Raw genomic sequence first — 141,695 nt, forward strand, 5'->3', positions numbered from 1 at the left:
GGGGTACAAGCGGGACCTGGGCTCAAGGGCAGCAGAAACAAGGCTCCAGCAGTATCTGGCTGGCACTCAGAGATTTCCAGCAGTCCCTGTGGCCATCAAAGGCTTGGGAAAGGGAAGGCTGGAGCACTTGGTGTCCTGACGACCTGGACAACGTGCCTTCACAGGACATCTTCTGGGGGCTGACAGCAGGGTGCAGAATATTTATGTGTACGGATTTTTTTAGCATCCCGTGTGACCTGCCACCCCCACAGGCTCTTAAGTCTGGGCTGCAGCCCAGGCCAAGAAATGCTGCCGTTGGATGGTAGCACGTATCCCCCTGCTCCTGTGGATGCACAGCCATATGTTTGGCAGGTCTCCCCGAGCAAACACGACATGTAGCGTCATCCCCGGGGAGAGCAAACCCTCCCACCATCTCCTGCTGAGCTGCCCCATGGAGCTGCTGTGCTCTCAGGGGCTTTGCCAGCCAGGATGCAGCTGGGCTGGCTTCTCATCCCCATCCCGGGTTATATTAAGTAAAGGCCTTTTCTTTTGTGTTGCTGGTGCATTGCTATGCCCATGACTCGGTAACCCCGAGGTTCACGGTCTGCATTTTTGTCAGAGGTTTGGAGAACGCCAACTGTGATTGCCAAAGAGAACATCCCAGGACCAGGGTGTCACACATTGCATAATCTCCGCCACACACAGACGTATCCAGTAACGTATATATATTATATTATATTTTTTTATATATATATATATACACATTAACAAAGAAGTTGCAAAAAAAACCCCAACAAAAAAGGGAGAAAACATAACAGGAAGAACAACCCTCCCCCAAAACAAAACCGAAACAACTGTGTTACACATGGAAGAGGAGCATCTGACGGGCCGCAGGGTAACCAGGAGTTCCCCACATCCCAAGTCTATACAGTGGAGTCACCAGGAGCAGAGGAGCCAGCAGCAGCGCCCAGCCCCGCGGGAAGCCCCGGCCCCCCCCCACGGCCCCTCCACCCGTGTCCTGCCCCCCCCCCACGCAAGGGCCGTGGGAAACGCGTTCATTCATAACCCGGGGCTGCAGAGCCCGCTGGGGGCAAAGGCTGCAAAGCAGCGGGGCGGGGGGGGATCATTCACAGAGCAGGGAGCAGGGATGGGGCCGCGCCTCCCACCCTCCTGGAAACACTCGGGTGGGTTTTGCTTTTTTCCGAAACCAGGAGAGGAAAATGTGGGTGACTTCGGAAAGGGCTCCCACCCCCAGAACTGCCTGCTCGGGGCGCGGGGCTCCCCGCTTCGTCCTCCTGCCTGGCCCGGGGTACGAGACGTCTGCGGCAGGGCTGGGGGATCCCACCACGATTAGTGCAATTTCATCAGGTGCAAATGTCACATTAATGGCTCGTGTGCTCTGAGTTAATGGATGCGCTGAGTCCTCTAGCGATTAAGCCAGTCAAAGCAGTGCCGGTGCCGGCGGAAAGCTTGGCACCTGGATTGCAAACGCTAAAATCCATCTCCAGTGCTTGGGCATTTGTTTGAGGTTGACACATTATGAGCAGCCCCGGATGGGACTGGCACACGGGGAAAAGACTTTCGCGATAGCCCCATGCGGCTTTGAAAAAACATCCAACTGAAAATGGCAACTTATCCTCTCAAAATTAATTGTGGTTGTGTGCTTAGCTGTGGGGAACGGCAGATGCGACCCTGCTGCATCCCCACCCCGCGCTCTCGCACGCTGGGGCCAGAAGAAGCAAATAAACCCTCTCTGTCCGCTCAGGAGGGATGTGCCGCCCGCCGCAAGCCCCTGCCAAGCACCACAGGAAAGCAGCCTGGGTCAGAGGCAAAATCACCCTCGGCTTGGCAGTGCTGGTGGCAGATCCCTTCCCCGCCGGTGACACCCGCCTCCCTTCCCGCAGCATCAGGCAGCCAGCCACCAAAAATGTCACCCAGGTAAAGTGGAGGGATGCTGCGCTGAGAAACAGGCTCTTTTTATACACACTCTCCCTGGACAAAGCTATCGCCTGGCAGCTGCCACCGCCACAGTTAATGACAAGTGTCCCCCAGGCCAGGTCGCTGGCGGGGAGCACCCACTTTTGGACAGGGCCAACTGGCTCCAGCCGAGTTCAACCAGCCTCTCCCACAGCCCTTGTGGGACAAGCCTCGAAGTGCTGTCACCCCATCTGAACCGGCCACCTATCCCTCTGAGGCTGGGCTTTGAGGTAGTTCCCTATCAGCAAGGTCCGAAAAAAAGAAAGGAAAAGGCTGGCACAGCTAGGAGGTCTCAGCCTGACGGTCCCCGTGCAATGCCACCCAGGCATCTGACAGCACCGCATCCAGAGAAGAAAGGGGTTTTCAAATACCACGGACCAAAGCTCAAGCACCAGCCTGTCTTGGGCCACCGTGCTGCCTGACCTTGCCTCTCCCGGCATCCCCGCCACACCGTGCCACCTGCCACGGGTGCGACGTGGACATCCGCACGCCCACCCGCCCCGAATCGTGCCACGGACCCTGGCTGCAGGCGCCCGCGCTGGGTCTTTGCTCCCTGCGACACACGGACCGGTGTGCCCGGCCCAGCTCCTCCTGGCTTTTAAGCAAATGTGGAAACTGAAGCTTGGCCAGAGGACTTGGTGCTTGTGGTTACTGGGAGCACTGGTGGCAGCCGAAGAGCTCCCAGTAACTAGGGGCTGGAGCCCCCGGGACGGATTCAGTCCTTTGCCACAGAGCAAACAGGACGGCTCCATGCTCACACCGCCATGGTGGAGAACAAACCAAGAGCCAAGATTTGGGGCCATAAATTGAGATTTGGGGTCACAAAGCACAGAGATGGTCTTTGGGCAGGACTTGGCTCAGCACGGGGAGATGGTTTTTTTCTGCAGGGACACCAGACGTGAAACTAATGGAGGTCTACGCGGAGCCGCACGTGGCAGGGCACAGCCGGCCGGACCCTGCGTCGGGAAGGAGCATCTGCCAAACCTCTGTGCCGGGGGCGAGACGCTCCTCGGCTTGCTCCTGAAGGGTGGGGGCCTCCCTGACTCCTGGTGAGCTCCCGAAGGAGGACACGGTGGGGTGGGGGTCCGCGGCCGGCTGCCCTCCACTGCGGGACTGCAAACCCAGCCAAGCGCAGGGACCAGGGCCAGCAGCAGCATGCACGCGGCCGGGGGAGGCAGCGGGACCGTCCTTCTCGGCGCTGCCTTCGCTCTCGCAGACCATCCACCACATAACCACCATCCACCACGTAACCAACGCCAGCGCTCACCAAGAGCGAGGGGTCCACGCAATTATCTACCACACCAGAGAAGCTGCCGAGCTTCAGCCAAACAGAAAGTCCTCCCCAGAAAACGATGCTCAGGTCCCACCTGGCTCTCCAGACAAGCTACCAACGGGCTCCCGAAAGCCAACCCCTCCTGTTCCAACCTGCGCCTTGCGAGGACACACGAGACGTCCCCCTGACCACGGCAGCGCCTCAGAAGGTCACCCCAAAACCCGCCCCAGCCTCTCCAGCCCCCAAGGGAAGACAAAACCATCCAGGTGACAATCCGCTTCGGGAGAGATCGGAGCACGCCACCAAGGAGTTGCACAAGCCGCACTCGCACACAAGCGGAGCTCGCCAACAGGAGTTTATTTTCAGCCGCGGTTAGAGGTTCTTCCTCTTTCCCCTTAAAAAAAATAATGGAGCTGTGTGTGGGAAGGCGCTCGCTTGCTGGAGCGTTACGGCTGCACGGCGGCTCTCCGGCACGGCTGCCAGCAGGCTCCCGGCGGCCGACCCTGACCGCCGGCACCCGCCAGCATCGCTGGTGCCACCGCGGGGCACAGGCAGGGCTAGGGCAGCCTAGTGACAGGCTTTCATCCCTGATACGTACGGGGACTCCTGGGGCCGGCAGTTACACTCCTGCTGCTCTGGGTAATCTATGAAGTCCGGGGCGGGCAGACCCGAGAGGATCATCAAGGATTTGTTCCAGATGGTGAAGGTCGGACACACCGGCAGGATGAAGGAGACTTCGAACGTGTGGAGGTGGAGGGAGTTGGCCGGGTCGTAGAAGGAGAGCGCGTTGTTGTCGTAATCCAGGAGGACGCCGAGGCGCTTCATCTGTGGGTGGACCTCCACCAGCATCTCCTTGTTGTTGTGCCTCACCACGAAGTTGTTGTTGCAGCGGGAGAAGACCCAGGACGAGGAGTTCTTCCCGATCCACTCGTTCTTGGGGGCCGACTTGTAAGCCACGCCGATGGCGTACCTGCAAGAGAGGAGAAGCTTTGCTTAGCAACCTCCAGCCTCGGCGCGGGACAAAGTCCAGCCCCGACGGCTGCTGGCACCCCGTGCTTTAGAAGTCCGCCTGACTGCAGAAGCAGCATGGCAACGGCTTTATGTGACTGAAAAGCCGCTTGCAGAGGCTTGGCTGGGGAGAAGCGTCACTCCCTCCCCATGCAACCTCCTGCTGCCAGGCTGTGCGCGAGGCAGAGGTGACACAGCCGGGCGCTTGCAGCAGGAACCATCCATTTTGCCCCCATTGTGCTGCACAAGCAGCCTTAACAACGCAGCAGCTTGATAACACTGCTGTAATGCCTCCCGGCTCAGCTCGCTAGCAGAGGCTTTCTGGGGATCTGCCTGGTAGGGGCCTTCTCATAATAAACGCCAATTGTTTCGCTTCTAAGTGTGCTTTGTGTGAAGGCATTTTTCAGCCCGGGGGGGATGAGAGGATGAGCCTGATGGGAGTGAGCAATGGGAGCGGTTTCTGAGCCGGGGCTGCTGCTGTGCTTGCTCCTTGAGCCCCCCTTCCCTGACAGAGAGGGGAGACAGGCACAACCAGAAACCAGAGCCAGCTCTCTGGGTCAGGGAGAGGGGGTTTTTCTGTTAGTGACCCCCGAGCATCATCTCTGGTGTTCCGCCTCAGGCAGCAGCTGCAAGCACAGGGTTCAGGGCAAGGCAAGAAGTGACACCCCTCTCCTCCAAACCCCGGGACAAAAAGCTCCTGATCCGCTCCCCCTGCCACTGCAGAGCAGAGCTGCCAGCCCACTGCGAGACCTTCCCTCCTGGCTGTGCTGGAAGCCCCTGGGAGAAAAGCATCATTTCCCTGAAGCTTGTGGTCACGAGTTAGGGGGCACGAAGGGAGCGTGTGCTGTGTCCCTTTGGCTTTTGACTGCTGCCACTCTCTGTTTTCAAAATCCCTCTGGTCAGTTGGAAGAACCAGCAAGCTTTGGTCAAGAGCGACCGGCTGGGGAGAGCAGGATAGGGGAGAAAGGCAAAACCAGGCGATGATCCGCTCCCCAAACCAGGCTGGTGTGCGCTGTGTCCCCTGCGGATCTGTCTGAGGGAGAGGAGATGTGTTTTGCAGCAGCACTCAAATACCAGTTCCTCCTCGGCTGGAGCTCCCAGAGACGCACGCGGGTTTCTAGGACCAGCCGAGTCCTCGTTACACGCCACGAAGGAGGCGGCACACTCCGCCTTTGATCAAAGCATCCTTGCTATGAGCCTCACCAGGACGCAGGGCTCCAGGCTCGCTCTGAGTCCCAGCCAGAGCCGACTCAGTTAGCTGCCTTCCAGCACGCGGCCGCGCTCATTCTGCACCTGAACGCACCCCTCCGCAGAGCCCGAGGAGCTGCTATATATTTGAAAGCTATTTCCTCCTCCGAAGGTCTTGCAGTATTCAGTCATCAGCAAAACGGCGCCTGGAACAGACCCATTTCTGAGAAACAGCTCCAGATATAATTATTGCTTGAGAAACAACTCACAAATCAAGTTGCTAGAGTCAGAAACTGCTTTTTAACAAAGGGTGCACTAGCTTGCATCCCTGACGCGTCCCTTCTGCTGCTGCCCAGCCGCGTTCTGTGGGCAGGGGCTTGGGCTTGAGGGCACGTCTGGGCTGGGGGCACCTGCTGAGGTGCAGCAGGGAGGTGCTGTGGGGTTCACCCCACTACTGAGAGTGAGCAGCTGTTCTTGGGGCTGTGCTTCTGTGCAAGCATCTCTGACAAGGGCTGCTGGGGAGGAGTGGGGCTAAAGCAATCCCCACCCTTGTAGCCCCTGGGAATGCTGCCTTCATCTCCCGCGGAGCACGGGGAGGCTTGGCTCTCGCTCTCCCACTCTCGCAGCGTCCACCCGTGGAGCCTGGACCGGAGAACAGCCACGAAGCCTCAGCTGAGAGCAATCGCTGCAGAGGAGGCACTGCGTCCAGGGCTGCCGCTGCTCCTGCTGCTCCGCCGAGCCTGGTGGCCTTCAGCAGATGCCAGGGTGCCCCGAGGTGGGGACAAAGCTCTGCGTTCCTGCCGATGGGAGGGAGACATGGACTTGCCCTCCCTCAAGAGAAGCAGCTCGTGGCAACGAAGGCAGCCTCTCCCGAGGCAGAGCCACACGGCAGCAGCACAGGGCAACAGAGGGCAAATGGGGAGCAAAGCATCACCCTCTGCTTTGCCCCGCTGGCCCCTTTGCCATCGCAGGGCGGAGGTGTACATCCCTACGAGCAGGGGGACCGCTGCTTGGGATGGTTTCTCCTGCCAGCCTGCAATGCTGGGGTATGAATGTAGGGTGAAGCAGGCGTGGGACAGGCTCCCGCTGAGCTGCCTGCCCTCACAGGGATATTTCAGTGGCTCGCCAGGCCTTTGCAAACCTCCCCTGGGGACATCCCTGTCTCCTCTGCTTAGCCATGGTCCCCCTCTGCTTGGCCTTTCAGCTCAGGCTTCATAACCACGTCTGGCCCAGCTAAGCAGGACCTTGCATGAGACAGCCCAGGGAAGGGCACTGCACATGGGAAAACCAGCAGATTTAAAGCTCCGTGGCACCTCTGTCCTGACGTCGAGATGAGAGTTGAGCCCTGGCAGGCATTAGCAGGATCAGCAGGTGAGGGAAATGAAGATACAAGCTTCACCTTGCAGCCTGACTGGATCGGACCCAAAGGCTTCCGGCACGAAGAGAAACTCATAAACCTCTTGAAAGCCACAGCCACCCAGATGTAAGGTCTCGACCACCTCCGTGCCCGTGACCAGCTCTGCCAAAACCCTGGCCTTTAACCCTAGTGTGTCCCACAACATCTCTGGGGAAATGTGAGGGTCTCTAGGAGAGGGAGGGAAGACAACGGTGCTGCCTACCAGGTCGAGGATCCCACCACCACCTCCCAGTAGTGGCAGCCGCTGTCAATGAAGACGTTGCCTGCCGCGCCATAGCATCCTGTCCCACTGAACCTCTCGGGCGTGTGGCTCTTCTTCAAGGAGCTCTCGTCCTTCTCCATCTGCAGCCCGTCATTGGAGATCTTCAACTTCTTGTGAGCCATCTTGGGATCCAGCTTAAAAGGCTGACCTGTCAGAAGAGAACACACGGATTAGGATTTATGTTTGTTACCATCATCGTGCGGGCACAACACGGCAGGAAACATCAACCCCAGGCTCTCTGGACATCCTCCGTGAGCCAAACATTCCCCCACCAGCCAAGGACACTGGATTACAGATGCTCAGCAAGATGCCAAGGCACATCCACGTGCCTTGTGCATCTATTGCCATGGGCCGATCCGTAAAGCATCGGTCCCTGAGTTCCTCCCGTGCCCCCGGTGCCTGCAGCGGCTTCCCCAGCCCTGCTAGAAGGAGAAAGCAAGTCGCTGCTGCCCACGCCTGCAAGCGAACCACCAGCCCAGCACCGCCAGCGAGACCGAGCGGAGCAGGGACGAGAGCAGCACCTGCACCTTGGGCTTACTCCCCAGCCTGGGAATCACTCACCTTCCCGAAACAAACAGAGGGAAAGGAGGCGAAACTTGAAAATGCAGAGAGAAATGAGCTGAAGAGAGTGAGCTCTCTGCCCCCCGGCGAGGATCCGGACTTCAGAGCAGCCAGGCGATGGCATGTCACGTGGGGCTGTGTCATCCTGGCAGGGATCCTTAAATGAGGGGCTGGAGAACGTCCGGGGTCTCCTTATTGCACATTACCCCCTTCATGCCTCATTCCCCATCAGAGCAACTCCCTTTTGCCCACTGTTAATGATGTAAAATGTGGCAGAAACAGGGGGATGTTTCCAGGTAATGGGAATGGCACTAAAGATACCATCAAGATGCACTGCGAACCAAACCTAGGCAGGGCACGTAGCCTGAATTCCTGAACAGATCCATACTCTATTAGCAGTAACGAGAGTTGCATGAGCACAGGGAAGGCAGAACAGACCCCAAAGTGGGGGTATAACAATACTGAATCACAGAAGCAGCACTGCAGCATCGAGCACGTCCCCGAATCCCCATCAGCAGCCGACGCAGACTGCTCCCCGTAGCGCACAGGCTGCTATCACACGTTACAGGAAGCACGCCCGAGGTTTTTCAGTGCTTCTCCGCTGCCAAACAAGGTCTCACCGCTTGGAGAAGACAGTCTGGGCTGTGCACGTGGCAGTGGAAGCAAATCAAAGGCGTCGGGTCCAGCCCGTGTTTAGCAGAGGCTGGAAGGGAGGTGTGAGCACAGCCCAGCCAGCGAGCGCACGCCCCGGGGCTTCCTCCGCGATTAACAGAATTGAGTTTGATGGATTTTGCAGATCTTTAATGCTGGCTTGAAACCCAACTGCAATTCCTTTGTAACATTACCAGCACACAGAAAGCCAAACTGTTTCCTAATTGACACACACTGGCTGTCCTGCTTGCTTTGATAAAACCCTCCTGCAGATCCGCAGGGCCAGGGGAACATCTGCCCTCCCTCGCGTCGATAAACACCATCTCTTCTGGGCACCAGCTCCACAACACATTCAACAGCGAGCGCTAAGGATTTCTCTGGAAGGCTCCAATTTTTGGTGCCACGCAGCCTCGCCGCAAAACTAACCCTAGCCCCGGCTCCCGAGTCCAGGTCTTGTGCGTGCAGGGACACAGGCGGGGATGGGGTCAGAAAAATACTTGCAAACACAGACTTACTCAGTACGGATGGCCGGGGGATGCGGTGCGTCTTCTGCTCGGGCTGCTCGTGGGCAGCCCTGCCAGCGATGCCCAGGCTGACGCCCAGCCCCTCAACTGCCCTGCCAGAGCGGCTCTTCTGAGCCAGGTTTAGCTTTTTTGGGGGGGCGGGGGCAGAATTCACAATCCCTTCCCAGCGGGGAGCCAGACGGGGCAAGGGGCGTGGGACCATGCATTAAAGACTGTGGCATAATGCAGGAATAGCAGGCATAAAATTAAATTGCACATGCAACTTAATTCTGGTGCTTTTTAAATCCCGTGCTCTTGGCTTTGCAAATTTAACGGTGGTTTGATTTTTCCCCCCCCAGAGGTTTTTCCATCTGTAATTCCCTATTTCTTTCTTAAAGGGAACTGCAAAGCGGAGTCCCGATATATTATCAGCTGCATGTGTACCCACATCAACAGCACAGCCGAGCTAAAGCAGTCGCTGAGCAGCAGCAACAGCGATCTCCTTTCCACGGGACAGAAAAAAATCCTCCATCCTCTGCCCCAGCCCACATTGCTCCGGGAGAGACGTGTAAAACGACGGGGCTGCGTCCAGCTCGGGCTCCACAGGTAACCCCGCGCGGTGCGCACATCGGCCGCGTGCCTTCGGCAGGGCAGGGCAGCTGGGACCGTCACATCAGGGCCCTCGGCACAGCTCTGGTTATGGATCTGCTGCCACGGTGATGTCCTCCTGCAGCGGGGGCTCGCTCTCGGGGCCGGGCAGGCTTCCCACGCTCACAGCATTTCTCACGGCCGCCTGTGCAGGCCCTGGCCCGGGGCTGGGAGCACAGCCCTGCCCATCCTCCTCCTCTGGGCTGGCAGGGAGGTGACAGCACTGGGACACACGTTATGCAGAAGCTAGAGCAAACCCGGGTGAGCTCTCCAGCACTCCCCCGTCGCCTGCTTCCAAAGCACAGACTTCATCTGACCTCCTTATTTTTCAGTGATTTCCCTCTAGAAGCCCCCAGACTACCCCTGTTTTTGCAAACAAAACCCCAAGATGTTGTAAAGAAGCAAACTGAGTTCTAGTGTTTTTTGTCGCTGTGAGTTTTCATGCAAGGTACAGTAAAAAGCATATAGATACCAGACAGGATTTTTATAGGGATTCATCTACTTTAGCACAAAGCAAACTGAACAGGACAGCTGCAGCAAAACACCTTAAATAACTGCAAACAACTTAAAAACCAGGCTTTGGTACCTGGAGCGGTCCCTGGCCTGGCTCAGGGGAAGGGGCTGCGGTGCACAACGAGCCGTGCCCTCCTGCACGCTCCTGTTTTCAGCTACGGACACCGAGGCTCGGCGAGGAGAAATGCCCGCGCCAACGCTATGCAGCGAGGGGGTTTCCACGCCAGGGCTAGGAACCATTGCAAACAGCCGGCAGCATTAGCTACGGCAAGGCTGGAGAGCTTTCAAGTGCGACCCCGTAATGGAGCTCATCCGCGCTGCTCTCCAATACCTGATGGTCGCTCGTGTTGATTTTCCTCAGAGCCCAATTTGCTAGATAATTGAGTTGAGAGGCCTGAAAGTAAAGCTGCAAATTGGGAGTGACCCACCCCCTCCTTTCCTCTAGCTATTTTAATATTTCTGTAGCTATCTTTTTCCGGCAGTAATGCAAAGAGACAAGCTCTGAGGAAGTGAGGTATAAAAATACTTGGCTCCGTCAGGAAAGAGACAGTCACAGCCCTTTTCATGAAGACGACCCCTTTTTAAGGTCAGTGTGAACAACTGGGGTCCAACCCTTGTCGCTGGTTTGTGCTGGCACATCCTGGCCCAAGGGCTCGAGTAATATCTGCAGGCAGCATGCTGTGATGGGCAAGACAGGAGTTAAAAAGCACGCAGGCTGGGCTGCAAAATCTTGCTTGGGACAGAGGGCGTTTCAGAGGACACAGCCAGGTGCCTGCTCCCCCCTGACCCCCGTCCCAAAATACCACCCCGGCACTGGGAAACAGCACGGATTTCACAGACTCTCAATGGTCCCAACCTCAGCTGCCTCAAATCCCCGGCGCGTCAGCCCGGCAGGGTCCTCTGCGCTTGCGGCTGCCTGCACCACGCGCACCCCAAACGATGCTGTGCTGGACAAGTGGGGCTGCGGGAAGATGATGCTGGAGGATTCATGACTTGAGGAGAGCAGGGCTGGGGGATTGATGACTTGAGGAGAGCAGGGCTGGGAGAAGCAGAGGTCCCCTGCCACGGGGCAGGTAGCGGCAGCGGGGCTCAGCTGCCACGGGAGAGCCCAGTCCGGCGAGGGGCTGCCCCACGGCTGCCGGACGCTCGCCCGTGCCCCAGCTGCACCTCCGTCCTGCGGGCAGCACAAACCGAGGGGAAGGGAGAGGAGAGCGTTACGTTTTTCAGAGGCAAGGGAAGACAAAGCAAGAGAAAAGAACTGCTGGGTGCTGCCAGGGTGTCGTCCAGGCTCCCCCCACGAGACCGACACTGCACGAGATGGAGCATGGGCAGAGCAGCCTTCATGTACCCGCTCCCTGCCCAAAGCCTCCATCATCTTCCTCTTTGCTCCCAGGTTAGTGCACCTCTCCAGCCCCCCCCGGCCCTGCTTGGCAGAGGGCTGGGAGTCACAGCAGTTCCTCCTGTCAAGTTTTCATTAATGTATACATCCTGCGCCGGTCGCTCAGATAACTTTTATCTCACAAATTCAGCTTGCTGGAATATTCCCTATAGCCTTTCGCTGGTTCATCCATGCACGGCGCCTGCATGGGGCTTGAGAGCTGTGGGAAGCCAGCCAGCTCCAGGGCTGGACACAGCAGGCTGCACCCTCCGGCGTGTTTATCAGATTAATTATACTTCCCTTCCCTGCAAAGTCCTGAGCGTTGCAGCATCTGAGCAGAGAGGAGGAAATCCTGGCTGGCCTCGGGTGTGCGGGAGCAAAGAGGGAGGAGGGGGCGGCCAACGTTGCCGCTAGGAAAATGTTCAAGGTTAATTAGGCAGGTCAGCGGCGTGCCGGGAACGGAGACGGGCAGAGGGGAGGTGCTGGCTGGTGGGAGCCTGCACCCCCTGCCTGCAGGATGCCCGGCGTCCGCCCAGCTCCCTGGGACCTCAGGGCGCTCCTGCCACCCATCCAGACGAGCAGACGCACCGGCTCTGGATGCTCCTGTTTGCCCCGTGCTCCCTGGAAGAGGTGCACGAGGGAGGGCGGCACGGAGGCAGGAGCACATGAGGCTCGCTCATCCTGGGTGCAGATAAGAATATTTAGTTTTCTGTCTACCTCAGCAGTAATTTGTCTGCAAGACAAGGGCTGTTAATGGGGTGGCTACACTGCCAGATTTTCTTTTCTCAATGCTTCATGGAAGGAATCAATTATGGTGAAGCACAGCATGTCCTGCTAACCATGCTAGCTCCAGCGTGTCGAAAAAGCCACCCAGAGGGACAGCCAAGATGGGGCTGCGTGTTGGTTTACATAACAGCTACAGAAACAACCGGACCGAGATCCCCCAGAAGCAAGAGACAACCTCCGACATCCAGCTGAATGTATGAGGAGCAGCGAGCCCGCTCTGTCGGGTGGGTCGGTGCAGCGGTACCGCCGGTGCAGCACCGGCCCGGCCCGTGCCCCACGGTACGGCAGCTCCCATGCGCCCCGCTCCTCCCGCTGCGAGGGCACGGGGACGGGGCAGAGCAGAGACAGCAGGCGGCCGCCTTCGGCTGAAAGCACTGTGCGGAGAGAAAGGCAGGGATGGGTACGCACTCCCGCTTTCAAGAAACGATCTCTGTCCCCGTTGCAGATGTCCATCACAGTCTGCCCAGCAGAAGAGCAAACCAAGCCGCAGTAACACACTGCCAGCCCTTCTTGCTCTTCTCTTCTTCCTCCCTGCCCACGGCAGCAACGTCCCTGCTCTCACCAGCCACCTAAGATGCCACCCGTGCCTCATACGCAGAAGTACCCATGTACAAAACCTGATGGACCCGTGACCCTGCAGCTGGCCCATCGACCTGGTCCATAAGCCCTCAGCCAGCTGCCCCGCCGTCAGAAGCAAGCAAGCTGGAGAAGGCTGTGGGCCACAGGACACCTTGCAGAGTGAGCCTGACAGCAGTGATTCCTGTCCTCCCATCAGACATCACCTCGAGGAAGCAAAGCTGCAGGACCGTAATGCTGAGTTGTCAAGTCACAGGAAAGCAATAAATCCATCCAAACCTACGAATCTTCCAACAGACTCCCTGCTGGGCAGCTTGCTGAGGGATCATCCCGCTCCTTAGAAAGCATCTGCACTAACACGATCCTCTCGTTAACGGGGACCTCGGAGACCATCGCTCAGGCAGTAAACCTGTGCCGCAGCAAACCCACCCCTCCGGATGAGATCCGACTGTCATTTCAGAAGGGATGCGGATGTGAGCCACCCCGTACAACCCAGGAGGTCTCACCAAGAGATGCATAAATTGGGAAGAGATGAAAATGTGAGCGAGAATAAGACCAGTCTGCAATGGTCAAGGCAAGGACCGTAAAAACCACCTTCCCTGCACTTTATTTACTACCAGAGCTGGGACTGTCCCTGTATTCTGGCACTTTCATCCATTTTTGGACACTTGCTAATAAATAAGACCTACTCAGGCCCAGACTCAGCAAAAGGTTTCTCTCTGTCACTAAACCAAAACTATTCTCCCAGGCTCTCTGTTCGGGCAGTTTGGGAACGCAGATTTAGTGCGCTCTGACAGCACTGATGCTGCAGAAATCAATACGTGTCCTGACACTGACCTTCTGGCGATGAAGGAATCTCTCCAAACATCACTTCAGGGGCAGAAAGAGGGCTGTGAAATATGCTAATTGGCCCATCTCCTCATCAAGCTGCTGACATTTCCACCAAGGTTACAGCAGTTGAAAAGCGTGCGCTATCTTCTCATCGCCCACTTGAAAAGGAGAAAACCCTGTTGCCACATAACGACAAATACCGGCAGGAGAAATGGCCAGCAAGGATGTGCTGGGGATGCAGCACAGAGCGGCGGCACCTTCAGCCGGCACCACCCCGATGAGGAGCAGCGAACACCCCAAAGGAGCCCTTGTACACCGAGGCTGGCCACAGAAAAGAAATATAGAAATACATATTATACACATATCTATTGCTAAATCAAACATTCAGAAATTCAGAAGTTTCCCTAAACACTTTTCACAGGCTGCAGATAAACACCGAACCAGCGGCAGAGAGGGCTGCGTGCCCATTAAAACCATACACTTCTCCCTCCCATCGCCCGAGCAGGAGGCGGCGGGATCGGTTCCTTGGTCATTCGGTCGTGTGAAAGGAGCTCCTGGCACACGCAAAACTACGGTCATACCTAATAATTTGTGCAGTGCTTCAGGTGAGCCTTGCTTGAGATTTTAAACGTGCAGGAAGCTGCTGCAGGCACACCCCTACAACAAGGGGAGTTCAAAACCTGATTGGGCTCTTATTTAATCTACTAAACCAAGTTTGTCTCCGAAGAGGAGCCCTCAGCAGCGTGCCAGCATCTCTGATGACTGACACTCAGTTAAAAAAACAAAGAGGAAGCCCCATCCCCTGGGAGCTGCTACCGAAGCAAATCGCCCTCGCTCCCCTCTGCGCTGCTCTGTCACAGCATCGCTCCCGGCTTGTCAAGCCACCCATTTCTTATTTCCAGAGCAAGTGCCTTTCAAAGCATGGGAAAGCACTTAAAACAGCAACCGCAGGAGGGATACATTTTTAATAAACAAGGCAGAACTGGATTGGAGTTTGCTTCTCGGCAGCTTCCCTCCAGCCCCACCACTACACCACCTTTACTTAATTTCATTTGGTTTAAAGTCGCGCAAAGAAAATGAGGCGGCGGAGGCGATACATCACCTCGAAAGCCTAGTCAAGGCAGGAGCGATTGCGACGTCGGGAAAGGAAACACAAGGGAGGGCTGTGCTCGCCGGGGCCGGGCAGAGACAGCTCAGTGAGCATCGGAGAGACGCGGCCACGGAGCAGGCAGCTGTGGGCAGAAGCCTGAGAGCCAACTTATTTTCTCCCTTGACATTTCGCGCTGTCTCTCCTGTGATGTCCCCCCAGGCAGCGAGCACTAACAGCCCCGCGGTGTTTGCTGCCCTTCAATGGGAAAAAGCTTCCCTCCTCCCGCTGCAAACCCAGAAACTCCCTCCTTGCTGGGACGGGTCCGGCTCAGCCGCCCTCTGATTTCTGATCAAATCTCACTCTGATTTCCCTAAAGATATTTAACCCTCCTTGGCCATCCCCGGGGCGATGTGAAGTGCAACTTCTTTTCTGCTTTGCGTGCGGCTGCAAAGCCCCCTCCACTACCACACAGACACTTTTCAGTCTCCTTATGGCTCCCCAAAATTGCAACCCTCTGTGAGCAAAGCCACGCACAAGCACACAATTGCCCTGGGACTCCATACATCAGCCCCAAAAAGCCCAGTGACGTAAAGCGACCAGAAAGACGGACCTTCACGATCTCCTAAAGTCCCAGCTGTCCCAGGGACCCGTAGGGATGGGCGCTGACAGGAGCAGAGAGCTTATGGGAGCCCCCGGCACTGCGTCGGGTAGCAGGAGACCATCCCTCGAGGCAGGGAAGGAGCTGAGACACCGAGTAAGACGGGCATGTTAAATAATTTAAATAACCCGGGGGTCTCCATCACGCTGCCAGCAACTGTGGGCTCGCGGGGAGCGGCTCAGCCGTACCCCTTTGGACTCGAGCGCCGATGAAGCTGCTCTCCCACCACCCAGCAAGGCAAGGCGAGCGCCCGGGCACGTACTGTTTGTCTTGAGCCTGGCGGGTTCGCTGTTTCGGCTGCCCGCCTGGTTTATGGCCTTGACGAGGAAGATGTAGCGGGTGCCGCTCTGGAGCCCGTGGACGGTGTAGTGGTTCTGCTTGATGTTGGGGACGATCATCCAGCTGTCCATGGAGTTGTAGAGACCTGCGGTACGGGAGAGGGGGGGAAAGATTTATTCACGGGAAAGGACAGAATATGAAGACCACGTGCTGCTAACGCAGAGCTCACCGACCACGCATCTCTCAGGCTGAGTTACCGCCTGCCTGACAGTTAAGAGCACCTGCAGGAAAATTTCCATAGATGATAAAACGCCAGCAACTCAAAGAGCCTTTTTTATTATCACACGAAGGCAATGCTTGGTCAGGCAAAGCCAGGGGTAGGGTGCTGGCATCTCAAGATGCCGCTGTGGGAAGTGATGGGGAAAGGGTGCAAAGGAAGAGGAATTCAACTGGTGGCACCTTCCAGCCAGGGCAGATGGCACAGGCAGCTGCCGGTGCCCGGGAGAAGGTGATGCCCGCCATCATCCTCTCTCGTTTCTTCGCTCCTGCAGGACAACCTCCCTGCTGCTCTGGGGGCTGCAATATGCAATGCCGGCAGCAGGAAGGGACATGTTTGCGCCCTAATCCTCCTCCTGCACAGCGCTCAGTGCTCCGGGGTGGGAAGTAATAATCCACGTCCAAGCTGATGCTTCAGCTCCCTGTGTAGACTGGTCTGCAAAGTCGTTCAAAGAAAATTACAGCTCCCAGAGAAGGGAGTGGGATCCGGACGCTTGGAAAACATTCAGGAGCCTAAACTCTTTCTGGAAATGGAAAGGAATTAAGAGCCCAAAGACCTTGGAGGAGCTACGCCCTAATGCTCCAGCAGTTTGCGCTGCCAGAGCTGCAGGGCCCGGCACGTACTGAAAATGTAGTGTTGTATCTAAGGCGGGATGACACCGCGCTCCAGGAAAGGAGAAGAGCCCTACATGGTGCCACAGATGCTGTTGGTGCCACCGGCACGGCTGGGGTGAGAATAACCTGCAGGTTGCACCAGTACGTCGAGCAGCCAGCACCAGGGGAAAAGGATGCTGCAGGTTTTGGGAGCAACCTCCAGCGCTGGTACCAAGGGGCCGGGGGCAGCGGGTGCCCAGGACCACCCGCTGCAGCACACAGCAGCTCTGGGCTCTCAGAAAACGGCTTTGGGGCAGCTATCACAGCACGGGACTGTTGCTTTAAACCGCAAGAAGAATAAGGAGGAAGCTCAGAAGCAGTAGCTGGACGCTTCGAGACGATACGTGAGGAGCAGGTTGTGAATTAAGGGTGACCGGAGGAGGGTTTTTAGCTTCCTATCGCCAGCATACGTGTGCACGGCTGGAAGGCAGGAGCCTGGAAAACGCTCCACACCTCCTCTTTTAAGGCCTACATTGGGGTGTTTATCTCCAGTGGCTCACTCAGCCGGAGGGCAAGGGCAGGTTGCAGCATTGTCAGCCCGGATTTGGTTTAAAATACACGTGGAAACGGCCTAGGGGAGCAGAGCAATGTTATTTGAAGTAGAAAATAAAACAGATGTGATACTGATTGCATCCTACACGCAGAGCTGCTCTCATCGGAGCACACAGCTTTCAGGCAAGCACTGGTAGGTGTTATCTCCCTGCAGACAAGGACCAGCTTTGGATCCTTCATCGGAAAGGACAAGGTGGCTGAGAGATGACAGTCTGGGAACGATTTGGCCTCCCAAGCAGGTTTCTTTCCCAAAACAACCAAGAAGGGGTTGGCCTTGAAGACTGAGGGCTTCTATCCTTGCCAAAGCTTAAAAAACCCCTTTTTATTGCAGCTTTCGTCATCCATAAAAATGTCCCACTCCTGCCGAGCTCTTGGCTTTAAAGAGAGCATGAAGGGGACGGTTTCCACAGGCCAACTGTGTGCTCTTTGAAAAGGTATTTCCTTTCACGGGAAGCCTCCCGGTGCTCCTGCTAGGTGAGCCCTAGCGCACTATTTCCAGTGTCTCTTCACGCATGAGTTCAGCCAGGACTCAAACGCTCTCGCCACCCAGACCTGACTGTGTTACTTCAAGTGACAATATATTATTCATTTTCTCCTCTGAGACGTTAACTGATGTTTTCTTTACTCCTTCTACGAAGAGCTGCCAAAGACAGCCAAAGACCTGCCCTTGCTGTTCATCACCCCTGTGGTTTCCATAGCCCTCGCCGTCCTAACGCCTGGGCCAAACCCACGCAGCCCCCAAAGGTGGGTAGGTGACCAGTTCCCAAGCCCCCTCGATGGACCGGAGTCCAAGCCATGTGCCCAAAGAGGCGTGTGGGGAGAGGTGGGAGCCAGACCCTTCCCCGAGGGGCCCCGGCACAGCCCCAGGGCAACAGCACAAGCTGCAGCGGGGGAAATCCTGGTTAGATAAGGAAAAAATTCTTCCAGCTGAGGGTGGGGAAGCACTGTGAGTAGGGCCCTGAGAGCTGGGGACTCTCCATCCTTGGAGATGGTCCATGCTCAAGAAGCAAGCCCTCAGCAACCTCACCGAGCTCTAAGTCAGCCCGGCTTACACAGAGCTGGTGCAAAGACCTTCAGGTCCCTCCCCAGCTAAACAACTCAGTGACACCAGCATGGTCCCCGTTTCTTCCTCGGCTGGCAGGCGCAGGGGAGATGGAGGCTGGTGGCCATCTAAGAACGGAGCCAAAGAGGTTGCTGAGCTCTCCCAGGCTTTCAGAGAAGAACAAAACGCTGGAGACAACATGTTGTGGCTGGGGGAGGAGAGGAGAACTGAGCAGGGGAAATCTAGCTGCTGTAGCACCGGCTACCCGTAACTAACCTCGGACCGAGAGGAAATAAATCATCTTGTTTTCCAAAATGAGGGCAAAGGCTGGGGATGCAAGTGTTATCCAGCTTTGAAAGTAACTTTCTCCGGCAGCTTCCTGCATATTTTAAAGTGCACTTAACAGCCTTCCTGTGCCGCAACACTGCGCTTCCAGCACCGATGTCTTCCTGACCAGTGAGATAAACTGACAGCGGCCCAAAAAGTCCACTCGGAAGCATTTTGTCAGCACTTCCTATAACGGTAAGTGCTACTAAGGAAAACCAGGAATAAAACTTTCTTGCACGAGCCATGCTGTGGGGATGCTGCGCTCTTCCAAAGCACTACCTCAGGACAGACAAACTGGACATTATATTTTTGTTCTCCCATTACAACATCCATATTTTTTTCTCATATGAAACAAGCAGTTTCCCTGGACTCTCTCCTGTAACGCAGTCCACAAATTAACTTTCCTCCAGAATGCAAACCCCCTCCAATTTTAGGAAAAAGGCAGTGTTACAAGAAATCGTAACAGGTACAGATTTCTGACACCTCGAGGACTCACCGGGCACCCAAAGGAATAAGCCACTGCTGCTGAGACTGGCAAATAGCCCTTGGCTTTATGGCTGAACTGCTCCTCTCCTCTCTCTGCACCTCTGTGGAAACCCAAAGAACCCCCTCTCCTGCAGGGACAATCAAGCCAGCTTTTTCTTTTTTCAGATAAACCTTCCTGCCAAGGAACAAGGAGGAAGACTACATGGCCTCTGCAGATGTGACACATCTGTCCTTGGGGGCGGGGGGGGGTGGGGGGGGGGTGGGGTCACAGTTTCCAGCCCTGGCTTTTTCAACCAGCAGTTCACCAGCTCTCCCTAATGATAAGCCATGGTGCTAAAAAGCTCAGTCTCTGAGTCTTTTTTGATCAATTTAGGTGAGGGGGAAGGAAATCAAATAGACACTGGGCGCATTCCTTTAGTTTTAATCCCCAGGCAATTTCTGGCTCATTTTATCTTCAAGCCTTCAGCTGATTCAGGATGTCTGATGAACTCTGCCTCGCTAATATTAGAGCAAAACTCCAGCCCTGCTGTCAGAGGCAGCAGTTTGAAGGAGTAGGTACAACCACGCGAAGCCTCGGCACGGCTGCAGGCAGAGCCTGCCCGCGACAGCTCAGCTTTGCCGTGCCCGGCGTTGTTTTGCACCCTCAGACGGCGTTTGGCCCCGGCTGGCACAGCACTGCGAGGGGCTGGTAGGAATCCTCCCGGGCACAAACCCCTCAATGCTGATGCGCAGCGGTACACCAGAGTGCCTGCACATGGCCGGGATGCCCTTGGAGGACAGCTCTGGTTTTTAAGGTCCTGATCTTTGGAAGGGTGACAGGAGGTCGCCAGGACAGAACAACGCTTTGCCAGAGCTGCTCTACCTCCCCCCAGTTTGCAACAGGTCTCTCCCACCACCTCCTTTTCCCTTCTTTGCTTCTGCTTCCTTCACTGCCTTCACTGCTTCTGTTTTCCGTCGCGCTCAGGCAGCAGGACCGGGGGCAGAGCGCATCCCTTCAAAGTCACCATCATCACAAGCTCGCTTTCTCCTGCTCACTCGGGTTGAACATACACCATGCCTCCGAGTGTGCCCCGCAAACAACCAGCCATCCATTGCACAGATGTCTCTGGATCCCGTTACCTCCCTCCCCAAACGGTGGAGCCAGCTGTTAAATGCACTGTTAAAATATCTGTAATATTAAAAATCCCATAACTACCATAGTCTTCATCAAATACCAAATATCCAGGAGGGAGCTTTGCATCTAAGAGGCTGCTGTCCTGACCTCGTGGCAAGCCTGGGGGCAGGTTCAGCCCTATAAAACTGTTTTAAAGCTGTCCTGTTGCACTAGAAGATATCACGGCATAGAAAATATGCTGAGCACCACACAGTCCATAAAGCCCAGGCTCTCCCAGAGGAGCTGGATGCTGCGACCTGAGCCGCAGGTTCCTTGCTGTCTGACCACAGTGCTTCCTAAGTGATTAGGTACCACCACAGACCCATCAGCGAGAGCCCTCCTCGGTCCTCAAATCCCATTCCTGCCAAGCAAATTTGTGGCGGTGTGGAAAAACAATTAGGTACGGTAGTTATTTTCAGGAAAAATTACCTGGAGATGTGCCTCAATGTTGTTACGGAGGGTATATAAATCACGCTTAATTATCAGCCCCCAGAGCAGCCGGCGCTGCCCTGCCTGGGCAATCCCAGGGCACGGTGTGAGACGTACAGCTCTGGTAGCTGTGAGACGGATGAGACCCTCTAAGGCACCCAACACTTCACCGAGCCGGAGGCTGCAGACACCCAGTGCAGGGCAACACAATTCAGTTACGGACCCCCAGCACGGAGGGGTCCTCCATCATTTTGATGACAGCCCTGAGCGGTGTCCTCGGAGGATCCTTCGTTGCGGTTTCCTCCCCTAATTCCCAGCCTTTAAACCTGCTGATTCTCCCCGAAAATCTTTTTCTTCCCGAACTGGACCACGGTCCCCCAAACCGAGCTAGCGCGCGGTGACTTACTGATGAAGTTGGCTTGGCCGGTGAAGATGGTGTACTGCAGCTCATAGGAGCTGACGCTGAACTCGTCCTCTGAGATCCAGTGGACGGTGATCGTGTCGTGGGAGGCTGTGCAAAGCTCCTCTCGGACGGACGGCGGGTTTGGCGCTGCGGGAGATCACAGATAACAAATTTCGCTAAGTTTGTGCTTTCTTTTCTTAACATACCTAGGGCTTTTTTGCTCCCTTAAGGACAGAGATGGGCTCGTGCGGGGAGCAGAGTCTCTCGACACAAACAACTGTCTCATTTTACCCGTCATTGTGTTTCCCACTCAACTGAACTTTTTAGTGCAATAACAAAATATCCCGGGGCCAGTGTGTTTTCAGGCATGCCAGAACGAGGGGTTTTCATGGCTGCCTCCATCAGGTCTGACACCCCCACCCTGAAACAAGCTGAGAAGCCACTTCAAAATCCACCTCTTTCCTGGCACTGCTTGTGGAATAAGTATTTTGTCCCATAGCTGTTCTGGACACATGTTTGTCGTTAAACTTTCATTGCAAGCTGATCTGCTTCATGATGAAGAAAATCAGGTTTGGGTCAGTAATGATGCCCTCGCTTCTCCGGAGCTTTCATCCCTCCCTCTGCTTTTCCAGCACGCAGCACGGTCCAGCAGCAGTCGGCTGCGGCAGGGCTGCTCCCAGACACCCCGCATCGCCCCGGATGAGGGCAAGAGCAGTGTTCAGCCTGTGCTATGGGCATCAAGGCAGCACCAAGAGGCCCAGCAAGGTCTCTGCCCACAGGAGTTCATAATTCAGCACCAAGAGACCCACAAAAAGGGCAGCAAAAGAGAAATACTACGGCATGCAGTGCATTAGAAGTACAATAATTGGTTAATTCACCGTTCCCTCCCTGTAATCCGCCCTCTCAGATCCTTATGGGCACCAGCCTCCTCCCTGGGTAGTGGAGACCGTCATTTTTCACCTGCTTTCTGAGCTTTTCCACCTGTCCTCCCGGAGACGCAGAGAATAACAGGAGGACAGGGACACGTCACTGTCCTGGTGACAGCACAGCCTCTGCTCTGCCGCAGCTGACCAGGCACTTTTTACCAGTGAGAATGAGTGGCGACCTGGTTTGCTTTAAAATACGCCTGCCAGCCCTCGGCGGGGGCTGCGGGGAAGACGCGGGGCACAGGCAGTGGGGAGCGTGCCCGTGCACTCACCAGTTAGGTAATCCAGCCCCTCCAGCAGCTTCTTCTCTCTGGAAAAATCTAAAGCAAAGTTTTCAAAGGCATCATTAAAATTGATATCTGGTATCAGAACTTGAGAGGATGCAGTTGCCATGGCGACCCTGAAAGAAAAGAAGAGACCATCAATACACATCAGGGTGCACGCCACTCCCGACACCCAGCAGCAGCGAGATGCAGGATTAAAAGGGTGCGGGCAGCCTCGCAGCGACATTACACGCCGTCGGGAAACCGGCTTGCACCTACTAACTGCTGCTCCTGCCCCAGGCGGGCGGCCTGGCCTGGGGACAGGTCCCCAGAGAACTGGGGGGGCTCCATCCTTGGGGGGTCCCAGCCCCGACTGCCCCCTGAGCTCCCTTCAGATTGCCATTTCCACCACTTCCCCCCCTCCCAGGGAACGATGTTTGCTCCCACAGCAGATGTTCAGCTCTTTTAGGACTGGCCATGCGACTCCTGTCCTGCGAGGGACGGGAACTGGTGACACCCCGACCCTGGTGTTTATTTGAGGGCTGCATGCTGGAAGGCTGCAGCGGGGAGGACGGGGCATCCCTGGGCAGGGAGCTGCGACCAGGGGACAACTCCAGCAACGTCCCTTCGGTGTCCCGAGCCAAGCGTGCCAGCCCACCTCTCAGCCACGTTCCTGGCTGTCTGCAGGAACCGCGCGTGGTCGTTCTCCTTCAGGATGTGCTCTGCCTGGTTGATGAGGACCGTTGAGCGCTCGAGACACTGCCGGCAGTTAGCAACCTGCTGGGCCAGCTTCCGCAGCTTCATCACCTGCGAGAGGAGCAGAAGGAAGCCAAGGTGCTCAGAAGCCAGCACGTAGCTTGAAAAGCACAGAGGAAACCCCATCCTAAGCCAGGGGCTGCGCAGGGGAAGCAAGAAGCGGTGAAACGGCACAGAAATGTTGCCAAAGGCTCTGGGGAGGGAACGCAGCAATGCGCTTTCCACGTTAAATTTTGCTTGCAGGTGGGAAAGTCCCAGGGAAAAGCCTCTGCACTGCTCTAAGGGTCCCACACGTGATCAAAGCAGGAGAGCAATGCATCCTCTCTCTGCTCTTCCCCTGCAAACACAATGTCATCCCCGCTGTGCCGGCTCTCAGTAGATTTGGCCAGGAGAGGAGCGCTCCTGCAAAGCAATTCAGCACAGGGCAAGGAAACCTCACGCTGGCTCAGCCCCAGCAGAGCTGCTGGAAAACATCACATTTGCAGCCGCAAATCATTCTGCAATTAAAGGTGAGGTGCTGCAGTAAGACGGGACAGGAGAGTTACCCACAACACAGAGAAGCAGGAGCTGAAAAACCAGCCCAGGCACCAATTTGCACCCAAAACCAGGGCATGTGGCTTGAACGGGCTCTGCTCCGTCCACACAAGTGTGCCGCGAGTCCCACACAGCCCGTGCTCTCTGGCCTCTTCCCAGCAAGGCAGGGCTGAAAGCGTGGCTGACTTGGGATCCTGCCCCTCACCAAGCCGCCCCGCTGCACTTCCCACCTCCGAGGAGAGCATCCCACGGAGACCCAGCCCATCCCAGCACCGGTGTCTGGGGAGGGCTGGGGGAAGCTGTGTGAAGAGCAGGGGAGTTGGCTGGCTTACGGGATAAGACATGGATGAACAAAGCCAGCGATGCAGCATCTAAACGATGGCATGGATCACTCCATAGCCACTGCCATTTGCTTCTTGTGTCCTCGCTTCCCGGCGCACCGACAAGATTGCTAGTGAGCAAGAAGATGTTGGCTTGGATGAGTGACATCCAAACAAGGGGGTCAGACAAGCGGCACAGACCCGCGACAGAAAGCGCAACGAGGGACGTGTCCATCCGGAGCCCGGGGGGATCTTCTCGGGCTGGTCGGGAGCTCTGCAACCCCCAACGCCCCAGCACCAAGACTGGGGGACAGGGAGGGCTGCCACCCCACGGAGCATCCCGGGGGAGGGCGCGGGGCGGGGAGAGGGCAGGGAGCAGCACGCCGCAGCAAGCCGTGCCCCGGCGGCACATAGCGGGGAGGAGCACGGGCTCATCTCTGCGAGCGGCAGGCAGGCACAGCTCAAAATGGCTATTTGCACAAGGAAGCGACTCTCCTGCTGGGGGTTAATGGGCTGATGGATGGTTCATTTTATGGCCAACTTGTCAGAAAAAAATTATCGAAAGGAGAATAAGGAAGAGAAATAAGACGACTTTTGTTTTGAGGGAGGACTCGGCGAGCTCTGGAGTAGCTGTCAGCCTCAGGCAGGGAGAGGCAGGAGAGCCCCTGCCCTCGCCACGATGGCTCCCCGGAGCTGCTGGCGTGCGTGGACCCAGCTCTCCTCGGCCACATCCCCGCGGTGACCACAGCCTGCAGCATGAATCCCAGGCAAAGCCTCCGCTGTGGCTAAGGGAAAAGGAGGTGCAGATGCCCTGGCCCGAGGCCAGCCGGGCTGGGCTGCGACACCAGCACCTGCAGTGCCCCGAGCAAGCGACGTGGGCGCTGGCACCCGCCGGCCGGATCCGCGCCGTGGCAGAGTGCTCTTCAGGGCAGCCCAGCTGCCTGCTTCCCTCCTGCTCCTCCTCTTGCATCCTCCCTGACGATTTTTGCTGGCTCCGGGGTCCTTCCCACGTATCCCCACCGCCTCGGTGCCACGTTCGCCGCGGGGTGCTGCCCAGTCTCATGGGCGGTGGTATCCGAGCCCCGGCAGAACACGAACCTGAGCCCTGCAAGGTGCGAGCCCAGCTTGGAGCTGCACGTGGGCTCCTCGGTATCTAGTCTCTGGTGGGTTTCCAAAGACATGTGTGTGACACATCTGGGAAGAGCTCTTTTTCAGGATCACTGGAATAAAAGATACCTAAAGGCTGGGCATGGCAGGCGTCACCCTCTGGGCACCCTCGCCTGGCATCCCTCGCTCCCACCCGTGACCAAGCACAAAGTTCAGGCTGCTGCTCTGGTCCTTACATCTCTCTCGCTGCCTTGTGGAGGCGGAGGAGCTCCATCTCACAGCAACCAAAGCAGCCCTGGGATGGAGCAGTCAATCCTCCCAGGACCGCACTCCAGCTGGAGACAAACCGCTGCCTCAGCATTTTTGCCTCCATAGACTTTCCTTCTCAGGCCCAGGGCTGCCACTCTTTCCAACGCCGTGTGCCACTGTGATCAGGCTGCTCCATGCATCCGTCGGGCCATTTGTCAAGAAAAACAGCCCAGAACAAATGGAAAACCAAATGGCAATGCAGCAGGAAAGCAGTATTTCTTGCTCCGCAGTCGGAGCACTTCAAACCAGCCGCAGTCTCTGGCGCTTCCTCCTTTCTTTTGTGTTTGGAGCTTTTTAAACTCTCCAATGTTTGTGGCTGGGGCTCCTCAGAAAGGCTGCTTCCCGTTCACACTTGGAAATTGTTGCTCAGAGGTGTTGAAAGCAATGGAGGAAACCTGCCCAGCCTCCCCACAGCCAGCGCCGGCAGCACGGGGGGCTACAGAGGGGCATTGCAGCGCTGCAAACCTGCACGTTTACACCTCCAGCCCGATTTCACTGGCAAAGGGGCTTATTCCAGTTTCCAGGTAACTTTGGAAACCAAAGCCAGTCCCCTCCCCGGTACTGCCAGTACCACCATCCCCACATCCATCTTCCACTGGTGCAGTGCTGGGTTTGCAGCTACGTGGGCACAAGGTTGCTGCTCCTACCCTGGCAACTGAGCGTTGCTTCTGCTGATGGTTTTGGGCACTAATCAGGGCCTCTCTCCTCTACCCCGCTGCCAATTTGTAGGAAAATAACATCTTTGAGCCTTCCAGCTCCCTGCCAAGTGCGGCTGAAACTGGACAACATGGTCAAAAGACGTTAGGGGGAGAGGGTGGGAAGTGAGAGGCAGACAGACAGATGGACCAGCAGAAGGCACCGTTACACAAAACATGTTCCCTGAAGCGGCTGGGATAAAAGCAGGCATTTTAAAGCTTCCACTCCTGCCGAGGGTGTCCGAGAGTCATGCTGGTTGGCTCTCTTGCGTACGCACGCAGCGCAACCCGCTCCCAAACCTCTGCCTGCAAAAAAACCTCTGTATCTGGGGCGACGCTGCTCCCCGGCTTAGCTATCGGCACGGTGACGGACGCAGAGCTGGACCCTAACGCGCGTTCAAGCTCAGTAAGAACGGCAAAGGGCTTGTGCACGCGCACCGAGAACTCCGGCGGGCGCTGCTCAGAGCTACAGCCGATCCCTCCAGCCTCTCCCCGTCGCACGGAAACCACTGGGAAAAGCCAGAACCCCTGGAACCGCTGGAGGGAGGGTCCAAACACCCCCCCAAAGAAAAAGGTGAGAAACCAGCTCACCTATGGCTATGCTGCAATGCAGAGCGTGTAGCCTCTCCTTTATCTGCAGTGCAGGGCTCGGATGGCCCTTCAATATTAATTCTACATTATTATATTAGCACCGCAGTGTTAGAAAAGCCCTGAGGAAGCTGTCTGGACTGATCCAAGCAACTGCGCCAATTTATCATGCTAATCAACGCGCCGTCCCTCCCCGGCCATGTCAGGCACATGCGTTATCCTCAGCGGAAGAGCCCTGGGGACAGCAGCAGCGAGGGACACCCGGACTCGCACACCATTTGGGGTGGCAGGGAGATGAAACTGCGTGCACCGACGGCTGCCCAAAGCAATTCCTTCACGGGCAACGCACCGCATGCTGCTAGCAGCCCCTCTGCGTGTGGCTGGGACATCCCAGCATCACGGGCTGCCGAACCGCTGGGCTGTGCCCGGAGAGGAAGGGCAGACCCTGCAGCGGCCACCCCACGGGCGCAGGAGGGGACCCTCGAACCCCGGACGCACGAGCCAGCCCTCCTTACCTTTGTCTCCTTGATCTTGACAGCGATGACCTGCTTGCGCTGGCGGATGATCTCCATGAGCTCATCGCACTCCTCCATCAGCTTGGCCTCGTGCATGGCTGTGTTCACCTGGCCAGGAACAGCAAAAGCACACGCCATTAGGAGGGACACGCTCGTCCCTGAGCCCGGCAGCCCCGCGGCTCTCCCAGCTCAGACCGGGAGAGATGCAATATATATCCTCCATGCTGGGCCCCGGCTCTGCCGGCTGCCAGGGGCAGGAGACAACAGCCCTGCAACACAGACAGAAGCGGGCTGGCTCGCCTGCATCCATTGCTACTCCCGCTGGAGGAAGGAAAAAGGCTGGAGAAGGGTGTGAAGCCCTCCTTGCTGCATGACCAAGGTCGGCAGTGGGTGATGGGGCCGTGCTGGGTGGCTTGTGGGGCACACGCTCCTCCATAGGTACTGCCCCCTCCCCGAGACCTGGGGCACGGGCTGAGGGGAGGTGGCAGCCCGGGAGCAGCGAGCCCCCGCTGACACTGCTGCACAGCCCGGCTCAGCCCTGCCGGGGTGCTGCACCCCACAGCCATGGCTCCATCGCTTTCCAACAAAGCTTGGGTACCACCAGACAGCGCTGACACCCAGCGCTGGCCTGCGCCAGCCCCGCGCAGGGATGCTCAGGGATCTCTCCACCTCCCTTCCCTGGGCAGGCTGTATGTTTTGGGGTGCTCTGCAGAGCCACGGCTGCGCTGCTTGGGCTGCTCTCAGCACTCCCAAGTGACCCCCATCCTGCCCTCGGCTATGGGGCAGCTGGAGGTTATCCTGCCCTAGCCATCCCACTTTGAGTTGAGCAGCACAGGCTCCTTGTAGAAGAAGAGAGCTTTGCTGGCCTCTCCTGAGCAAAACTCACAGCTCTCTCACGCACCTACACCAAGGCAGTGCCCGTGTGCTAGTTAAAGCAAGAAGAGGCTTAAAAATGAATGAGCGCACCCTGCTTGGAAGAGCAAGGGTGGCCGTGACTTCAAAGCATCTGCAAAAGTGAGACCGAAAGCAACTGCCCAACGCGGGCAGAGGGAGGGAGTGCAGGCAGAGCCCACCGGGGGCTGCACGGCTGCAAAGGGCACATGGGGAAACGCCGTGTGGGGTCTTAATGAAAGGGCTGAACCAGCTCAGGGCAGCAATAACTATGGGCAAGTCAGGCTGGCGCAGCCACCCCGCCTCTGCTCCGGCTGCTTGCCGTGCTGGGCGGCAGCCCCGAGCTCTGCAGCATGGTGCAGGGCCCTGGGGAGGAAAAATCTTCCCCCTCCTGGTGCTGCAGGATGCTCTCGGCAGGGCTCCAGTGGCTCCAGCACCTCCTCGGAGGCGGCTTTCAGCCCACAGAATGGGGAGCTGGGCAGCCGCTGGGCATACCACGCCAGTGCTGCCAACCCGGCAGGCAGCCCCAGGCTCCACGGACACCTCCATCACCCTTATTTCCAGCCACAGCACAGTGCTCACAGGCCCTGGTGGTCACAGGGCACTCCTCAGGAGCCTCTCCTTGAGCAAAGCCTTTTACAAAGAGCCATCTTCCCCCTAAAATAAAAAAGTACCAGATGCTGCCGGCAGCACCTGCTGCTCTAGAAAGCCCCATTTCTTCATAGTGCAAAGGTTTGGCCGGACGCATGCCCAGACCATAATAAATCTTTAAGCTTTCTCCAGCTCAAGGCAAATTTCTTACCACGCTTGCAGTTCACTTCCTAAACTGGGGCACCGTCCCCTAATGGGTTTTGCTCTGGGCTCACGACGAGGGGAGCCTGGTGGTGCTCAAACCCATAATCTCCTCCCTACACCATCCCCTCCTAACTACGGTTCCCAACGCGAGACACGCAGCTTCGGCTGGACCGGCCCCCAGCAGAGTAACGGAGCGGGCATCAAACAGCACTGTCATGATCACAGCCATCTTCCAGACTGCTGCTGATATTCCTCCCTCCCTAACCTCATTCCCAGTATTTATGGTTCAGCGGCAAAGAAATACAACCCGCTACACAGCGCAGCCAATTCTTCCTCCCACCCTGCCCTCCAGAATCGCTGCACCGAGAGGAGGGACTTGAGCCAGGAGATGAGGAGACCTTGTGTAGACCTGGGCACCTGAGTCAGTCCCAGTGGGGGACTGAAGCCGACACAATCAGACCGGCCAGAGCTTCCCAAAAGTCACCTTCAGGTCTGATCAGCTACTGCAAACCAGCTTGGACACAATCTGCCCTCTTTCAGACCAGCTCTGGTCTCCTCGTGGCTTCTGCCACGTGGACGGTTGGCCAAGAGGATAATTTTGCTGCTTAGCATCTACCAAAACATGACCACGGGGAGATCACATATGTTCTTCCTCCCCTGCTGACTAGCAAGATACCCACCCGCCATTTGGTCTGGACTCTTGAGCGACTGATTCTGAAGCTTTGCTCTGGAAGATGCTACTCAAGATGGCCTTCTCATCTTTGGAGAAGGGACTAGTAAACCCTCATCACCCCGGGCTATAGAGCCACGTTCCTTGGCTGAGACAAGGGCCGGGGGCAGCAAGAGAAGGCAGCAGGACACGATGGCGGACTTGTCCCGTAAGACTTCAAAGAAGAGCAGAGCAGCCCACATAGGAGATGCATCGACAATTTCCTTCTTCACAGACCTCCCAAGGCTGTCGGTCCTTCTGCACAGACGTCACTGCTGCGGGTGCAGGAGCTATCGGTGCCCAGCCAGGCGTGTGCCAGGAGCGCCAGGTAGGATACTGGTGACCTTGGAGAGCAGGAGCCCTCCCCAAGGTGGCCAGGAGCTGACATGCTGGAGGATTTGTCCGAATTGCAGCTCCTCCAGGTAAACCCGAGCTGGTGCTGCCGGCAGGAAGGTGGAGCGTGCGCCCTTCGGAGAGACGGGATGATTAGGATGCAGGTAGCAGGGGGTCAGCAAGCTGGGGACACGGGGGGCTCCCACCCTGCCCCTCGAACGAGCAGAGGTGAGCACTGTGTCAGCCCCAGGAGGCAGAAGCAAACAGTGGCTTGTTTCTACAAAAAAAGCTGCATGTGTCCTGCTTAATTTAGGCTAATTAAGCCCTGCTGGACCCCCTTCGCAGGCTTCAAATACACAGTTGTTCTATTTTTTTTTTTTATTTTAGAGCTGAAGGGAAGGCATGCAAAGAGTAAAGTGAAAGCACAGGCAGAGGTTTCAGTCCTCTGTCTCCAGAAAAGACCAGCATCCTTGGGGGGATGGACAGGAAAGGGGGGATACACTTTACAGAAGGGCAACTGAGCCCTATCACTTAGATTACACAGTGTACTAGAGGACATAAATAGGTTTTCTTCATTTTGTACTCTCAAAGCTATGTGAAACAGTGGAGAAGTCTGAAGGCAGCCCAGAGTTAAACACATTTGATACAAGATCTTTTTTTAAACCTGGCCAGCAGATTATGCAACACTGAAGTGGGAGACAGCTGATGGTCTGCAAAGATAACTCCACAGAGAAAAAACAGCAGATGATCTTCCAAATCTGCTGCAAGGGAGCAGAGGGGGGAAATCAGACCCAGGGTTTGGAGCCTGCAGCAATCTGTGCTGGCGGCAGCAACGGCGACAGCGCTGCCTTGCAACCCAGGCTGTCGCAGAGGACGCTGGCAGCACGCTCGCCCCTCGAGGCACGAGCGCAGGCAGAGATGGCCATCACTTGAATTTCCCAGAGGCACAAAATCAGGGCTGTTTGCAAGTGTTTGCAGCCCCGGTGCTTGCTGTTGCTGGCCGGGGGGAGCCCTGGGTGCCAGGACTGCAAAAACAACAGCAGGAGGAGAAGCGGGGGGGTGGGGTGGGGGGGTCGGTCCTTTAGCAAGTGCCAGGCTCCCCCTCCAGCCTGGCATGCCAAGCAGAAATTCTCAGCTCCTGGTTGAATTAATCGTAAATCTGAAAACTTACCCAGGGCAAGAAATCTGCAGCTCAGCCAGCGTTCACGCTCTGGGAGACTGAAGGCAGATGAAGCCGCAGAGGCCACCGCAGCCCCTTTCCCCAGCTGCCTTCTGTCCAAAAGGAGCGTTTCCCAGCCAGGGTCCCACTCCCAACATGCCAGAAGAGCACGGAGGTGGGATTTCAGACCAACACAGCTCTGCTGGCAAAAGCCCTGGCTCAGGCACAGCTAGACACTGGCCAAACCACCTTTTACTAGGATGAACCAGTTCCCAGGTAAATGCTGCATTTGGGGGTGAAGACTCAGCGGGTGCTACGATGGTAGGAAAGCTGGGCGTGGGGGAGAGCTTTTAGATGTAAGAAGGAGGGGGGGAAAAAAATACTTCACCCTTCTCAATGTGTGTGGGGGAATGTGCTAGGGACAATACAGCCCTCCAATAAAAAGCAAATGGTAAACCTCAGACCTGGAAAGAGCTGGCGGTGCAGCTCGAGGAGGGATGAGGAACATCATCGCAGCCTGAGGCGTGATTCACGCACAGACAGACCTCCTCCTCCACACCCAGGCAGAGGGAACCCAGCTCCGAGACGGAGCAGAGGACCCTATCCCACCTCCACAGCCCTGTCACCCCCAAAACCCGTCAACACATTTTTGACTATGCAGCAAGGCAGCCGTGCCCCCGGGGACACACACCAGTTTGCGCCGAGGCCAGCCATGGCGCAGAGGGCCACCATCCCACTGTGCAAGCATAGCTACACGGGCAGCATCTCCTGCTGCCCTCCCCGATGGGGACATCGGGGTGGGTACCATCCCTGCTACCCACCCTGGTATCTTACAAACTCCGCTTCTTTGTAGGGTCGTTACCTGCTCTCTTTGGTCCACATTTCGATTGCTGCCACAGGATTTGGTCCCTTCGCCCTCTCTCAGCAGCAGCCTCCCGTGCACCGTACAGGAGGGAGCCGCTCCTTGCAACGCCAACGGGCAGCGTAGGCTCAGGGGCCTGGGGACGCTTGCAACGCCCTTCTCTGGAGTGCCTCCCTCTGCACCTCAGGGTGCCGGTGCCACAGTTTCCTGGACGTAATGTGGGACTTAGGATGAACACGACCTGATGGGCAGAGTATGTTGGGATCGCATGTGTCCGCCTATATGCAATGTCCACAAATAGCTCAAAAGCAAAATCCCCTGCATTCAGACTCACAGGGAAGCGTAGAGTGGCAAGGATCTCTTCTACTTCACACTTTAATGTGCTCTCTCAAAGGTGCCTCTGAAGGGCAGGACTGCATATTTAGTAAGGCTGAGTAACAGTTGAAATACATTTTTTTAAGCAGAACGACTGACAAAGCTGAAAACTCCTAAACTATGTAGAAAACAACAGCCTAGAGGTCTGAAACTTCCAGAATCAGAAAGAAATAACAAATAGCTTTCAATTGGTCACAGGTCAGTTCCTTAAGATGCTGGAGCTGGATTCGGAGGAGGAGGAGGTTTGGAAAGACATCCCATTGTCCTGGCACACCCAGACGCATCCCTAGTGCATCCCTGGCCTATAAGAGCAGTGAGTGCTGGTGACTGTCACCAGGGCTCTGCGAGGACGTTCTGGTTCCTTCTCTGCCTGCAAGACATCCATTTGCTATCTATTTTACCCTACTCACTCCAAACCCGCTTAGCCCTGGGGGAAGAGGCAGCCCAGGAGAGACACCTCCAACAAAAGCCATTCCTACTGCGGAGCCAAAAATCCCTCTCCCCACCACGACGCACCGGCAGAGAGAGAAGCAGCACAATGCGAGCGACACGGGAGCATTGGCACAACCACGCTCGGGAAGGCCAGCAGTGCTGCAAAACCCAGGTGTGACTTTCCTGCTCCTTATTTCAGCGTGGAAACTCGGAGCGCGTCTCAGCTCCTTTCCTCCTTGCACGCTGAGCAGCATCCAATGGTGGCTCGCAGCTGCTGGCAGCACACACAGCACTGCTGGCACTCTCAGAAAGGGTTTTTGCACTCTTTTCCTCTCTCCAGATCATCAGGACGGCAACAAGGACCTTGTTTAGTGAGCAGAGAACAAAACGCTGACGCTGCCTGCAGGGAACATGGGGGTTAAGAAGCACCTTCCTGGCCTGAGACCCCTAGTCGCTCTCTGAGACGCAGATGGTGAAGAACAAGCTGCAGCTCCCTGCGCAAATGCATCCCCGTGTGCTTCGCTACGGGCGAACGACTCCAGTCAGCACACGCAGCATCCCCGCCGGCTGCTCGGCCCACGAGGCAGCTCGGGGAAGTCGCGTGGGAAGCCACAGGGCTTGCATCCCCCCCAGCAAGGGCTGCAGTGACCAAGGGCGAAGCAAATAGCCGTCATGTTTGCTCAGGCACTGGCAAACTCCCCCCGAATCCACATCAGCGATCCCTGCAGCAGCCTGGTGTTTTATTCTCTGGAAAGGTGTTGGTTCAAGGAATTGCTGCTTAATTTAGCAACCAAAAAAATCAATAGCCCATTAAGAAGAAACTAATTGCGACAGCCTCTCTCCATGTATCACTTCAGTAAACAAAGCTGCAAATTAATTTGCTATTAATTGGTATGTGCACTTTGAAACAACAGTAAGGTATTAACCGCCTTCTTCCTCTCGCATGTTTTCCACGGGAGTGCATCGCTTATGAACTCCTGACTCCGGAGCCGCAGCCAAGAGGCAGCGTCAGTCTGCTGGCACAGGCTCTCCCCGCACACAGCTCGCACAAACGCTTCCCTTGGGGATGCAAACAGAAGACGCCTGATTGCACACCGGGAACACAAAGAGTTTTATAGATCAAGTGGTCAAAGCAGCAAGGTCAGCTGAGTCCCTTTCTTCAGCAGGATTAAAGGTGATCTCCTCTCTTCCTCCGATGCTTTCTGTAATCCCCTCTACAAAGCCCTTCCCACTTGCTGCTGGCTTAAGCCTGAACGTTGCTATTCTGCTACAGAATTCAGGGCTCAGCCGCGAGAGATTGCAATCGCCGTCTCTGACGGCAGGAAGGATGCAGGGAGGCAGAGTGCATGTGTTTGGGAGGAGGAAGGAAAGCGAGGAAGACAACCAGCTGCTGCAAGCCGGCAGAAAGGCTGGAACCAGCCTTGCCCTGCAAGGTGAAGCTGCTGTCACGGCAAGGATGGAGACAACGTCCCCGCCTGCCCCGAGGGGCTGCGGACAAGTCACTCTGCCTACACGGCCACAGGGTGAGGCTGGCCTGAACCGACAGTGAATTAGAGAGATGAGGAAAATAGCTTTAAGGAGCAGGGTGAGGTTCAATGAGGACCAGCGCAGGGCACTGCACCGTCCTGAGGAACAGCCTGCGGAGAGGGTCTGAGGAGGGACGGCTCAAAGACTACGTGGGAGACACGGGTCTGAAAATTGCAGCCACTGCCCTGATACCAAAATGGGATTATAGCCCAGAGACAGCCAAAATAACCCTTCCCTCTCTCCTCACAGCACTGGAAGAAGAGTTCTGGCTGGGGAACTGCACCAGTTCAGAGCACTGCATCTCCAAGAAAGTGTGGACAAAAAGGGGACAATCTCGATTGTAGAGAAACTGAGAACTGTGCTGTGATGAAACATGGAAAAAAAAACCCCAATAATGAAACTATCTCAGCCCAGAAAAGAGAAGGGAGGATGGGCTGTCCACAAGTACGTTATGGGCTGCTGGAGGGATGAGCAAAATAACTTTCTCCCTGTGTCTACAGTGGACAGGACAGGGCAGGGAGTTACAGGCTGAAACTGCAGCAGGAAAGTTCCAAGTTAGACCTGGTAAAAGCTTCCTGGCACGGAGGAGCACGAGACACCAGATGCCATGGGAAGAGGCAGCATCTCCGTCGCATGTTCAGGACTGGGTGGGACAGCCATCATCACAATGCACCTCGGGACAGGCGCCCACGGGGGGACGATCCCTTCCAGTTCTCCTTGTCTGGGACCCTCCGCTTCCACACTCATGTTACGGAACGTTTCAGCGGCTCAGGGAAGAGCAGGATGAGGGAGGCTCTCCCAGGGCTTCTGCCCCGGCTAGCAGCAAATTACACAGCAAAATGGGAATACAGCAGCTGGAGGCAAGTCCTCTTTTTACAGCGAAGGTCAGAAAAACACTCTTGTGCTAATAGGAAAAGCAAGGCTATGCCAAAGTGCTTAGGAGGGAAGAGACTCAAATAAGCCTTGATTTCACCAGCAGGCTCAGCCTCATCAGCATTGCTTTGGGTGCCTCACCACACAAAGGACCTTACTCCCAAAGGGTTTCCCAACATCACACCTGACCCCTCCCTTTATTCCCTCAGGAAAAGGAGTCCTCATTACCTGCCCTGGTTCGCCCAAGCCCTGCGGAAGACGTAGGCACATCCTTCTCCAGCATGAAGGACTTGCCCACAAACACGGCACAGCCCCAGCTCACCGATGGTGATGCAGCAGCACCGGGGAGCATCAGTGCCCAGAACGAGGGCCCCCGTGCCCCAGAAGGGAGGGCTGCATTGGAAAGCACCCGCCCCAGCCCTGCAGAGGGGAGGACCGTCTCACCCACTGTGTACCCAGACGTTCCCAGTATCACTGCCTGTGCCTCTGGCCCCCTCTGACCTCCAGGCTGACTCGAGCTCCTTGGCTTTGCTCCTGGGATGGGGATCTGCTACAGCCAGAGCACACCCCACCCATTAAATGCTTGCAGGCAGCTGTGGGGATTTTATACGGCTTCCTTGCCAGCACCTGCAGACACCCATTGCTTCCCTCCTCCTCTCCATCAGGCTGTGGAGAGGACTTCTGCTCGACCCACCCCAGCATGGTGGGGTCCCACCCTCTCCTTCCCAAGAGGAAACGCTTAAAATGTAATTAGCACAGTACAAGCACCCTGGCGCTGAGAAGGACCCCTGCGACAGCTTCCACACCTGCTTGGGCAGATGCGGTTCTGACACAAGCTGCAGTTACGTGACCACGACTCCCTTCTTGGGCCGGTGTGAGGACGGCCGGTCCTGCTCCACGGGCAGCCCCTGCTACGCGAGGCGGCCCCGGCCCCGGACGCTCTACGCTGCTCCAACACCGCTCCGCAGGCACAACCAGCAATTTCCTTCTGGGCTTTCCCGGAGCGCTCGTCACTTTGATGTCCAAGTGCTTTGCAAATATTAACTAGATTAATTTAACAGCACCCCCAGACAAGAAAGAGGAGGTGTAACTAGCCCAGAGTTTCATAGGGAGTTTGAAGCACAGAGGCATCACGGTCAAAAGCATTTGTTGTTTCTGGGAGCGCAGCTGGAGACGCCCCAGCCTTTGAAGGCAGGGTGCAGGCTATAGCACGCTGAGCATCCAAAGCAAACTCGCACTAATGCCTTCCAGCTCCAGACGAAGTTTTTCAGTCCTCAGCCCCAGCAGGTCCCACCTGTGCACCGAAGGAAACAGGAGCTGCCAGCAAAACCGCCCGTGAGCGCAGGAGGCAGCTACGAGAGGGGCAGCTCTGCTTCCCCCCTCCCTGAGGGCCGAGCTGTGTCTGCATGCTCGGTGTCACCCGGGCTTCAACCAAAAGCACCCGCCGTTCCCCCTGCACAGAGCAGCCAGCAGGTCCTCCCTTCCTGAGCCAGCCCAGCAGCCTGTGTCTCTTCCCAGTAGCTCCCAGTCATGCCACCCTCTCCTTCAGACCCTACAGACCCCTGGGAACCATCCCCACGTCCTCCATCATTCAGGACTAAACTCTCCAAAACAATTCAGCCTCAACAAAGCCTCTCACTAGCCCCTCGGCGTCAGTGATGCTTCCCAACACACACCCATCTCTGTTCCCAGGGCAGCCCCGGGGGAAAGGACACAGGAGCAGTCCCGTGTATCCCATCACTCGAGCCGGGAGCTCCCCACCGTGCCCTCCCCATCACCCCCCTGGTCCCCGATTGCTCTCACCAACCTCCACTTGCTGGCAGATCTGTATCAGCTTGGCCATCTGGTTTTCCAGTTCGCTGTTGCGTTTAACCAGGTTGGTGAGATTCGTCTCCAGGGTTTGCTGCGAGTCCAGAAATGGGAGAGGAGAAAGAGAAAAAAACAAAAAGATCAGCAAAGCCGGAGGACTGTCCCCGGTCCCCCATTAGCGACCGAGACCATTTGCCACCCAACACGCTGCCTGAGGGAGCGACAACTTGGGCAAAGGCTCTTGGGTTTCTTGGCAGCTCCTGCCCACGCTGGTGGGTTGTGTGAGTGCTCGGCCCAAGACGGGGGAGCCACTGAGCTCAGTACCACGGTGGCCCTGAGGAGGTCACCAGCCGGAGGGGACAGCGTGGGTGCCTGCCTTTTGCTGCTCCTTTCTGGAGATGGTTTGAGAAGCCGGGGTGGGTTGTGTTCCTGCAGCAAAGCTGAGTTTCTCCTGCGTTCCCTGTTTTACGGAAGCGGGAAAAACATCCCGAGTATCTAAGTTTCTCAAAAATGTTCTCAAACCACTCGCTGCTGCCGAACCCTCTGACATAGGTGGGAGAGACTAAACGTGCCGCTCCCTGTGTTTCTACCAGGAAAGAAGCCAGCACAGCTATTTTTGTCACCAGTTTTGTTTTGCACATGGTAAGGAAGCCAAACAAGAGCCTACTGAACCATCAGAAAGGGACTTCTCTCCTTTGCAAACCATCTCTGCCGGAGCAACGCAGGCACAGGCAGGGAGAGCAACGTGGCAGCTCCAGACGGAGCCACGGGGACAGCTCGCCCCGCGTGGGCAGCCGGTGATCGGCGGCCTCTGCCAAGCAGCGAGGACGAAACCCTCCCCAGCTCCTGCCAGGCTGCCCACCGCTGCCGAAACCCGGCTGAGTTCGGCCATCCCCTCCCACCACGGTCCCACCTTTTCATAAGCGTACAAAGAGCTCTTCTGCTTCGATGGCCGGCCAGGAAGCCTGCCCGCTCTCAATGAATCGCTGCTATTTTCCATCCCTGCTCTCCCCTCCTCATCCTCTGTTGGTACCAGAGATAAAAGGCCCCCGGGAGAAGGCTGCGGTCCCCGCCACAAGCTGCCTGCATTTCCCTTCGCAGCTCCCCAGCCACGCTGCCGTTTGCTCGTGGGAGCGGATCACAACCCACGCGGCGCGGGGATCCCCGGGGAGCAGGGTCTGTTTTGGTGTCCGCAGGCTGCAATACTCATGGAGCAGAACGGGATCCAGCGGAGCAAGAGCCCGTTTGAAAAGATTTTCGATATCTGTGGACACACAGTGGACTCGTATTTTTTTGGCTATCAATAATTTAAGTGACACCGCATTTCCATTAAAATATGCGGTTCCACTAAGGGGAAATGTTTTATAACAAAGTGCTCACTACCTGTTGCAACGCTTGTCGGGAAAATGATATCCTATTAATATTTTAAACTTCAGGGCTGGAAGAGGATCCCTGCGGTGTTTTATTCATCCTTGGCTAGAAACTGCAGTCCAAGGCTTTCATCAAGACTCCAGCAGTCCCATAAACACGGCCCTTCTCTGCACGCAGATAATTTGGGGGCTAGTTAGCCAAGAGAGCTTGAATCATAGTCATGAAGCATAGGCAAAGCATTCATTCCTGAAAAACCACTGGCTCCTAAAATACTCGAGCTTGTTTGCAATCCTGCAAATTGCTAGCCAACAGCGGGTGAAGCAGAACACAGAAACAGGATTGAAAAATGAAATAAAACCCAGGGTGCCTTCATTAAGTGGAAAGTGCTTTGCACAACAATGCTGTATCGATAATGAAAAAGCCAGCTGCTAACAGTTCCTGCCACCCTCTTTCCTTATAGCTCAATATTATTAAACACAATTTGACTAAAGCATTGAACATTTAACTTGCTAATTATCCTCCTCATCACCGACTCGGCTGCACTGAAGTCGCAGCTTTGAAATTGCAGCCGATCTGCTTTAATGTTCCAGGGCTGTTGATGGAGGGCAGGGAGGGGAGACAAGCGCGAGGTACGCTTTGAAACTCGAGTCCAAGACACACTTGCAGCATCCCAAGTTTTCCAGGGACAGCATCACTCCTCCCCCATGCAGAAACATGCACAAAACCTGCCCCGAGCGCTTATCCCTTCGTTAAGCGCATGCTGACGCTGCAGTGATGCTGAAGCAGTCGGCAGTGTTTTACTCGCGTTAATGGTAGCTCAAACAGCAAGCACCCTCTCTTGCTGCTCCCTGGTTTTGCAGGGCTCCCTTAGCGAGGCACATCTGACTGCTGCAAACCCTTGTGCAGCGCCTGAAAATGCAGATGGAACCATTTCCTTCTGTTTGATTTGCTGAAACAAATAAAATATACTAGAAGCTTTGATTACACCAGCTGGTTATTTTGTAGGTATATATAAATTACAGCAATTATAAGGGTTGTTTTTTAATTGCATTATAACATGCTCATAATTTCCCCAAACATTCACCTTCTGGCCTGAAATACAGAATAGTCGATTCCTCTACAATTGGGAAGAGAAGCGAGAAAAAGAGATAAAAAGGAAACACCACCATGAGCAAAAGTCGCCGGCACTCGGTGAGGGGAAGGGGCCGGGTCGCCCAGGTGATGGAAACCCGTTTGCCCAGGGACGGCAGGACCGGAGACGAAGAGTGCAGACCCGGTCACCCTGGGAAAGCAGCCGAGCCTTTCCCAGCCCGAGCTGGCTGCGGCCGTACAGCTCACAAAATACCCCGCCAGGATAAAACCCTCTCCGGCGGCTTTGACAAAGCAGCTCGGCGGCTGCACCCCATTTACCTGCACGTCACCAGATGCAAAATAAATATATTTGGCACCCAACTGAAGGAGCCGAATAACATGGCACTGATGTGCAAGCGCTCATGTTCATATTTTATTTAGTTACGTGCACAATGAGCAACAACTTCTCGATTTTCCTTCTTCTCCAAATAGCAAACAAGCAGTTGAACTAAATACGGATTTCTCTGTTCCTGTTTGAAGACAGCATCAAGGTTGGGGGTTCAAGACAACTTTAGGAATTATAAATATTAGGCTTCCTCCTGGTCCGCCGTGCTTTGCCAAACATGACCCTGCCTACACCCGGCAGGAGCGCATCCTGCACTCCCTGAGCTGCTGAGAGCCGCGCTCCATGGCAGGTCCCCACCCCAGCCACCAGTCTGGAAGCTGGTCCGCACTGGGAAACGCAGTCAGCCTCGTGGCTTTAACCAGTCGGGAGACGGGAGCAGCGCGGCCTTTGAGCCCCAAGCAGGCTGGCAGGGGAAGGGGTCCCCGCTGAGCCGCTCCGGAGCATCGCACAGACCTGGTCTTGCTGGCGCCGCCGGGTGACGGGGGTCCGATTCCCATGGGCTTTGAGCCACGCGAGCCTCAGGTCTTCTCCACCAGCGGGAACCCCTGGGCGTGGGACAGGAGAATCTGGAGTGCCCTGTAGCCGGGGAAAGCCTTGGACACGGGAGTGCAAAGGCTGTCGGTGGCACGGGGGGCTTTTGCTGCTGCTGGTCTGTGCAGACGTCCACTTGCAACCAGCCCCAGCGCTGCTCTGATGGGCGAGAGGGCTGACCCCAGCGAGCCTGGCGAGACGGCACGGGAGGGCGTCATTTGGCTCTGCCTTATTACAGGACTGGCTTTCCACATTTATCTACATGCACAGGCAGCCAAAACTGGAGAGTGTTTACTTTCAGTGATTTATTTAGGGCTTTTTTCACTGCCCTTGTTCATTTATAATTGCTTTCAATAAAGGACGCAGGTCCCTGGATGCCTGCTCCCTCCACGTACCACAAACACAAACCACATGTGCATGCATAAACACACGCGCACAAGTCAAACCAGCTGCGAAATGCTTCCCCGCACGCTCGCTGGCCGGGCCCAACCTCCGGGCTGCCAAGCGGCAGGAAAATGGGTCCCTGGCTGCCTACCACCATTCACCAGCTTCACCAGCACGATGCAGGGCACCTGCGGCAGCAGGGTGGGAGTTCTGCCGGGCTGAGGATGCACGGCCAAGGCCTCGGTGGCTGAGAATGTGCTGTCAGGTCTCCTGGCACAGGGAAAGATTGCTGCTGGGTGTCCTCTGCCCAATTTGGAGCAGCACAGGAAAGCCAGATGCCACCAGTACATCGCCCAGGGTATCCGGAGTCTGCCACAATCGCTCCTGCGGGAGCTGGTCAGATTTTAAAACCACAATTCAAGTTCTTGATGGCATCCTGCAGCTGCAATGCTGCTGGAGCCATGGAAAACCCACACCCGTGTCCCTGCTCCTGGCCAAAACACTGCTTTGCACTGAGCTTCTGCCCCAGGCACCCGCTGGCTTTGCGGGGACGAGGGGCACCGACGCTGCTCGTCTCGGGAACGCGAGCACGGCTTCTCCTCGGAAGCAGCAGCCGGCCTGAGTTAGCTGCAGCCAGCTCCCACCAGCATCAGTCCCGACCCCACTTGCCTCCCTCCGAGCTGCATTTTGGGGAGGGAGGGTGACAGGGTGGTTGTGCAGCGTCCTCCCAGCTCCACTAACGGCAGCTGCCTCCGCGCTGCCAAACCGAAAACCTGGGCGTTGGCGAGCACAGCACAGACCAGGCTCTTCTCTGTGGCCACAGCAGGTCCAGAGCCCCGGCACCGCTCCCGTGCCGGCGGATGCTCCCGCTCCCATCTCCCCAGCAAAAAAAAACCCCCAAAAAAACCCCAAAAAGATCGGGGGAAAACATGATAAGCAAGTCAGCTGCCTGCCTTTGCTAAAAGAATTTCCCCAGACAATAGGACAAGTGACAGAAAGACAGGACTGAGCTGCCGAGCGGCTCCCGCGCAGCTCCCACCTTGTGACACTAATGCATTTTAAGTCGCTTTGGAGCAAAACATGCTGAGTAAAAGCTGAAATAAACTGCCAGCTTTCAGTGCCTGGTATCACTCTAACCGGCAGAGCTGACCTAGAAAATCAAGCGATTTGTTACGGCGAGGTCCTGACGGTGTTTCTAATTGTGCTGAACAGCCTAGAGCAGGAGCCCTGAGCCAGGCAAAGAGGCTCTGGCAGTTACGCCACCAGTCAGCCACCTGCACAGAGGGGGACAGGGACCGAGGGGAAGCGCTTGACCAACAGACGAGGATGCACCTGAGGGTGCAATTCAGTGCACTGCAAAGACAACTTGCAACATCCCCCTCCACCTCTCCTGCCCAGTCAGAGCAATTAAGAGCGGCTCTGAATCTGTTTATCAGGTTTAAACCCTGACAATTTATCAGGTTTAAACCCTGACCGGCTCTTCCTACACTCACCATCGGGCTGGCTTGGGAAGCGACTCCGGAGGAAAGCTCCCCCGTGGGGAGCCGGGCTGGTGGCTGGGGGTGCAGGGGACACGGTGGTGGGTGTGCCACGGCACAGGGCTCCCCGCCACATCCACCCGAGCAGCATCACAAGTCCTGCCGTGGAAGTCACCCGTGCTGCCCCGGCACACGGTGCTCAAGCAATGTCCCCGGTCTCCAGCCTGGAGTCCTGGGGGGTCCCCAGCCCATCCTCTTCACCCCACGCACAGCAAGCACGGAGTTATCTCAGCCCAGCAAGACCTGGGGCTGGATCCTGCTCTCGGTGGGGCAAATCCACCATTTCAGTGGCCGTGCTCCAACTTGCAAGGAGGTAAAAGAGAGGAAGGAATCAGCCCGGCGCCCAGAGGGGAAGCTTTGCTGGGCTGAGCAGGGACACGGGGGCAGAGGGAGCGCAGGCAGGATCAGAAATAAGTGCTCCTCCACACAGCCTTTCAATGCGGACTGCATTAGCACGTACTGTATCTAGTGTCTCCTTGGGAATTTAAATTTAGGAGAGAAAAATAAAAGAAGAAAAAACCCAAGTAAACACTTGGCTAACTGAATGTAAAATTACAGCTGTTTGTTGTGCCACTGCCTAATTAGCTCATATTGGAGTTGCATCTTATCGGCTCTTCTTGAGCATCTTCTTTTGGACTGAGCTAACCAGCACTGCTGAACTCGTCTGATTATGGGGAGCAAACCCCTCTTCTGTCTCGCCTCATGAGAAATAACAAAACACCCTGGGTTTGTAACGCAATCCCTCCCCACGCCAGCCAGGCTTTGCATGTACCCCCACACGCACCCCCCGTGGGACACCATTACAGGCACGGCAGGTTCCCAGCAGCTCTGGCACTCAATTACTGGATGGTCCCAAAACCAGCCTAAATGAGAGCAGACAAACCTGTGCAGAAATCTGCTTAACCACCAAAGCAGCAACACATTATTTACTCCTCCTTCCCACGGCAGCTCTGCCGAAGGGCTCGCACGTGGCTTCTTCCCTTCATCCTTCGGCGCATCCGTGGGGCTCCTGATCCTTCCATCACTGCAAAGGATGAGGAAAAGACAAACTGGCCCCGGAGGCCATGAGGGTTTGAGCTTGACTTGTTTCCCCACCACATTTCCAAAGCTCCTGACCAGGCACAGCCGAGCGTGGCCAGACTCGGCGCAGCTCTCCTCCAGCGGCGTGGCGGGCAGGGAGGCAGCGCCTGGCTCTTGCAGGCAGCTGTATCATGCATTGGATTCTTTTTATTTCTAGCAGTATCTAACAAGCACTGCTTTGGCCGCTGGCTTGTAACATCTAGAGCTTCTTGCCACGGAGGATGCAAGTCCGTCGCCGAAGGAGGGACAGGGAATTGCCACCCAGATGCTTGCTGGAGAAAGCGCCCAGTGGGCAATCAAATGTCCTGATGTCTCCGAAACAGGCGACGTCCCAGTTAGCTGTGAGCTGAATACAACCAGTTGAGTGTGCAACCCAAGGGGCGACCCTCCGCCTGCTCACACCGGTGCTGCCCAGGCCATGCCACGGGGGATCGCCCGGGGCACGCGGGGGCAGGAGCCCGTGCTGGCAGGGAGCTCCCCGGGACGCTCCTGCCCCTATCGCAAGCCCTCGTTTCCTTAAGAAAGGCTGCCAGGGGCTTCTCTTGCCAGGCTCCCTCTAAATGAGAAATGCATTTCCTCCAAGGGGAGGTAGCCAGGCTTCTCCAAACCCATCACCTAAGGAGACAGTAAGGTTTTTTTTACCCTTCGCATAATTGCTGTGGGTTTTACTGCTCTGGACGTCAGTGCTGCAGGTGATTTTCTCAGCAGCTCCCCCAGGGCCTGGCTACACATCAAGGTAAAAGTCTTCATTAGAGCCCAAATTCCCTCACCCCGCTGGCAGGAAGGGAAGCGCTCCTTGGCCAACACGTGCACGCATGCATGCGATCACGTGCCTGACGGAGCTCAAGAGCAGCAACAACAAAAGGTCGGCCGATTCGGAGACCCGCAGCCCCCCTGCGACCTGCCCTGAGCCTCGTGCCAGCAGCCAGAGGGGTGGGAAGGGTCTGCAGCCCGGAGGAAGGCGCTGAGCAGAAGCAAGTGGGTGCTCCCGGGCAGGGAGGAGAGTTTTCTGCCCGCAGACATGCTTACTCAAAAAGCAAGTAACACATTGTCCTTCCCTAATAGAAAGGGTACGGGGAAAAATATCTGTCATGACTGACAAAACTCTTCCACTCAGCATCCAGTGCATGGCTGCAAGGAGCCCTCAGCTTACAGGAGACAAGCAATGCCCGTACAAGAGCCGGCGTCTCCCTGCGGTGGGTGCAAGGCTGCAGAAACCTCAGGCCGGTGACCCCAAAGCACCCCAGCCGCAATAGCTGCTGATGCTGTCGCCCCATCCCCTGCCTTGCAGCGGGGCAGGAGTCAAGGGCAGACCCTGGCGTGGTCCACGTGCCCCAGGGTCCCACCCCACATCTTCACCATCGTCACTGCAAGTCGTCTGCATCCCTGCACGTGTCTCGTTCGTACGAGCCATTGACTGGACGTGAAATGAAGGGTCCATTAGCGTGCGTACAGCTGCCTGAGTTACAGAGTGACTACGAAGCATGAACAGCAAATTGCTTCATTAGGGTGAGAGATTTGATGCCGAAGAGCGACAGAGTTAATAATGAAGATGTGACGGCAGCAGCCGCTCCTCCTGTTGGATATGCCAAGGGACTGGAGGAAAGCAAGAGGAGCGGCCAGGGCTTCTCCCCACGCTCTGCCCAGGTGCTCCTGCTGCCCTGTCACTAGCCCACGGCCACTAACGACACAGCAGTCGTTAGGGGCTCCTAGGTAGGGGAGCAGGTCAGCCTCCTTTGCAGCAGCGAAGACGTGGTAATGAGAATGGCTTGTTTATCCTTGTCAGGAAATTCCTCTCCTCCCGCAGCTTCAGAGGAGCTCTGGTTTTTGGCAGAGTGGGAGGGAGGATGGAAACCGTACCGGCACTGTTCGCAAGGAGAGTTATAGCAAGCCTATTCGATTTACACAGATGTGGCTCATGACCACTGAGGCAGCTGGAAAATCCCGCAGTCGGAGTGAAGAGGCACTTAAAATGAAAGGACATGTCATATTTTCGCTCACCCAGTTTCGTAGTGCTGTCAGCTTTGTGTGAGGATGCTCACTGGTGCCGCTGAAGCAGCCCCAGTGCCACGACAGCTTTACACCTCGCGGGGAAAGCCACGTCCTGCAGCCGCTACCCTGCGAAGCCGCCGGGAAACCTCACCTCTTCCAAGATTTATAACAACACATGCTTCTGCAAGCGCATCTCATCCTCCTGGCAAACCCACACTGTGCTAGAGAGGCCCACAGCCGGCTGCGGTCGTGACCTTGCCTGTTGTTAAATCGAACCCTGCAGCCTGGCAGGGCTACAGCACCCATGTTTAGCCTGGCAGGGCTACAGCACCCATATTTGCCACGCAAGCGAGGCGACCCAGGGCTGTGGACCCCTGCGTGGGGTTACGCAGCGAGCACAATCCTGGCTCCTGGGTCTTCCCCTCAGGACCTGGCCCCCAGACACCGTAACAAGGTGCAGAGGAGACGTGCTTGGGACAGGGGCCAGGCACGCAAACACATGAGCGAGCTTCCCTCATCTGGCTCCGCTGACCTCCTCTCTCCCTTCCCCGGCTGGCCCCTCACGCCGGCGAGGCACCGACCGTACACCCTCCCCACCGACCTCCCCACAATGGGTGGGACACATCCATTGGCAGCATCACAGCTACCTTTCATGGCTCTTGGGGCTGGAAGCTCCTGGAAAAGAGACCTTAACACTGACATAACCCAGGATATTGCAGTAAAAAGGTCTGCAGGCTCCCAAGCACCTCCTGGACCATTCTCCCAAGGTGCAGCAGCTTTGTCAGGGCTCCTCTCCTCCCTCTGCCAGTGACAGTCCTTGTCTCCCAAGGAGGACAGCACCTCCCACGAACGTCCAGCTGCATAACTGCACCTACGTGTCTTTCTGAAGCCCACCACGCTCCTCCTAGAGCTCAGCCCTCTGAACGTGGCAAACTGCCGGACCTCTGCGTGGCCTTACTGCCGCCGGGTCTGGGACCGCTCCTGAGCATCGCTCCATCCCTGTGGCTCATCCTCACCTACCACAGGGACACAACTGAAGCACATCCTCAGCTATGGTGGAGATTTCAACTTCTACCAACACACACATATGCACGCAGAGCTTCTGTCGTCTTAAGGTACGTCTGGTTTCTCAACTAAAGAAACGAGAGGAAAAAAATGGCCATGGGTAAAACTCGCTGCCTGGGAATAGGAGCAACCCAGGGTCATGCTCGCCTCCTCCCAGAAACTCGCTCTTTGGCCTCTTTTTCCCAGGAACACGACAAAACATTTCTGCTCCTACAGAAAGGCAACCTGAGGAACGGGGTGGGGAGAGCATGCTAATTCTCCTATAAATCAAAGCTGTCCCGCACAGTTCCAAGTTGGGGGGGAGGGAAATCACATGAAATAGTTTAATGTTGTCATTTCTCCAAAGCTGCTGATTAGTTGCAGACTTGGTCTGAAGCATCATTTTGGCAAGTTTTGCTGTCTGGCTGCTCAGCTTGCATCTCGAGGACTTACTTTTCCCCTGTTTGCTCTTTCTGTCCCTGCGCCACTTAATAGAAACAGGCGCTTTGCTTCCGAAAATAATACTTCAGGCAAAGATCCTGTAGGAGCCCTAACACCTGCAAGTCCTTGGCACGAGTCGTCCTCCTCACCGCAGAGAGGAGAGGAATGGCTCGCTGGTGATGGATAACCTCTTGCTGCTGGAGCTCGTCCACACAAGCACGTCTCCCAACGAACGAGCTGTTCCCCGGCAAGCCACGTTGATCCGTTTTCCGGGGTAAAACGAGAAAAAGGACGAGAACAAGCCAGCTGACACCGCTCCCTGTTATGGGGCGACTAGACCTTCTCCAAAGTCATCACAAGGTGTGAGGGCTCCAGCAGCAAGTCCACACGACCGCAGTGCACGGAGGGGAAAGCCTGCCGAAGCACAGCACGCTCCTGCAGCGCCATGGGCAGCCTGCAGCTCCTGGGCTTGCCTGTGTCTTGTCTTGGGAGCTGGAGGAGAAAACCAGGAGCTGCCCAAAGGCGAGCTCAGCTTTCACACTCTTCCACCAAATAACCTTCCAGCAGAGGCTGGTTCCCTTCACCCTGGTGAAAAGTCAGTGCAGGGCACAGCACAGCAGCTTTTTGGGTGGTCTCTCTTCTGCATGCTTCATCGCTGACTGAGATTTCTTGGGACAGTTCTTGTTATGAGATCCGCTTCCAGGCTGCGGAGGGGCAGGGACATCTGGCAGCTCGCCTCCGAGATCCCAAATCCTCCATCTCTCCGAGGGCACACGCCGAGGCACGTGGCTGCCCAATGGATGCGGGAGCACCGCAGCGTCTCTCCCTGTTAACCGGCTGCCCAAGGCCAACCCCGTGGGTGGGATAACCACTGCCTGCCGGCCAGAGTGACAGCAGGCCTTGCAGGAGATCAGACAGCCTGAGGAGCACATTTGAATGGTAACCTGCTTCCACGGTCAGCCCTCCACGACATGCTGCCTGGATGGGTAAGATGGGCAGAAGATGCACAGCGGCATTCATCTACCCAAAGGTAGCTGTTTGCATCTCTGCTGGTTGCCCAATTCCCCCTACGCTCACCAGAAGCGATGCTGAGAAGAAGTGGTTCATCCCCAGCGTTCACAGCTGGAACAGAGCAGTGGAGCCAACTGGGAGCATTTGCTCCTCTCTCTGGATGTCAAGATGGTCCTGACGGGATGCTGGCACGGTGGAGGGCTGACCTCAGCCGAGACAGGGCTCCTTTGTGGCCACCCCGACTCGGCAGTGTGACAGACCTCCAAAACATTAACAAGTTACAAATAAATCAAGAAATCAGAAGAACAGGAGTTATTGGTGATACCAAAAAGCTTTGATTTCCAAGTCGGCTATGAAGAGAGAAGCACCTGGGGACCAGGCTGGACATGGAGCCTGGGGCAGCACCAAGCCACCCTGCAGTGTGCGTCACTCGGAGAAGAGCCACGCTGCCGGCACAGCCCAGCAGTACGTAGGTGTGCTCCTAGGAGCATCCCTGCACTGCTAACGTGGAGCTGACACTGGCTGAAAAACCCACCCGTGCAGCCAGAGAAACCTCGAGACCTTTGGCCCTGGTACAGCCGCACTGGTCCCAGCACCCACAGCAGCCTCTCTGATCCACTTTTGGGTGGACTCTGACCACAGAGATGAGCCTGGAGGACAAGGCGTCCCCAAGGGCTTTATCCCTGTGCCCAGCAAGGTCCGAGAGGACAGGTTACATTCAAGGTTGGACCATATCCCTTGACCCAGTGCCGGCTGCTTCCCTCATCTTCCAGCCTAAAACCATCCAGCTACAAAAAGGAGTGAACGAGGCTCTACAGAGCTCGCTTAACAAACACTTCTGCAAAAATACGGCAGAAACGCATACGGCTCATTTAGGTCCTTCAGTGTTTACGTCCTTTAATCTTTTCAAAGCAATTGAAAAGATTCTTCTACTACTGGATATCATCACGGTGTTCCGTATCATCACAGCAGTGTTGAAAATTGTTTAAATATTTTATTAAATTCATCCTGACTGTGACAAGCCAGTTTTTATTCCTGAAGCCATCTAACCATTATCTGCTTGTTTGAGCTGTCCTATTTAAATACTCCGAGACTTTACTCCCCGGGTCAGGCTGCATGCTTTTCAGCTTAAAAGAATGTGATTTTCAGACATCTTATTAAATTTGCTACATTTGATGTAAAAATTCCCAAACTATGGTGAGTCCTGAGCTTATTTGTGTATCTTCCACTACTTTTACTTATTCCTTTAAAAAGACAGAACGGAAGGACAAGATTTCCACTGCTCCAAGCAATGCGTTTTTCCAGGAATTTTCCTCTAGTGAGTTATTTCTAGTTTCTTCCAAACCAGTACCAGGAGGTCTAGAGAGGTCGTTTTCTGATGCTCTGTTGTAGGTACCACTGGCAGCTGCATGTCCCAAGGGGTACAAAGGGGCTGGGGAACAAACCTCCCCATCTTCCCCATCTCTGAGCCCACGCACGGGGATGGATTACGGTGTGCTGAAGGAGCCGGAGCCGGCAGCAGCCCCAGCAGTCCCTCCCCAGCCACGGTCCACCCACACCAGCCCCCGAAATCCCCAGGGCTCATCGTGGGAGAAACTCTGGAAGTAGCTCTGCTGTCCCCACGGGAACCGAGCATCGCCTGCATCCCTGCCTCACTGAGAAGTCCCATCTGTCGGAAAAATAAGCCATTAATAACTATTCTATTTTATTCTGCCACAGTTACGAAACCACGAAAATTGAGGAGAGAGGACAAAAAAAAAAAAAAAAAAGACGACACTGCAAATGTCCACCTGCTCCTTCAGCCCTAATTCTTCAGCCTTCAGTCCTTTTGGGTTTCTGTCTCTCCCACGGTGCAAAAGTGACCCCGGACCTGAGCATCCCACCAGAGCGATTGCCAGGACACGGCGTGCCCATGGGGCTGGTTCCGCCGGCCGCCTCGTCCCCTGCGCCCATCTTCAGAAGAGCAGCCCCGAGCTCCGGCCAAGTGCCTGTTTATAGCTCAGGGAGGTGTTATCAGACCTGGACGAGCACTAGGGACTTTGAAACCTTTTTGACGCTTCCTGCAGCTCTTTGTTTTCATTGGGGTGAGCTAAGTTTATCATCCTTTCGCGTCATCGTGGCAGAAAGCGCAAGCAGCCTCGGCAATGATGCTGAAAGCCCTCCCTGCGACGGCGCACAGGGACAGCACGCTCGAGACGAGAGTATAAGAGAGGGTTTGGCCAAACCAAATGTTTTCCATAGACTGAAATGAAAATTTTATTTCAATTTTGACCCACTCTAACAGGGGGGAAGGGTGGGAATGAACTAACTGGACTTGGGCAGTTATAACCTCTACAGCCGCACAAAGTGTTTGGGCTTCCCAAATTTTTAATGGTGAGAAGCAGAAATCATTAATAAAAGACCAATCTCCCGATGCCAGACATCAAAAAGGAGTCGAGCGAAAAGTGCTTCAGAAGCAGCTCTCTCTCCACTGATGAGAAAGGACATCCGATGGATTCGCTTGGATGCAACCATCTCCAGCACAAGCGACTCCAGGTTGGGAAGAGCAAACCCACCCGAAACTATTCAAAATTAGGAAAATTTAAGGTCATTTCAAAGTTCTTCCTCCTTCTTAACAAGTCACAGTTAGGAAAATACCCCTGCAAAATGCTTCACTAGCAAAAAGGTGGGAACCTTCAAAATCAAGTGTTTTACCATGTGCCTGCTCCGTTCCAGCTCTCCCTGACCTGCGGGCACTGAAGCATGCGCCCATGGCACCTCAGCAAGCGTCTGTCCCCTTCCCTGCTGGCTCACACAGGTGATAAGATGACAAATCTGACAGCTTGCTAGAAAACCGGCTTCATTTAACCAGAAAAGCAACAGCCTGATGATTTTTCTTCATCACTCTCTGGAGATTGCAAGGGAACAAGCTCCTTTCACCTCTCGGAGATACTGCTGCAGGTCCCTGCATCAGAGACGGAGGATTTGTGTGCTGGCAGCAGTGCAGATTCATTCCGAGATACTCGGTGTTTTAAAGACACCTGAGGTGACCAAATCCCACTTTGCAGGACCTGCTAGATCTCCTAGGGTCTGCGAGACCCCGGTGCGGTGCAAGGCTTACATGGTCCCACTCCCAGAGAGCTACACCAGCAGCATCTCACGAGCCAGACTGGGGAGAAACCCACCCGACACCCGGGTCAAGGTGAGGCAGAAGTTACACACACAACCCTTGGAAGACAGAGACTTCAAAGGGCTTGCAACAAACCACAGCCTATAGTGCAGATTAACAACCTCAGACACAGAGGAGGGATTAGAAACCAGAATACACCGAGCATCTGGAGGACCCCTTCTGAATGCAAAGGAATAACTAGAGGACAAAGCTAACAACAATGCAGCTTGACAATAGATCAGACCATGAGAAAACATACCCTGCAAAGCCACTCTGTTTTACAGCTGAGGAAGGACTGTCAGACGTGAAATAGGAGCGGGATTGTAGCTAGCAGTACCCTGCTACCATTGGCTTTGAAGCCAAAAGTGAACAAAACTCCTTTCAAAGTATAAAAGATAGACAACACAGCTTCGTTCCCATAAATATGTATATCCTCGTGGAAGAATCGACTGGTGGAACAGAAGATGCATCCTTTGAAGGATTTATATGAATACCTGGTAGGCAAAGACAAAGAACAACATAAAAATTGCCCTTAGAAGCTCCCCTGAAAAGGAAGGGAAGGTGGGTAGGGACCAACTCCAGCCGACACGAGTCCTCATGGATTCACTAATGATAGCGCAATTATGTTAACTACTCTTGCTGCAGATAATGGTATGGCTATGAAGAACCCTTAAGAATATCCTACGGGTATGTGAGAATCTCACGCAGAGATGGGATTTCCAGGGAAAAAAGCCTGACAAATATTGATCTGAGGCACACGGGGAGCTTCAGAATAGCAGGAGACTAAGGGTCACTGATAATGTTTGGGATCAATTATTAAAGACAGAAGAGGACAAACTAACTAAAAGCATCGGCAAACATTTTTGCCATTAAAGTTTCCTAAGGGAAAAAATAAAGACCATAAATATCGTTGAACACAGAACACTAAAAAGAATTTGGACTATGAGGAAGAAAAACATGTGGAGAACATCTAAAGAGGAACTGTAGGAAGTCTACAAAGGGACAAATGCAGTCAGTGAGGTGGGATCCCAATGGCTCCAGTGGGCCAGAGGTGTGGGCAGGACAGCGCAAAAGGCCTGGGCTGAGCATCCCTCAGGAGTCTGCTCCTGCAGACGTTCAAACTTGTAACAGACCAGACGGAAAACGTAACCATGATGAAAGGCACAACCATCACAGAAGACATGGACGTTTTAACAGAAGATGTAGGAAATCTTAATGTGAATTACGAGCAATAGGAAAAATGTGCCCTTGACAAACAAACAAAGAAAGAAAGAAGTGGTATGGGTCGTTAGAGCGGTGACCAATTAAGAACTTTTTAAAACACTGGGAGAACTGAAGCTCCAAATCAGACAGAGACCCTGCTCCACCTCTCGGGCTACTCACTCTTGTGAGGTCTTCCTCCCTACCCTGGGCTCAGCCCTCCCGCTGGAAGGTGCCCCAGGAGCGCTGCGGTGTCAATGAACCTGTGGGTTCTACCAAAAGGGTCAAACGCTTTGCTGGTCATTTCCTGAGCCGCTCTGGTCGAAGGCACCCTTCACCCCTCACTTCTGAAGCTCTCAGTGCGACTCACAGCCAAGGCGGCTTCATTAGTCAGAAGCTCGCTTGCATTTACTCTCTCGAAACTGGAGAATACAGTTATATGGGAAGACGCGTTATTAGTATACTTATTTATCTTTCAGTCATGAAAATGAAACAGCACAGTGCCTGCGATTCCTTCCTCAGTAGAAGCTGTAATAAGTAAGTATATAAAATCACAGAGGACTATATCAGCTCTTGTCAGCATTTTAAACACGGTCTGACAGCTGAAGTGACTGTGTGATGCATCCTAAGGAGCTACAAAATCATCCAGTGGGCCATTTGCAACACAAGGCTCGGTGCGTGGCTTGAGTTTTGAAAGGTCTGACAGCCTTTCCAAATTAATGATATCATCTGAAGAGCTTAAACACCCAATCTGAGGCTGCAAAAAGAAAATTTGGAATTTGGCACATAATTTAGGCAAATTCATGTTTGCACTTAATACACAATCAAGCTTCTGTTGCAGAAATGGAGATGAAATTCAATGAGTACTCACTTAACAGAAAGTTTAGGAAAGTGCTAGAGAGAAATTCATGGAAGATTCATACATTTCCGAGGAACATCTGGTTTCCATTCAACAATAAAAAAGACGCTTTGTGATTTTCACCAGATAGATAACGGTTTTATCAAAGATTCGCTAATTACTTCATTCAATTTCTATCACATCTCCCAAACCAAATTAGCAAAATTCAAGCAAAAAGTAATGAAAAATTGCAAGGAAGGTACCTGCTATACCCACTTCTCCTCGCTGCCTGGTCTGCATATCAATATTTAGATTCAGCTGTTCCGAAACTGAATATGAAATGCATAAAATGAATTAGAAGTAGAATTCACGCCTAACCACCGGGAGATATGTTTTGAATTACAAATACAAAATTAGCTTGAAAGTGAAGCTAAAGCTCCTGCATTCCAAATTATTGCAGAAAATGTATTGAATTCTGCAGAGATCAGAAAGATACAGCATCAGAGGTCGATGACAAATGACGGGGGAGAAATCAATCCAAGGGGAGCTTGACTTGTGTTATGACCACAACCTAGAGTTTAGCTTTACTAAGCCAAAACACTGCAGAACATGATTTTAATCTAAAATATTAATCAGCAATAAAATACATAAATTATATCTGCAAATGGCTCGTCCTCCGGATTGCCTGTTAGTCCCACCTTGTGCATTTATTTGGTCTCTCATCCTCCTTGCACTGGTGGCTTTTATCGTCTTCATCGCCACTTTGCTTCCATCCACCACGGCACGGGCATTCATTCAGCTCTTTTCCCTACAGCTTATTTCTGCCAGTTCCTCTGGCCAGGGGCTGAATACAGGCAGAGTCTGATACAGGCAGAGCTGTATCGAACATCAGATGGGTCCGTGCTCAAAGGGAGCGAATGCCGGAGAGGAGGACAGCGGGATGAGGGCTTAGGAGGAGGACAGCGCTGGGAAGGGTCACAAGCACTTGGTGCCCATGACCAAGGACGGGGAGAACGGCAGGTTCACGCCGAGGGGAAGAGCTCAGTGAGGAACCCCAAAGGAAGGAAACCTCCCCACCTGCACGAGGGGAAGGAGAAGATCCCAGTGAAGCTCCCAGACTTCAGCCTCTCACACGACCACAAAGCAGAGGCAGCTCTGGCACTGCACGTGCTGCCCACCCCTCTTCTGCCACAGCCCCCTGTTTCCAGGCAGATCAAAGGGGTTACGGACAGCTTGGCTGGGGTCCCCCATCGCATGTCACCCCCAGCCCCAACCCAGCGGGGGAAAGGGGCTGAGTGTCGAGGAAAGCCCAGCAGGCTTGGAGCCCCGCTTCAATCCCCAGGCTGCAGGGCCACGCACACAGCTCCCTGCAGGTGGGGGTCTGGAGGGTGGATCTGACCCACACCAAGTCCCTGAGAACCACTGCCCCCAGCAAAGCCCCATCCCAGACACTGTAGCTAGAGAAGGGCTGTCATACAGCTACGGTGGGGCAGGAGCTGCCCGCGCTGGGGCTGCAACACCCATCTCCAGGGCTGCAACACCCATCTCCAGGGCTGCAACACCCATCCCACCTCTGGGGCGCATCCCACCGAGGGGGACTGGGGCTCAGCATCTCCGAGCTCAGCAGTCAGAAGCACCAGAACAACCTGCCCAAGGGAGCACCCTCCCAGCACCCGCTCGCGACAGGTCACAGATGCTGACAGGGCAGGAGAGACATCGCCAAAGCTGTTTAAATATTTACTTCTCCAGCCCCAAGCTGCTCCTGCCCCCCTTTCTCATACCCTTCCACCCTCACACCCGCTCCCTCTTTCAGGGTCTCATGCTGGAGAGGGGGCACCGAGACGGCTGCAAATGAACGATAATGAAATCCAGAGCCTACTATTTGGTGCCTTCCCTCTCCCAGCGTGCCCTGAAAAACTCAGCTCCCAGCTCTGAGGATCAAACAAAATGATCAAACGCTCCAGCAGCTGTTTTTTAATTCCCCATTGCTCCAAATCCTGCGCACGCTCAAGAGCCTTTTTTTTTTTTTTTCCTTCCCATCTCTGCAGCAGAAGTAACAGGAGTTTGCAGCGGTGGGAGGAGAGCGGGCTGAGGCATGAACAGCAGGCCTGAGAAAGTCAGAAATCAAATGCATCTCTTTACCTGCCCCTACACTGAAGGATTTATCTCAGTTTAAAACCTTCTCTGGGAGTCGGACGGGTGGGCAAGTGTGGATGGGCTGGCCCCGGACGGTGGACAGAGATGCTTGTGGGACCTGGCTCTCAGGTCCTCATCATCCAGATGAGAGAAAACCCAAGGTTTCCCCAGGGGCCCTCCTGGCATGTGGCTTCCCAAGAGGTAAAGCCACAGGAGATGTGCACAGGGCAAGGGAAAGGATTAGAAAGTTCGTAGGGTCTTGCAAGGAGCACCGTAGGGACTTCAAGCGCCTGTGCCCACTGCAGCCAGGCATCACTCCCATGGCATGCCAGCACCGGAGGAGCCGCAGGGGGGAAAGGCTAGAAACCCACCCTGATATTCAGACTATTATTTTAGTCCCAAAATAGATGTACAGGCACCTCGCTCCGCATTTACATTTGCAAAACCCTATTTTTAGCAATGGGAGAGGATCTTCAAAAACGGCCGGTGGTGATAAGGAAGGCGGAAGGCATGCCGGGAGCAAACCCTCGCCGGCCTCAAGCGCCCGCCTTTGCCTTGCCTGTCCCCCTAAGGACACAGCCAGCGCTGGGAGGACGGCCTCTGCTTTACGCAGCCTGGCCACCAAACCCAACCGCCAGCTCCTGAGCCAGCTGTTTGGTGGGAGAGAAGGAAAACCCCTGCACTGCTGGGAGACAGCGCTGTAGGATAAAAGATGGAAAAGTTTCCGTAAAGTCAGGTTCCCTACACTTGAGCTACATTTCTCCTCAAATTTGAGACATTTAAGCTCTTGGCAGGGGCAGAAGGGGAGACAAAAGACCAGAGAAGCTCCTACAGACCCCAGAGCAAAGATCTACTTACTTTATTTTTGGGGGCAGGGTTTTCCAAGGGTTCCCTTCCTTCCGAGGGAGAGCCTGACGGACAGGGGACCCCAAAAATGGGGAAGATTTCACAGGGAAACGTCCCTAGGAAAGTTGCACCACTTGGTGGCATCATTCTCAAAAGCTTGGGCGAGTGGGGACAGTTTGCCTCATGGGTATCGCAGCGATTAGAAGCATCAAATTATCTTCCGCAGCACACAACAAACAACACTAATGGTAGGGATAATGTCAAGCAGAATTACATTGGATTTTAAACAGCACTGATAGCACATGTTAAGCAGACATATAATTAGCACTGTGGCGCCTTGATAATATTAATAACGTAGCTAATTATACTGATATAAATAGCAAGATTAATTGTCACAAAACATCAGTATCAGGCTTTGAAAGGCATCCCCAAACCTTGCCACTGTTTGTCAGCACTCGGGCACCGGGGCCGAGTAACAGACAGCAGCAAAACATTCTCGAGGGCTTGATTTATCCCTCGGCGAGGCTCCCTCCCGCCCAGGACGGCAGCAGCTCCCCCTTGGCACCCCTCCAGCGCACGCCAAGGGAGGGGGCCCGGGCTGCCCACCCTGCACGGCACAGAGGTGGCATTCGGTCGGCAAGGCAGGGAGCACGTCCATTCCCCTGGGAGCCGGGATTGCTCGTGGACAGGCCACCGGCCGAGCAGCCGTCCTGTCCCCTCCGTGCCCTGTGGCACTCGGTGGGGTGGGGAGCCCCGGCCAGGGCAGCTGCCCCAGCCCTGCACCCGACAGCACCCAGCCCTGGGCTCCGACGGGCTCTGATGGAGGGAGCCGGAGCGGAGCAGGCAACGGCAGCAGGAGGGCAAAGCCCAGCGCTGAGCGATGCAAGGTCCCCCCCAATCAAGAACACGCCTGAACACCCCGAGGACAGCCAGGACGTTCTTGGAGCTGCCGTCCCTCTTCAGCCCTTGTAGTCTTGTTTGCTTTAGATTTACATCACTCTACTGACTGGCTTGTCTGAAGGAAATAAACCCAGCTACTTCTCCCTTCTAATAACCTGAAGACAAATGAAGAGAGGCGTTGTAAGCCGTTGCAAGAAAAATGTTTTTGCATCGGGGCATTTGCTACGTCCCTGTTCACGGGAGCAAAAAGAGACCCTGAGGCTGATTTAGAAACCCGCATCCCAGTGCTGCGCAAAGGTCTGTGCAAAGGTAGGACGGTGACAAATGGGAACAATTAAGCACAACGTGCGCTTTGCGAGACTGAACCTCTCATCTGCAGTTGTCTCCTGCCGTTAGGCTGCTTCGTTAAGTGGAAGGGCTAGCAGGGAGTGCAGTGCTGCTACCAGCAAAGGATGGGCTGGAGGGCGACCATCGCAGCATAAGGTCTCTCCTCCTCACTTCTCTTTGTGGAAGAGCAAATTTGGACGGAAAAACTAGGAGGAGCTGGGCAGAAGGGGCACAAATGTAAAGCCCATGGAGGCTGCTGTCTAAATAACTTCCTCCCAAATTCCTGCTTCGTGCGGGACTTGCCTGCACTGAACAAACTTTTCCACCTTTCTGGCACCAGCACATGAAAGCCTCCGGGGGCACGTTCAAGACCTCCACGTTTAGTCCGGCTATTCCACGTTCCATGGGGAACTTGCCCTGCATTTTCTCCCTGCCTCGCTCCAAGCCACGCCGTGGGGAGAAGGAGCCGTTCAGCTGCGCGAGCTTTGAGGGTGCTCCGGGCTCCCCCCATCCCAGCACCTGGCTGCGGGGGCAGAAGCCAGGGCCATGGGAAAGCTGAGCGCCGGCGCTGGGCTTGCTCCCCCGCTCCCATCCACGTCAGCCAGCCCAGCCAAGCTGCTGCTGGCAGGGCACATTGCGAGCGCTGCCAAAGCGTGAAGAAGGACGCAAACCCTCAGGTTTCTCTTGGAAGCAGATACAACGCGCCAACCAACTGCCCGGGATGGGGCTTATTTTGGCTGATTTGTTGCTTATGTTAAGCCACGGTGAGACTGTTAAAAACAGAGTTGGAGATGTTGAGATAGACGAACACCAGTACAAACTCAGCCTCAGGGTAAACGCACTGACTTCAGCAGGGTTACGCTGCGAGAAGACTTTAACTCCTTGTGCAGATGCCAGCACCAGAGAGTCCCATTCCTTCTGCCTGCTTTTTCCCTTTGCTGCTGTTTTGCTGCTGGAAAAGCAAGCAAAATGCCTAAACCCACCAAAAAGTCACCAGAAACATCACTAAGCAACGGGACAGACAGCACTTTTGGAGTTTCTTCTGTGGCCAGAGCCTTAGCGCTGCTTGGGGACCCCCTTTTCCCCTGCAACATATGGGATGCTACAGCGGACTTCGTCAGAGCTGCGTAGGGGACACTGCACTTACAAAGCTTGTGCATCCAAGATTCCCGTCAGACCAGGCAGCACCGCGGCTGCTGCAGAAATCCCGGGCAAGCAAGCTCACCAGCAGCGCATCTGGGGCGAGCAAAGCCTGCGCGCTTCCTCCAGCACAGCCAGGGCACTGCAGGGATGACTCCAATGGGTCGAGCCCTGTGCTGGCGCAGCCGGGCCGAGCCTGCAGCATCCTCCTGCGCGTCCCTGCACGCTTCCCGGGGCTGCCCCGGCCAAACGCAAGCGGCCAGCCCGGGCCGCGGAGCGCCTTTTATTTTTTGGCTTATCTGGCAGATCTCAGGCACCAGCCCCGCAGATTACACAAGCTCCAACGTCTTACAGCAACGGGCACGAGGGAAAACGTCTGAACAGGTTTTCCTTCCTGGAGAAAACAGCCCTGCCTGCTGCAAGCTGCCCTCCCCAGCCCGCGCTGCCCGCTGCTCGAGGGCCGGGGACACAGCGCGGCGCTGGCAGATGCCCCAAAGCGCCCGAGGACAGCGCGTTTGGGCAGTCCGCATACAGCCACCGTGTGCCCAGCCCTGCCTTCAGCCAGCCCCTGGAGCCCTGCTGATCCCTCCAGAATCAAGACCCCAGGCCAGCCAGCACGCCCGGGCAACGCCGAGCACCCCGGGAGCTCCCCACCCCGTTCCACGCTGCTGAACGGACTCTGCTAAAGCCTTTGTGAAGGCCACCTTGAGGAGAAAGGCCCAAAACCAGCCAAAGACAGACTTTTCAAAAAGTTACAACATCTGGAAAACGCGGAGGGGAGGGACCGCTGGAGCCTTCGAGCCAAGCACAAGGGTAACCGCTCATGCCAAAACCTGTTTCAGCTGCTTTAAGCTTGGCTAAAACTTCACCCAGTGAAGTATAAAGCTCCTGTCAGTCCTTGTTCCCTCCTCAAGGAGAAAACCATCCGTTTCTGATGATGAGAAAAGGAAAAATTCTCTTTCCTCCTCCGCACTAGGAAGGAAAGCCCTAAAATTTCAGTTATTTCCCTAGAAAACTCAAAGGATCCGTGCTCTCAGTCAAAGTTGAGGTTTGGAGGGCAGGGTTAGCTGTTCGTCTGGAAAAAACCCAAATGTACCAAGGCGATGAGCTGCTGCGAGGCTTTGGTGCATCCCCCAGGGATTTTTGGCGAGCTGCCCCAGAGTCCTCATCTCTCAAATCCAGCAGCCCAGGCTTTGCCATCCCAGTGCCACCACTGTCCTCACCCTCGCCCCAGTCACTCTCAGCTCTCCCTTCTCCTCCTTTCCAGCTCAGCTCCTGCCTGCCTCGGCTCAAACCAGGCAGCAGACAGCAGGCAGGACGGCGAGGGCCAGCACGGCAGGGTGCAGGCACCCACCTGCATTGCCCAGCACGCTGGGGCATGGACAGCCTGCGCAGCACCAGGCACCGCGAGGGAGCAGAGGGCCCAAAGAAATGGACCTGGGGAGGTTTTGGCTGCTGGGACCACAGCAATCTCCAAGCACACGTCACTTCAGACCTCGCAGAAGCCCAGGGATAGAGCAGGACAACAGCAGAAGGCTCACAAGACACAGGACCAAGTGAAACTGGTCTTTGCAAAGCAGGGGGCTTGTCTATAGAAGAGGCATCCGGATTTATTTTACCTGTAGTCATAACTGCCTGTGATAACCTCTGGCTTCCTCTAGCCCTGTTCTCTGATACAACCAAATCATTTTGCAAAAACACAGAAACAAAAAAAAAACCCAAAACCCAAACCCCAGAAACCAAAAAGCGCACACCCAATTTCAGCCTTTTACACTGGAAAATTTCACCCTGAAGAGTGGTGATTTGGCGAAGTTACTGCAAACACCATCTAATAAAAGAAAGAAGCAGCGTTAGCGACTCGCCCAGCAGCATACGCTGCTGCAGACTGGATGCACGCTGAAAAGGCAAATGCCTTTGTACAGAGGCAAATGCCTCCTGTATGATGTACGGCTGTAACAGAGCTACAGTGCTACAATGCAGAGGCTTCAAATAAAGCTGCTAAAGCTGTGCAACACAGAAGTATTAACGGAGTAGCAGGTGAGCATCCGGAATAAACACAAACCAAATCCCTGGGCTCGGACCTGCAGCTGGGCTGACATAACACATTAATGCAACGAATAGATCTTAACCTGCATAACAAAAGCCCTACGGAAAGCATCTCGCTGCTACGTGCAGCACCGGCTTTGGGAAGCACAAAATCTCGGCGAGTTCAGAATGGAAAAACCTGCGGAACTTCTCGTGTGGCTGAGGCGGCTCTGAAAGAATAAGCGGCTGATGTAAACCCGCCAGCAGCATTCATCCCCCCGCACCAAGCCATCCACTGTGCCTCACCTAAGCGAGGGCCAGCCCTTCGCAGCCTCTGCTGTACAACGCAGCAGCACTCTGCACTGAAATGGGATTAAGCATCGCACTCTTTTACTCACCTCCCTCCTACCGCCAGCCCATATGCTTGATAACCATCAGCCAGCCATCCCCCGAACCGTAAGGTTTACAGAATCCCAGTGTTCTTACCTGCTTCCTGTCTTTTGAGTCTTTAAAGGTCACAAAACTGTGTATTTAAAAAGCAAGATGAGCTTCTCTTACAGCCCCGGGATTCCCATGGCTGCAGACTTAAGAATAATATAGATGCCGAGAGATGTGGGGAGCGGAGCATGATCCAGCAGACACCCTGCCTGGGGGGAGAGACCCCCCATCACCCACCACATTATTCCCAACTGTGCTGTTTTGGGTGTCACAGCTAGGTTTCGTGATGCCTTGCAACTCCGTTTCTGGGCACTACGAGCAATATGCCCACCAAAAAGCACAGCTGAGCCTGGATAGCCGCTGCAGACCTGCTCTGCTCCATGCTGAAAACCCCTCACCAACTGCAATGAGCAGCAGCGTTTCAGGCACAACTTCCCCCCGCAACACCCAGGGAGCCCCAAGGGCATGCAACAGGTCACACCCCAAATCTGCCCGGGGCCAGCTTCCAGCTGGCAGGCAGCAGAAACCCGCACAAGGGTGTCCGACCCAAGCAAAGGCACGGCAGGACCCTCTCATCCCGGTCCCAACCACTGCAGCACCCTCCTGCCCGGTGCACGCCGGCTGCTGAGCCAGCTGCAACGCTCCTCTGCTGCAAGGGGCACAACAAATAAGTAAATCGTGCTTGTTCTGCAGGACACAGCAGCTCCACAATATACTATTTTTATTGCCCGAGTCAGTGGCTTGGAGAACAATGTTTTTCCAACGCGGGCTGGCTCCTATCATTTAAATGAAAAACAGGCCTCGGTGGAAACTAATACAAAGGGAAAGAAAGCAACAGCACCTTCCTTTGGTTTTGCTGAACTGACACGTAGCTGCACTTGGCGGCATTCAAATCACAGCTCAGCAAGCGCGGAGGGGGTGGAGGGAGAGTGTGCACTGGTCTCCCTGCTGTGTTTGTATTCGGGTGTTTACCAGCAGCGTGGCAGTTGCTGCGAGCAGCCCCGCGGAAAGCCGGCACTGCCGAACAGGGGGCTGGCGAGCGACGGGGAATCAGGAGTGCGCGCAGCATCAGCAGGCAGCGCGCTGGGAAGGGAAGTCCAGCCGGCCCCCGCGAGCAGAAAAAAGGGCTCGTTATTTTTTGCTTTTAGTTTCTGGTGCCAAGGCAAGGGCCCAGCTGCAGGCCCTGCCCCGCGGTACCGCAGATCCAGGCTGCCGGCGTCTCCCATCGTGTTTTTGAGTGGTGGTCGCGGCTTCCAGCTGCCCCCGGTGATGGGGCTCTGCCCAGCTCGGAGGGAGAGTCCCCCCAGGGAGCAGCCTTCGTGCATTTTAATTGATGGGAAAGACCTCCAGATAAGGCTTGCGTGGCCAACAGCTCTGCTATTCCTCTCACCTATATCCCTGATCCAATAACGGCATTACCCCTCGCTGCAAACTTTGCCTTGCTTTATCTCCGAGACAGGCACGCCGCCCTCCAGCACTCACTCCTGAAGGTTTCCCTTCAGTCCAGGCTTACTGTGTCAAAGTAATTTTTTCTAAAATGGTCTTCTGAGCACTCTAGCAAGCCACAGAGAGCTGCCACCAGAAAAGCATTTACTTGCAAGCCCAAGAGCCAGCCACAAAAGGCTGGGGCGGGCGTTATACCAAAGCCCCCTCACAGGCAGCTGCCTTCTGCTTGGCTGCTAGCGCTGAAGCAATGCTGGGGTTGGAAAGCTTATCGTTTCCCTTTGCAATTTACATCCCAAAGTCGAGCTGATTATTTCTCACAGATACTTTGAAGCAGAGAGGAAACAGATCTGCTTTCTGGCACAGCCGGTAAAGGGGAGCCGGGAGCATCGCGGGCAGGGGCCCCAGGGCCACCCACTTACCCTTGGGGCAGGCTGCCGGAGGGCGCAGCGCCAGTATTACCCCCTCCTCACACACTCAAACCTTCTCCTCACGCACAAGGTTTTCCAGCGCGGACCGAGTAGTGCTTCGAGCCTCGGGCAGCCGGCTTTTCACCCTGTGAGAGCTAAAGCTCAGACACCCCAGGGGCCAGGAAGCTGCTACAGCACCGAGCTGGAGCGAGCATCACTTGGGTGCGGCAGTGAGATGAAAGCTTTCGGAGGGGCGTGCGGCATCCCCGCGGGCAGCTCCCTGCCCCGGCAGCTCCGGGACAGCAGCAGAAAGTCGCAGGCTGCCAAGCCCAGGCGTTCAGTCTTGGTGAGTCAGAGGCCAAGTGAGTCACGAGACCAGCTGGAAAATCCCAAGACTTTCAGAAAATAAATAAATACCTCGTGGGTACCCTTTATTTGCCACCTAGCGCTTTTTGCAAGCCTTTGGAGTGGATTCGAGTCAGCTTTTGAGCTTCTCTCCAAAGTCTCAGAATAACACGCAAACCAGCCCTGTGATGCTTTGACATGAAAGCTGAGGCTCTCGCGTCCCCTCTCCTCCCCGGGGGGTGGGCTTTCCAAAACCCTCCCAGATAACTGGGTAAGCACTTGCACCGGTGGCACCATTTGCCCCAGCTGCAGTCCCACTGGGGACCGGGAAGGCTGGAGCTTTACCTGGCTTTGGTCGGAAGCAGCTAGGCATTAACGGCACAGGGAGCGATGCAGGGAGCTGCCACAGAGCATCCCTGCTCCTCAGGTCTCGGGCTTGCTCCCAAACCACACCGGGCACGGAGAGGGGGGTCAGGCAAGCCCGAAAGCTCCTGCAGCAGCTCCCGGAGGAAGGTCAGCAGCAGAGCAATGACTTGGGAGGACTCTGCACATGGAAGGAATAAGGAGAGTTCCCACATCCAGCAAAATCGCAGCCTCGCCTCTCCGCACCCTTTGCCACGGTAACAGGAGCACAGGAGCTCGTCTGTCGTCAGCCGAGGCACCCAAGACATTTTCTGTAGCAGATCCATGCGTTATTATAAAGAAACGCTGGCACGGTAAACACGGCCCCTGCCCGCTCCCCCAGCCCCCTCCCTCTCCAGCAGCTTCTTTCCTGCACATTCACCAATGGGTCAAAAGACTCTTTCAAAATTTAGCAGTGTCAAGGCACAAAAATAAAACAACCACACTGATCTTCCTGGCAGAGCCCTCCACAAAGAGGGTTACTCAGAAAACTTTTATCTAGCTTTCTTTTCTTTCCTTTATTTTTTTCCCCAGTCCCCTCATCTTTCTTTAAAAGCTAATCTTTGCTAACGGGAACTTTTTGTTCCCTCTGACACTGCAAATATATGTGTTGGCAAGCATGTCTGCGAGCATACATCTTCTGTAAGAGGCCTTGTCACAGGCTTTGAAACCAGCCCCATTAGCATTTTATTTCTATTTTTCAACTGCAGTGTTTTACAACAGTTTAAAAAGCAGATATTGAGCACTAAATAACTCTCACCAACAGATATTATTATAGGTGTAAGGGATCTTTTCACTTACCCAGGAAGAATTATCCAAGGTTGAACAAAGCTCAGCTGTGGATAAGTTGAAAGATAAACTCCCTGGTTGGGCATGACTCGGATTTAAATTATTTAAAAAGCTGTCACTTTTATTACTCTCTATTCTCCCTACTTTTCCCCGCTTTCCTTGTGCCTCAGCCCAGCAGTGAATGAAGCTCGGAGCGGAGGCTGACCTCTCTGGCAGGACCGCCACCAAACGCCCATCGTTAGGGAAAGACCCTGAAGTGTACAAACCCATCTGCCGTTGTCACATCACCCCCAAAATAATCTAGAAGATCTATAGACACTAATTACAGTGATTTTAGACTTAACAGCCTCTCCACACAACCCCAGCAGTGGATATGCCACTACCACAGCGATGCTCAGAAGGAACCGCCCTTAAACCATGCGAAAACCAGCAAAGTCTTTCCCAAACCAGGAGCTGTGCCGAGCTGAGTTACCGTTCCTGCAGACCGTCCCGCCCGGCGGCTGCTGCACCCTGCCACGGCCGAGCCCCATGGCCAGCAAGCCGGTGCCGGTGCTTGCCACAGGAGGCCATTCCCAGCAGGACGGGGAATTTAAAAAGACCTGCCGGGGATGCCACTGTGACCCCATTGCCCAGCAAGAGGGAAACCTTGGGGCTTTCCCTCTCAGTTTATCTGGGTTTTGGCTCCATGCACAGAGCCCAGGTAGAGCTGTGGAAGAGCTCTTCCCTCCTGCAGGCATCCAGGAGCCGCTGCCTGCCTCCCCATCGCCTCTTCTCTGCAATAAGCCATACCCGGGGGGACGGCAGCACCCGTCTTCAGTGAATTTCCCACCAGCTCCATAAACCCAGAAGCCCACACGCAGCCGCAGCTTTGCTGTGTTAACCTCGAGCCCCGGCAGCGCGCCGAGCAGCCCCGGTGGCACAGCCAGCACTGGCTTCTCCTTGCAGCTCCGTCAGAAGCTTTCCAAGCACCAGGCATCGCGCTTTAAAAAGATCACCCCATTTAAAAAAAAAAAAATATATATATATAAAAAATGCACAGGTTGCAGGGTGAGGTTTTTGGCCCAATAAGGATTTAATGGAAGCACACACGGGTCGGGGCAGTGCCTGGCTTTAGCTTCTGCCTTCCCCACTCTGCTCTCCAAGAACAGCCAGCAGTCCCACAGGACATTCCCGCAGGCTCCGGCACAGCACAAACAGATTCAAGCACCAAATCATGCCCAGATCCTGGTGCAAACTAATTTTTAATTCTCTTTGCTTCACTTTCCTCACCAGCAAACTCCCGGGGAGCCTGCAAGAACTGCTTGCAGCGGCTGGACGCTGCCAGGCAAAGTCCCTTGCCGGAGCTCGGCGAGACGGGCTGCGCGGGCACACGCCGGCCTCGGAAGATTTCGATTCATGCCTCCCCTGTCCCATTTGGGGGGGGGAGGGGAAGGACAAGTTTTGCACCGGGAATAACATCCCCTTCCCTCCAAATATCCCGCATGGTCCATCTGTTACAGAGACACTGTTCTGAGAGGGGTCATGGCACGCTGCTGCACGCTCGCCCTACCCTCTGCTCCAGCCACGAGCAGAAAGGAAATAAGGGAAAGGTTTCTTGCACTTCAATAAGTAAAGCTTCAAAACAAGTCCAAGCCTTGCATCCCACAGGAAAGCTCGTGGAGGAAGAGCTCGGTCTGTCACCACAGCAAAAGCTCAGGCCATAGCCCTCCCTCCCCCATTTCTAACCCGCTGCCAAATCATGCCCGCATGCTGCTGCTGAGCAGCAGGTTCGATCTGCTCGCTGCTCGCTTCAACACTGAAGAAGCCGTGTTTTTCTACGCAGAAAAGAAAGCCAAAGAGCCACAGTATCCCTAGGGAAGAGAAACAGCTATATCCCGATACGTCTTTCCTTCTCCTCCTTGGCAATATGCAATTAAAATAGTTACAGCTTTCACGGCCACCCCCCCCCGCACTGTAACGCTTCCCCAGCCCCAGACTGCACCCTGCGTCCCCCCCATCCCCGCCGCTCCCAGCAAACACCTTCAGTCCTTAATTATACACGAAGGGAAGACTCTGCATCACCTCGTTATCGAGGCAAACTCAGATAGGGAAAGGACCCCCAAGTTGTTTTTAAAGGGTCCGTTGCAAATGCAAGTGACCCCTGGCTAAGGACACGCGATTCATTCATAAATGCCCAGAAACTGTCGTGTGTCCAAGCAGCAATTCTCCACGGGACGTGTTCTCCACCCAAGAGAGATGTTCAGCTCCTCCCAGCAAGAGCACATGCTGCTCCAAAAAGCTTCCTGGCAACGCCCGGTGGTAAAAAAGGAAAATAAAAAAGATAAAAATGCAGGTGGTTCTAGGCCTGGATCATAACTGCACTGCTTTGGGTGGGATATTTTGCTATGTTTCAAAAGATAACTCCATATTCACGTGAAAACCCCATGTTGCCCTGCTGCTGAGGCTGGCCAAGCCCTGGCCACGCCATGGTGAAGCAGCTCTGCAGCAGAGCACCTTCCCGCTCTGCTCAAACCTGAGTTTTGATGAAAGGGGGGGAAAAAACCCCAGCCCGGCCCATGCCATCCGAGCCGGGGTCAGGCAAGGCTGGAAAAAGCTCGCTCCTATCTTCATGCTGCCAAGCCCCTTCCAAAGGGGATGGGGGGGGGAGATGGGTGGGAAAGGGGGTAGTTCCCACATCAGCTTTCCATCTTCCTTTCCTAAGGCCCTGGTCCAATATAAAAGGGGCTTTGTCCACGCTGCTGTATTAAAACCGCACGGCTTCCTTTGCCAGGACACCACCGAGCAACGCTAGAGCAGAGGAGCTGGTTTCATTGATAATTTATGAGACAATTTATTTCAATGATGCGCTTGAGCGCAACACCTCACTGGGGGCTGCCCATTACCAGCAGGCTGAAGAAGCTCCAGGACTCATTCAAACCCTGCAGCAAAGGATAAAGCATGGAAATAAGGGCTGCAAAGCAGCAGGGAGATGAGAGGAAGGCAGCGTGGGCAGGCTTCAACATGCCGAAATGGCACATTTCAATGGCTTACTGGAAAGACTGGCCCACATTGACTTTCAGGGGCAAGGTCTGAGTTCCCATGTGAGGAGCCCACCAATCCCCCAGCACGTGTCCCCTCCAGCAAATCCCTCCTGGGATGCACAGAGATGCTCTCACTGACGTCTCTCTTAGCAAGTGGTACAAATTCAGCATATCGAAACCCCGTGCTCAGAGTTTTGACCCAAAGGCATCATCCACCTTGTGCTCCATCAGAGTGGTGTCATCAAGCCAATGCTTGCCATCACCCCAGAAGTCACGACCCAAGGGAGAGCAGACCCAGCACCTCCGTGAGCAGAAATAACCATTTTTATTTCCATCTGTCAAGGGATACCTTCTGCTTAAGGATGCTCCTCTCTGAAGCCCAAAAAAAGCCCAGAGGGAGAGCCTGGGCCCAAAATAACCCACACAGCAACGCACGTGCACCTTCTGGCTTTTGGCTATGACTCAACCAGCAATGCACCCAAAGCGGCTCCGGGGCAGTCTGGCATGTGCCGCGGTGAAGGAGAGGCAGAGCCAGGCGCCTGGCAATAACCCCAATGAAAATCCACCCTGAAACCACCTCCCAGGCAGCACAAACAGCGACCTGGCCGGCGGCGAGAGCCGCCCCGCAGACGCGCTGCTTTGCCTTTTCATCCACTCTTCCCTCCACGCGGAAGACGAAGCCGCCCCAATTTCCTCGGAGCCCATTTTTGGGGGGCGTACAAAGCACTCCACGCTGGCTCTCTGACGCTCTCTCCAGCAGCACCTGGCTCGCAACAGCAGCGCGGGGGATTTTCATTTACATCTGGGACAGCGCAGGCGGCAGCTTCAGGAAAAGCCACCCCACACCAGGAACAAGGAGGAGAGACCGAGAACAGCCTCATTCCCCACCGTCACGCCGGGGAGCCACACGAGAGAGCAAAGCACGCACTTAATATTAAAAGAAGCAACGAAACGCTCTGCGCTTTCGCTTCTGTAGCCCTGGGAGAGGGGATGAGGACCTTTGGCATGGGATGCACGCACAGAAACACACTCGGGCTTCAGTGCGAAACGGGGCTGCTCATCCTTCCCTGCCCTCTGCAAGGCTTTCCAAGGACGGCAGCAGCCGCCATGCACCAAGCCGAGCTCTCGCAGCCTCCCAAAACACTTGGCCGGTTACTTTCTGGCACAGCACCATTTTCCTGCTCCCGCCCCGCTTCGTCCTCTTTGCAAGCGGCGGCTCCGAAGAGACGCTGAGCTGCAGCACATCAGGTCAGCGGGGCAAGGGGAGGGTTTCACCTATCAAGGCATGGGGAGAGGTGATGCCACATGCCCTCAAATTACCAGGGCTGTCACGGGTTGTCATCATCCCTCCATGGCCACCTGGTCCAGCTCGCAAGGGAGCAGGCACCCCGATAACAGCCCAGCGTGGCGCTCAGGGATTTACCACCCCTGCAGCTCTCGGGGTAAAGGCTTCAAGGCTGGGAGGTTTCCTGACAGTTCAGAAAGAGATGCTGGAAAAGTCACCCACAGGCAGATACATTTTAAGGGAGGCTGGCCGCAGCTGAAGGATACGGGCACATCACCGGAGATGCTCGCGCCCGGAGCGAGGGTCTGCAGCCCTGGGAGCTGCGGGGAACCAGGGAACCCCCCCAGCGCAGGGCAGCGAGCAGCGCAGAGGCACCCACAGCAGGGCCCGTCCCGGCCGGCGGCTCAGCACCAGGAGCGCGAGTCCCTCCGGAGCTGTGCTCGGCGGCACATCGTTCCCCTCCATCCCGGCCGAGCACGGCGGGAGCGGAGCCGGGGGATGACGCCCACCAGCTCTGCAACCCGGCGGCAAGCGCTGCAAGAGCCTCACCCATCTACTTCCCAAACAGGGGGCTCGATCTGCTGGTTTTGGCCGCCTCCCTTCCTTTTGGCCCTCCCGTTACAGCATGCTCCGGCGGCCACAGCGGCACCAATGCGCTTATGTATTGCGTTAATTAAGCCTGAGTGGAATACAAAACAACTCGGCATCTGTCTGATGCACAACCCCCGGCTAGCACGGCCTCAGACCAGAATTCAGAAACAAAATGAGAGAGAAACAAAAAAAAGGAAAGAAAGAGTGGGAAAATTGATTAAACTCCAGAGTTCAGTGAGTGACGTGTTTAATTGCTAATGTGGGTTTGGGATTATTCTTTTTTAAGATTTTTTTACCAGCCCAGCTGGTGTCATCCTCTAATACCCAGAGAGCAGCAAACAGATTGCAGGAGACTACTCATTCTCTCACTGTGCTTTCTGTTAAAAAAAATAAATAAATAAAAAAGATGGATCAAAGAACTGAAAAAACCTTCTGGTAATTTTTTTCCCCCCTCTGTTTCCCAACTGGTCCCAAACATATTTCCTGCTGGGACTGACAAGGAACACTGTCAAATTAAAAATCACAGCTTTAAGAATCAAGCAGCATTAGATTAAACGGAAAGGCTACTTTTTAAGCAAGGGATGATGCGGAAGGGTTTGAGCAAATCCTGCCGCGGCCGGACGCACAGGCTGCCCAACGCAGGGGCACTGCAGCAGCACGGGTGCGAAGGGGGTCCCTGCCGAGGATGGAGCCCTCACCCTCCCTGCGGACCTGCCCCAGGGCTGTGCCACCCTCCTTCACCTTCCTCCCAACCCTGAACTTTAACAGGAATTTTTTTTCCAAGTGGCCGTGCAACCCCTGTGCATCCCCTGCGACCGTTTCTGGCTGGGAGTGTCAATCGGACGCAGTTACCTCAGTGCCACAGGGACCGCATTCCCGCCCGACCGCTGTCGGAGCAGCGGCACGGGGACAGCAACTGGCCGGCGCCCGTGCCGTGTCCCTGCCGTGCCAGCTCGCGGAGCGAAAGGCATGAAGGTGGCACCGCCGTGCCAACCCGTAGCTGCAGGAAGATGCAACCAAAGGCGCGGGTGCTCCCCGCAACGCCAACGCCATCACTGCTGCTGAGGATGATGGCGTCTAGGAAGCAATGAAAAATCAAGACCCCGATTTACTCCCCTTTGAGTGCACGAGCAATTACAGCACTACGAGCTAGCAGCGAGGAAAACTTGATGCGTTTGTCTCGTCTCACATTTCATCGGGGAGAACACACAAACAAACGAGCTCATGAAAATAATTTCTCTTCTCCTAGGAGGTAACAGCTACGCTACAACTGAGTTAGGTCTCGGGGAGCCAGTGATGAGACGGTGAAAGAGGAACCAGGACGCCCAAATTGCGGGTCCTGGGAGCGCTCACCACCCGCAAAACAGCCAGTGCAGCCCGGCAGAGCCATGCAGGTGCGTGCTGGGGGGGAAAAGCTGCCCCACGGGGCTGGGCTCCCTGCCGAGGGGAGCAGACCCTCTGTGCACAGCCTGGGAGATGTGTCTAAGAAAAGCCAAAACAAGAGGTGAAGACCAAGAAATAAATAACCAGCCCTTCGTCCCCAACGGAAGCATCAGCCCAACAGACAGACAACGGGATTCCTCTCCAAGCGCCGCTCTGGTCCCAAGCAACCGGCGCTCGTTTGCATTAGCACCGCTTCCACATGGGTCCCCGGCAACGCCCGCGTGCATGCCCCGATGGGAAGGATGAGGATATTTCCTATGGGAAAAGCTCCAAGCCCTTTGGTGGACAAGCTGGCACATCGCAGCTCACGCCTGGGGCTGGCGTTCAGAAAACTTCTGTGCAGGCGGTCCCTTCAGCCTTGCACACATCACCTGTAGCCGGGCTCTGCTGTCAAAAATTCACCCTTTCTTCTTATGACTTTTAAGATTAAAGCAAAAAAAAAAACAAAACCCCACCACCCTTCCAGAGCACCAGCACTGAAAGAATAGCACCAGCCCCCTCATACCTAGCGGCATTGCAAAGGTAATCGTAACGGATGCGAATCTTCTTTGCTTCTGATGCACTGCAAAGAGCTGACATTCAGACGGCACGGGAAGCCTGCGAGCATCCGAGGAGTAATTTGTCACCGGGACCGCATCAAAGCGGCGACTTGCCAAGCATCGCACCAGTGTGAAGCCCATGCAGGAGCAGCCGCTGCAGATAAGCACACGCTCCGGTAGCAGGAGCAGACAGAGCCCAGCCTTGCCTTGAAGCGGACGCGGGCATCTCGGGTCAGAGGAAGCAGACGTGCTGCTCCGTGGCCCCTGGAGAGGCGGCCGAGTCCCCGGGCTTCCTGGCTTGCCTGCGTCCCGCAGCTTCCAGAGCCTCCAAACACAGAGGGGGTGGTTGAGGACAGCAGACGTTGTGACCCCTTGGCTTTTGTCAGCAGATTGATGCTTCCCGAGCCACAGCACGAACGCAGGGACTGGGGAAAAAGCCCGGCCGTGCAGGAGGGTGAATCCCGGCAGAGTTCAAGCCAATGCTGGCAGCATCCTCACCCACACGGGAGGGGACACTGCGCTCTCCTCTCCTCCTCCTGGCAGGAGCATCAGCTCCTCTAGAGACAGCGGAGGAAAAGTCATCGATTCTTCAGGTGTGCAAAAATCCACAGAAGGACCAAAGAGGCACTTGGAACGCCTGCCAGGCAAGTGCTGGGTTTCTCTGAGCTCCTCCCTGCTTGCTCTCCAGAAGCGATGCTAAGGGCTGGTAGGAGCAGCCCAAGAGCGAACAGCAGAGACTCTCCCAGACCAAGCTGCAGCCAGATTCGGCCGCGCTGCTCGAGGTGCGGCTGCGTACCTGCCCCATCCGACCCAAACTGCCCACTCACTGTTTCCAGACAGGTCTGATTCAGCCTCGATTTATAGCTTGGACTTGCGACACAGGAGATGGAGTAAAAGATGCATCAAGAGAAGAAAGGCAAGACTCTCCCTTTATTTAGTGAATGATGAATTAACTGAACTTTTCTCAACCCAGAAAGAGCGGATGGAGCATCGCCAAGGGTGGGGACACATCCATACACGTGCTTTGGTGCACATGGAGTACCTGCAGTACAGCTGGTGCTCTCCAGAGATGAGACAGAAAGCAACCCCAAAGGTCTCCACACCAAATAAGCAAACGAAGCCCCTCTTTGCCTTCCTGCGTAATATTGCTCTTTTTTTTTTTTTTTTTTGAGCTGACAACAAATAACCCAAAGAGGTGGAAAGTATCTTGCTCTCCGGCACGCCTCCTGGGTGCCGACTCTTACATGCTTTACCTCTAGAAAGGTGAACAGCAAGACTTTAAAACAAAAGTTGAGACAGCAAATCGTTAACGGCACATAACGTTTAGCCGGAAAACTGACAACTCCATTGGAAAACAAGGTAAAGAAAAATCAATAGCTCTTCCCTTCACCAGCTGAGCTCTGAGCTCAGGAGATGGCGTCGCCCTGCAGTGGGAGCTCTGCGCAGCCATCTTCTGTCTTTCAGATACCAATCTCACATAGTACTGTTTTAAAGATGGAAACTGAGGCAGAGCAATTAAGACCTTGCCACAGGCAAGCAAGGATGACCTAAGCTAATTAGGGTGAATGACCCTAAGCTGTTCTGGGGGGGCTGCAGCCCAAAGTACAGCTGGCAGAGGACAGCCCATCCAGCAAGCATAAGAAGGACCTTGCGACCACAAGAGCGGGCTCACGGCCAGGGATGAGGGACTAGGACAGCATCCGCGCCTACGATCTTAAGAAATTAATTCAATCAGTCTTAGCAAAGGTTAAGTTCTTCCTCCAACTCAAAAGGCTCTTCAAGGCAACAGGAGGCTTAGGGGAATAAAGAACTTCTCCAGGCTGCAGTCCCAGAAGATGGTCATCTCCAGGAGCCCAGTCCCCCAGTCCTTGCTCGGGCAGGACCCCCAGCACCCATCCCTGCTCCCAGCAGAAGATCTGCTCGCTAAGGGAGGAATCAAAGTCCCAGACGAGAAGTAGACCAGGCCAAGCACGCCAGAAGCCACACCGGGAGGTGGTGGGTGCAGCACCCCTCTTCACAGCAGGCCTGGGGAGAGCAGGTCCTCACAGCTTATGCTTCACGCTCCAAACAGCCTGGGTTTCACAGAAGCAGAGACCTTACAGCTAATTTTCTCCGTGAATGCTTGTCAGATCAAAGTGCAGCAAGAGTAAAAAGCTGAGCCAGCCGCTGCTTTGTGAGAATCAATTTAAGCTGCTTGAATGGCTCTTGCTGACAGCTTTGCATGGCTGCTTTTCAGGTGGACTGCAGAGATGGACAGGCACGGGCCAGAAGAGATTCCCCCTCGCCCAGGCAGCACCAACGCACGCCTGCAAACCCAGCACTGCCTCTTTGCAAGCCCTCTGCCAACCCACGTCACACGCTCGGCAAATCGGACAAGCAGCATTTATGATTTTTCCCATGATGGAGCTTCAGCCGAGAGCTGTGAGCTTCATATGGAAAGGGATGGATGGCGCTGGGATGGTCTAATGGCCTCCGGAGCTGACAGAGACAGCTCTCTGGAAAGAGATTTCTTGCAACTTTTGCAGCAGGTCTTGATCGCACTGACAGACGTGCCGGCAGCATCAGTGAAGGATGGGAAGAGGCCACGGCCCAAGGTGCAAGTTCTAGCGGCCAAGCCAGCAGCGCTGAAGGAGTCGGGAAAGAGAAATCACTTCTCTGGAAACAGAGCGGGTGCAGGTCTCAGCCCATGGCCCAGCAACTACCAGCAATCACAGCGGTATCTCCTTCACCGGCCCTGCCTCTGGAGGACAACAGCCACCACGGTCTCCGTGTCAGTGCCTGAGAGCACCTGGGAGGAGAACGCAATGAAAGCCATCACGCCTTTCCTACCTCCCATCTCTACCCCTCAGACACACAAATAACCTTCTGCATTTGTCCTCACCTTGCACATTCAAAACAAAGTCAGTACGCTCATGTTGCAAACAGCGTTCCTAAAACAGGTACCCCTCGGTCCAAGCTCCTTTCTCCATGACATCGTCTCTAAGCGTCTTTCAATTTTCCAGCCTGCTTGGCTTCCTGCCGAGGATCCAAGTGTCAGGAGCGTCTGGTAAGAAAGGCATTGCTGTCAGAAGCTAGGCGTGGCTGAAAAGAAATTCGGACTTAAACTCTCATGGCTTTAACCTAGTGATGAGTCTCATAAAACTTCAGCGTTCCCCGGACACTGCTACAGGGCTCACGGCTTCCCCGAGACCCTTGCCCAGTTTTACACCTACAGATACCGTCAGAGAATATCCAGCTTTAAACTTTTGTGCTCAATAAACCCACAAACCTCCACCCAGTGCGAATAAAAAATGGTTCCCCACACCGGTTATCTGGGAAGAATACCATTTTAAGCAGTATGGAAGTACTCAGGGTAAGTTATTTTGAGATAAACCTTTACAAATACACTTTAGAAAGAGCGTTCAATTTTGTTAGACGCCACGCTGCAGACTCCATTACCCCTGAACAACTGCTCTTGGAAACGTCTCCTTCTTCATAGTGCTGGGAGAGCTTCAGGCAGGACATAATTCCTTCCTCGGGAGGCCAAAGAGGGGGCTTTTTTTTTTTTTTTTTTTGATGTTTTACATTATAGGCTGGATTTTTACGGATCACTCCACCACAAATGTCAGACGATTGCCAGGACGTGGAGCTGCAGAGGGCGTATCCATCGGGCTCTTTTGCCTCGTGACCTTTATTTTCCAATCATCGTCATCATAAAAATAAATAAATAAAGCCAAACAGCACACGCTGAAAAACAACCCATGCACGTTTTCTCTTGGACGCCGGATGTTTGGTTCCCCAAAGCCCTTTAGCGAAACAAGGAAGGAACCTGGATTTATTGCTTTGGCACATCCCGCACGACACACGCCTTTTTGCACATTATTTTCTGAGCTTACCCCATAAATCAGAGATGCCCGTAAGAGCGGAAAGGGGTTCAGCAGGCTCACAAGGATTCGGCTGCGTATCATGCCGATTTTGAAAACTAAGATGCCCAAATCCCGGCCCCTCGCAACCAGATGTGCCTTGAAAGTCGCAGCGCCGGGTGCTCAGCCGGAGGACACCGCAAAACCTCCCTCCTTGTCCCACGGCCAGCTGGCCAAGGACGCAAGCCAGCTGCGTCAGAAGCGGCGTGCTTCCTCCGAGCCACGCATTTTCCATCCCCGAAGGGAGGGGTATTGGCACGTGGAGGACGAGCGGGAAGCCGGGCCGGACACTTTTCAGATCGCAGCACGGGTGAGGCTTCGGAGCCTCCCTCCCACGAGCGGAGCCTGCCAAAGCTGCTCCGCACGCGGCTCCTTCCTCCCGCTCCGCCAGCTGCGCTCGGACGGGGCTCCGAAAGGGCCGCGCTCGGAGGAGATGGCAGGACGCAGCTGATTCATCTAACAGCTTTCACGGGGGGGGGGAAAGGCATTTCATGGTAGGAGCATCCCAGCCTGCTCCCTGGCCACCCGCACCTCCGGCCGCCGGGCAGGAGCACGTCCTGCCCTCAGCTGCTCGGGTCTCTCCCCGTGGGAGCCCGGGCTCTGTCTCCGGAGCACACTTAGCGAAGCGCTGCTTGCACAAGGCTGATGGGAGCAGGCACGGGTGCCCACCGGTCAGAGCTGTGTGGAGCAGCACGCAGGTGATGGTGCTAGATATCCCTCCCAAGAATGCTTTTTGGGCAGGTTCCCATCAAAGCAAATTACACTCCCCAAACCAACCAAATAAAAAGAAAGCAACAGGCAGGGGCAGAAGAGACACCTAATCTGCGCCTTAGAGAGAGAGATGGTCAGAAATATCTCTGCTCTTCACATCTAAGACTCCTTTTGCTCCACGCAGCAAAGACAAGGACATCGATCTATGCCCCCAAACCAGCACATCGGCTCCCCAGCTCCCAAAGTCACACGGCTCACACAGATGCTTCAAGCATCTGAAGGCAGCCCTAATCCTGCTGCGTACGGCCAGAGCCCCATCACAAGAGAAAGGCAGGTCAGGAGGAGTGACCGCCTCATTAGTGTAATCAGTAAGCAAGAATGCACTCTCAATGCTGGCCCAGCACTGTCATCCAGCCCGGCTGCGTGGCCCATGGCGGTGCTTCCGTCTTCAGACATAGATGCTATGTGTTACACATCGATAGCATAGAAGCTATATGCTTATGCTGCACATCATATAGCATTATACAGCCATGACACCCTGCAAGGACAGGGCTCTCCAACTGCTACAGATGTGGCCTCCTATGGACCACCCAGCCAGGAGCTCTGAAAAAAAATACTAGAGCTGCAAGAACTTGTTCATCTAGAAGCCAGCTCAGGAGATTTTGGGGACACACCTCTGCTTTCCTCATCACAGACATACCTGTTTATAGACAAAGATCAAAACAAGGTGGGCTGATCTACCAGCCGTTCATAGAATCATTTACGTTGGAAAGACCTTTAAGGTCAAGCAAATGGTCACAGCACCCATCGTGAGCCGGAGCCTGCCAGCTCTGTGGGACGTGCTCAGCTCCGCAGTGGTAACGTGCACCTTCCAGCAATGGGACTGTCTCCCTGGAGCCAGCACGCTGAGGAGGAGAAAGCCCAAAGCAGGAGCTGGGACACTGCAGGGACCAGCCTGCAGCCGGCTAGAAGAACATAGCAGGTAACCCCACGCATCCCTCAGCTCAAGGTCCCAAGATCCATTTCCACTCCCAATACAGGAGGATTTTTATCAGCAGATGCGCTGCTATTGTACATTAATTTCTATAAAAGGGCACATCAAACTACACTGATAGGATATTCAAAGTAGGTTTTTTAAAAAAGCATGTCAGCTGTCACGGTAAAATCACTTAATATCTGTACGCCTATTTAAGGGTCTAATGTGATAATAATAGCAATATTCAGCATCTCAGAGCATGACTTTGAGCCTGCTAAGAAATTCATATGACGCTCGCCCCAGCGCACGCAACCAATTCTCCAAATTACTTAAAGATACTGAACGTTGCTGGGACACGTTTTCCAAGCGAGAGTACGCGCCGCGAATAGCCGAGCACAGGCCTAACGAGAGCCAGTGCCTTCCCGACTGCACACGGAGCATAATTAACTGAGCTATGCTAATTCACGCTCTTGAATATTCATTATGCCCATAATGCAACAGAACCTGAATATTAAAACAACAGCTACTCAGGGCAGGAATATTAATCTTCTGGCAAAGCTGCTGGTTGTTTCGGCGAGCGGAGGGCTCCGGGTGCCAGGCAGGAGGGAGAGGGCCAGCGCTTCTCCCTAGAGGGATGCGGTGCTGGGCGAGCTGAGCTGGTGGCTTCCCAGCAGCAGCCCTGCACCCCAGGAGCTGCAAGCTCGCACGGGCAGGGGAGCGGGCAGCCCCGTGCCACGCAGGCAGGAGCACAGCAGGCAAGGGGGCAAGGCGACCCGCTGCCCTCGGCGGCGATGCTCGTGGGGCAGCGGTGCCATCCAGCCTCACCGCAAGAGATAAAAGCAGTGCTACACTTGCCAAAACTGCCGGCTAAGCACTTTAAAAAAAAAAAAAAAAAAAAAAAAGAGAGAGAGAGAGAGAAAAGTGGACTTTCTCTCCCTCAAATGAGTGTGTTCACAAGGTGCCGTCTTCCAGTGCAAGCAGCCGAGACCCCTCTCCCCTTCCCAACGAGGTCTGCCCACCGCGGTTTGATTTCAGGCAGGGCTTGTCACCGACACAGCTGACATGACCCCGCAGCGCCGGGAACAGAAAGAGGGAAAAATCCTAATAAAGGAGAAAATGCAGCAGCCGTGAGCTCGCCAGAAACGCAGCCATCAGACGGAGGAGTATTGAGACTCACACCCTTCTCAGCCCGGGAATGCAAGAGGGTCACCTGCAAGGGAAGGTATTTCTCAATAGGGCCAGGCCAGAGCACTGAACTGCTTAATAACCTACAGCTAAGGGAGGAAAAGGCGAGACAGATAACCAGACCCTGCTGAAGAAACGTAAGGACACGCTGCAGAAAACATTTTGGGATACGAGTGTCGCAAGGGAAACACACCTACAAGTCCAAAAAGAAAAACTTCCCCCATCCCGAGAGCCTTGGGATAGACCTGAGGCCACGGAGTCAAGGGTGCACCAGGGAATGACTTGGGGAACGTCGGGGAGCTGGTTGTGCAGAAATCGGGGACACGGAGCGCGAGGCTGCCCGAAAACGCTGCCGAGAGCTCAGGAGAAGCCACAGGAACACGGCAGACCGCAGGACATACCAAGTGCAAGCTCCAAGGGATTGGGTTACCAAAGCCACAAAGCAAGGAGGAAAATTCAGAGTAAAAGCTCAGAAAAATAAGAAGGAAAAAAAAAAAAGGCACAGGTAGCATGAGCTTGCTGGAAGCAGGAGCACTGCAGAATAGCTGAGAATAAACAGTCTTAAATAGCGTCCTGCCCTTGGGCAAGGTTCAGATCTGCAAGGAGCAAAAAACCATCTTACAGGAACCTAAGGAAAGGGAGCAAGAAGCAGAAAATGTACCTGAGCACCCCAAAGAAGAGCTCCCGGGGGACGGGCCACAAGGCAACGCTGTGCAGCTGGTGGAGCATCGCCTCCCACGCATGGAATCCTCCACTGCTGGAGACTTCCCATGGGATCTGGAGTTGCACTAATTCTTTTTTTTTTTTTTTTTTAACCTATTCATGCAGAACTGAAAGAGCTGAAGTTCAGCTCACACCCTTAAAAACATCACAAAACAGAAGCCTTGAAAAGATAACAGCTTGCAGTTGTTTGCAGGAAACAAAAGTACCTGTTCTGGGAAGCAAGTCGTGCGCAAGGAGGTAAGTTTTCCCTGAAAGAAAACTGTTTATATTGCAGAGGAACAGCGGGAGTACATGAAGAGAGAATCAGGATTAAATGGAAATTTCGAAACTGCAAAAGATAACACAGATTTAAGGCATCCAGAGAGATGCTATAAAGAAAACTAACATAAAAGTATCTGTATTGTTAACAAGTCTGTTGACAGAGGGGAAAAAAAACAATAATCTGTTAAATCACATGACAAGGGATGACTAGAACATAGATTAGGTTTGATGGGAACATAAATTGGCTTGAAAAACTACAGGGCCATGGCTCAAGGACTGGCCTAGATTTGTTTATGCTGGAAAGTAGTATTAAGTATTAGATCTCAGAGATTATTTCCCTTCTCCAGAAATAGCACTGAAAACTCAGCTGCTAAACCTGTCACCTCACACATACGCCTGTTCGATGAACACCACACCAGCTGCAGAAGAGCCCAGTAAAAGCCACCGCTGGACTTTGCAGATGTTGAAGACCTCATTTTTTGCAGTGTTTGAACTCCGTATTTCAGGTCCAGAGCAACCACCACCTGATGGAGTTGCGCAGAACAGCATTAGGAGTAAAACCCATTGGCACAACCAACAGGGCAGCGTCTCCCAAACTCAACACTGAGCTGAGGTTGCCAGACCGTTGCCGAGATGATCAAGGCACCGGCACTGCCAACGGTCTCGGAGAGGCGGCGATGAGGTCCCAGCGCAGACCTGGGCCACCACAAAAAGCCCAGCTCCCGAGCAGGACGCACGCTGCTAACATCTTCCTGCTCGTTTTCACATCTCCCTCCTCCCGGAGCCCAGGGATAGATCCCTCTCCAGGGAAGTGAGAACCAGAGACTTTTTTCTGCTCATCATTAATTTTTTTGGCAGTCTTCAAGCCCCAAGGTCTAGGACACGAGCAAGAAAACATTCCCAAAGGGCCATAAACCCCAGGTTCTGCCAGGTTCTTGCTGCAGGGAGAAAGCTCCTTCCCTTGCAACGCACCCCAGCTCCTCCACAAGCCCTTTTGAGCAGGAAATTACATACCTCCAGTGCCGGCATTTCCCTCCACGTCCTGCCCGGTGCTGGCAGGAGGCATGAGCAGCACCTCCGCACCAGTTATTCCCACCCAACTAATCACCGTGTAAGAGTCAATCATCGTCAGGCATAAAGTTAAGCAAGAATTTAATACCTAACGATCTGGAGCTGCTGCACTCGTACAATTTGACGTGCTCATAAATTTTTCATTTCTAATTTACCAGTGCAACAACTTCTGCCAAAAAAATTCCCCGTCCCCCTTCAGTAACGTGGACGCGTTTTCGTTTCTGGTTAGCCCCCCGATGAAAGCGCCGCAGGGCCGCGCAGAGTGGCCACGCCGCGTTTCAAGCCCTGTTTATTTACAGAGTAATGAAAAAATTACATCTTCAAAAGAGCATCCTTGAGCTGGGTACACGGCAGCATCGCAAGAAAGTGTGGACCCCGCTGGTGCAAAACACGCCGTTGTCCACCGGGAAGGCAGCACTGCGGCACGGCAGCCCCTGGACCAACCCTTGGCGTTGCACGCCGATGCTTTCAAAACCTTGTCTGACCACTGCCCACACTGGCATCTTGTCAGCAGCCCAGAGGGCAGCAGGTAATTAAAGTTAAAGCAAACCACCGTTGCAAATACTACTCGTAAGGAGAGCAAGGGATGGCATGGGGACATCAGCGGTGTCCCTGCAAGTGATAATGTGGTCTGAGCATCCTCTAGCCTCATCCTTAGGCATGAGTAGAAACGTGGCCCACACGGGTTCATCGTGAGCGTGTGGCCGATGCTGACGGCAAAAGGTTTGGGGACTTTTATTTTATTCGTCGTCTTTGTGCTTCTGAAAGCATATCTGATGCTTTGCTGTTGCCCCACCGAAGGCCTGGAGGAGCCCTCAAGCTGGGAGGCACTGGGAGGCTGCGGGCGAGGCTGTGGCAGGCACGGGCACCAGCTAGTTGCAAGATTGCAGAGATGCAGCATTCAAATCAAGCGCATCTTTTGAAAACCATCCTGACAGCCAGCACATGGAAGATGCTATCTGACGCTCTTGGCAGCCCCTCTCCCATCAAAAGCTGGCAACTTCCCACGCAAGACATTTCCCAAAGCAAGGAGCTGAAGGGCCAGGGCTGCTGCCTGGATACCCTGACATCCCACATCTGCCCTTCCCTTGCTCCTCTGACCTTGCTGTCCTGGGCACGGCTGCTCACCTTCTGCCTCAGCCCTTAACTGAGGGATCTGTCCCGAGCACCGCCAGGCAGCGGGTCAATGGCTTGTTCCTTGTTGCCTTCATCTTCCCAAAACAAGTCAACTCTCCAAGCCCACCAGCCCCCACGAGCATCTTCCCCAGCAGCGTCCCGCGCCCGCAGCCTCACACGCTCCTCAGCTTTCGTGCCCCACGGTCTCTACGCTCACACAGCTCATAAGAACCACGAATTTTGGTTTATCAAGCCCAACAAGGGTGAAACTCATTCATACCCTTAACCATCACCTTCATCACTACCTACTGCTTGAGGCTCTTGCAACAGGTGAACAGATCGACCACCAGCCACTTTCTGAAATTAAGGCATTTGGGGGGGGACTTTAATAAAAGAAGGTGACACCTCTGATTTAAAAATAACTTCATCTGCTTACCATCTTGCTTCTTCCATAGACTTCAGTTCTGGCCTGCTGTCTCGTAGGACACAAAGGCTGGAGATTAATCCTTTAGTCTCACCCCAAACACAGTGTCATCAAGTGACTTCTGCACAGCTTTGCGCTTTCATTTTCCAGCTCAAGCTGCTCTTGAGATAGTAACATTGAAATCAGCTTGGATGTGAAAGTAGTTTTGGAACGAGTGAGAGATTAATCTAACCAACGCAGTTTCTCAGGTCTGCTATCTCGAGACTCGTAATAGCTTAGTTAAAAAAAAAAAAAAGAAATAAAAAATCCAAACCCTCCCCAAAAAGCAGATTTTTGGGAAAAAAATAATAAGCATCCCAGCACTCAGTGCTGATTTCTGGTCCCCGTGACCTACAAACGATCAACATTTAAACAGTTACCAACACTTGCTTCCTCCGTGCCGACGGAAAACTTAAATTGGGAGCTACATCAGACACCAGGGCACCTTTTGATCCCTCTCCTATCGCGGGGCAAAGCAGCCAGGAACGCGTTGTACTTCCGTACGACTCACGCTCCATAGGTAAATGCCACGGCCGAAGCAGTGCTGTGCTCGCACCCGCCCCGGCGCGCGTTGCCCGGGCGCGCTTCCCCGCGGCGGCCGACGGGGTGATGCGCTCCCGCCGCGCGCATCAAGCGGGTGTTTTCAGGGAAATCTGAGCAAAACGGTAAGGGCCGCCCAGGCTGCCGGGAGATGACGCCAGCCCCAGACGTGCTCGCGAGCCTCCTCCTGCCTCTTGGGGCTCCTGCGACGCCAGGGCAGCGGCTCGATGGCAGACAGACCAACATGCAGACCACCCGGCGCTGCTGATGCTTCCCGCTGGCGTGCCAGGGGAGGAAAAAAAAAAAAATAAAAAAAAAAAGCTTGGAGCTGTGGCCCTGCTTTTTTATTCTCAGCCTTATTTCCACGGCTACAGCTTCCAGTGCGTGGAGCTTCCCTGCATTCGAGCAGCCTCCACCTCCATGGGGAGAGCACACGGGGTCCCGTGCAGACGTGATGGGCCTCCCAGGACCTTTCGCAATTCCCCATTAAGGGGTCCTCAACTGGTTGCAATTTTGGCATCCAAGCCGCAGCAATGACCGACTCCCACTGCATGGCAGCCAAAGGGCACGCTCAACGGCTAGACGGAGGCCAGGGCAATCACTTGATACGGGAACCTGGCAGAGGATCAAGGGCCTTATCTGCATCAGGGATGAGGCAAGATGCTCTTTTGCGTGTGTTCCACATCAGTCAAGTACCTGCTGCTTTGCAAGGCATTTGGTTGCCACTGCAAACAAAGCAATGGGAATGATAACCCTGCGCTGGGGACCCTGTTTTTGACCAAAGGTCTCCCCTGCTCAGAGAGATCTCTTACAACCAGTCACTAGATTACAAACTCAACCCGAGATAACAATAAAAACACACCGGGTTTTTTCCCCCCCCACTGTCTACCTGCCTTAGGAGAAAGAAGCCAATGCTAAAAAGCCTCAGGAGCTTGCTGGGGAGTAGAGACGCCTGGACTCGTGCACAGAAAGCAAAAGAAACGGCAGGTAGGGCTGAGGAGCAGGCTGGCGGGGGAAGGCAGGGGCTCCGCTTGCCCCGAAACGCCTGTCGATAACCTCAGCAGCTGCAGCCCCAGCTCACAGTCCCAAAGCTGTGGCAGGTCGCGGTGCAGGCGCCTGGCTCTCCAGCACAGCCGCAAGGGATGGACTTGCCTGCACCGGTACCGCAACCATTGTAGGCGAGCTTGAACTGTGGCTAAGCCAGGGCTGCGGCCAAGGGGGGGCTCAAACCCCCTCTGCCAGCGCGGCTGGGGCAGCAGCATCCGCAGGTGACCGTGTGTCACCCTACCAGGGTCCCCAAAGCAGGAGGGCCGTTCCAACTCCCACCACCACAGACCCAGTCTGGAGCAAGCCTCACCTGGGTTTGCATCTCCTTCTCTAAGTGGGTCTCGAAGAGGCGCAGCAAAAGCATATCCTCTGCTCGTTAAGGGTACAGGAGCCGATAGCTACAACGCGACCAGAGCTTTCTGTATTTTTGCTGGTAACAGCCCCCCGTGTTCTGTGTAGGTGTCACAGCAGTCACAATTGTAACCCTCGTTCTCAGCTAACTCTTCTTTGTGTGTGTGAAATATATATATATAAAAAAATTCAGTTTAGCCCCATGGCAGTACAGTAAATTATAAATTAAGCAGCAATCTCAGTGACTCACACAGCGCAAGTGAGAACATGTTCACAAGTCCCAAGGTGAAGAAGTCCTATATTGCAGCGTGAAGGAAGGTTTTTTTCCTCATTTTTCTACCCCACCACTCTCTTAAGAGCCTTGGAATAACTATCAGCTTTCTGCATACAATTTGTCTAGCACAGGGAGTTTTTTAGGTTTTTTTTAATCTTGAGTCCCACTCACATACACCCACTGGAGGCAGCGCACCTCTCTGAAGCGTAACAGGCAATGGGCTTTCCACCTGGCTTATTGCTCTTTCTTTAGCAAAGAGCGGATATAAAAGTGTTACAAAACACATCTTTCTTTTTTTGGTATTTCCAGCCTGTCAATCAACAGAAGCCTCAGCAACGGCAGAGGAAAAGCCTCCTCTGAGCTGGCCCTTATCCGGTTCCTGCAAAGGCAACAGAGCAGATGGAGAAGCAAAGGACAGCAGCGAATAATTAAGGCAAAAATCCTTTCTCCGAAAACTCCTTCCACCACAAATCACGGACAGGAGGAGCCAGCCAGAGCTCTTCAGTCAAAGCCTTTCTTGCTGTAATCTCTCCCTTGCAGGGAGTCACTGCACAGCGTAACCTCGTGCCCGGCCCCGGCACGACGGCAGCCACTGCCGGCGCGGGCAGGACCCAGGGCAGGGCAGCGCTCCGCAGAGAGGATCGTAATTACGAGTTTCAAGCAATCTGAATTTATAATTGGCCGAGATTTTACTCGGCAGATAATGCGCTGCTGTCCTAGGCGCTCGCTTTATCTAGGTCAAGCCATTAGTTTTGCTCTTAATCCACATACATTTTTAATTTGATCTTTAATGTCGATTTTCAGCCAGCAAGCCGAGCTGACGGACTTCTTTGCCACTGATTGCCTTCAACATCTCGACCCTTCCTGAACATGCAGAGAGGGAAAACAAGCACCAAAATCCTGATGCACTTTGACTACTCTCAGCCAAGCTCGGGCATCAGGAGCGCCCACACTGCCCATCGCATTGGGGAAGCGGAGGCCAACGCTGTCAACGCGCAAGCCCGGTCCGTACTGCCGGCGGATGCTTCACCACCGCAAGAAGGGCCGCACCAGGCGGCAGGACTGGTAGCCCAAGGCTGAGCGTGGACACGCCAAGCCATGCACACCCCAAAAGACACACTCAGGTGGCACCCCAGGACCTCCGAGAGCTCGTGCTGGGGAGGGGCTTGGGCAGCCAGCGATCTGTAAGGCGAGCTGCAAGAGGACAAGAGATATGAAGATGCCTTCAAACATGCAATGTTGACTTAGGTCCACTTTCTGAAGGCACCACCTGATTCTTCTCCCAGCTGAACGGGTTCCGCCTCAAAGTGGAGCGGGTGCTGGAGCTGCCTGCTCTGCACAGATGTAATTATGTCACCAAATGAATCCTCAACCAGCAGCGTGCCAAGTCGCTGCCTGAGGAGCCCAGCACGTGCCCTCTCTCAAGGCTCTGGTTGAGCAGGCCAGCTTGAAGCAGAGAGACATGCCCGCAACCTCTTACCAGGGTAAATGTTAATGTGAATGCCACCCTGCCTGGCGAGGGAGAAGGGAGGGAGCACTTCTTTCTCTGCCCATCAGAGCTGTAAATGAATAAAAGGTGGCAGCGCAAGGCAAGCGCTTCTCCTGGTTGAAGAGAAGCGTCTGTCGGCGCAGGATTACACATGAATATTTCAGCACGGGGCTCGGCACCGCGGGTCACGCTGCGGCAGGACCCGCTCAAATAGGTCGCTACCGGCAAGCACCGGAACCTCGAAGCAAGCAGAAGACACATGCAGAGATCTCGCCTGTTGTTTGCCCTCCCGCTGGGTCCCTCTCACATCACCCGCTCGCCTGTCCTCACCCACACCGCTTGCCTGGCAGGATGCTAGCGCTCAGTATTTCATCTCCCGTATCCACAGTTCTCCGAGTGCTTAAGCACAGTGCTGGGAAATAGCCACTTGATTACGAAGCACTTTTCTACCCAAAGAGCTGTTTTTCCCTCCCCTCATGGTCTCTGTAGCTGATAACCCTTGACGTGGAGCCTTCCCAGGGAAACAGAATGCTGCTGCATCCACCCCAGGCATCCCAGCTTTGGAAAGCTCCCTGACACGTCCCGCACCATGCAGATGACCCCAGCCCTTCGACCTCCACCCCGACCTGCCTGGCATCCCGCGCGGTCCCTTCTTAAATTCAGATGCTCCCCGACCGGGGCTCCCATCTCACAACAAGGGCCAGGCTGCGAGTCCCAGCAAAGCAGAGGGGAGCTGGGAAAACCCTCTGTCCGTCTTAAAAACAGGTGGATGCTTTCGCCGCAGAAAATCTCGCGGCGTCGGATGGCCAGGGTTGAAAATAACCGTGGTTTATCCTGCATCGTCAGCATCCCTGGTGTTTGCATCATTTCTGCCAGCGGCTATTTGAGCTGGCAGGCAACGGCCGATGTCCGTGGTGAAGCGCACGGCAAACGGAGCCGCTTTTATGGACGAGCCAACTCGTGGGCTTGAAAGAACCGGGTGCAGAATTACGCGCTGGCAAACAGCAGCATAATCAGAGCAAGAACTCCTTTATCCCAAAGCAATGGGCATTATGTGAGCAACCACAGGGCAGGTCCAAAACCTCAGCCCGGCAATGCTCACAGCTTACATTTACCGCAGTTCAGGAAAACTGCTCGCACTTACCAGCTTCTTCATAATATAAACAAGTGGAGTTGAAGACACACAAAATAAAAAGCCATAATATGTGTTAAAGGGATTAAAGATGGTTCCTAAAACACCTTGAGGTGTATAATATGGTATGGACAGATGGTTGCAGAGTCTCCACGGCAAAGCCACGCTGCAGGCACGCACTAGAGATTTCTGATGTAAAACAAGCTCGGAGGGGAAGGGGAGCACTGGGAGATGGTTTAGGGTTTAGACACAACAGTATGGTTTTCAGGCATTCGGCTCTTCTATAGAGGAAAAAAAAAAATTCCCCGCCAAAGATTTTTGTGGAAAGCACAGCCCTTTTGACAAAATGAAGTTACTCGGTTCAAACCCCAATTTTCCATCAGAAAAAAACCAACTTGAAAGGCGTTTCCAGCTCGCTCTAGCTACGGGATCAAAGCCGGAGATGAAGAGCAACTGCTCCCTGCTCGACGCCCAAGCGTACCGCGGAACTTCAAGAGCAGGCTGGCTGCAACGTCACTCACTGATTAATGACTTAAAGAGAGAAAGGAGGGGGCAGAGCCCTGCTGCGGGGCACGGGGGGACTCCGGGCAGGGCTGGGGGCGAGGTGGCTGCGAGAGGGAACAGCCAGCTCCATCAGCCGCAGGTTCCCAGGCGGCAGCATCCCACCAGCGCTCCCATCCCAGCGTGTTTTTAATGATTTCAGGTATTTCAGATACTTGCAAGGATTTCAAGCATTGCCAGAGAGCACGTTGTGGTCAGAACTATAGACTGAGGCTGTACGAGGAAGACGACAAAATACTAATGCAAATATTGACTCTGCTGGTAAAGCTTGGCATCGATCCCGTGCAATTCCTGCAGTGGAGGCAGAGTGTTAGGAAAAAAAAAGCCATCCGAAAAAAGCCCAACCGATGCACAGCCAGAGGCAGGGATTACAGACATGCAGCTGAGGTCCCCCCACGCAGGAGTCGTGCCTCGGAGGAAAGCCACAACTGCTGCCGGCGGGCAGACTCGGGCAGAGGCATCGCAGCCGCCCTCTCCCCTGCTCCCCGATTCGGCTGCAGCTCCTGCAGTTGAACGGGGAGCTGGGCAGGATGAATAGCACAGAAAGAATGTTTCTAGCAGAGGAGAGCTTCCCTCCTCATCCAAAATCACTCAAGACTGTTACTTAAAAAGAAAAAAAAAAAAAAAAAAGAGAGAAAAAAATGGTGTTCTGGCAACCTGCAAAATTTGGCTGGTTGAAGAAGCAATTTAGGTTGTCAAGAGATTTTTGTCTTCAGACGAATTTGCCTGGCTAGCTGACATGGGCCAGATTAGGGGGAAAATATTAAGAGAGTTTTAATTTCTATCCCTGGGTTTTATTGCCTGCAAACATGCATGGTCATTTCTTTCTAAGGTTTCCAATTTGCTAATTGAGACATTTCCTCATGGAAAAAGAATGTCCTGGACTAAGGACCGGGCTGCTGGCGCTGCTTTGCACACCGGGGGAAGCTTAGGTGAGGCGTGATGCGAAGACGAGACAGGCACATCAAGGTGTGAAGGCAAATATCAGCCACCACGAACCTCAGACGCTTCACGGGCACGCGCCGGCACCGACACCATCGGGCAGCACCTACCGAAAGACAGACCTCGCGGCTGGAACACAGTGGGAGACAGAAATAAAGTACAGAACATCCTACAGCATGTTCTTCCTGCGGCTGCAGATGTTTGTCACATCACCGGGCACGTCACATCGGTTTGGGGAGATTTTGGAGAAGGGCAGGTGGGAAACCAGCCCAGGAAACTGGACATCTAGAAAGATTTCTTTCCGGGCGTAAGTTTGTTTTTAAAAAAAAAAAAAAGGGGGGGGGGAGGGGAATAATCTGGCCTGCACATAAAAAAAAAAAAGTCTTCTGTATTTTTGCTAGAGTGATAGAAGTATTTCTTCTGCCCTTAAAAAAACACAAGAGTGGACAGATTGATTTTGTTCAAAACATTTACAAGATGAAGAGCCAAGAAAAGCACTTTTGGGTCAGAACAAGCCCAGAACATTAAGGGAGAAAGGACCAAGGAAGAAGCAGCTGGAAATACATGAGAAGGGTTATAATGGGAATATGACTGCTGCCACAGTTACAGCCTCACCAGCGTGACCTCTAATGGGACCAGCTATTTCTTTTTTTTTAAATATTAAAAAAAAGAGGAATTAAAAGCGTTCTGTAGACTCATGTGGAATGCACGGGGGACGGAGAGGGATTTCTAACTTTATATAGGTCAAACATCATCCATACAGGTTCACATAATATTCAGTACAATCACAGCCACTGCATAAAAATTAAGCTTCAAAGTACTCCGGAGGGATCGCTGGGAAGTTTGCTCTCTCCCACCTGAAGAGCAGCGGAACGGTAATTCAGTTCGGATCAATACACGCTACAAGTGAAGGGGGCTGGAGAATGATGGCCCGTTTCTGCCGCTGCAGCTCGGGAGAAATTAGGACGGAAAATGTGGGCTGTCGTAGAGAAGAGGCTCCCCACCACGGGAGCTCCCCGCTGCTGGAAACACTGGTCTCGGCAGGAAGCCGGTGGAAGGGAGACCCCAGGCAACGGGACCACGGGGAGATCTTCAGAAGCCTCCAAATCCTAGTCAGCCTCCAGCCACCTTCTCCCCAAGACAGCACCCTCCCTTGGCACGGTCCCTCTAGGAGACACAAAGGACCGCTCAGGCCAGCCCCTCCGGGGATGGCATCTGCAAAGAGCCGAAGCGCTGAGATCCCGTGGGAGGGCGAAGGACAGAGGAGGAGCTTGGGGTGCTTGGGAAGCAGAGGAGAGCTCATCACTGCCTCATAGAATCACAGAATAGTTTGGGTTGGAAGGGACCTTCAAAGACCACCATCTAGTCCAACCCCCCTGCCACAGGCAGGGACACCTTTCACTAGATGAAGTTGCTCAAAGCCCCGTCCAACCTGACCCTGAACACTTCCAGGGATGAGGCATCCACAGCTTCTCTGGGCAACCTGCTCCAGTGTCTCACCACCCTCATCGTAAAGGATTTCCTCTTGATGTCCAACCTAAACCTGCCCTCTTTCAGTTTAAAACCGTTGCCCCATGTCCTGTCGCTACAGGCCTTGGTAAAAAGTCTCTCTCCATCTTTCTCAGAAGCCCTCTTTATATATTGAAATGCCGCAATAAGGTCTCCCCACGGAGCCTTCTCTTCTGCAGGCTGAACAACCCCAACTCTCTCAGCCTTTCTTCCTAGCAGAGGGGTTCCCGCCCTCGGACCATTTCCGTGGCCTCCTCAGGACCCGCTCCAACAGGTCCATGTCCTCCTTGTGCTGGGGACCCCAGAGCTGGACGCAGTGCTCCAGGGGGGTCTCAGCAGAGCAGAGCAGAGGGGAGAATCCCCTCCCTCGACCTGCTGGCCACGCTGCTGGTGATGCACCCAGGACACGGTTGGCTTTCTGGGCTGTGAGTGCACGTGGCCAGCTGATGTCCAGTTTTTCACCCACTAGCATCCCCAAGTCCTTTGCAGGGCTGCTCCCAACCCGTTCATCACCCATTACTTCCCAGAGCCTGGCCCTCTCCTCTCTCACAGCGGAGAAGCTTTGAGCAAGCCGGCTCGAGGAGGACATGAAAGCACTCCCCGGAGCACTTCTCAGGGCACAGCGGTCCCCAGGCATGGGTAAAGCCTGCAGGGGAGGTTTTACGGACCGCAGGAGGGTTCCCACGCACTGCTGCCTGCAAGCCTGCAGAGCGGCTTTCCAAAAGGAAATGCCCACAGCCCGGCTCGTCCTGCTCCCATCCTCCGAGAGGGCGGAACAGGCACGGCCGGAGCGCAACAGCCTCAGGGGATCACGCTCACAGGTCCCCCAAGCCACTCTTTGCCACCCCAGCTCTCTGACAGGACAAACCCTGGGAAAAAGCCACACTCCTGGGGCAACAGCCACAGGGCACCTCGGTGCCCGATGATGTTTCACTGTCCGGCCGTTTGGGGAGAAGGTCCAAGGCCTGGGCTTGGCACACACACACCAGCAGGAGAAAAATAAAATAGCAAAGACTTTGCTCTAACTGTGCAAACGAGACCCAGCTCAGCCTCCTGGTACCAGGGTCCTGGAGGAGCCCACAAGCTGCATCCTGCAGCCCACACCTCTTTCAGGAGCTGTCTGGCTTAAATCAGAGGTGCCGCTTGGGGCATCTGGAACCAGCTCCTGCTCTGAGAACCGTCCCTCGGCAGACACCAGCCCCTACAGACGACCTCACCCGTGCGCTCGCTGCGGCCACGCCGGGTGCTTACCTTCAGCTTTTCAAAGCGATCGCTGAGGGATGCCACTTGGTGGTCCCGGTGGCGGCCCACCAGTTTACATAAGGCACAGATGAGCTGGTCATCAGCAACACAGTACATGTTCACCTTCTCGTTCTCGTGCTCCAAGCACGTGAGTCCTCGGAAGTGCGCGTCGGGCACGGGCTCCACCAGACGGTGGCTGGTGAAGGGCTTCTTGTTGGGGTGGGTGGCCCGCAGGCAGCGGTCGCAGTAGGACACCTCGCAGGTGATGCACGTCTTCACCGCGTCCCGCGGGGGATCCTGCTCGCAGAACTGGCAGGCGATCCTCTCGCCGGCCACGGACATGGTAGGGCTGTTGCGGTACGTCCTCTCGCGGCGGCTCTCGCTGGGGGAGTTGGGGCCGCTCAGGGATGCCTTCTGGAAGCGGTCGATGATGTTTTGCAGGGTCACATTCCTCTTGAGGCCCTCCAGGCCCCGGTGGTTGAGGGAGATGACATAGCGGCACGTGGGGCACTGGAAGGCGGTGATGGGCTCGATGGACTCGCTGGAGGAGCAGCTGGACACCAGGATGCGGTGGGCGCAGCTGAAGCAGAGGCTGTGGGCGCACGGTAGCAAGAGAGGGTCTTCGAATAACTCCAGGCAGATTGGGCAGGTCAATTCTGACTCCAGTGTTTCCATCTTTAGTTAAAACGATCCTGATTCAGCATCAAAAACCGGGGAAGGTGGTCTGGTACCTGGGAGAGAGGAGAGCAGAGACATGAGACAGGGGCTCTCCCGGGCAGCTCCTCTCCACCAGAAACAGGCGCCCAGGGGAGTCAGACACGTCACCTCTGCAACACCCCAACACTCTTTGCACCCCAACGCTGTCACTACAGCCCAGCCAGGCTCATGCAAGCGCATCGGCGTGGCTGAAGCACCTCACCGTGCCGTCCACCTGAGCCAAGCCACCGGCTCAGACCAGCGCCCAGAGATGCTGTGGGACAGGAGAGTCGTTTGGGGGGGAAGGGAGAAGGGGCAGCAGCAAGCTCCTCTCCATCACCTTCCAGCCCAGCCAGGGAAGAGGACTCGGACAGCAAGGCTGAAGACAAAAACAGGAGAAGCCACATGATTTCATGTTTCTTTTAGTGAGCGCTGCCCAAGACAAGAGTGGGGGGCCATGCTGGTTTCCCACGTGTAAAGGCTCTGCTGCACAGCAAAGATAAACCTCTAAATAGCCCCTCTGCAGCTGCACAGTCCTGTCTCCTTTTGGTGAAGGGGAAGAGCTGAATCATGTCCTGGAAACTCTGAGCAACGTGGGTCAGGAGCTCTAACATACCGTCCTCCTGCTCTGTGTTTCTCCCAGCCGTCGCCTTTTATGAGCGGGGTGGGGAAGGAAGAGCAGCGAAATTACAGTCTGCAAACTTCCATCTCTCAGCCGTCCTCCGCTGCACTCCAGCAACAACCAGGGATGCCCAAACTAACTCCAGCTGGAGGCAAACAAGCTCATATTTTTAGATCGCCTCCCCTGCACGAGGCTGGAAACGGGCTCTCTGCAAGTGACCGAACCTGCTGTCGCACTGTTTCCAAGCTCCAGTTTTGCAGAGCACCAAGTTGCACCATGAGCGCTGGCCTGCCTCCACCGGCATCCCGGCACGCTCCCAAATGCCGTCCCCTCCATGCGCCCGGCAGCCGCTGCGCTCCCTCTCCACCCGGGCTGCAGGACAATTCTCCACCCAGGCTGGAGGACAAGCAAGCAGCCAGCACTGGGGCAGCACACCGACACCCCCATCTTAATAAAACCCCACCGAACCCCACAGCGGCCACAGGCTGCGAACCCACCTCCAGACCTCGCGCCAGCTTCTGGCACGTCTCCGAAACAAAAGGGGAAGATAATAACAGCGTGGCAGGTGCTGAGAAGCGAAACCGCACGCTTCCCTCCCCAGCTTCACCACAGCCATGCGCGGGGGCTAATAGCGAGGAGGGGACGGGGTGGGCTTCGCAGCAGCCCCGCTGCCTCCAGCTCTGCTCTGCATTAGAGGCAAACCAGCAATCAATTAATCGGCCCCGCTGCTTCCCCGCGGGGACCCGGTGGAGGGAAGCGCTTGAAGAGCTGCTCTCTGCTCCGAATTAGCGTGCCGCTGCTCCGGGTTGACACCGGCTGTGAACATCTCCCAGAGGGGAGAGGGAGCATTTAATTATCTGGGAAGGGGGAGCAGGGCAGCGTCTGGCCGTGCGGTGCTTGGAGCTGGGAGGTGCCAGCAGGAGCTGATCCCTCCGGGGGGATGCTCCACACTGGAGGGCACGTTGGAGGGGACAGCGCGAGCTGGGCAGCAGGAGCTCCTGGCCGAGGAAGCGCAGAAGGGGCAGGCTGGGGATTTCTTTCCAAATTTATGACAAGAAGGCCTCTGGCGAAGGGGATGCCTACGAGAAAAACAGCTTGGGACTTTGGTGCTGGTACCCCAGAGGCAGGAGAGGCGAAGCTGCGTGTTACCGCTTGCTAGCCGCCATCCGGGACAAGGGTGCCCAGCCCCAACCAGTCACCTTTTTTCCAAGCCCAAAGACCCAGCCCAAAGTGCATTCCTCTCTCCAGCCCACATCCCAGCAGCCTTCACCAGGAACGAGGCTTTGCTTTCTAATTAAATCAAAGTCAGGAAGAGACAAACAGCAGCAGCAATCACCCAGGGGAAACCGTACGCTGTCATCCCCCGGATCCAACTGCCCTGGCTTCTTCGGTTGTTTCATCCCCGTTGCATGTCACCGCCTCTGTCCCACCACAGACCAGCAGCCATCATCAGTGACAGCTCCCCAAATTCAGCTACAGGCCCAGCAATCCCTCACCAACCTACAGAGCGTTTTGCACCTTGTTCTCTCACAAGAAGCGCTGCACTGGGCGTTATTGCATCCCACTCCCATTAACCGATGAGTTCAGGCTTTGCATGACAGACGTTGGGCCAGGTTTGAGAGCTGAGCATTGCTCTGCTGCCTACAGACACCAAACAGCCACCCAAAGGCAAGGCCTGGGTAGCAGAGCCTCAGCCCATAGCCCTGCCCTTTCAGTGCACCCCATTAAGAGCATCAGGAGACGTGAGCGGCCCTGTTTGAGGACAACTGCCCGTCCCACTGCTTGCTGGGCTGGCAGCACAGCCCTTCTGCACCTGCACACTGGTTTCTCCCACCAGAGATGCCCCAGAGCCCAGGAGCAGAGCCTCTCCCTGCCACGCCGCAGCCTTCCCAGCCCTACCCCACGGCACCCCAAAGCAAAGGGAGGCAGCCGAAGGCACGCAGCGACACGGGATGGGCTTCAGCCTCTCCTTTCTCACCCGTGCTCCGGACCGTGCCCGACACCCAGCGCACACACGGTGCCTCCAGGTCTCCTCCAGCCCCAGGCTCCGAGCGATGCCCACTGTGATACCCACCCCCGTATCACAGGCGCGGGGAAAGCCTCGTTCTGTCACAGCCCGGCAGGAACCCCCTCACCTCGGCGCTGCTGCAGGAGCGGACCAGATAAAAAAAGCAACACGGTGCCCAGCCCAGCCAAGTTTCCACCCCCAGCTTCCACTCCAGAAACACCTTGGCAGAGTGCATGGGCTCCCGTTTGGGGAGAAGAGGAAAAACACTGTCAAAAGGGGTTGTAATCTAAGTGTGGATGGGATGAACCAGCAGAAGCAGGAGAGGGTCTGGCTGCAGAAAGCCCCAAGAAGTCCCCCTGGGTGGGCAGGGGAGATGGCAGCGGGGCCAGCCAGCGCCTGCGGCTCAGCAGCCCGGGACCCGGCGAGGCAGGAGCGGTCCCACCTTTTGCAAGTATTTTCCGATCCACCTCCTCCTGCCAAGCGGCTTCAAAGCCTCGAGCGATCCCAGCGCTCACGGCGTGCTCCGGGGCCGGCTCCAGCCTCACCTGTAAGCGGTGCTGGCAGTCGTCCCCAACCATGGCAGGGGGACTCTGCCTGCCCGCCCCGGGCGGACGGCTGCTTCCAGCGCCTGCAAATGGCAAATCACCCAGGAGCCCTGCCGGGACCTGCCTGCACCGGTCCCTGCCTATCGCACCATCGCTTCCTAATTGCCTGAAATAGGATTTGCAAGTGCCTGGAGGAGGTCTTGAGCTCTTCCCTGCACCAGCTCTAGGGGCTTCTAAAATTGAGCAACTGGATATTTAGATATGTTAATGCTGCAGCAACCTTATCAAGGCCTGCCCAAACGCAGCCTTGCACATATATACACACAGATATTGTTTAAAATATTCCCCCCCCCCCCCCCAAGAGAGACAGTGGAGAAGCAGCTGCGTCCAGAAAAGCTGAGGAGCGCGAAGGCTCCCAACAGCTTCCTCTCTGCGGCCCCCGGTGCTTTTCTCAAGCCTCGGAGCCCATCTCAGCCATGGGAAAGCGGCGGGGAGGAAACGCTCCTGGCCGCCTGCCCGGGAGCTCTTGCACACTCTGCAGCAGCCGTCCCCTGCCGCAAGCCGGATCTGCCGGGCTCCCCGCCGTGCTCCAAGCCTGGCAGGATGAGGGGGCTCCTGTTGCACAGCCATAACACCCCCCATCACCATCACTGCAGCCACGGGCAGCTCCCTGGCACTTTCTTTTGGGCACTCATGCTTTAAAACCTTACAAACTGCCTTTGAATCAGGGCTGGTCCCTTGCTTTGCCGGGACGCTCCAGGTAGAGCAGCTGCCTCGCCGTAAGAGCCCGACACTCCTGGCTGCACGTACAACCCCAGTACTGGGAGCACAGCACCTCTCACCTCCCCGATTCATCCACGGATTCTCTCTGGCCAGCAAAACACAAAGAAAAAAAAAAAAGGAAGGACAAGAACGGGATTTGTTTCAGAATCTGACCAACACCGGGAAAAGAATTTAAAAATAAGGATTGGTGCGAGAAGCTCCCCAATAGCCTCTGCAGGGCAGTGCGAGAGCTGCTCATCGCCGGGCCAGTCTCCCATGGAGCACGCTACCGGGAGCTCCCGCCTGCCTTTGAAGCGCCCGGCTTCACTGCCATCCGAGGCAAAACGATGCAAAAAGGTTAAACAGCCTTTTGCTTTGTTCCTGAGGGCCGTTCTTATGTTAATCTTGTTTTCCTTGCTGGGACAACATCCTTTAGATCCAAGATAACTGAGAGGAGCCTCAAAAACCAGGCTAGAGCAGAAGCAGGGACGAGGAAGCTCGCTCAGAGATGCACCTGGGCGAAGCAGTTGGCGCTGCCTTCGAAGCCTTTCATGCCTCTCACTTTGATGTTCACTTTGATGTCCAGGATTGATGTGGCACGAGGAATAGCTGATTAGATTAAAATCTGCTTTGTTTAGAGTCATTAACTCCCTAAATATGAGAGTTATAAAATATTAACACGGTTTACAAACAGCCCCGTGTCACTTGTGCCCAAGGGTCAGCCGGCCCCGGCCATGCTCGCGCCAGCCCCGGGGGAAACTCCTGGCAGCCGGCAGCTGGGCCGGGCTGTGACTACAAGAAGCAGCAGTTTAACAAAGCAGTAACATAAAACCAAACATTTTTGCCGTGGAAACGCCTGGGTGGGATTTCTCCCATTGCGTAACGCACGGAGGCACGCAGCGTCCTTCCAGCACACGTGCAGGGTGCCTTTGCTCGGCACAACGGCAGCGAGGAGCGGCTTTAGGTGGGTGCCCGTTGGCTGGCGGGCACCCGTGCTGCTGAAGGTCTGCAGTCTGTGCAGCAGGTGAGATGCGGGCAAAGCACCCACCTGCATCACTGCGACCGGCCCCCCTGCCCCGTGCTGCGGGTGCGCGCACACCCACGGGTGTCACACATCCCCACGTGCTGCTCCACGCCTCCCTGCTTTCACTTCCCAGCTGACAGGCAGGGAGAGAGACACAACTCACGGAGAGGACAAACACAGGAGAGATGCGCAGGGCTGCGGCCCCTGCATCCTCGCCAGGGCCACCGCTCAGAGTGGTGGGAGCCCGCTGGGTGCTACCCAGAGCCCCTGTGCCAGCCCAGCAGCAGGGAATGGCACTTGCACCCCATCCCTCCTCCTCCCAAAGGGACAAACCTCATCAGCAGTACTTGGTGTGAACACCCCCAGACTCCACAATCCTCCGACACCATCGGCAGATGCTGCTCTGCCGGGCACGCACACGTACCGGCGCGTCAGTCGAGACCGAGCGCCTCCCGCTCGTGGGATAAACACGACCCCCAATGACAAGTTGTTGCTGACACTGAGGAACAGAACCGGCTGTGTTAATTTGAGCTCTGTGCAAAACCCAAGGGAAAGAGAGAAAAAAAAAAATTAATAAAAAAATAAATCAATGACTGCCAAAGAAAGAAGGGCAGAGCCGGAAGGGAAGGGGGAAGGCAGCAAGCACCGGGGCGAGCAAAGCGATGCTGTGGGTGCTGCGGAGCCAGTGGCAAAGCCAGCCGTCAGCTCCACTGGGACACAGAGTGACTGGTGCTTTTACTTTGAGCCCGGCTTTTTGACGGGCTCTAAAACCCACGTACTGACTCGGAGCAGCACGAGCGTGGCAAGCCCCAGGGGTGCACGGGAGATCCTTAGCAAATTATACTAAGGGTCATTTGGTACAAAGGTTGCCCTACTGCCTCTCACAAATTACTATTTTTACAAGATCAAAGCCAAACATGCTTCATTGCTACCTCGAGCTCAAAGGTTCGTCATGAGCGATGCCTTGGTTTGCCACCAAGGAAAGAAGGGAGGAGAGAGAGAAACAGCAGGAGATGCTGCTCACATCACCCCATCTATACCTGGGAGGGGACATCCCGGTGTACGTCACCTAAGGCCACGGTCAGCCAGCCCAAAACTCCCCTTGATCCCTCTGACCATCTTCAGGCAGCCCAAAATTCCCCCTGCTCCTTCTGCTTGTGGTTTCCCCTTGGCCCCTGGTGCAAGAAAGCCCTTGCTCACACATCCACGCCATGCAAGCCCTCTGCCATGGAGTTCGGATACCAAAAATCAATACGACGCATTGTATCTGTGTTTAAAACCAACAGCTGCAATTTCTTTTAATTTCTTGGGCTTAGCCACAACTACATCTTGAAGCTGGTCCTCCTGCCCCTGCCCACGGCCAGACACATGGCGCAAGGAGTGCCGCAGCTCTTCCCAAGCCCCGCGAGTCATGGGTTTGATTTATTCAGGATGCAATTCTCAGTGCTCTCCAGGCATCAGCGTGTAATTATTGTAGAACTGCGGATGGTTTATCAGGCTAAAAAACCCAGTCCCATCCAGCGTTCAGCTTCGCTGCCGTTTGGTGGTGACAGGTCAATGTGCCTGGTGCACGGCGAGCATCAGCCTTTGCCAAGCTGGTCACAGCAGCACCCACTTTCCTAAATGGTTACAGAGAATTTAAAACCCAGTAACATACATCTGCAGGTCACATTTTCCCCTCCAGCACACCTTCCCAATCTCTGCCAGCCCCCACATTTACCAACGTTTGCTAAGTCCACCTGAAATTCCTCCTGGTCTCCCCCAGCACCAAAACCCAGCAGGGCTTTGGCAGCCTTTCAGAGCCCCACACTGCAAACCACCTCCCCTCTCTGGACCTGCTTAGGCAAATGCTAACTCTTCAGGTTGATATTTTCCACACCAAGTGTGATTTTTTTTTTTTCTTCTTCCCCCCCCGCTTTTTTTTTTTCTTGCCCCCCCGAAAAACTTCAGCCCAAATTGCTCAGCCACTTCCAAGAATGAGGCTTAAAAAAAGCTATGTTGCTCCACCCGTACATTAAAAAAAGAAAAAAAAAATGTGGCAACCCTTTCTTTAATTGGCTCCACGACAGCAGGATATAAAATCTGGGCAGCAGTTGTCTGTGTGCTTTTTGTTGTCCTCGGGAGAATTAGCTCGAAATTGGATCGCTGTTCAGGGAAAAATAAAAAACCCATCCAGCAGCCACGTCCCATCCCCGAAGAGCCCAGGCTGCCCAGCGCAGCCCCCGCTCCGGCTGAGCGGGACCCCCCCGCAGCCGCAGGGACCCGCTCCCCGCTTTGACGGGGGAGAGGGGCTCCCCCCGGCCCTGCCGACGACACCGGGCTCCTGCAAACATCACCCTTCCCAATGAACTGCCCTGAATTTGCCCTTGGGACTGGTCTGTCCCAAGAGAAACGGGGGTCCTACAAGGAAAAACAGCCCCTGACCATGTAATTAGCAACAGCTTCCTTCCTAATGAAGATACTCGAGGGAGAGAGAGAGGGGAGGCAATCAGGCTCATCCAGCCAATTTAGACCCAGCGTTACCTAATTTTTCTGTGCTTGACTTGCAGCCTTGATACGCTGGTGCGTGTGGAGCTGCTATGCATATTTAACACGAAATTTCAAGCTTAAAGCCCCAGATGGTGAAGAGCATCCTTCGGCCAGGCCGTTGCTGCAGCACGTGCCACTTCGCTTGCTTTTTCCTCCCAGTAAATCTGAAGACATCGAACAGAATTTGGCCTTTCCTCCCACAGCTCCTGCCTTAACAGTTTCCTTAATAACTCAGCGAATTTGTCTGAGGCTTTCTGAAAATCCAAATAATTCATCTCCCAACTGCTCTCCTCAATCACCTTATCGCAATACTGAAAAAAAGAAGAAAAAAAAACCCCTGGATTTCCTGTTTAAAAGCCATACGTTGTTGTCCTTAATCTATCACACTGAAGCGCAGGCATTTCCACATGAGCTTTAATTATTTTCTCAGCCAATTTGCTTGGTGCTAAAATAAAGCTGGCTGCTCTGTAATTCCCACAGTTGTTCTTGTACCTCTTTAAATTAAGGACAGAGTAGAAGAGGCTGCGCTGCCATGCAGCAGTTGCTTTTAATGAGAGATTACTTTTTGCTGGCAGTTCAGCCGCTTCACTGTTAAATTCCTTCAGAAGAGCTGGCTGGAGCCCACCGGTCGCTGGTGATTTGTTGCTCTTTAATTTCTCCGTTTGCACAGCACCTTATTCCCCTGGGGAATTTCATCTTCATCGCTGCCTGCGTTGACTTGACTGATGAGATGAAACTGTTTGCTTCATCACAACATCCTCTTTCTCCTGAACTTCTCCCGCCAGGCTCCAGTGACGGAGCGGAGCTCCCAGGGCTGGGAAGGGCTCCCGCCACGTGCTCCGTGCCCCCGCACGGCTGGTGGGGTGCCCCTTAAACACCTCTGCCCTTGCACAACTAGTTTTGGTTGGGTTCCCCCCCGCCCCCATCCTAGAAAGGGGATTATTCCCAACGTGTAAACTCTGCACAAGCCTTGGTAGCCGACACGCAGGCACTGCCCCAAGCCAGGGTGCTCCAGCCCCCCCGGACAGCATCACTGGTCCAGCACATCCCACCGGCCGCAGCTCCCATCCCCGCTGCAGCAGCCCCCGGGCTGCCCCTTGAGCTGCTCTGTTTTGGGGTGCTGCATTTTCCACCCCCCACTTCTCTCTCTTTTCTTCCTGATAACACCTCTCTGTTTGTCAAGCAGCTCCACGAGCCCCCACCACCCCCTAGGGATTTCTGTAGTTCCTAAACACACAAGGCCTTCGCCCTGGCAGGCTCTCCCCAATACTCCCCCAAATACGCTGCCCCCAGCTCAGCACCTTCCACGCCCAGCACGCCCTGCCATCCTTCCCCTCCTGCCAGCACCAGAGCTGAACGTTTCCCATCGTTTTAAATGGCTAATAATACTTTTACAGCTGTGCAGGAATCAATTGATTAGGCTATTTGTTCTGGCGATGCAATGAAACCTTCCCATCTGCAGCCGCCTCTGATTCGCCCGGTGTGAAATGAAGAGCCACACTCCCGCGGGCCGGAAAGTATGATGCAGGAAGGGCTCATGACAATTGGGGTTTTTTTGGCCTAACGTTAAACCATCAGCTGCTAATGTTGTATTTGTCTAGCCCGACAGGATTGCAGTGCAGGACGAAGCACAAAGGTTGTGTTGTTGTTAAGTCGGTCGTGACTGCACAAGAATACAAGCCATCACCAAGCTGTGTTCCTCATTCCCCGGTATCAGGTGCCAGCCTTGCAGCACATTGTTCGGATTTTGTGGAGATCTTGAAAGCACCCCAAACCCACCAGCATCCACGACAGCCCTCCGCAGATGGAGCTGAATGCTTCACCATGCAGAGCCCAGCACCGCTCACATTTCGGATGAGCTCACCAGGGAGCAGAAGCAGCTCCGAGGGGCTTGTCTTAGGGTACCCGCACAGGGCACGGATGCTCTGGCCAAAGCCCATGAGGTCTCCACCAGGGAGAGACCTTATTCACCTCTAAGACATCAGAGAGGCAAGCACCAACCAAAGCTCGTCTGTTTTTTCTCCAGTTACATCCTGGTCAAAGGGAAGATTCTACCTCTTTCCTACAAACGGTGCCCGGCTCAGCGGCATGCACGAGGCGCTGCGCTCTGCCCTGCTCCGTGAGGCGACAGCTCCCTGAGCGCTCCCACGGGACCTCAGCCCAGCGTGTGCCCACCAAAGGCACCCGGGGGATCCACTGTTTGGAGTTTATGACATGCAAGGCAGATCGGGGAGAGATTTCCTGCAATTTGCTCACCAGCTCTTGCAGCGGTGCACGCGAGAATCACACCATACGGATTCCTCAGCAGCTGGAGCGGTTGAAAGAAACCCCACGCAGCAACGGTGCACTTCACGCTCCGGGAGCCTTAAGGGGCCATTCACACAGACATGGCGTGGAAACCTTCCCCTGCCACCTCCTTCGGTGGCCTGGGGGTTGACAGGACACAAAAAGGTGCAGGGCATCTCTCCGCTCCCCTCCGATTCGGCAGGTCCCCGGAGCGCAGCACAGTTGCTTTTGATTCCTATCGAACACCACAGCTCCCCAGGGCCCTCTGCGCTCCAGCAATTAGTAAAACCAGGGACTGCAGCAGCCAGGCTCACCCTCCTGCAGGCAACAGCCCATCGCAGACCTCCTCTCCACGCACCGTGCCGTGTCCGTCCGTCCGTCCCAGCCTCCCCAGCCACGCGTTTCTGCCTGGCACTGCCAAAACCCAGCGGCCCCTGCCCCTCTGCCAGCAGCTGCCACCACAGCCCTGCAGCCGGGGGTCACAGCGATACTGGGCAGCCCCAGCCCGCGGTGCCGGAGCCCGGGACATCTGCAGGCGTGTGGGTCGGAAGGCTGCAGTGGCAGCGGGAGCAGCCCCACCTTCCCAAGACCGGCGCAGATGCGAGCAAGCCACTTCCAGCCCGGTCACTGAGGAAAGCAGCTGGGGACTTGGCACGCCACCAAACCGGCACGTCCACCGCTCCCGCGGCCCTGGCGCCGGCAGCCCTGCCATCCCTCTGCAAATCCCCCTTCCCCTGCCCACCAAACCCCTCCTCGGCCCCAGGTCTCGCCACCTCCCTCCCTCCTTCACCTCTCCTGCAGTTATTTGCTCTCCTGCCACCCTGGTCTAACGGCTTCTCCTCCGCTGCTCAGCACGGTCAGCCGCTGCTGTAAGGCAGGCGAGCGAAACACAGCACTCGTGTCAGCACCAGCAGCTCCCGAAAAAAGACCTGCGCCCGGCTGGCTCCTGCCAGACCACACATCGCAGCAGCTTTTTGATCCAAAGCCTTTCTCCAAGAGCACCCCGCGGCTCTGCATCCTTCCCCTCTTCCTCAGCCACTGCCTGCAATGCAGCTCCAGCCCAGCAACGTCCCTGCAAGCAGCCAGAGGCCCCTGACCCTGCAAGGACGAGGGGAGGGCATGGCATGGCTGCAAATGCAGTGCAGCAGCAGCTGGTGCTTTATAATAACCTTTTGGGCTCAAGAGCAAGTCATGGGTTTTATCCCCCAGATGGATGCTGCACAGAGGGGCATCCAGCCCTGCAAAGAGGCATCCAGCCCTGCGAAGAGCTGCTGCAGGCAAAGACCTGACGGACATAGCACCACATCAGGCACCGCCAGGGCCCTACAGAGCAAGCAGAGCCCCCCACACCACCGCCCAGCACCCCACTTTCTACCTGCACCAACCGTGAAAGCTCGGCTCCTTCACTAAACCAGAAGCAAGGCGAGGCAGCGCAGGCGGCTGCGCGTAAATCCCCCACTGACCTTGGAGCAGCAGGGTGGCCGAGGAGAAGCGTATTTCGAGGGTGAACCTCTCAGTCTTTCCGGAGGCTGGAAAAGCAGCAGCCTGCTCCAGTGTTTGCAGCCCCGGTGCCGTACTGGAGGATGAGCATCCTTCAGGGACTGCACCCTCTGAGCCACACCAGGGTTATCCCCGCTCCAGTGTTTCCTACTGGGCCACCCAATCTCAACGCAGGACACCGGTGCTGCTCACCCACGGGGGAGCAGGGTTTAAAGAGGTGCTGAGAAACGAAGCAAGGCAGTGAAGGCGAGGTTGGGCTCACAGCAAAGTCCAATGCAGGAAAGAGCCAGGAGAAGAGACAGACCCAAACCTGGGAAGGTACCGGTGCTGCCGCAATGCGAGCGTGGCACAGCAAGGAGCCGGCCCGTCACCGGTGCTCCCCAGGGACCCTCGTGCTGTGCAAACATCAAGGCTGCTACTGAAGAGACATTTATTGGGGGACAGAATGAAGACAGATCCTCAACCAAAGGAGGGGTTCCTCCTGTACAGTACGGCCCCATCCCAGCGAAGGCGCAGAGCCCGATTGTGCCAGCCCGGTGCTTGGCATCCCCCCGCCACGCTCCCTGACCCACGCTGCAGAGCGGCACCAGGCAGCCCCGCAGGGGAAGGGAGAAAACTGGAACAGGGCCATGCAAGCAAGGCACGGCTCCGAAATGGCCGGGAGGTGCTGGCCGGACCAAGGTTTCCATCAACCTCTCAGCCTGCTAAGGCCTACGGTGTGTCCCCAGACGGCAGCTCAGACAGTGCTCTGAAGAGCACGCGTGCTGCGGCGCTGCGTCAGCCCCGCGAGCCCACGAAAAAGCAAGCTGCAGACGACGTCGCTTCAGTCCCATTTTGTTGCTCGGCGCTGGCAGCAGGAAAACGGCTATTCCAACCTCCCTGCAGAGATCCCAACCTCACGCGCTGCTAACTGGAGGTTGTGCAAGTCAGCCCAGAGCCAGCCGCTGCCCCAGCGCCTCGCCGGGCTGCCCCAGCCAAGCGCCCGCTCCAGCCTCCAAACCCCAAAACCACTAAATGCGACGGCAGCACTTGCAACGGATGCCACGGAGTCGGGAAATTCAAAGGCTATTGTACTGCTTTGTGCAAGTTTAAATATATCTGCACAGGCTCCTTGGGGTTGCATTCCTGGTGAAGCGGGTAAGATAAACAAGGCTTCCTGCAGGAACTGAAGACAATGGGGGAGTAATTAGTGTTAATCCCCAATGCAGAAACAATGCAGGTAGCAGATATTTTGGACTTTCACACCCTCCCCCCCCGCCACATTCAGGAAGAGGCGCCCAGACTGGCGTAACTTGGCCCACGGGCCTCGGCTAAAAGACACAAACTATTTAAAAGGAGGGAAGCAACACGCCACTGGAGCCGAGGGATCGGCCCGCAGCTTCGCTGTTTCAGGCTTCCCCTTGCAAAAGGAGGCTGGCGCACAAGGCATGCATTTTGGAGACACGTTCTTCCCAGCATAAGCAGCTCCAGGCACCGCCTGGGCTCACGCCCGGGGGCTGTGGGCACCCACACGCCCAGGGTCCCAGCGCAGGTTTGGGGACGGAGTTTGCACCCGTGCCCCAGCCTGGGCTGGAATGCTTTGCTTCCAGCATGGCACAGCCAGCGATGCCGTACCGGACCAGCCACAGGCAAACTCAGAGGAAAGCTCCCACATTGCTGCAGGGCTCCTGCAGGAAGGGTGCAACCCAGTTGCAGACCCCACTCCTCCCTCCGCAGCCGGGCCAGAGGGTGTCGGGGATCCTCTGCTGCTACAGTTACCACCTCTTCATTTCAGAGAGGGACAAATCAAAGCTTGTTTTCAAATCACGGCAATTTTTTTAAACCGTTTTCCTACAGCGGACCCTTGGGAGTGCTCTGTGAGCCACATTCCCCAGGCCTCCTCCCAGCGCTCCCAGTGCAGAATGACAGAGGGACGTCAGCGCTCCCTGGACGTTTTGCCAGCGCATTAAACAGGTCACTTGAAGCCTTTCAAGATGAAATGTGTTCCTGCGCTCCGAGGTGACTCACAACCATTAGCATCCCTTTGGAGAGGGCCCTGCATCCCTCAATCTCTTCTGCACGTAAGCACTTCTACCCTTCATCTCAAAGAAAAAAAAAGCACCAATTCAACTGGCTCAGCTTTCCCCCAGCCGTATTCCACCTAACACTGAGATTATTTTGCAATTGTATTTGCACTGCTTCGCTGCCACGCTTGGAGCCCTCAGCCCGGGGCTCACAGCAAGGTGCCCAGGGAGCCCAGCAGCCAGCCCCTGCCCAAGCACCCTGCTACTGCATCTACCGGAGGCGCAGCAGCGGGCACTGCATGCACCCTGCCGTGGCGGCACAGATCCGCTGGCAGGTTTGTAGCTCCTGCATCCCCCAAACCACTGAACACTGGAAAGCAAGCGGTGCTGGCTTTGTTAGGAGCTGGATATTTTCAGCTTGTTGCTGCTATCGCCACTGTGTGATGCCCACCCACCTGCAAGTGCGAAGCTCTGCGTTCTGCAACTCCGACTCGGCTGGGTTTTATCACCCAGCCCACAGCACTGGCTTGGAAAGATTTGCACCCTGCATCCAGGCAAGATCCAGCCCAGGCAGCAGGGACGGCTCAGCGTTACAGGACAGGGGGGTGCACGGGCACGGTACGACCAGCTCAGGCAGCAGCAACGTGCTTCCAGCCACTTACACAAACCCCTCGGTGCTGCCCAAAACACCCTGGGCATTTATCAATGCAGGGGAGCTCGTGCTCTACAGCAAGAGCAAGGGCGCTCCAGCATGCAGAGAGGACTGGTATGGCCGAGCCACTGCCTGCCCCCATGTCCCACCCTCTGCTCTGGATGCCACCGAACACCCACAGTGGTGGTCCCTCATGCTTTGTGGCACATCACAGGATGCTCTACCAGCAATGCAACACTCAGCATCCTCCAGGAGCAGCCCTGCCACCGAGGAGAAGTTTTCTGATCAAAGCCAGGCTATCAGCAGGACACCAGTAAGGCTACGCTGCTGCAGGACACCATCCGCTGCATCCCACGGCTGTGCCAGGATGAGGATTAAACACCGAGCAAGCAAGGCAGGTCCTGAGCGCACACAGCCAGGTTAGAAACAAGCAGCTCACCAAGTCATCTAACAGATCAGATTGTGGCGAAAGACCAGGGCACAACCCCTGAACCCGCCGTTCCGAAGCCCAGCGCAGGCTGCATCCCAGAGCACACTGAGTAATTACACAATCCCAACCTATTTCCTGGAGGATTATGACTGCACCGGTTGCCTCCATCGTCCCCGGCACAGCAGCCCATGCTCCCCAGCCAGCATGGCTCCGCCACGCTGCATCACCCAGAGCCCTCCTCCCTGCTCCAAGGGGCAACCGAGATAATTTTGCCAGCGTGCACAGGCAACAGATCTCCCTGCCATCCCTTTCAGCTCTCCTTAGATGCAATTCATGAGATGAAGCAGGTAACTACAAAGGTAATTTCTTCCTGCCATCCCCGCTCCCTCCCTGCCTGCGGGCTGCCGGAGGGAGGCAGAGGACGGCTTTTAGCGACAAGAGGCACAGCACAGACAATACCTGCTATATAACACTGAAGTGTTCTTTTAGTGATCTGAAAGAAAAAGAAAACGCTCTGTATTTTGCATTTGTAATAATCACAGACCCTGCAAGAGGCTCGCTGGAGACGGGGTTTTACATGCAGAGGCACCTTCGTCTCCGAGAGCATCTGGCTGCCTTGATTCTCCGTGGGAAGCCCGCTGCGTCTCCGCAGACGGACGGCAAAGCTCATGGCTGGTGAAGAATAAATGCACGCAAATCCCGAGGATGCTAAAGGGAGCACAGCACTTTGCAGGTCACACAGGGACTGCACCAGTGGCCAGAGGCTTAAGAAAGTATTGGCAGGAGTGAAAGAGTTTAAAAAACAAACAAACAAATATATATATAAATCAATTCAGCCTGGCATGCCCAGAGTGTGGTCTTTCTCAGCGAAGGGCTGGAGCCTTGAGCAGCTTTTCAGGCAGTGGGGAGGAGCCCGAGCCCCCTCTCCTGCCCACTGTCATCCCCACACGCAGCGAGGACATCAGGGCCAGTGTGGGAGCTGGATCCTCTCCCGTGGCAGCCCCGGCCTGGCAGAGGCCATCACCACCCTGCGCTTTGAGGAGACACCAGATCGGTGACGCACATCACCCTGCCACTAACGGCCACCCGCAGACCAGCCCGAATCACCTCCCGACAAGGAGGGCGATAACGCTGCTTGACGATTATTCATGAAATGAAGCGCTGCTAAAGGACTTCAGGAATCAGGTAAAAGGGATGAAAAAAGGCTGAAATATTTCATGCCAGATAAATGCAAATGTGTGACACATGGAGACAGGGGGCCAGGAAGGCAACACCAGCCAGTGCCCAGAAAAGCATCCTCTGATGACAACCAGGAGCTGGGCTCCCTCCTTTCAGAGCATAACAAAGTCAAAGACCAGCACAATATTCTTCTCGGAAATGAAGTTTCGCACTATACGCAGATTCTTGCGGCCGGCACACCGGCAGCCCAAACGCTGTGAGTCCGGGCAGGTGCCTCGGATACCAAAAGCAGAAGCCGCAGCATCCCTGTGCTTCGCTCGGGTGGCACCAGTGCCCAGGAGTAAGCCAGCAAGGGCGTGCAAGAAGATTTAGCAACCTCCTCCTTAGCAGCAGAGCTTGGCACCCCAGCTTTGCACTCCGTGCTCCCCATGTGAACACGCAGGGACTTGCTGCCACCCTGCAGACCCCGTGCCCGGCGAGCTCTGCCCACGCACGCAGCCTCCCAGGTGCTTGCTTCAGCGTGCAGCGGGTCAGGGCGAGAGGCGAGCACAGCAGAGCTCAGGAGTCATGCCCAGGCTGGGGACGGGAGAGGGGGAACAGCAGAGCGGGAAGCATACATAGGGCACGGTGCAGGATGCGGCCCTGGCACGGCACGAGCAATCGGGAGGCCCTCCGTGTCAGGAGGGCAGCAGGGGCTTGGAAGGAGAAAGGATGGGGAAACCCAGCCCGGGAGCCACCAGCAACAGGGAGAGCAACTGCAACAGGCTTGAAAAGAGATAAGGGAGAGCAAGGACATGGCGGTGGGGAAATGGGAGCGGAGGTGCCAGGAGAGGAGGGAAGAGACACAAGAAGAGCGGAAATAATCCTATTCTGCGAGCAATGAACAGGAGAGAGCATCTCTAGCAGGGCATAAGGAAGAAATCTCCTGGTCCGACCACGAAACGGCTGCAGAGCATTTATCCAAGGCAGCTGTGGGTGCCAGGGAGGGAGGGAGGGAGAGCAGCGGAGGGCAGGGAGATGGGATAGGGCAGTACGGAACTGGGGCGGTGAGGCAGATGCTTCAGGCAGTGGAGGGAAGGACCACGATTTCGAGGAAGAACAGGGAAGCCAGGAAGCATCAAGTTGGGATTCAGGGGCTGAGAAGAAAAATGCCAGAGAGGATAAAGAAGAGGAGCCTGTCTCTGGGAGAGGCCAGCCCTCACCGATGAAGAAACAGGAGATTTCCCAGGAGGAAAGCAAGCTTGAGAGGCAAAGCACAGAAAAGCAGGGGCTCAGGAGAACTCAGGCATGGTCGTGGGGCCAGCAGAGATCCCAGAGGACATCTCCCACCCACCAGCCACGGAGCAGAAGGAACGCACCAAGCAAGGTGATGATTATGGCCAGGATTGCTCATCATAGAAAAGGCCCCGAGTCATGCAGCTCGGCACCTACCACCCTCCTGCAAGACAAAGCCCAGCCTGTTCCTCCTTCCTACAGGCACACAAACATCTCCAGCACCAGGGAGCAAGAGATGGAGCCACCCACAGCCAGGGAAAACCTCCAAGCAAAAAAAAAAAAAACATAAAAAAATCAGAGCACATTTCTGGGAGGGGAAAAAAGCAACGCAGGCCGACAGAGGCATCGGCGGAGGGAGCCGAGGCCAGGTCCCAGCATGCCACAAATATACCGTGATGCAAAGCGCAAGCCAGAAGAAATCAGGGCGAATTTGCTAAACAAATGCAATTGAGTTTGGCTCATTCTCCAGCACTGTGCTGCAGCTCAGGATCTTGCAAGCAGAGTTTCAGAGCCGGTCGGAATCCTTGCTCTGTGCTCCAACCCCTGTACAAACTGTTCAGCTCTGGGGGAGCCGCTTACAGCAACAAGACGACAACACAAGCACAAAAGCAAAGCAATCAACAGAGAAGACCTTGGCAACACAAGCGCTGCCTAAACGAGCCTGCCATGTTTACAGACAGGGTTCAGGAGACAGCCGATGTGCGTGCAGGCTGCTCCAGAGGAACTCCAGCGGCTCCCGAGTGCCAGCTTTAAGAACACATTGGATGCTTTAAGATAAACAAAATGTCTTTACATGGCCTGAGCCAATATATTCCTGCAACAACTCAGAGTTTCTGGATTTCTTCTGCACGGGGTGCATCCCACCCCTGCGCCTGGAGCATCCCACCATCCAAAACAGACAGGAGGAACTGGGAAAAGGCAGCGCAGCTCTTCTGCCCCACTTCGGGTGCAACCCACGGGCGACCCTCGGCAGGGCCGGGCAGCCGTGCTGGGCTTTGCACGAGCCGCAGCTCCAACGCTGGCAGGTCCTGTGCCCCAGGGACACCCGCGCCGCCGTCCCTGCGGGCACATTGGTGCTGAGCTGGGGCTGTCCTGGGGGGGGGGGGGGGGGGGGGGGGCACCACATCGTCGCAGCCAGCAGAAGGCTTGTTCCCAGGTGGCAGAAACCCTTGGGTGACCTCGAGACCTGCAGTTTCAAGGCCAAAAGGCCCCTCGAACAGCCTGATCACACACATAACAGAGGCATTTTGCCCCCAGCTCAGGTTTGCCTTGGCACTTCCCCCATTGCCCGGATGCCTTTGGACCCCGGCGGAGCACATTTCTGGAGCATCAAACACCTCTCTTCTTCCAGCAATTCGTCATGCACACCATTGAAAATCCATGCCTTGCTTCTCATCTGAATTCCCCAGCTATTCTGGGGGAGCTGAGCAGGCAGCAGAGCTAGACTGACCATGCAGAACGACTCGTCTAGACGCCACCGCTGCCCTTACGGGCACTGGGCTAAAAGATTAAAATCATTCCTAAATGCAGGATGCTTTCCTTGCTCAGCTCACCTGTAACTGCCTGGAAGAGGTTTTTCTCTCCTCTGGCCTAGGAGGCAGGCTGCAAAGCAGGAACGTCTGATGTCTGCCCAGCGCTGACACCCAGCACGTCACCCATAGGACCACCCACACCCCCCAGGGCCCCTTCCCTCAGCAGCATCCCAGCCCTGAAGGGGTTTATTATTTCCTTCCATCTCTTCCCTCCCCAGCCATAAACCCGACGGTTTGGGTGACCTCTGGACCTGAGGCATCATCTCACCTTCCTCTCTGTATTTCAACAACCGTTCTTCCGACTACATTGCTAACGAACAGCCCCACGCTCGCACGTGCTGGGCTCGCGGGGACAGCTCGTCCCCTCCTTCCTCACCCCGGAGGAGGGGGCTCCCAGCAGTGCTGTCCCTAAAATGGAGGGTAACTGACTATCCCTCCTTTGCTGGGAGCACACCCGCCGGTGCCTCGCTCCCCCTCTGATGCACATCCCCTCCAGACTGCAGCCCCCAACATTAAATTCCCTTTTAATAGCATGGCAGCAGGCCCTTCCCTTCGCGTCTGGGCTCCTCGTGGTCCAAGCAAATCACTCCAAGCAGAGACATCACACAGAATAACCACACAGACTAACAGGCTCACACAGGTCTCCCGCCACTAAAGCCTATGAGATGACAGCACACGGCCATCAGCTCTCCCAAACTTCTCTGTTGCAAGGCGAGCTGAATCCACTGCATCCCTCCTCCCCGGGACCACGGGGCACCGCGCTCTGCCACCGGGCCCACCACGCTCCCAGGGACTCTCGGGAGAGAAACCGGGTAAGTCACAGAAATGCTGAGGTCCGCAGGGACCTCTGGGGATGGAGACCAACCCCTGCTCCCGCAGGGTCACCTGGAGCAGGCTGCCCAGGACCATGGCCGATTGGGTTTTTAATACCTCCGTGGATGGAGACTCCACAGCCTCTCCCGGGCAGCCTGTGCCAGCGTTTGACCGATCCCACAGTGGGGAAAAAAAAAAAAAAAAAAAAAGGGCGTTTTCTTGCATGAGATTTCAGCTGAATGCAAGAAGTAAGAAGAGGTGCAGACACCCCATCCAAAGCCAGAGTACCAGGGCAGTGATCACCCAGCGGGTACTGGCTCAAGGGCAGGTCCGACCAGGATAAATCCCCTTGTGCAGGACTTCTGAAGCCTGGATCCGCATCTGCTTCCTTGCACGGCAGCAGGTCCAGCTCCGGGCTTTGGAGCACTTACGGGAGGGACGGAAGCTCCTCTGCCTGTCCTGTCCCCCCTGCATGGGGACTGCAGACCCCTGCCACCCTTGCTTGCCCCATTCCCTCTCTCCCAAAGCATCTGCTTACAGCCACCGCTGGGGAGAAGCTGCTGAGCAAGACAGGCGGACAGTGGGTCCCACGCACACGCCGGAGCCCTGGGCACCCTGGCTGGGCAAAGCAAAGCCCCAGGGTGGGTGCAGCATCCCAGGCAGCACGACCGCAAGCACAGCAGCCACCAGTGCCACCATCACACAGCATCATGGTGGGGCTTCACGGGGGTGCTCAGCATCAGCACCCGACAGCGGGCGCCGGGGGCGGCAGCCTGAGCCAGCGCAGCATCCAGCAAAAAGCCCAGCCTGCTCCTTAACCAAGCGTTAAGCCAGGTCACTCTGCAGCTCAAAGAAGCCCCTCCAAATTCCTCCCTCCCTCCCCGGACATCCAGCCGGGGCAGCGAACCCGAGCAGCTGCTCACAGCCTCGCGCCAGGATGCTCAAATGCCAGTGCTGCACGGCCGCCCCAGCCCACCCCCTGCTTCGGGTACGCGAGCATAATTAGATGGCCTTACCCTGCCTAATTTTAATCAGCCCAGTTACACAACCAGATTCAGTGGGGTTCTTCTGATGATTGTCCGTGAAACACATTTAACTCGCTCCGTGCCTCTTTGAAAAAGCAAAAAGCTAATTTATTCGACGTCATCTCTGACTTGCTGCCGAAGGATGCTGCACAGCTGCATTTCAGAGGGCTCTGCATGTACGCATCTCCTCTTTACTCCCATATAGATCTTCAGCCAGCTTACACTTATTACGCTGTGCTTGAATCCTACTTCAGACCTCTGCCTGCTGTCTGAAGTTAATTTTTTTCCCCTTCGGTCAACCAACTCAAAATTGGGTTTGCGTATTAAAATGAAATTTAATTTCTAGGCCATTACCCCAATGTGGTCTAGCTCCTGTGTCTGCAAAATGAGGAATAAACAAACAGACCTAGCAATTCATTTCCCTCTCAGACACAAATTCCAGTTATAAACAATAGTAATAATACTCTGCAGAGGCACAGAGCCCCTTCCACTTAGGGATCCCAAGCCACGCCACAGAAAGGAGGCAAAGCCTTGGGACTCCTGACGTATGCCAAGTCACTCATGTGCAGAGCTGGCACACGGACCTGCTAAATGTTTTCTTGCGTGGCCTGCAAAAAGTATCTCTTGGATTTGCCCTCAGTTTCTCACTGACATAGCAGGTTTCCTATTATTTCTCAAGTTGGCTTTTCACAAGCTACTGGGTTTTCCTTTTCCCTCTCAGGTAGAGAGTCCAGATAGTGAGACATATAAAACACACAGTTTTGAGACCTGAGAGCTTGCAGCATCCAACTCTGCAACATCCGTAAAAAAAAAAACCCAACCCCCCAAAAAACAACCAAAATACCCCCACACAACAACCCCCTTTCTATTTAGTCTCTCTACTCTTAAATTTTGAGAACAAAAAATCCGGCATCACTTCTAATCTGCACAGGTAAGAGCAAGTGTCCCCCCTGATCATCCACAGGGCACCCTGGCTGACAACTGCATTCGAACCAGATCCCATCTGCACCCTCTTCCTTTCCAAGCGCGGAAATCCCGCGGGAAATGCCCAGAAGGAAGGAAAACCAGCTGCCACCACCCAGCCGGGGAAGAGCAGGCGTCCGCGTATCAGGCCAGGTTGCTTGCAGCAGGCTACCGAGCACGCTCCTCTGCTTGGACGCATCCCAGCCGGCACAGTTTTAAATAATAAACACGGTTTTCGTCGGGAAACACCCTCCGAATCCCGCAAGCCATTTCCACTTCAGTTTAAAAGACTCCTCCGGTTCAGCACAGCCCAAAACGTGCCTGGACTGTCCCAGGGCAGCCCTGGCCGAGGCAGGGAGCAGCCTTGGAGCTGCGGACCATGCCAGGCTTTTCCCATGCACCTGGGTGATGGGGGGGGAAGCGATGGCACCTGCAGTGGTGCAGCATCCCCTGCCTGGTCCTGGGCTCTGGCAGCGGCCGCTGGCGTGGCACTGGGGGACACTGGGACAGCCCATGTCCCCTACAAACACCCCTGCGCAGAAGGAGGGGACATCACGGGGGGAGGGAAAGGGGGACATTGCCAGGGGTGGGGGGGGACACGAGAGGGACGACAGCTTGAGCCTGGCTGCGAGGAGGACTCCAAAGGCAAGAGAGGAGCAGGGGAAAGGGGCGGCAGAGGGATGTCCCCTGCCCTTCCGACGCCCGGAGGCATGTCAGGTTTGTCTGCTCGGGGAGGAAGCCAAGCCCAGCCGGTGACGTGGGGACAAGCGAGCTGCACGAAGGCAGACCGGCACCACGGAGCTGAAAGAGGGCACGGAGAGAAGACAAAAAAAAAAAAAAAAAAAAAGAGGTCCAAACTCACACGCAGGCATGCCTGACCCCCCACCCCGAGACCCTGCGCCAGGTCCGGGCGCACCCCAGCCCCGCGGGGCAGGCTGTTACCCAGCACAGAGCAAAGGGGCGCAGCACGGCCAGGCTGTGCGGGGCAAAGAGCTTCAACCCAACGGGCGAGGGGCAGCTGGGCACGCCAAGCTTTTCGTCACCGAGCCCTGTCCCCACTCCTCTCCCTGCTGTGCTGGTGGGCATTGCTGGGGGGGGGTGGGGGGGGCTGCCTTCCTCCCCCCAGCAGCAAGTCAGGAGCCCCAGCTGAGCCAGGGCAAGGATGTCCCTGTCCTAGCCGCTGCCTCCCGGACGCAGGACCCGCTTGGACCCAGGGCATGGCACTGCCCGCAGCGGGCAGGGCCGAGGGCAGCCCACGCGCAGGGACAGAGCGGAGGCAGCGAGCGGAGGCAATGACGGAGCCTGGTGCTGCCAGCGAACACAATAAGCTATTTCCTGAGAAAGGCCAGCGTGTCCAGAGGCACAAAAGCAGCTATTCTGCCGCCGGCCGTGCTCCCCAGCCTGCTCGGGGCCGGGGTGAGGAACAGGGGGGGAGGGCAGATGCCGAAGCCACCAAGAGCTGCACATCTCACCGATGCTGGCTGGGCCCCGCCGCCTCCACCCCGCAAAGCCCCCGCGTCACCTCCAAGGACGACGCAAGCGAGCCGCGGGCTCGGGGCTCAGCACCGTCCCCCTCTCCGCACCCAGCGGGCGAGAGGCAGGTCCCGGGCCGCCAGCAAAAAGAGCTAACGCGACGTTTTCTAGCGGCTGCACATAAGAAAACAGGAAGGCGGCACAGGATCCGAGGGGCGAGACGCTCCCTCCCCAGCGCCGCTCGGGCTGCCAGAGCCTCGCCGGCAGCCGCGGTCAGGGCCGCGCCGCCCTCGCACGGCACAAGGCAGCTTTCAGCGGCGCACAGATGCCCCATTCTCCTCGCCGGTGACCTCCCTGCCCTGGCATTTTCGGGACCCCGGGCTCTGCACCGGCAAGCGATCGCGCTGGAAGAGGCAGCCGAGGGAGGCCAGTCATCGGCTTCCCCGCCGCGTCCTCTCGTTAATCAGAGAGGCTGACGGAGTTGCTCATTCGCAAAAGATGACGGTAAAGCCAGGCGCTCATTAAGCTGCAACATGCACTCGTTTTCCAGGGGAAGAACATCAAAAACAAGCAAAAGCAGCAGCATAGGTTCAAGCCCTGGCAAGGAGACCAGACCCTGACCCAAACACCCCCCCCCCCCAAGGCTGTTTGTCCCTCCTGAGGAGGATGCATCCTCTGCAGCCACAAACCCTCCTGAAATACTCTGCTAGCTCGCCCCGAAGAGGGGAGCACCAGCCTGAGAGAGATTTCAAGCGAGTGAAGATGGGTATGTTATCGGAAGCAGTTAACTCCCTCCAGAGGTACAAAATAATCACACCGCTTACTAGCTTCATTTAAAGAACCAGCTGTGCAGCCTGCAGAGAAAGTTCTGGTTCCAGCGTCTCCAATGGGACGTCCGAGAGCCACAGTCTCTCCAGCGACCGGCCTCCGAGATGTGACGACTCCCAGAAGTCAGGAGCTGCCCCGAGAGATAACAGGCTCAAGCCCCCCCACCCTCTACTTCAGACAGTCCAGTGGCCCCAACCACTGCCTGCACAGAAACCCACTCAGAGCCATAGTCCGGGGGAGCCAGGATGAAAAACCCAAGTGCAGGTTTGGAAACATGCCTCCCCATCCCCTAGAGGAGATGATCGAGAGACAAGACAATCCTGATTTTAAAAATAGGTCATTTATCAATCTCACATGGTCTCAAGGATGATCCCACCCTGCTTACAAACACGTATATATATGCAACGATGTACAAACTGCTAGCACATCACCCCCCCAAGCTGTGCCTGTGCCAACGAGGCCACTGGAGCGCAGCCCGCCTGCAAGCACACTCTTCAAGGGAGGGAATTTATCACCCACTGCAGCTTAATTTCTTTTTCTACGGCAACGTTTACAAAACAGGCAGCGCAACTCTCGGGACCCCGGCTGTACGCACACACTACTTTCACCCGATGCCGCAAAAGGCTCCGCAGGGCACGGACCTGTCTCTAATCGCTTGTGAAGCAGCCGGCACACCCAGGGCTCTGTAGCAATAACATCACCTGCCTGAATCGATGCAACTGCTTCTGCCGCTGACATTCATTCTTCCTCCTCCTGTTTCTACCCCACTCGCTGTCTTTTCCCAGGAGCGTCCTCAAGGAATACCCTCTTGGGTGCAAGAGCATTCCAACACCGCTGCCCGGGGCAGGCAAACCACCACAACCAGCCTCCCTTCCTCCCGTTTAGTGGCTAATTTTATTAACCCTTTGTTAGGGGCAAGAGCCAAGCGAGGACTTCCGAGCGTGCTCCTACCAGGTGAAACGCAGCAGCGACAACCACAGCGCAGAGCCCACGGCACCTGCAGAAGCCGGAGGGCTCTGCCGGCAGCCTGCCACCCAGCCCTCTGCGGGCAGCTCCGCCACGGCCCCCCTCCGGCACACACCGAGTGCCGCTGCGCACCACCGCCTCGCCGGAGCAGGGGGAGATAAGGAAGGGCAGGCACCACTGATCTTATTATAAGGGTCACGGAGCAGCTCAAGCCCCCAATCAACCCCATGCACGCAGCGTGATGGGTTGACGGCGCTTCCCGGCTTTGCCGGACGCTGCCCGGTGGTGACCCGGCCACTGAGCCGATGCTGCCCAGGAGCCAGCAATGCCCCAGCACGACATGCAGTGCTCCGGCAAGCGCCGGCTGCCAGCTTCAGTCTGGCTGCAGCAGCTCCTCAAGCAGAGCCGGTCTCCTTGAAGCCGCCTTCCAACAACAAAGGCTCAGTCGAGGTTTCAGGGCTCGCTCGAGAGTGCGAGGAGGCCTGGGCGAAAGCCAGGCAGGGCAGGCAGAGCCGGAGCCATTAACACCCCGGCGTGTCAAGACTTGAGGAAATTATGGAGCAACAAGAGCCATTTGCCCTCTCCAGAAACTCCACAACCCGTTCAGCAGAACGGCCCTTTGCTGCCCGAGCTACGTTACAACCATCTTTAGCTGTGCACATTAGAGGAATAAAATATGCGGTTGATATGTTTTTGGAGGCAAGACACATAAATAAAGCGTGAGGACGAGGAAATTCAGCTCTCGCGTGTCACTCAGGCGCATTTTCTAACAGCTCAACAGATTCTCAGTGCGAGAAAAACACGCTCCGCTTCAAGACTAGCAATAATATCTCTAAGGACACAGGCAATAAAATGCCAGAGCAATATCCCAAGAAATACTGCCCAGCCTCTCAGTGCGACGGAGGGGTTCGCAGCAGTAGATACATTACACATGCCCATTTCTTCCCTCTTGCTCTGCACGAAGCCTGCATGATTCCTGAAGACGCCCGTCTCGGGAGAACCCGTTACCTTTTAACTTCCATTTAACTAAACTTTATCGCGACTAAAGCCATGCCACACTGCAAGGAAGGAAAACGGGAGCAGTCGGAAGGCAGCGGCTCCGCACCGAGCTCCCTGCCGACAGCAGCGGGAGCCTGGAACCAAAACACGCAGGGATTTAAGACGTAGCCACCGGGCTCAGAGGCAGAAAGGATGCGACACGCTGTACCTGGGGACATCGGGGCGGGGGGGGGGGAGCTGCTGGGTCATTAAACCGGCTGGCGGGGAGAGCCGATATGGCGCGGGAAGGCAAGCCAGTCCCCTCTCCCGCCGGCCAGCCGGGTACATACATCGCTGCTTCCCAGCGGGACGGTTCCCAGCCAAGAGAAAGGGCCGGGAAGGACGCGGGGTGCCTCGCTGCCCCCCGCGGAAAGGGAGGGGGGGGTGGGGAAGCGGAGAAAGGGGCTGCCCCCCCACCCCCGGTCTCCCCACCGAGCGGCGGAAGATGCCGGGGCGGGTTCGCAAACCCACTTTGCAGCCGGGAAACCGGAACGGGGGTGGAGGGGAGCCGCCACCGGGCACCGGCTCCCGGGAAAGGGAAAGGCAGGAGCCCCCCCCACCCCCGCCGCCACTTGCTGTAAACCCCCGGGAAGGGCCGCGCCGGGGCCCCCCGCTCCGCTCAGTACCCCCCCCCCCCCCGGTGCCCGGGACCCGCCCCGCTCCCCCGGGGCCGCTACCTACCAGCGGGCTGCGGCAGCCTCCCCGCCGCTGCCCGGTCATCTTGGAGGCGCGGCGGCGGCAGCGGCGGCGGCGGCGCGGGGGAGACGGCGGCGGCGGAGCGCGGGGCGGGGGGGGGCGGTGCCGCGCTCGCTCCCTCCCCCCCGCCGCCCCGCCCCGCCCCGCCCCGTCGCAGGTGAGGGCCGCCGCCGCGATCCGCCGCGATCCTCCCCCCCCCCCCGCGCCTTTCCGCCGGGACAGGCCCATCAATATGGTGATAGGCGCTTAATGTATATAAATATACATAGGACAGGCCGAGGGAGCCGCCGCCGCGGGGCTGGACAGGCCCGGCCCAGCGTGGAGGGCGCCCACGCAGGCACCCGCCGCGTCTCGCCCCGCGTGGGGGGGGAAGAGCCGGCGGTCACGCACCCGCCTGCGCCGGGGCCCACGGGGCGTCGTCGGCCTCGTGTGCTCTTGTGTCACGGGGGGCAGCGTGCTCCCCCCCCCCGGGCTGGCGGCGAGGCCGCGCTCCCCGGCAGCGAGTCGTTCGGCGCGTTTGGTTTTCTCTTCGGCAGATAAGGGCTGAAAAATGGGTGAGGTGAGGGGGTTTGCCCTTCCCGCTCGGCGAAGTGGGGGGACGTCCTGGTGTTCTCCGCACAGGGCTGTCGGGTGAGGTTCCCGTGTTATGTGTAAAGTGCACGTATACGTATATATGTATCCACGGCAATAACATCAAAGGGAAGCCAGGGAGGGGGAACCCAGAAGTGTAATTTATTCCTCGGTAACATGGATACGTGCTGTACAGGTTATTTATATTTGAAGGCTGCCCTGAGTGTTACATGAGCCGTCTCTTTAAAATAAACATGAGGAAAAATACATCCAGGCTCCTGGTGCTCCTTCAGGTGAGATAGGGAGGGATTTTTGCAGATGCTGGAGGAGGGTTTTGCTGTGCAGGGACCTGCAGCCGTTTCATTTTCTGCCCTTAACACGCTGCGATACCATCGTCACTGCACGCACGCACACACAAACGTGCTGTATTTTCACAGTCAGACACTGAGCACATGGTAGCTGTCACGCTGTGACTTTCCACTGGAACAAGACAGCTGTACTCTACTGAGCAGTGGAGGTCAACACCACAACCACGGCCAGCCTTGTTCTCACCTAGTTCACCACGCGGAGGAATTACAAATCCTTTTTCCTAGGAGGATCTGACAGCGCGATAGTTAATATGTGCCACTTATTCTGCATTAAATCCTATCTCCGCTTTTCTGGCAGCAAAAACACAGCCTGCACGGCTGCGGCCAAGTCACGTAATTCATCGCTGTCCTGGGACCGGTCCTTGTCGTTTGCATCTGTGCAGACCGAGTGAGAAGAGAACAAAACAGCCAGATCAGAGCCTGATACGGCCCGATCCTCCTTCGGTTAGACAGGCAGGAAATTAAAGCCACTTTTCTGGAGTCGGTGCTGCTAGCAGGCCGCAGCAGGTAGCCAGGGGCGGATTCAGGCTGCTCAGCGCACCCGGTGCTGCTGGCTGGGGTGAAGCAGCGAGGGTGAACAGCACAGATGTGCGGCCCCGAGACAAGGCACATCAGGCTGCGGGAGAGGCGAGGCCACTAACAACTAGCAGATGGCTGGAGATCCCAGCAAAGCACCATCACCAAGGACGCCGTGGGAGCAGCCCGGCTGCACGGGGCTCTGCGCAGTGACCGAGGCTGCCAGGGAGCAGCTACGGTAGGAGGCTGGCAGCTCGGCTCGGACCGGAGCTCAGAGACTCTCAGGCTTCCTCCCACAGCACGCCGGGGAGAAATAAAGCCCAGACGGCAGGCGTCGTGCAGCAGTGCCCAGCTATGTAGCGTCACGCTGTCACACCAGCTCCCAGCTCTGGTGACAGCCTCACTGCAGAGGGTGAGCAAGCTGGCCAGGCTGGGGAGCACAGGGGGCTGGAATAGCTGCTGGGGTGACGCAGTGGAGATCAGCGTCAGCGCCTTCCTCTGCCCTCCAGGAATCGGCTGCTGCTGGTGCTCACGCTCGCAAGCCGAGGAGCAGTGACGGGTGCGCGCGGCTGTGGCTCCATCTGTAGAACAGATCCAATGCTGGGGCCCAAGCGGGCTGGGACCCACCAGACCGCAGCTCAGTGACAGAAGTACATTTGTTTTTTAAGTCCCCCAAACAGTTTTCCTAAGAGATCACCAGCAGACGACAGCCCCGCTCACAGCCTGACGAGCGCTGAGATTAGTTGGGCCTCTGCATTAAAAGCTGGAGGTGTCAGAGGTGACCTTGGGCAAATATTTACAATTACAGTGGTGGTGTGTGTGTGCATGTGTTCAAAACACAGAAGGGATCAGGTTCAAATGGCACTTTAATTGAGCAAGCAGGGCAGCAGGAGGGTAGAGCTCTTTATGCTAATGTGCTAACCTCTCCAGAGTGAGTCACATTCATTAGGGGTGGGGAGATCAGCTCCATCTGCCCACGAAGTCATTTTGGAGTGGCAAGTGCTCAACAGCCCTTCCAGGAGGACCTGTGCGCTTTGAATAGGCACTGTCTTGATTTTGGTAACATGCAGCTGTGAGCACGTTGCTGGGACTCCGGGAACTATGATTATCCTGCCCAAGGCTGGTATGCGTTAGCATCCGCATTTTGCAAATGCGGAATGGAGACGCTCGAGCTGTACCGCGTGCCTGGGATGCCTATTGAATAAATAACACAAGGTTATAAAGCAGGATTCCCCCTTGAAAATTTGTTCTTACAGTGGAAAGCAGAGAGAGGAAAAAAACCCTTTTAACTTCTGAATCCCTCTTCCCGCTGCTTCTGAAGAGCAGGCAGGCAGCTGCAGAGACGAGCAGGGATGGATGAATTCCCCTAGAAGAATCTCTTCTCGTTTTCTGTTTATATTTTGATGACTTCATTCTTCTAGCTTTCATTAGCACCTCCTTTATCTCCAGTTCTTCCCCAAAGGCATTCAGTTCTTCCTCCTTGCTGCTGCACAGGGAGCAGCGGCTCCCAGTTCACGGATGGGAAGTGGATGCTTTGCACCACCTCATGTTGAGGCCTGGAATTTCAGAGCCTGATCCGAACTCCAGCTCTCTCCCATGATGAGAGAGCCAGAGGCCTCACCTGCCCTAAAACAAGCTCTTCTGGCTTAGCGTCCCCTTGCCCAACACCTCTTCGTCCCGCAAGGAGTCAGTCACCGTGTCGTGCACTTCGTTAAGGCTTCGGTGTTCAACATCCCTCTGCAGCAGCAGCAGCAGGGCTGAGCTGCCCCCACGGGGCTTGAGGGCCGATTTCCAAAGAGGAAAAACTGTTCTCTCAAGTGCCTGGCGCATCTCTTCTCTGCACACAAACCAGTCCTGAGTGCCTTCTCAATCCAGCCCAGCTCTTTAAGGAGGGTCAAAGGACGGGATCTTGCACCACCTTGTTTGTGAACAATCCCATCCTTCTGCCTCCCCTGGGACCCGCAGAAGGTGAATTCTCACCTGGGTAAGGAGTCAGGGCTTGATAGGCGAGGACTATCTAGCCAGGTTTCAGGCCATCTTCTGAACATCTCCATATTTCAGCTGCTTGTTTGCATTCCCCTTATGCCGGAGTTCAGCCATCCCAGTTAGTTGCAGGTAAAGCGGTTTTGCTCAAGGCAAGCGTAAGCATTAGCAAATCCAACCCTTGCCGATGAGGAACCCTCTCTAGGGAGAGCCCTTCTCTCTCTCCTCCTGAGGAAGAAGAGGCCTCCAGGAGGAAGGTGAGGCACTGCAGGGGAGAGCCCAGACCATTCCCACAGCAAGAGAGCAGGAGCAGTCCCCAATTTTGCTTCTGTACTGCTGGGGAGCAGCAGTGGGATGGGACGAGGCGCTGAGATAAGACACCCATTACCTGGGAGCTTGCACAGGAGAGGCAAGACATGAAACTGGGAGCTGGAGGGAAGCAGGAGACTCCCCGCAACACCTGCAAGAGCTGCTCCTTGTTTTTGAAGCTCCTGGGCAGGGGGGGTGAGGGGTGTCTCCAAACCCTCCCCTTACGATGACAAGTCCCAGTCCTCCCCCATTCCCAGACTGGGCTGGGCTGGTGCATTGCACAATGTGCCCCAGCCAAGTCTCCCCTGCCTTGCCAGGGTCATGACGCGGAGCCAAAATGCTACCCTCCCTGTGCTTGCAGAGAGACCTGAAGCAACACATCCCTGGGGAAAAGACTTCAGCTGGATTTTAAAGGCACAGGGGTGGACCCCCACATATCCCCGGCGAGTCACTCCAGCAGCCGGAACCCTCGCCACCAAAATAAAGCCCGAGTTCTCTGGTCTGTATTTCTTGTTTCATCAAGCCTTCACTAACCCAAAGAGTCCTGCTGTACAATAACTGCTTCCCCCACAGTGACTCCAAGATGAAACTACTCCTCAGTTAGCTAAATAGGTTCAGCTTCACAGACTTTCCACTAAAGCAAGCTTTGCAGGGGAGTGGAGAACAGAGAAAGCAGCACCAGTGCCTGCTGTTTTCCCTTCCAGCTTATGGACCGGTGCCCAGGAGCTCCCAGCCTGACCATCAAACCCAACAGTCCCCCGTGCCTCTGCCAGGGGGTGGGCAAAGCGAGGGTAACAGCCACCCCAGCCACGTCCAGGGCTGGAAGAGCCTCTGCTGCTGCAGCCAAAGGCATCGGGGCTGTGCATCCGCAGGGCAAACGTGCTTATTATCCGCATGGGGCACAGAATGGCTTCACATGACAATTTGATTTTCCCTGTTCAGGTTGGGTTTTAAGCCTAGAAAATGGCACAGGAAAAACACACGGGAGCCCTCCGACTATGAAGTTAGGTACCCAAAAGGGCAGTCTCTGCTCAGCCCCTTCTGCCTGTGCATCGCAACCACCTTTCATTATACTTTTCTAACTCCGCAGGGCTCCCTCATCACTCGTTGCAGAGGATGGATGCTGCCAAGGGAGGGTGGCTGGGTGGTTTAGTGAATGGGGCCGCTCTCTGCAGGGACCTCTTTTGCTTTTTGGCGAAAAGGAAAAATGCCTGGTGGCTACAGGCGGAGAAAAACAATGCGATAGGGTATGGGCAGTTCAGTGCCACCCTGGGGAACGGGGGGTTTATCTCTGTAACCACTGCAGAGCTCCTGTTCGGAAGTGGCCGCTCCTGTACTGCTCATTCTCCGAGTTCCCATGTTGGTACAGAGCCTGGTGAGCACAGCGTGACTGGGGCCATCAGCAGATCTATGCACATAGAGTCCTGTCTTGCCAAGCACTTTGGGGGTAGGAAAAGGACCCCAAATACCTCAGGTCAGGCATGCAGAGCAATCACATGCCGTCTGTGCTTTTCCTTAGCGTCATTGGGCCATTGGTCCCAGCTTTCAGATATTCATGTTGGAAAAACATTTGTTATGCTTGTGGAACCCAGGATAAATTATAAGCTCCAGGGTGAGCACACATAAAGACATCTGCAATTTTGCCTTCAGCACAGCATTTCAACAGAGCTCAAGAAAAACCTGGCTAGAGCCTCATTTTGGAGGGCAAACATGGAATTGTTGCATGAAAACCCTGACCAAAGGGTACAGGGTCCCAGGGAAAAAACTGCCAAGAATCAGGTAGTTAAAGAGTACCTTGCCATACATATGCATGAGGGGAATTTGTGTAAGGTGGAAAGCTGCACTTCCCGGTATGTACAAGCTGATCCTCGCAGCCCTGAGAACATGCTTTTAAAGACAGCGGTAAAACAACCCCCAATCTAACAGTGGCACCAGGGAAGCAGGCAGAGGAGTGAGGTGGAGGGGAGTACGGCCCTCTCACTGTTGTACAAACCAGTTGTAAAGACTCATAGCTGTTGTTCAATCAACTCATGAAGTTGTTCAATCACTCCATCAGCATCCTAAAGCATCTGCCATCTAACAGTTACAGCAGTGGCAATCGAGGGCTAGTAACTAACTACAACAGGAGATGAGTGGTTCCCAGGCCACGAGCCTCTCTGCAGCTGCCCAGCAAACAGACGGATCTCCTCACTCAGCCTTGCGTGAGGTTCTCCAGCATGCTGGAACAGGGCTAGAGCCACCCAAGTCACAGCTGGTTTAACTTATTAACCCTAGTCCCCTCCACACCAGTCCTTAGCAAACCTCTTCCAGGGCACAAAGAGGGTGCCAGTCTTCCACCCGCTTTGAGCCTTGCTGATCCATCCCACATGCAATGCTAGCATTGGTAGCCTGAGCTGAATCTGTACCAGCCACCCAGATAGGAAAGGTGCCCCAACCCATCCAGCCTTGCACCTAAGGAAACCGTTTTGATTCCCAAACCAATCAATTCAGTAGGAAATAAAACAAGAGGAAAGTATAAGAGTTACTCCCGAGGTCAAACACTGCAGAACGTGACGCTACACTTGGTGGAGGGCTGTCCTGTAAGGACCAGGTCAAGTACTACCGAAACGTTTCCCCATAATCTTGGTTTCAGGCTGTTGGAGCTGCTTTACAGAGCATGCAAGGGGAACATTGTCTCCCAAGGCACTGAGATTTCTAAGGATTTTTACTGAGGTTTCTCTTTCCTCTGACACACATCCAAAGCTGCATATGAGAAAGCCTCCCTCAGACACACACAAGTCCCAACGCAGGCACAAAGAGAAAGCAAGGTTACACTCTGCACCTGCATTGCCCAGCTCCGTGCCAAGCACAGCTTAGGCTACCGTCATGGGGCTCCCGTAGCACATTATGCTGTCTTCTAGGATGCTTCAGGGTAACCTCTATGCCTTGCAAAAGAGAAACTGGCTCCCAGCAGCCAAAACAGCCTCCCCTCCTCCAGTCAGCCCCTGGCATCACAAGACCTACCCTGACCCTACCATACCGCAGGGAACATTCCCACACTTCCCAGTTCACTGGTCACACGCACTAGGAGCGGCCCTTCAAAATTAACTCGCGTCTCTCACTTTCTTTTAGCCTCACGTATCAACAGGTAACACATATCCCACTGCTAGCTTTTTCACCCTAGCATTAAGCTAACTTAGGAATTAAACAAAGCAAATATGCATTTAGTAAGACCTAGGTCAGGCTTATAACCAGAATAAAAGCAACAGACTCATTCCAGAGCACTCAAAAACTTAGAATTTCCTCAACATCCATCATCTGCGCTCCGAGGACTTCAAAGACCTCCCACCTTTCCAAAAAGCAAAGAACTGCTCCCCCAGCTTATATCCCCCCCCGCAATGCTGGTTTAAATCCTCCTGGAGGGTCCACCTGGGTCTGTCTGGAGCACTCAGCAAGTGATCTCTCCTCCTTGTTCACACCTAATCAGCTGGAAGGGGAGTAGAGGAAATGAATGCTAAGCTTAAGGCAATCTAAGGAGAAACAAATCATACCAGATCTTCTCTTGGAGTTCAAAGTAACACCTTTGGGCAGGAGCAAGCAAGTGCTAGGCAAGGAATTGGAGAGTTGGGGCTGAGGTTTGCCAGGGCAGGGCAAAATCCCGGTTTCAGCTGAGCAGCTGCCCATACCTGTGTGCGGTGCACAGGGGGCCGTCCTGAGCGTGCTGCCCACCAGCAGAAAATAAGCCGTATTCCTAAACAGCACCCTCTTTGTTAGTGAGGTAGAGGAGGGAGCAAAAGGCACGTTGAGGTCATTTACTAAATTAGGATGTGAAATTAGAGGCTGTTGCAAAAGGCAGCGTGGACTCAGAAATCACTGCGGGGGATGGCCATGGGCTGGCTTCCCATGGTTTCTTCCCAAGAGGTTGTACAAGGCGGGCAGGGCCTCTGCCGAGGTGCAGGCGTGGGGATGAGCGGAGTCTGTGGCGGGTGAAGCTCAGATGATTATCTGGGGGAGTGGGAAGGTGCTGTGAACAGGCAGGCCTCCGCGGGAGGCAGCGAGTCTTAGGAGAAGACACGGCGTATGTCTCATGTGGCTGAAACCCGGAGAGAAGCTGGACACGGACTTGAAATGGGAGGTTGGTCCTTCTCCAGCAGGGAGACAGGCCAACCGCTTTCAAAGAGCCCAGAGGGAGCGAAACTGGCACTCTGATCCCACCACAGCAAGCTAGTCAGATGAGATTCGGGCAGACGCGTGGCAGAAAATAACAAAATGCAAATCAGAGCGAGAAAAGCTCATCTCAAAAATAATGTGATATGCTGCTATTCAGTGAGAGGCGAATGGGAGAGGCAGTGATGCTGAAAGAAATAGAAGCACAATAGTGGAGTCTGCAGTATAAGGTGACAAGGAAAATGATGGATGCAGCTGGGACCGTGCTCACCCGACAGCGGGTGAGACCGTAGGGAGGAGATGGTCCCTCCGCCGATGGCTGTGGGGTGACTGTCCCCGCACAAAACTATAACAGGGAAGATAACGAGGCTGGAAAGAAGTGAAGGAAGAGCAAAGCGAGAGCACAGGAGGAGAAGCATGTGTTGCTCCAGAGGGAATGCTTTAACCAGAGAGTTAATCTATGCAGTCTCACTAAATGGTGCTGGAGGACTTGTCTGCAAACTCTTGCAGTACCAAAATGATTTGGTACTGGTGGAGTAGTGCAGCCATCCTGCGATGAGCTCCTCACCCCGTGCTCTGCAGCTGTCTCTGCGTGCTCCCCTTGCACTTGGGGATGCATCAGACCAGGTCGCGGATGGGGAAGTGAAAACGTGATCAGAGCCTGGAAGGAGAAGACCCTCCCTGTGACAATCGCTGCCACCTTATTACAGGGTGTCAGCCCCCGTGTCCCCATCCAAGGTGTGAGTGAAGCCTTCCTGAGCTCCAGCCCCTTCCTGACCCTCTCCCCAGCGAGCTGCATGACTCCCCCCGCATTAGGACAGGAATGCCCTGTCTAACACGCACCCTTACCCAGCAGGTCCAACTGGGAGTACTGCCTGCCGCTCCTCCCTTTGCACTACGTGGTGCTCGGTGAATGGAGCAGCTATGTGCTGACTTTTTAAATTAAAGTAATGCTCAATCTTAATGGGAAATTAAAGTCTGGAGGAGGGATATGAAGCTATGCGCAGGTATGCAGATACATTGACTGTCTAGTCCCTCTCCTTCAATGGACGCTGTAGCAAGCACCAACGCCAGTGTGACGGTGCGCAATCATCCACTGCTCTGCCCTGGGTGGAATGAGTCTTTTCAGAAGCACATTTTTAAATAGCAAGTTTGAGTTAATTGAATGCAAGAGTTTTGGAGGAGCTGAGGAACTCACTAGTCACTGGCGGCTGCTTTTCCAGACACCTTGCAATACCAGAGACTTTTCAGATGATGGGGAAAAGGCTCTGCCAGGATATTCTAGAGAGGTCATATTTGAAGGTAAATCAGTTGATACAAGATAATGAGTAAGTTGATAAAAGAGTGAAATAATTAATGACAACCACCATGCTTATAAAATGCATTTTGTCCACCTTTCTTTTTAAGCACTACTTCAAGCCTGGTCAGCAATATTCCCAGGTGCAGAGTCAGCACGGCGCTGTGGGGGGATTAAAACCAGCTCTGGCCAAGTCCAGGTTTCCTTCTAGGTTCCCTGGGGTCTGTCTCCTAGGGAGAAGCATCCTCTCGAGTAATGCTGAGCATCAGCCTGGTGGTGAGGAAACCCCTTACCTCCAAGCTCAATGCCGGAACGCAGAGGCACCCACTCAGAGAACCCCATGTGGCTCTGCATCACAGTCTTTCCTCCTCTCGCTGAAGATGGATCTTGTTTCCCTTCCATTTCTGTCTCCCTTCCCTTGCTTTTGTTCCATACCTGTTCTCGTAGCATTTATCTTGTAGCTAGATAGCTTTGATAATTCACACTTTATCACTGAGTTTTGGCTTTTCACCCAATTGTCAGATGCAGCGCAACTCCCATACTCGCAGTTTCTCCATTGGCTTTTGTGGTTGGGCTGTCAGGACCAGAGGTGGGGGTTATGGAGGAGGAGGAGGAGTATGCCAGGTGGAGCAGAGAGCATGGAGGATGCCTGTGCTGCTGAAATCCCTTCTGGGTCGTTATGACACTGTAAGACTGTGTGCATCCTCCTCTGGATCACGGGCTATAAGAAATGCTCATTCCACAGACATTTTAGGAACATGCTTTAGCATACCCTTTTGCAGAAACCTCAGAGGACACATTAATACCACAGCTGAGTTTGGCATGGACGTGCTGAACCTGAGCTCTTGCGTCCTGCCAAGCTGAAAGGGCTACTGCCACCCTGGGCATGGGGAGAGGAACTGGGAGGCAGCGCCGGGACCTTGCTCTGGTGCTGGTGTTCTGGTGGTGGGCCTTGCTGCTGCTGCCTGGGCCCCAAAGGGAGGCTGGTAAAGCGAAGGAGCACCCCGAACAAGAGCTGAAACTATGCAGAGAGGCTTAAAAGCAGTCGTGAGACTCCAAAATCTCAGTCGCTCACTGAAGCAGAGGTCGTGGGTGACTTCAGCCCAGCCCATGAAAACCTGTGTGGGGAGCTGACACTGGATGGGAAAAGATTCTTTCATCTAATACAGGTCTAACAGGAGACCAGAGCTGGAAGTTTCACCCAGAAATTCAGATGAGAAATACAACGTGCACACTGCTCGTTATGAGGGCAATTAGCTAGTCAAACAATTTACTGAGGGATGTGGTGGAGTCTCCATCATCAGAGATTTGAAAGCCAGCCAGATCGCTCTCCTTTCCCAGTTAAATGGGACCCAAAGCAGAGCTGATCTGTGCGATGGAGCACCCAGGTCATCCCGGCTGCCCTCAGACCCTGGGAAGGGTTGATGGTCCATTCAGCTCACATGGCAAAACAAAAATATTTTTAACTTGGATGGAGATAAAAGGTAAAAACTTCACATCTAAGAGCTCTGAAGTACTACTGTTGAGGTGGTTTATCTCCTTGTTTTCCTGAGAGGCTCCTGCTAGACTAAACCAATGTGCAGCTATCCGAGGATCTTAGTCTCCAGCCAGTGCCAAATTCCCGCAGAGCAGGGGGCTGTCTCACGTATATTTCTTTTTTTAAAGCTCCAGTTCCTGGAGCCATGGGAGTATTTTCATACCTCACCTTCTACTTACAAAGTCAGGCAAGTTTCCACCCTTCCCAGCAGCTCACAAATGAATGCAAAGAGAACGTGGATGTAAGTTTTTAAAGAGAAAAATGACCCAAATCCAGGCAGCCGCTTGCAGCGCTGTGAGTGTCGGCAGGCAGAGACAGCACCGCTGCGGTGCTCTCCGGTGGCAGCAGCTCTTCTGGGTGGAGGAGCGAGGCCGGCACTGGCGGCCTGCAGCTCTTCCAGGCATGGTCCAGCGTGGCATTGCCGAGCGCGCGTGATGGGGAGGGTGGCCGGACGGCGGCGGTGACGCTGCCCGCAGAGTCCTGCCTGCCTGGACGTGAGCCCTGCTGACCGCGGGGCGTTGGAGGAAGGAAGCTGGTGGTGCCGATTTGATGGAAGTGACGTTTCCATAGGCGTGCTCTCATGCCGGTCGTATCCCGGGGTTTGTGGAGGTGCTTTGCTGCTCACAAGACCTGCTGTTTGCAAAGCTGGTCTCCCTCTCGTGCAGCTTATTATTGTAATTGCACCTCACAGGGAGAAGGGAAATGTGCTCCTTAACAGGCACATCCGTTTTAATGGATTCTGCTTTGCTGCCGAGAATAAACAATCACAAATCACGGTCTACAAGGACCTTTAGAGAACCCTTCTGGTTCAGATATTTTTTTCACCTTGTCAGTGAAAGAGCACTTCTAAATACCTATCAGCCAGCCAAGCGTTACCATGTGGGGAGCACATGGCCTAACAGAGTGAGGGAAAAAAAATCTTTATTTTCAATTTATTTTCTTACTGGGAAGAATGTTCCCTAACTGCACTGCATAACAGCTTCCCACAGCAGGCAGCTGCCATGGAAGTACCTGGATGCAGCCCTTGCAGGTGATGGAGTAGCTCAGGTGGGTTTTTTTCAACTTTACATCCATCCGCAAAGGTTTACAGGCTTGAAAAAAATATTTCCACTAACTCAGGAGGAAGGGAGAGGTTGCTCACAGCGCAGCGATGCTGTTTCCCCAGGCAGGATCCTGCTATCAGAAGGGAGTCAGTGCTCGGTGGGCCTGGCAGCGGGCAGAGCTCAGCACCTTCCCAGGGTGTTTTGCAGGGAGGCAGGAGGTTGGGACCCGCCTGGGTCCTCAGGGTGCTGCTTGGTGGGCTGCAGCAGGCAAGGGAGCTCTGGGGCTCTCTGTAGCCTTTGCAGAGCATTGCCACATGCTCCCAGGTCTTGCCTGTTCTGATGGGAGCAGCAGCACAATCCAGAGAGGTCCTGAGGGACTTGGCGTGTGCTGAGCCTAAGCACAGACCACGGGCTAGGAGACAGAAGGACCAAGTGCCACCGAGATGAAAGGAGCTGCAGCTGAGCTGAGGAGCAGATGTGCTTCATCCCCAGCTTTCATCCCCAGCCGTGTGTGCAAAGGCGCGGGACTGTGGTGGGGGCAGAGCACAGGGGTCACCTCTGGAGGAGCCGTGTCCGAGCAGGGACCCCAGCCCGTGCTGAGGACAGCAGGGACCGGGCAGAGGAAGCCTCAGGCCCCTTCCCGCACGACGGGCTTTTGCAAGGTGCGTACACGTTGCGGTACGCAGAGAAGGACTGGCTGAAGCTGGCCTCCACCGCCTCCCTCCAGGTCGCCGGTGGGATTTGCATCCCCCAGCTTCCCTTTGCTGAAGGCAGCGGCGCTGCAGCGGGGGCGTGCGTGGGCGCACACGGAGAAGTGCTCCGCAGCCCTGGTTACTCCCTGCCCTGAGATCAGCCCCTGCTTGGTTCCTACCCTGGGCTCCTGCTATCTCAGGGTGGGATCAGGCGATGCCAAGCCCTTTCCTGGGAGAGAGGCAGCTTTCCTGGCCCTGCCCCGTGGCAGGAGCTGGGGCTGGGAACCGGCTGGGGCCCTCGCTGCTCCTGGCCGGAGGGCGGAGGTGCAGTGCAGCGGCGCGGCTCCCTGCCAGCCCCTTACCACGTAATTAGGCAGCTGCGCACGCCGAGCCTGCTCCAACTGGATCGCATCGCTGCCGCCTGAATCACCCGCGTGCCAGCCCGTCCGCGGGCTTTGTCTTCGCAGGCTCTTGCTTTCCCTGCATTCGGAGCAGGGGCTCGCTCCCCTGCACGCAGTAGAGGTAAAAGTCACGGAGACGGCACTCTCGGCCACACCAGAAGGGTTAGCACCGGTGTTTCCAGGTCTCAGGCGACCACCGACACGAGCGGCACCACTGCGCATCTCTGTGAGGGCGTCCAAAGTGGGGCCCCAAACACCATTCCCCCTTGACAAGTCAGCCCCAAAGACTTGTCTTGTCCAAAGCCTAAATGATGCCCAGTCAATCTGGGAATCTCAAGAGGAGCAGCAACATAGCCTGGATTTTTTTTTTTCCTTTTTCTCTCTCCCTGCCATGGAACGCAAAATTTCCTCTGGACGTACCAGATCTTCCGTCAGCGTTCGCACCCGGGACGCGGTGGCGGGCTCTGCTCTGCAGGAACCAGGAACTGAAACTTTCTGGAGGCCTAATGGGGTGCAAAAAAAATCCACAGCGTGGAAGTCGGCAATAACTTCACACTGCTGTCATGTAGTGATGAAAGGGCCAGAGCTCGTCTTTCCCACTGACTCATTCCCCTGGCTGCGGACAGCTTTCGAGTCCTTCCAAATTTAGCTAGATTCGTGGTGGGGTTTTTTAAATCATTCATCAAATAACTTCTGCAGATAATTATGAGTTTGTTGCTCATTTATTAGCACTAGGCTATAATTATTTGGTATCCAGATGATTTGCCGCATGGATCATGTGGTGTTGAGTAGGTCAGATGAGTACAAGGCTCACAATTAGGATTTTAAAGTGTGTTTTCCCGGGAAAGTCTGCAATGCATCCTTAAGCTCTGCCGCGTTGTCAACAGTGCGTTATCAGGAAAGCAGAGGCAGACAAGGTGAATTTGGGCATAAATGTGGATAAGCCTTTGTAGATAGTTTTGCTCATGTTTTGCCCAGCGCCAGCTATAGCAATGCAGGTGCGAGGACTTTGTTCTGTGCTCTCCAGGTGTGCGACGTGATGGAGTCCCTGTGCATCAATGTGGCACTTCTGTCTCCAGCTGGTGCCTTTTCCAGGGCGTTCTGCTTTCCAGTGGCCAGATTCAGCATGTAAATGGCAGCGCGAGAGCACTTAGCAAAAGCTTTTCTCCTGTGAAGTCGCAGCTGACGCTGTGGCAACACCACCTTCAGCCCTGTTTCTGTTTCCCGTCTCTGAGACCAGCCCTGTGGCTGGGAGCTCCCGGCCCCGAGGCTGGAGAGACACTGGCAGTGGTTGTGCCATTGGGGCACGCAGGCGACGCTCCCCATTTTTAGGGGGAGAAGGATGCCATGACGCTGGATGCAGATCCTTTTGGCAACGGTTGCAAGAGAAATGGTTGCCCTTTACGGCTCTGTTTTGACACCGTGATTGCCACAAGGAGCGTATTTTGCTGCGGTGACGCACCAAAATACGCAGAGGTGTAGCGGGAGCAGGCTCTCCAGCTCACACAGGGAAAACTGAGGCCCCGAGAACTAACAGGGCTTTTAGGAGATCACACGCATATGGCAATTAAACCTCAGTGTCCCCTTCCCTGGCCAGCGCTCGCGGCAGGAGCCTTGCTGCCGCTTCGTGTCCCCCATCCGTCGGCTTGCTGACAGTACCGATGGAGGCAGAAAGCCCGGGCAGCCCTAGGCGGGACATTGCATGTCAGAGCTATATGGGACCCCCCTCCTTACCGTGGGGGTGGGCAATGCCATCCGCTTTGCGTGCCAGCGAGGAAGCTGATGGCTTCCTGGCAGTCCATCTGCATGGACTTGGCTGTGCTAGCTGGGCTTCACTGCCCGGTCTTTCCCAGTACCAGAGCAGAAGAAGGACTTTCCCATACCCTGTATCTGCAGAATCAAAGGGGATTGTGGGCTGGCTTTGAAGCACTGGCTTATCTTTCTTTTCTGCACCCAGTGGGGGAGTCGGACGTCCCACGTATCCCAGACCAAAGGTTGTTTGAGGGGGGACCAAGGCAGGAAGGGGGGAGCTGATGGGGGGTGGATAGCCTGGTTCTGTGTGGGGCGAGTTAGGCTGAGCTCCAGCACCTCCCAGAGCCAGAAACTGGCCTCGCCCTGCAGCCCACACAGAGTTTCGCTCCCTGGAAACCATCCCCATGGCTGGCCACAGCCCCCCCAGGCACCTCCGGTCCCCAGCACAGTCTGGTCCCGCTGCGGTGAGCCCTGGGCATCACCTTCCCTCTCAACACCTTGCTCTGGTTGTGCTGGGCAGGGGGAGATGTGGGGTTCAGAGACCCCCCGAGCAGCCCCACACCATAAACAACCGTGGCTCTGCTTTGCCTCCAGCCGAGTGGGGTGTTGGATGTGCCCTCCTGAACGGCGCATTAACCTCTGTGAATGATGCAAGGAAATTAAGAGCGAACCACATGTCCCAGTGTAGGAGCTGACTTCAGTGTCGGTGTCTCCATCAGGGCTCGTCACCCTGCTCTCCACAGCAGTGTCCTCCTCCTCCCCTCCAGGCAGGGGATGCTCTACAGCCGCTTTTCCAGCAGGCAGCACGCATGACCACATCAATTGCTCTGGTTTGTCACAGTTCCCTCTCGCTTGTGTAGGCGCCCAGCAAGGAGCTGTGGCCCATTTTGGATGACTTGCCTTGAGCAGTTAAAATGCTTTGGCCAAAATCCTCAACACCTCAAAATCCTGGAGGGCAGCTGTGAAATCCCCTGGGGAGACCCAGCAGATGGGAGACAAGGACGCTGGCTCCCTGGCCAGGTCCTCCTGCATCCCAGCAGATACAAAAGCCCCGTGCATTGCCCTGTGCAGGAGAGGAGCCTGTGCATCCAGAGCAGCACGGCTGGCCCAGGTCTGCCCCAGTACCATCTGTGGGAGTTTTATTACCAACTTAAAAGAGAGCAAAGCTAGACCGACACCAAAGGCGCTTGAACACCCCACCCATAAGAAGCTTTGGGCTCCTCTAGGGTGAAATATGAGCCACAGTCGTTAATAATCATCTGCTCTTTCCATGCCAATTACGTGCAGCCCTTGGGTTCCTGGCAGACTGCAGGCATCTCCCGCGGTGGAGCCCAGCCCGGCTCCCTCTCGGGCAGCCACCGGCAGTGGGGCGCTTGCAGCCCGGCGTGCCGGCGCCTGCTGGAAGCACTCCCTGCAGCAGCCAGCGTCCCCGGGCGCTCCTCCATGGCAGAGCATGGAAAGCCTCACAGGGAGATCCTCCCTTAGGAGAGCCTTAGCCTTAGCCTTAGCCTTAGCCTTAGCCTTAGCCATGGGGCAGCTCCCAACCAGGAGCCACCTCTGTGCCCAGTGAGGCAAAGGGGGTCTGCGCCTTTCTGCGGGGAAGGACCATCAGCCACCCAGCGTGGGGTGCCTGGCTTCACAAGGGCACAAGGCAGAGTCGGTGTGGCAAAGAAATTTCAACCGGCCTTTTTTTTTTCTTTTTTTTGGATACATCTTCCATTTTTTATTGAGCATCCCCATTTCCAAGTGGCTGCTGCCTTGGAGGGGGAAACACTCTTCTGGATATGTTTCATGGGGTTGCGGCATTTCGCTTTCAGCTTTTCATCCAAATTTCTGGGTTTAGACATGAACCGACAGGCTGCAGACGACAGCACCCGCACGCATGCACACATGCATCTTCCCCAACTGCCGGGGCCTGGTTGGCAGTGCCCAAAATGAGCAACCACAGGCTTTGACTCCTTAATTCCAGAGCTTAAACAAACCGTCCCGGAGCAGAGAGTGCTGGGAGTGCTGGAACCTCCTGCCGTATGACCAGACGCTAGAGGGCAACGCGATCACGCAGGCTATTAAGCGATTGGCCTTGAGTGCTAATGAATTTGCTCGTTTGCACACCGAGTGCTTTCGGACCTGCACGCCTGTTTTCAGTGTGCCGTACGCCGTTCTGCTGGGACTCATGGATGCAACGTGAGACTGTCGGGTCTGTCCCCATACCAGTGTCCCAAGGTGCAAAAGGCTCTAGACTGATTTTCTGCAAGTTTTGCAGAAAGGTTTTCAGTTGCCTTTTGATCAAAACACATTTTTAGGCCAGTGTAGTCCTCCAAGGGAATGTGAAAGGGGCATAAAATAAGCCCACTCGCAGTTTGGAGAGCTGTCAGTGCTCATCATGCATCCCCCATGCTGGCTGTGCCTGAAAAACCATTGGAAGGGAAGGACATGAGCAGGGACATGGCTGATGCCTTCATGCTAACTCATGCATGCCAGGATGGCAAAGACCCCACCAGCTTAAACATCTCACACTGAAAGCAGTATCACAGCTGCCTTTGGCCTGCGTCGGCTGCTTTACATGGTAGGCAAATCTCAGTCTGGTTGAATCCATCGCTAACCACAAACAATTATGTAAGTCAGAGTTAACACCATTAAAAAGAGAAAATGTTTACCCGTCTCAGCGAACAGCTGGGGAGAAGAGAGGGTGGAATAGCTAGGAGGTACGCGTGGTCTCTGAGCTTGGGCTGCGCTGGGTCTCGGTGGAGTCCTGGCTGTGTCCTGCTGTCCCCTCCTGCTGGCGTCTGTCAGCCCTCGAGTGCCGAAAATACAGAGATGTCTGGGCTGACACCTCAGTCGAAGAGAGGAACCTGTCAAGAAATGAAACAGGAGGAGTGCCAGCTTGATTGGTCGCCTTGGGGAAGCTTCCATTAGCAGCTTTAAAAGACACGTGTCATTTATTCTTTCGCTGTCTCTCTACTTTTCTCTCTTCTCTTTTGGAAAGAACTGAAACCTTCCTCGGTTGAAATTCCTGCAAAGATCCTCTTCCTGCTCCTCAGCTTTAAAGCTTATCTGTCTGTACAAATTCCTCCCTGCATTACACATAGAGACTAACCTAATTTTTTTAGAATCGTATTTATGGTTTCCTAATTAGGGGAAGAGTCATTGCCGAGAAGAAGAAAAAACAGATCCAGATCAGGGAAAGTTGATGTCCTGGGGGTGTGCATGGCGGGTGAATTCATTAGACACGAATGCCCGGAGTGAAACACTCTCAGAAATCCTTTGTACCGTGGACTCGGGGGAGTCCGCCCCCACCAAACCGGGTACGCATCCTTAAAGAAATTACCATTACCGTTCTCGCTCTGCAAATTGCAGGATTTTCAGTTTGAAAAGTTAATTTGAGGAGCTTTTTGTCTGCAGCTCTGGCGCACAGTCCGTGTCCCGAGAACAGCCCAGCTAGCACTAATCCTGGGCGATCAGGTGCCTGCGTGCGGAGAAATGCCAAGTGCTTTTCATGCTTTCTGCCCAGCCTGGGCTTTAAGAAAAAAAAGATGCAATACTGGGAGTAAAACCTTGCTAAATCCCTGTCCTGCACAGAGAGCTGACAATCCTCAAAGCCAGTTCTGCTCCTCCGGGCTTGAAAGGGAGCGTGCGAAGGCTGCGCACCACCACTTTGTCCCGGTTTCGGCTGGGATAGAGTTAATTTTCTTCCTAGTAGCTGGTATAGAGCAGTGTTTTGGATTTAGTAGGAAAATAATGTCAATAACACGCTGATGTTTTTAGTTGTTGCTAAGTAGTGTTTATACTAAGTCAAGAACTTTTCAGCTTCTCATGCCCAGCCAGCCAGAAGGCTGGAGGGGCACAAGAAGCTGGGAGGGGACACCATCAGGACAGCTGACCCAGACTGGCCAAAGGGATATTCCATACCATATGACGTCATGCCCAGTACATAAACTGGGGGGAGTTGGCTGGGAGAGGTGGATCGCTGCTCGGGAACTAACTGGGCATCGGTCGGTGAGTGGTGAGCAATTGCATTGTGCATCACTTGTTTTGTATAGTCTAATTCTTTTAGTATTATTATTGTCATATTATTATTATTATCATCATTATCATTATTTTTCCTTCCTTTCTGTCCTATTAAACTGTCTTTATCTCAACCCACGAGGGGTTTTTTTCAATTCTCTCCCCCATCCCACTGGGTGGGGGGAGCGAGCGAGCGGCTGCATGGTGCTTAGCTGCCGGCTGGGGTTAAACCACGACACGCTTTCCCTGCGAAACCCACAGATCTGTCCCTGTGCTGGCCCCAGGGCCAGCTGGCCGCGGGGTCCATTTGGCCTCCTCTCTCCAGGGGACAATCAGCTCTTCTTCTGTTTGAGGCGGCCGCCGGCCAAACTGTGGGAAAAACACCCAGGGTGCTGTTATTCTCTCGGGCCAGCGCTCTCAGGCCACTTTTGGGTCTGGGGTCTGTTGGATTGGTGGTCCATGGCTTGGGATCGGCTGTGGAGCAACAACTCAAAGGCAGGAAGTTTTTGTTTCTGCTGTGAAGTTTGCAAACTGTGGGACAGAGCACGATTCCCTGGCTCTGAAGGGACGCATCGAAGTTTTACTCAGGTGCAGCAGGCAGGAGTGCCGCTCGGGCTGCAAGAGGGACCAAGCATCTGGTGCGATGGGACAGTCACCGGCTGCATCCTGGCAGATCTGAGAGATGGGGGAGATACAGGCCCCCAGAAGCCCAGACAAGCAGGTTTTGTGCACACTGATTTTGATTTCTAAAATAACCAGTTTGAGGCTCCTGACTCCCATTGAACTGTCCCCCACTCGTGTCATCCCAGGCTGGTGTGCAGTAGGCTCCTAGGTGACCCCAAAGTGGTGGACATGGAGCTGCCACTGTCAACTGCTTTCCAGTTCCTTTTTGCTGCAAGAAATTGCTGCCTGACCTCCAGTCAGCAAAAAACCCTGGAGCTTGGGAACTGATTTGACCCCTGCTGACATAGTCACTGCTTCCATGCTTACCCTCCATGAGCTGCCTTCCCTTCATGTTATGTGCGCGCCTCAGATGAACTGGCCTTTCTGTAATTAAATGAATATTTAGTTTTATTTCTTGCCTTCATGCAAACTCTTTTAGGTTTGCAGTATGGGAGAGATTAAATAATACTTCTTCATTTTCTTGGCACCGGGCATCACTTTGTAAAGCTGTGCTGTATCTTCCCTCCCTCCCAGGGCTCCGTTAAAGCTCCCAGAAATGCCGATGTACTGCCGGAGCCCTATTTCTTAGGGGGCTGCGTGGTTTCAGGAGGAGCGCACATGGTGGCAAGTACCAGGGGTGAGTTCCTGCACGGCAGGCCAGGAGGTGGCTGTAGCGCAAGCATGCTGCTGAGCACGTATTTGGAGGGAACAGTGCAGCGCTGGGAAGGAGGGAGGGTCCTCCAGTGCTTTGAATACTTGTAGTTTGGTTCTGTCATTTGGAAAAGGAGAGCAACACGGAAGGTGTTAGCAGGGTTATATCCCCCGCTCCATGACCTTTCTGCTGAAGAAAGGTCCCTTCCGTTCAACCTTTGTCCCTGCAGAAAAGGTTCAAATAATGAATCTGTCATCTTCTTAAAGAAAAGCGTCCCCTTGGAGGGTTATCGGGGATAACTGCGCTGCTTTCCTCCAGCTCACTTTGTAGTGAGTACCATACTCCAGGCTGTATAAAGATACAGGCTTTCCTTCCCAGAGAAGAGCGTGTCCCTGGAGTAGGCAGGTCTGTTGGCATTAGACAAACCCGAAGCGCTCTTTACCCTTAACATTACAGTAGATGCAGGGGCTCAGGAGTAGATGAGCGCATGAAGAAACTGGTACAAGAGGTTCCCACCCTGAGTGTTTCAGTCCCTCTGGCTGCAGATGCAAGAAAGCAGAATATATTCCCTGTATTTTTCATCATATGCAAAATCCTATGCAAAGTGAGCTGAGTGACTCGGTCTGGTACCATCTCACTGCTTTTCTGTCCTGCTGCTCTTCCCCATGCAGGGAAGTGGCTGCATTCCCCCTGCCCCATGTCACAGCAGAAAAAGGGAGCATGAGGAGCCTGGAGCAGAAGTGGGACTGGGATTCAGGCACGCTACATCCCCCACGCGTGTGCTTTAGCCACAAGACTGGCCCTCGCCGTTGCTTAAAGCACACTGGAGCTGGACATGCTGATCCTGCTCGAAGGTGCGTGGGGCACCCCTGCAAACAAGAGCGATGCCGCAGGGAGGGGCTGATCACGGCGGGGTACGCTCAGCAGACAGCTCGTTCATCTGGTGGCAGGAGCTTTGGATGCTACGTGGTGACTTTTAGCAAATCATGTCTCTTCCGAACACTTCAATTCCCCTGCTGTAAAATAACGATAATAATGTTTACGTACCTTGTAAAACTCCTCATCCATGGGGATGAAAGTGTGAGGCAGCAGCATTTCTCCAGCCCCTTGTTAATGGCTGGAGATATTTCTCCTTTACGACTCATGTTAGCTCGTACTCTCTTTGCTTGGATTCCCAAATGATACCTTACAAGCATTAACTCCAGCCCTTGTTTACTTCTCTTTCAGACATGCAGGTCCCAGAACATTTCCAGTGGGGACAATTTTTCCCCCCCAAATACCTTTCCATTAGATACGAAAGGTTTGTGCTTTGCACCTCTGGCATGGCTGTCTCAAGCTGCAGCCCCCTTACGTGGGGCTGTTGCATTCCCAACTCAGATCTTGCAGAAGTTTGCAGGAAATTTGCAGCGTCTGCTGCAAGCAAGCACACAGCACTTCTGTGAGGTGCTGAGCACTCAGTGTAACTGTGATCTATCACAACGTTGCTTGGCACGTTTGCTAGGTAAGCCTACTGCACTGCTCACGTGCACGCTCACATGCACCTTCGGGAGGCTCTGCACAGAGCTATTTGTACTGTGCAGTGTATTTCTTAATGCTTACAATCATACAAGGTATGGGAGTGAACAGGGCTTTCAGGACTTGGAGCGACTGGCGCTGTCGTTTGCAAAAAGCACATTAGCATTAGGATTAGCTGAATCAGACATAAATTTTCATTAGTTCTCATTTGGTGTGTTTGGCAAGTGATGTGTCTGTTCCCTGCAGTCAGTTCAGGGATATGTGCTTACTCGGGATGCTCTGCTCAGAGTGCTGGATGAGGCCCCGCTGTGAGAGGCAAAAGGAGGCGATACTCCCATCGCCCTGGCCCTGCTGGCATGGCAGTGAAGGGAACGTGGAGGCAAGTACCCCCTGGATTTGCAGAGCAGGTTCCTGAGCTCACCGGCACAGGCAGGCACTTGCTCTGTGCAGGATGTGTGCAGTGGTCCTGAGGAGCCCAGGCAGCACGCTAACAAGGCAGGAGGCCTTCAAATGTGCTGCTGCCACAGGACCAGCATGGATCTGGGGGAAAAAAGAGCCATAAAGAGGCTTTTTCCACTTCTCCTGAGCTGCCAGCATGCCTGTCTGGTGTCTCCTTGGCAGAGGAGGGGTACCAGCCCAGCACAAACCTGCTCCCAGCCCTTGGGCAGCCTTGTCCTGCTCCAACGACAGTCTCAGAGCACTGTGGTGCTTTTGGTTTGGAGCCTTTCTCCTCTCAGCAGGGGCAACCCTGTTCAGGATTCCTGGGACCAAACTGCCTGTGCTGTTAGCAGGACTCTTCCTCCCAGAGCAGGAGATAAAGAGCGAGCGGCTGTCATGCCGTACTGCGTGTGAAGTATTTGCTGTCGGCTGGATGGAGAGCCTCCTGGATGGAGCATCATTAAACCACCTGCCACCGCAGCCACCGGCCATGAATCAAACCCCAAGACAAACAGCTCCGCCATGGTCGTGCAGAGTTTATGCTCACCCTGGTCTAGCCCAACATTGTGCAATGAAGATGGAGCTTTCCCAGCAGCCCCAGCTTCTCCTGGGTAGTAAAACCATACCTTAAACATCACTGTCTCTTAGACAGGCAAGACCTCTTCCCGCCCCTCTCCTAAACACTGCTTAGGTTTCTGTCCCAGAAGTGTCCCACAGGACCTGCAGTGGTTTTGGCCAGGACAGAGCCTGGCTCGTGCTGGCAGTGCCCAAGGCAGGACGGAACTCATCACCCCTCCTGTTCCAGCTCAGCTCTCCACTGCGGCCAGTCTCTCCATAGGTCCAGTGCGGGACGGAAGAAACACAGACTGCTGAATGAAGCAGCCCGTACTACGTGGATCAAGCAATCGCTGTCCTCTATGGAGCGCTACTGCCTGCTACGGTGTCAGGCTGAAACCTCCAGTCATGCCTTCTGCCCGTGGGCCTTCAGTCCTTGCCTGAGCCATGTTGTAGGTTCACCAGTGGTTAAGTCTGTCTCGGGCTTAATTTCCTAGATGGACCTTGGACCTATGCTGTCTTCTGAACGGGCCTCTTGGATGTGTGTTGTAGCTTTGTCTCCATCCTGTCTCCTGCAAGGACTTTGGACCCATGTTGTTAGCTGTGTCTTGACTTCTGCACCTGCCTCCATCTCCTGCTGCTCTTAGATAGACCTGGGACCTGATTCATCACCTTGCCTCATCTGGGACTGCTGAGGGACCTTGCTCTGGAAAAGCGAGTTTCCAAGTGGTTAAGGACTGTGTCCTGGCTGGTGAAGGTACTGCCTGTGCTGGGGTGGCTCCTGGCTCAGCAGCCCTCACGGAGCAGCCAGCCCTTTCTGCTCCCTGACATACTGTCCCGGGCTGTCCTCGGAGGCTAGAGGCAAGACGGTAACAGGTCCACTGCCGCTGTCACCAAAGTGACGGAGGAAGCTGGTCATACTTGTGCCCAGACGCAGCGTGCCTTTCAATATCGCATCTAGATACCTTCTTCTGCATCACCCCGCAGCGTCAGCTGGGCTTGGGGCTGGAGCGTGGGTGACACTGAGCGGTTCCCTTCGCCCTGCGCCACATATGTCCCTAACCAGACACAATTTGGCTTGGTGCTGCTGGTACTTGCGTGAGCCTTGCTGGGAGGTTTCGGAGCAGCTCTGCCTTGTTGGGCTGTTGTTAGAAAAGGCCTTATTTGGGTGCACGGTGAGGAGGGGAGGCATCTGGGAGGTCCGTCCCCACTGCTGCCGCACACTCGGAGCCTGGCCCCATCTCTCTCCAATGGGCCACAGGGCTGATGCCTGGGGGATCATCCCCACAGAGATCAGGGCTTGCCTCTTTAGCCGACCAGAGGCAGCATCAAGCCAAGTTCAGCCTGTGGCAGCAGAGCCAGGCCTGGGGGAAGGCGGAGAAGCAAGAAGGGAGTTGGGCAAGAATGAAAGGGAGACACCAGCATCTGCTCCTCATCTTGGGAGTCGGTGCTAAAAGCAGAGGCTTGGCACTGGTCTCACCCCCCAGCAGAGCTGTGGGCTCTGCACTGAGCAAGGAGCAGGGCTGGCATGTGTCTGCACGGGATGCTGCTCACTCATTTCCATGCCCAGAAGCCAGTGCTCTGCAAAATTCACTTACATTTCAGGGCACCGCATCCTGAGCCCCTGCCTTCTTGCTTATTGCTCTCCGACACGCTCTGTATGCAGCTGGGTTCACCTTTACATTCCTTTCACCTCTCCCTCCCTGGAGAGGGCCTGCTGGTGTGAAAACTGTTGGTCAGCCTGTAGCTCTGTAAAGGCTGCTCCCACGGTCCTCCCCCTGGGCTGGACTCCACGTGGCAACCCAGAGAGATGACTGAAAACCTAAAGCCTCTGGTCTTTTATCTGGGCATCAGGCCGCACCACCTTCCATCAGGTTTATCAGCCCCAACCTGTTCCTCAGCCCTGACCTTCAGCTCCTTCTGTTCCCTGCAAACTGATTCCCCAGGAGAGGACAGATCTTCTTGAGCTCTTCTGTTTGGGGGCTGGCTGGCCGGCTGGAGCCCGGGAGATGCTTCTGCAGAACCCCCTGCTTGCCCCTGCTCCACTACCTCCACCGCACACGCCTGGATTTCATCTCTCCCTCTGCCGTCTCCTTTCAGT

At 55.1% G+C, this 141,695-nt stretch overlaps 1 protein-coding gene across 1 annotated transcript; it reads right to left on the bottom strand.

The window, feature by feature from the left end:
- Positions 1-3,470: 3,470 nt before the first annotated feature.
- On the bottom strand, positions 3,471-117,174 carry MID2 (midline 2). Its single transcript, XM_050901660.1, has 10 exons — positions 117,138-117,174; positions 90,317-91,038; positions 36,677-36,772; positions 26,914-27,021; positions 22,748-22,896; positions 22,099-22,226; positions 20,904-21,047; positions 15,562-15,723; positions 7,045-7,252; positions 3,471-4,199 (listed from the first exon to the last, which is right to left on the bottom strand). Exons 2-10 carry the CDS (start codon positions 90,980-90,982, stop codon positions 3,797-3,799), a joined length of 2,064 nt encoding a protein of 687 aa, XP_050757617.1. The 5' UTR covers positions 90,983-91,038; positions 117,138-117,174; the 3' UTR covers positions 3,471-3,796.
- Positions 117,175-141,695: the final 24,521 nt, after the last annotated feature.

This window comes from Gymnogyps californianus, chromosome 9 (assembly GCF_018139145.2).
Source record: "Gymnogyps californianus isolate 813 chromosome 9, ASM1813914v2, whole genome shotgun sequence".
NCBI lineage: Eukaryota > Metazoa > Chordata > Aves > Accipitriformes > Cathartidae > Gymnogyps > Gymnogyps californianus.

Bases quoted from the DNA above. Each gene is read 5' to 3' on its own strand.
- MID2 (XM_050901660.1), bottom strand. From the start codon at position 90,982: ATGGAAACACTGGAGTCAGAATTGACCTGCCCAATCTGCCTGGAGTTA. The intron at 22,897-26,913 runs GTAAGGAGGGCT...CTCCTCTCGCAG, and splicing joins TCAAGATCAAGGAGACAAAG to GTGATGAAGCTGCGGAAGCT. The intron at 15,724-20,903 runs GTAAGTCACCGC...CCCGTACCGCAG, and splicing joins CGGCCAAGCCAACTTCATCA to GTCTCTACAACTCCATGGAC.